Source organism: Amblyomma americanum, chromosome 8 (assembly GCF_052857255.1).
Source record: "Amblyomma americanum isolate KBUSLIRL-KWMA chromosome 8, ASM5285725v1, whole genome shotgun sequence".
NCBI lineage: Eukaryota > Metazoa > Arthropoda > Arachnida > Ixodida > Ixodidae > Amblyomma > Amblyomma americanum.
In genome coordinates, this window is record NC_135504.1 from 116,779,515 (window position 1) to 116,923,693 (window position 144,179).

At 46.7% G+C, this 144,179-nt stretch overlaps 2 long non-coding RNA genes and 1 pseudogene across 2 annotated transcripts; 1 reads left to right on the top strand and 2 right to left on the bottom strand.

The window, feature by feature from the left end:
* Positions 1 to 8,844: 8,844 nt before the first annotated feature.
* On the bottom strand, positions 8,845 to 109,247 carry LOC144100652 (uncharacterized). Its single transcript, XR_013307778.1, has 3 exons — positions 109,145 to 109,247; positions 9,546 to 9,692; positions 8,845 to 9,038 (listed from the first exon to the last, which is right to left on the bottom strand). It is a non-coding gene; the product is annotated as an uncharacterized LOC144100652 (long non-coding RNA).
* Positions 46,964 to 52,143, bottom strand: LOC144100691 (uncharacterized). Its single transcript, XR_013307803.1, has 3 exons — positions 52,017 to 52,143; positions 49,378 to 49,510; positions 46,964 to 47,081 (listed from the first exon to the last, which is right to left on the bottom strand). It is a non-coding gene; the product is annotated as an uncharacterized LOC144100691 (long non-coding RNA).
* LOC144101582 (uncharacterized) lies at positions 68,074 to 69,911 on the top strand (annotated as a pseudogene).
* Positions 109,248 to 144,179: the final 34,932 nt, after the last annotated feature.

The window sequence follows — 144,179 nt, forward strand, 5'->3', positions numbered from 1 at the left end:
TTCGCGACCACCAGTAGAGCTCTCACAGTCGACTTTTCGTGCGGCTGATCCCGGGGTGTGACTCGTGCGCGATGTCCATGAGGCGTCGTCGCAAACTTTCGGGAACGACGAGCCTGTCACCTCGGTACAAGACGCCTTGCACGACGGACAGCTCCGAGCGCAGGAGATAGTATGGCCTAAGGTTCTCCGGTAGGGATTTCTTTTCCGGCCATGTCGCCGATGTAATCTGAATGGCTTGAGCAACTGCCGCGTCGCTGATGGTTGCCTCTTGAAGCTCTTGTAGAGTCACGGCTGGCGATAGCAGGCAGACGAAGTCGTCGTCACTGGCGTTGAACTCACTGGGCTCACTGCACGATGTGGTCGGTAAGGAAAGGCGAGACAGAGCATCCGCAACAGAGTTGTCATTGCCTTTGCGGTACTCTACAGTGTAGTTGTAGCACAACAGGCGAGCCGACCAACGTGAAATTCGCAACGGCCGATGGCCCGTTCCTTTCGTCGACAGCAAAATGACAAGTGCACTGTGGTCGGTGCGTAGAACAAAAGGCCGGCCCCACAAATACACGTGCCACCGTTCGCACGCCCAAACGCAAGCTAGGGCCTCACGTTCACCAACAGAGTATTTTCTTTCTTGGGGTGTCAAGGTACGGGAGGCAAACGATACAGTTTGCAGGGAATGGCCGTTGTCTTGCTGAAGCACTGCCCCAAGGCCATATCCGGAAGCGTCAGTCGTTACGACCACGGGAAGGGCAGGATCAAAAAAATGCAACAAGTCTCATGACGTCAACATGGACTTCAGTAGTTTGAAGCTTGAATCCGCAGCAGCAGTCCAAGTGAAGGCGGAGTCGCGGCCTCGAAGTAGGGCGCGCATAGGCTCAACGACGTCGGAGTAATGCGGGATAAACTTGGAGTAGAAACCCGCAAGTCCAAGGAGGGAGCGAAGCTCGCTGATGTTAGATGGAGTCGGAGCCTTCGTAATCGCCTCGATGGCAGAAGAAAGCGGAAACAGGCCTTCACCACTGACAACATGCCCCAAGAAAGTGAGCTTCGGAACATCGAAGACACATTTGTGGTTGAGCTTGAGTCCGGCTTGGGACAGGCGCTCGAGAACAGCACGAAGGTTGGTCAGGTGCTCCTGTCGGGAGGTGCCATGGACTATGATGTCGTCGATGTAGAAGGGGACACCTTTGCACCCTTTTAAAATTAAGTGCATCATCTTCTGAAAAGCCGAAGGCGCCGAAGCAAGGCCGAAACACACTCGTTTGAAGCGGAAGAGGCCATCATGGGTAATAAATGTGGTCAATTCTCGACTCTCAGGGCTAAGTGGTACTTGATGGTAAGCCGAGGCAAGGTCCAACTTCGAAAAACGCGGTGACCCGTCCAAGCTATGTAGAAGTTCTTCCGTTTGAGGCAAAGGAAAACTGTCGACCACAATAGCCTTGTTCGGCTCACGGAAATCGACGCACATTCGGATGGAGCCATCTTTTTTCCGAGCCACTACTATGGGTGAAATCCACTTGGAAGCGTCGACCCGTTCAATGATGTCTTGAGCTTCAAGCTTCTGGAGTTCCTCGGACACCTGCTCACGAATGGCAAACGGCAGCCGTCGGAGCTTGCAAGCAACAGGAGAAACGGAATCCTGCACTCTGACTTTGTGCACGTAGCCACGAGCAACTCCGAGTTCCTTGGAGAAGAGATGTTCGAAGTGTGGACGTAGCTCAGGAGGTAACAGAGGCGTATCAGGTGTCATGGAAAGACATTCCAACGATGCACCTTTGATCTTCATTTGTAGAGCGGCAATGGAATCCAGGCCCAGCAGCGTTGTGCCTCCCGAGACAACGTACAACAGGATGCAGGCGGTACGGTCGTGGAATTTTGCTGTGGCAACGAAACACCCTTGGACTATAATCCGAGGCTTACAATAGTCCAATAGTTGAACTGCAGTTGATTTAAGCGGGAAACATTTAGCGAAGAATCGGTGGTATAGATCTTCAGAAATAACTGACACAGATGAGCCGGTGTCAATCAGGAAGCGGATGAACTTGCCTTCAATCAGGCCTGAGGTGAAAATTTCGTTTTTTTGACTTTCAACATTGAGAATAGACGCACTGCTGGCACCATCCGGCATCGACGATGTGTCAGCAGTATCTGCAATTTGCTGAACTTGAACAGGACGGTCGGACGACTTGCAGAGAGAGTCGAAATGGCCCACCTTGCCGCACCGACGACACTTGCGGCTGCGGGCTCGGCATGCAGGGTTGTTCGCTAGGTGAGTTGTAGAACCGCAGCGGTAGCACATGCGCTCTGGTATTGCAGCAGCAGGTTGTGATGGTTGACTTTGGCACTTGCAGCAATGGGCCTGAGGTGGTGTTTGTCTAGATCCGCGCTCGCATCTCACACAATGTACTGGAGCGTCCTCCTCAGCCAATTCCCTGGCTTCCCGGGAAGCTTGCTCACACTGTCGAGCAAGGAGCATGGCGCGCGACAGAGTCAAGGAGGAGCCTTCCATGAGTAGGCGCTCACGCAGATAACAACTCGAGGTCTTCTCCACCAGCTGGTCCCTGATCATACCGTCCGCCATGGTCCCAAACCCGCAGTCGCCGACAGGGCTGCGAAGGACAGCGACGTACTCATCGGTTGTCTCTCCTGAAGCCTGAACTCCACGGCGAAAACGATGACGTGCGGCGATTACATTCACGGACGATTTGTAATGCTCCGACAGGATGGATATCGCCGCATCAAATTCGTCAAGGCGGGGCGCCTCGTCACCGGAGTGCGAAGCCGCAGCTGTAGGCGCTGGAGTGGACGACGGCGGCGCCAATGTATAAAAAATGCGCTGACCTTCCAGTCCGAGGCAAATCAGCAGGATGGCCTTCCGCCTGTCCGCGCCCAGAGTAGAGGCACCAGAGGCCAACATGTAATTCCGGAACGCCAGCTCCCATTGCTCCCATGGAAGGGCAGGACGACCAGGAGTCGGCAGGAAGGGTGGTGGTGGCTGAAGCCCAGAAAAGCTCATGACGGATGGTGAGCAGGCCACGTGAAGGTCCCGAATCAAAACAGCATCTTCGTCGCCAAAATATGTTGTATCGTAGTAATGATAATTAGCAATGAAACAGTACACGTAGCATACGGTCGAGCCGATCTGTATTCCCTACTTCGTCGTGTTCTCTCCCCCCATGCGCGCGAGTGCGTGCAGCGCACTTGCCACACTTCATCTTTATCACACTCTTCAATGCACCAACTGTTGGCGGTTCGGGCATAGCGGCAAAGCATGCAAGTCGGAGACCCGCTGCCGTTTATGTGGACAGGGTCATTCTGCTGATAACTGCACCTCAGAGCAGCCTCATTGTTGCCTCTGCAGCAACATTCACTCAGCTGATGATGCCAACTGCGCAAAACGTAGTGAAGAGCGTAGCTTGTTGGACATTATCAAAGAGAAGCGGTGCTCAAGAGCCGATGCTTACGCTGCTCTTAACTGGAAAAAAGATTCATATGCTGGTCGTGTGCGTGCTTCTGTTGGGGACATTGAGTCCAACTTGACTGCCTCAATTGTAACCACTGTAGAAAAAGCTCTTAATAATGTGGTTGAGCGAATGCTAAACACTTTCTCTGAGGCGTTGGCTCAGTTTGTTTATTGCAGTTCAGTCTGTGTCACCATAAACACCCGTCCTGGCAGCAACGTCTGCATCTGTTTCAGCTTCTGCAGCTAGTGCTAGCCGCTCTACATAAACCTTCTGATGCTCCCCAGGTCCCACCTCACATCTCTGTTCCTTGCAGTGAACGTCGCAGTGACATCTGCACAACAGATGTCGAAATGCTGTGCCCTACGCAGAAGCGCCGTGCTTCCTCATCACCATCTAATTCTAGTTCTCCACAGATGAAAGCTAAAAAGGGACCACCCAAACTTCATCCCCACGTTGATATCCTTAAAGAGGCGGTTTCGGCCTCTTCAATCGGTCAATAATCATGGCAGGTATCAAAGTGTTACAATGGAATTGCCGTTCCGTCTTGTCTTCTCTTCCAGATCTAGACATACTTATTCACAAGCATAAGCCTGATATTGTACTTTTACAAGAAACGTGGTTATCACCGTATAAATCATTTTCAATGAGAAACTTTCGAGTTTTCAGGTCAGATTGAACTGTTGGCAGGGAAGGTGGACTGGTAACCGTGCTATCTAAAAATTTCTCATCACGCATATATCTCTATGAAAATTCTCCCTGACTGTGAGCTTTTGGCGATTAAACTTTCATTTCCGCATTGTGCTGATATTACAATTGCTGTCTATTTTCCTTTAGGTGTACACAGGACAGATGATTAGACAGCTTGGTGACTGGCACAAACAATGCAGTCATCGCAGGAGATTTTAATTCTCACCATAGTGACTGGGGAAGTCGCACTGATTCCTGCGGCCAGCTTCTCTGGTCGTGGCTGTCTGCAAATGCTGTACTCTGCTGGAATTCTAGAGAAATAACCTTTATGCGAGGGGTTGCTCGCTCAGCCATTGACTTAACATTATCAGCAGGTAGGATAGATGTGACTGATTGGTCGACAGAGGATTCGGGTATCCGGTTATCTCCTCTTAAAACTAGTTGTGTAACCCATAAAATTCTCAACCACATAATTTATAAAAATATGATGTCCGCCTCACTTGCTTCTATAGTTAATACAAGCCGGGATGACAGAGCTCAGCAGACGGTTTAATTTTTGCAAAATGCAATAGACCACTCAATATTCGCTGTGCCCGCAGCAGCCTCTAATGAACAGCCGTCTCCTTGGTGGACAGAAGAATGTGAGAAGGCCTATCGTCGCAGAAAAGCGGCCTGGAAGAGGCTGTCCTGCAACCAGAGTTCGGCTAATTGGTTAAATTACAAATTCTTCTCTGCATCTTTCAAAAGAACAATTGCAAAAGCCAAGGAGGAGTACAACCAAAATTTAAACACATATCTTTCGTGTCTGATGTTATTTTAACTCGGTTTTGTATAAATTTCGTGTTCCTTTCTTGTATTTGACTTGTACCGCGTTCTTGCACCGATAATATGGTTTTTCCGTCTGTATGTACATCTGTATTTTCCCCCCTCACCCAATGCTCTTCGGGGCCTGTGAGGTACTAATAAATAATAATAATAATAATAAATCCTCGTCATCGGAAAGCCCTGTATAGATTCATGGAACGTAACAAGAGTTCTGCCGTCCCTCTTCTCACTAGTTCAACAGTGTTATCACCAAAAAAGGCTCAGGAGAGCCTGGAGTGTATTGCTCAGGGATTGGCGTTACACTTCCAGACGCAGAGAAACGTCCCTTTGTGCACAATTTCACCCTCTTCTGAATATACCGAGGTTGACGCATCAGAGCTCCTCTCAGTCCTGGCAATGTTGCATCCTGCAGCTCCTGGACCAGATGGTGTCACTGTTGGTATAATTAAAATTTTAGCTGAGGAGTTTACAAGCGCCCTCTTAGATATGGTCAATGCTTCTATGGAAAATGCATGGATTCCAAGCATTTGGAAGACGGCGAAAATCATTTTATTAATGAAAGATGTAGGAAAAGGATACGTCTTAGATTATATTCGACCAATTGTGCTGACTTCAAATTTAGTCAAATTATTAGAAAGAATAGTGCACAGTCGCCTCACAAAACATGTTCATGACATCAACGGTCTCAGCTCAGCTCAGATTGGCTTTCGTCGTGGATGCTCTATATGGTCCAAGCATTGGATCTAGAGAGCAGAATCCGGCTCTCGCTACGCAGATGAGAAGTTTTAGCTTTGGTCACTCTTGATGTAGCAAAGGCCTATGACAGTGTAGAGCATAGTATTTTACTTAAGACTTGCTCAGTTACATCCTCCAGCCTACATTTATGCGTGGATATCTGAATTTCTGAAGTACAGATTCTTTTACTGCGCCGAGGGAACCCTATGTTCAAATACATATTATCAATCAAGAGGTGTGCCGCAAGGATCGGTGCTATCCCCTCTGCTTTTTAATATTTTGGTCAGTGGCATCCCCATTCGTCCTGATTTAACAGTTTTCATGTATGCAGATGACATAGCTTTTTTCACCTCGGCCAGGCATATCCACTCCCTTTACCACAATCTGCAGGGATATTTGGATGCTCTTGGAGTATGGTTGCAGGGTATTAATTTATCCCTGAATGTAGACAAATGCGGAGTTTTGGTATTTCCTCCAGACAGGCCTTTGTACATTTCATTAGTCCATCGCTCTCTCCAGATTCCACAAGTGGAATCCGTAAAATATCTGGGTGTTACTTACCACCCAGCATTAGATTGGAGCCTTCATATAAATAACAATGCGTTTCAAGGAGAACGCGCTCTAGGCCGGCTGAGAAGAATCACCAATAAGAAGTTTGGGATGAGCCGTGACACGTTATTGTTACTGTACAAAGCCTACGTAAGACCTATACTTGAATTTGGTTGCATTATGTTCTCTGGTAGCGCAAGCTACAAGATTCAACCCTTAATCTTACTAGAAAGGCGCGCTCTCCGCCTCTGCCTTGGTCTCAGAAAATCAGTTTCAAACGCCCTGCTTTATCTGGAAGCCCGTGTTCCTGATCTAACTTCCCGTTTTCAAATACTCACGGTGCGAACTTTCCTCAGGTCGATGGACCCAGTGTCTGATGTCAGTACTTCTAATTTTGTGTCAGCCGGCCTTATTTCTTCCTCATCATTGGCAACGGTATCAAATGCCCCAAATTATGTTAACGCAGAACCTTTTAACACCAATTGGCGTTGATCTCAGTTCTTTGCAGTGGATTGATGACACGCCGGCAGCAGTGGACTTCCATTTCGACCACATCTTCCCATCTCATGCGAAACACATGCCCGCAGACATTTTAAACGGTATTCTCTCGGATCACATAGATGAATACCCCCATCATACGGTACTTGCTACCGATGCCTCCGTCAACTGCCAAAAAGCTGCAGTTGGCATCTTTTCGCAGGATTTGGCATGGAGTTATTCTGTCCGCATCCCAGATTATATTCCTATATTCTTTGCGGAATTTTTGGCTCTTGGAATGGCCCTTCACAAAATTCCATGCCATGGGTCTCATGTTATTATTCTCGCTGATTGTTTATCGGTGTTAGTCTGCCTTGACACTTCACAAGATTTTTGCGCCGTATCCTGCGATTTTTTGTCCCATGCACTTTGAAGGTGGTCCGTTTTGTCTGGGTCCCTGGCCATGCTGGTATTCATTCAAGTGAGGTGGCTGATTACTTAGCAAGGTCGGCTCTTGACAGGTCAGTGACACATCCCGTCCCGAATTTGAGCCTGCTGGCCATTTCCAGGTTTCAGCGGTTCCTACATATATCAGCCAGGTTACGAGATCCCTTACTAAACACCACTATCAGAACTTACCATATAATTGGAACGTCCGTTCGTGTAAATCCAGGCTGTGTGAGGTAACAATGACGCGATTGCGGTGCAGGATTCTAAGTTTGAATTTATATCTATGCAGGTGTGAGTTGACACCGACGAACCTATGTGACGCATGTGGGAAAGTTGAATCTTTAGACCATTTTCTCCTCTACTGCCCAAGGTTCGCACTTTATCTTTGCCAGTATTATCATCGTTTGGTGCGAACGCCAAGGGATTTGCATTGGGTTCTATTTGTGGGTTTCTCCACGATTACATAATTGCATTAAAGTTCTACGAGCTCTTCTCTTTTCACCAAAATGCTGTCGGTTATTTAGCTGTCAATATTGTTCTGTTGTTTTTATTCATTGATTTTTCAAAATTCACGATTGGTGCTACACTTTTGTCGTCATCTTCCATGGAAACTTCTTTGTTTATTCTACTACACCTTGGCCAATCCCCCCGCGTGTGTATGTGCCATATACCTTGGGGTGAAGAAGAAGAAGAAGAAGAAGAAGAAGAAGAAGAAGAAGAAGAAGAAGAAGAAGAAGAAGAAGAAGCAGCAGAAATGGGTCGCCGAAACTATGTACGTGTGGAGGTCGCCCAGGAAAGCGACCGCGGCCACATTTATTGAGGGCTGTGGGAGAGGATACAGCATCGAAGCGGCGGCGGCGGCGGCAGTGATAGCGTCCGGCCCTGGTCAAGGTTCCGAGCGTTCAGGGGCGTGTCGCCGCCGGTAGTCAGGGCCAGCGGAATCCATGTAGCAGGATGGGGTTGAGTGATCGAAGCCGGGTCGCCAAATCTGCCGGAGCTAAGGCGAGGAAGAACCAGCTCCGATAGCGATGAGGTTCTAACTCACAGCAAAAGATAGCGAGGCGTTCTCCCGACAAACGGTGAGGGCGAGCAAACGGTGAGGTGCGAGCAAACCAAGCACCAGACGAGGTTCACTTCGTGTGAAGTAGGGGTGGTATATTGCATCCCATTGTCCTGTGGGAAAACCTACATCGGGCAAACCGGAGGGTGCATCAATGAACGTCTGAGGCAGCACCGAACAACGTTCAATTCAGGCACTGGCAGCAATTTAGCCTTGCATGTTAAGGTATGCGAGGGATGTTCTCCTTTGCTTCACCGCACGAGCATTATCGGTCGGGGGAGAACAAGACGAGAGCGTGAAATTCTTGAAGCGTTTCTAATCAGGAAAAACAAGGAAAAGTGTGTCAGCGATCCCTCGGTTTTTATCACGGATAAAGAATATAACTTTCTTTTATCTTAATACAGTTGTTCCCTTCATCCAGAGTGTGCGCTTGCGCAGGGAATCCTTTAAATGTGGTGGTTTTTCTTCGAAATAAATCAGTTGCAAGTCCAGCGGTGTGTGTGTGTACCTCCTTTTCTTGTCCTGCGTCTGTGTTCCGCTGGTTCCACCCTGACAACATTATGAACCAACTAGCCCAGCAATTTACGCTCCTAAACACTGGAAGTCCCGAAGTCACGATGTGGTCAGTGATCGAGTGCTTCACAGGTGACGCTTTAAAGGTGGCGATTGGATGGCAAGCCGTTGTACGGTCACAGATGTCAAGCTCGAAGCACGGTCCCGCTGTATGGCTGTTCCAAGATAATTTCGCCATAAGAAGCCTCATTAGCAGCCCCATGTAGACTTGGCTTCTGCATCTGCATGACAGAGAAACAGCCTCTGATTACCCTGACCCTTTTAACGACTGTTTCAAGCAAGAAGGCACCATAGGTCGGCATATCTAGAGCACCGACATAGTTTGGATGAGTGCGTGACCTTTCTTTTCTAACTATGAAGAAGCCGCCATCTTCACGTCATTGTGTGAAACAAGCTAAACAATGTGAACTGTAGATATTGCTGAGGTCTTAAACTGTGTGCGCAACTGTGTGGCAGACTCAGCTGAAGATGAACTTGTGAACCGTCGTTACCGTGACCTTCAAGTCCGAACGGACTTCTTCACATGAGCACCCAGAACAGAGGCTTAACAGCTTCGGTTTCTGACCAGCGTGTAGATCAACGTAACGCACACAATTAGACCTAGCCTTTAGTGTTGAAATGGAACAGCCACATTTTTTTCTTGTGTTTTTCGCGCGTTTTTTTCCCTTTTCCTTGTTTGTTCATTAACCAATAGGCTTACTAAATGCTCTCATCTGCAGCCTACTCACCCTCGGTGGGACGCTGACCAAAGGTCGTGCAATTGCTCGTGGGCTACTCTAGGTTGCCGCACTAAGCAGATCGTGGCGGGGGGTTGTCAAACTGCTGCCTGCTGCGGAGGCGCTACTCATGCAGCGACCACTGCTGGGACCAGCCGCCTGCAATAGGGTCATTTGAGACGGTTTGTTACGTTGGATTATCCGCAACTGGGGAAATTCTTCACGCACATTGCTGCGTTGTGTTGGGATTTACGGCGTTTAAGGCTAAACGGTTCGCACGTGCCAACTAAAGCATGACACTGTTAGTTTTTCAACACATAATCTTTGAGAAGCCTTAAGCGACCTGATAAGCCCCATTTATATCGCATTTATACGGCAGGTGCATGGTGCCCATCACGCGTCAGCACAATGGTGTATGCTACGTTTAGCTCAGAACACACACACACACTGCAACTTCTGTAAAGCTGAGTTAGTTGGAAAATCACATTCGTTTAAAGCAGCGCGAAAGAGAGGCAAGGAAGTAGAAATGCCAGTCCGAGACAGAGACCGATATTGAGCAGCCGTCTCAACTTCTTTCTTGCCTGTGTCCTTCGCTAAGTTTTGTGCACCAATACACACATTGAACATTGATGTACTGATGGTTTCGAATAAATGTCAATGGAAAATAATTATATGTTTTTTTCAGTACAGACTTTCGGTTATTGTTTTTATATATCGTGGTTAGGAGAAGCACATTAAGATAACTTTCTTATGAGCAGAGCAGAACTTGTAGGTATTAACTCATACAAAGGTAGCATTGAACTCAAAGTGGGCATATACACTGTCGCCAGACAGCAGCACTATTGGACCTACTCTGGACATATGAGTGTAAAACACAATTTCACTTGTGTTTCATGCAATACATGCTCGCGAAAACGTATTTTGGCACAGACGCAAAGCTTCATGCAGTAACTGAAACAGTCTGAAAGGCGATGCACATAAATACAAATTACAAGTTGCTTTTATCCATTCCTTGCATAGCCTCTCAAAGTCGCTTAGCTGAACGTTCTGTTTCACTAACCGCTTTTACTATGCATTCCTGAGAAATGGTTGGGAAGCGGTATTTTGGAATCCTGAGAAGTATAGCGCTGATTTTGTCAACTTTGTGGAGTCCCGTAAAGTCCCTTAACCTCCTACTTTTGGCAGCACATGACGATAGTAATTTTTGTGACCTGACTCAAGTGGTGCTTAAGAGAAGGCTTGACCATCTGCCGTGCTCCCTACTATCAAAATGCATTACTCCAAGTTTTCAGTCTTCCGACCAAGCAAGGCAGTCATCCTCACTTGTTTCTATAAGGTGCTAAGGCCGCCAGTAGAATTCGAGTAACGATTTCTCTCTGGATGAAATGGTTACTCCTCATGAAAACTGAATCCATCCTGCTCAACTCCCACCCAAGTGTAAGCCTGAATAAAAACTTGAACTACTCCCGAAGGTGTCTCCCCTCTCACTCACCCCATGCCGACCCGGGATGAAGCAACAGAGGAGCGCGCCAAGCTCAGAGCAGGCAAGGCGACATACTCAGCCCGGAGCGGGATGCCACATCCGAGAGGCCGGAGGCACCCTGCGAAGGTAAAACATTTAATCATTTGTGTGTGTAAACCATAATCAACGTTGACCACAGCGACACATGTAGAGGTTAAAACATTCGAGACAAAATTCCCCAGCGATCACAGATTGGGTTTCTCCTTTGCACCCCCGGAATTTAAACAGACACATGTAGTGATCTCGCGAACTCAGACCTCGAAGCAGTTCCAAGATTTGAAGCATAAATGCAGGAAAGATATTTCATGTACGCACTGAGGGGGACATAGACATGTTCCCATGGAAAGTACATTTGTACAATGTGCGCACAGGAGCGTAGGAATTATGGAAAACACAATTTCAGCGGCTGACATCACGTCCTGTCGAAATTATCCCGGTTATATTTAATGCGAGGTGCACCCCACTATTGCCATTGAGCAGTAGATAGGACTGGAGTCAGGTAAAGTAAAAATAATTTGATTTTGCCAAACAGACGAAATTTCATCCATCGCTGTAAGGTATGTGCTGTTTGGTACTGACGAGCAGAGTTGGCTCAAGTAAGCAATGCGTACGAAAGCCTAACATTCTTTGCCTTCGCCACAGCAGATATGCACGATGGCTACCGTGACTGAAATGCAAACTGGACCTATTTGGACCCTACAATATTGGTCCAAGTGAAGGAGAACAACTGGCCCAATAATTCCGCGATATCATTCTAAGCGTTTTTTTAAATGCGTCAACATTGTGTAGCTATATAGGTGGTTTCAGCCTGGACTAGATTATCTGGTCCTATAACAGAGGAACTACTTAGTATGTTGAAAAAAGAGTGGTATCGTCGGATAGAGCATCGAAAGAGGATGTGCAAGTGACCAAATGGTCAAGTTGCGTTAGCTGGGAAATAATTAGAGCGAAGCAAGTCGAAAAAACGCTTCTGTCGACACCCGAACGACGTGGACTGGAACTTGTGTGCACTGTAAACGTGGAATACAGCGTCAAAAAGCTTAAGCCAGTAAAAAAATGTATAGTCGATGTGATTTAATCACGTAGTTAGGTAGTAAAAACGCTTCTGTGCTTATGCATTTCTCCAGTGTGGGTGCCACAGTGATCTCTAACGTTTTTCGGGTAAGAAGTTAGCGCCTGTGTTGTTTCACAATTTTTATCCCTGGGGTCTCTACTGGTGTGAGTTTGAAACACTTCGCATTGATTAGCGCTAGATATTTGCGAATCCCCCTCAACCAAAACGCAGGCACTCTACTACATTGGACCAGCCATCACGTGTTATGGCAGTGGCATAAGGGGACTCACAATTTGTCCAAGAGTGTTTTATAAGATATGCCTGCGCGATAGGGGCTTGTGCGCACTTTTACTTTCGCATGAAATTAGTATACGTACGTCTCCACACTAAGCACCGAGTGGTTGAGGTAACAGCCATGTCCTATGTTTAGTAGAATGACTGCCAGCTAAAGAATCGTGCACGTCCAATATATTTTCACTAATCATCCTCTGACAGGGCAACTGCGAATGAGAGCTCCTTTGTGGTGGTAACCGCGCCAACTCGCTTGATAGCTGACGCGTTAAATGCTAACCGCAGGTATTTAAAAATCACCATGTCTTTCTAGATGTCCATGCCACCATGATAAGCATCATTGAGGATCAAGTGTTCGGTAATAAAGAGACAACCCGATGAAAGGGAACATTCGTTGAACGGACATGTAGTATGACGAACTAGTGTCATGCATGTCCGATATTCCGTTTTCACAGCGCTTAGTGGTTCCATATTTGGGGCAGAGAAAAATTTGGAGGAAGAGATGCGCTGAGGTATCAGCCGATGCAAATATGGTAATTCACGCGCCTATTTTCTGAGGTAATTGGAGTAGAAGACTCGCCTAAATTGTTTCCAGCATGTGCCTGTCAAAAGGTCGCAGCAATGCTAGAAACTTCAGTAATTTGTACAAAATGCAGTGAGCTTGTAGCACTTCACAGGGAACCAACAGGAGGAAGAGGCAGCTATTCTGTAGCACTAATTTTACTGCCTTCATCGGTTGTCGTTAATTTTTCGCTGAAAGATAATAGCACCAGGTTGACCAAGAAGCATGGAGGCGCAGTAAATTGGGGTCACAAAAATTGAGTAGTAGCCGACAATTGGCGTAGACGCTGCCGACAGAGAGAGGCAACCGTGACGTTTCTTACGTATTCTCCTGAGCCACTGATTCGGAAATACAGAAATTTGATTCGTGATGATGCCTGCATGCCAACAGAGGGCTGCGTTTTGCATGGTCCTGCTCACACGATAATTAGTTTGCCTGAGTGAGCTGCCGTCTCAGTTTGCTATTCGAGCCATCAGCATAAAGCCACCTGAGCGCCCGCGACGAGACCCGCCCAACAGATGCTGCGAGGTGAAAAGACAAGGCAGAGTTGAAGGAGTAAAGGCACCTCTAGATCAGTATGCCAGTCACACTGAATCGTAATTTTGCGCACATTCGGTTGTTGCCAATACACTTCAAAGAAAAAATATGACACAGTAAGAAAGCTTCGGCTTCGGATGGACAGCTGCCGAACCTGCACCACCTACATAGCAGTTTACGTACAGGTTCAGTCTGGTGACAATAAAAAGCAAAAGTCTTTGAGGGTTAGCTGCAAAGAGGGGAAAATTATAGCGGGAAATTTTTACAAGGCTGAGAAAGTAGGATCGCCGATGATCGATTCTATCCACCTGCATTTAGAAACAAAATAAGATGTTTAAGCAGCAGATGAGAAGGCGGCCTCGACAGGCGACATGATCCTCTGCGCGGGTGCACCTCCCATGATAAAACTTCCAGGTACGAGTTCACCTCGAAAACAGAGGTGCAGCATATTGCGAGGATAACCGAGGAACGAGATACTGCGCATCTGCTTACGCAGATAGCAAGCCATGTTACTTATCTTATCCTCATAGTCTTGGAAGCACCACATGTGAAGAGCAAGAAGTACCAATAAGAGGGCAGATAATCTAGACTAAGGACATCTTTGAGCTCCGTTGTATGGAGAGGAAGGAAACATGCCCTAATGCACAAGGCAATACCGTGCGTCTGTTCATAGTGTAGTCTTATTCACGTGCAGGGTGAATTACCCGGGAAGCTGTTTAAATAATACAGTATCAATTCAAGTTAAAGTGCCGTAATGTTGTGCAATCTGAATAATTACGGCGCTTTGTAAAGAACAATGCTGGAATGGCCGATAGCCCTTCGCATGCCTTAATGTACAGCGACTTGTTAGGTGGATACTAATGTGATTCCCGCGGGACTACTCACGGTAATGCTGTGGATGCAAGGCTGCGATTCTGGAGTGCTCATAACGGGCTGTGGTAATTAAGCGAATTATGGGATAGTTGTTCAGCTTTCTGAGGCTCAATTTTTTTCCGCCTCCCAAACGCCTGACTGCATTAGACGAATTTATTGTTCTCCCGTAATCGGCTGAGTACAAACAATAAACTTCGATGCAATGATTTTTCTTATAATTGTCGGTAGAAAGTAAGTATTTATAATTTTTTGGGGAAGAAACGTTGGCAATATTTCGAATAATAATCGGATTCAGAAAAACCTGCGACAATCCAGAGCAGCACAATTATAATGGTTATTGTTATTTCGTAAACCTCCGCTGCAGTTAAGAAAAACATTATATATTTCTTTCAAGGAAACAAAACAGGCAATCATCATGATTTCACCCTAGATAGGAATAGTTCAGAATCGGGGGGTTTTTTTTGCTACTAAAATTGCTAGAGTTTGTCGGTCCCTTTAGGGGCCTGGGGTCTTCTTATCACATCGCAAAAAGGGAAGATGTTCTTTTTTATGTTTTATTTTTCTATTTTTTGTTTAATCCGCAAGAACGTTCTTAAGGAACAGCTAGTACAAGAGAAAGCTCTTCACTGGACCAAGAGTAGTGCGCCAAACTCCCGAGCGAAAGCGCAGCAGTATCTCACAACTCTTTTTCTTGTTTTTACAATGGGTTACAAGTTGCCCTCTATCGTCTGCACAATCTGTGAGCACAAAAACAAATCTTGCCAGCAAGTTTGTTCGCGGGAACCCTCCCGAACACGTTCATTCCACGTTCAACCCCGCGGCATGTCTGCGTGATCTCGTCTCCCACTTACGTGAAGCGTTCCGAACGCACCGCTGCGTTTTATAAGTGCTGCTTAATCTAGTGTGTTCACAGGAACGCGTGTGAACTTGCCACTAAAAACAATGCGCTAAACAGCCACTAAGGTGTTTACCCAAAAAGCACATTCCCTCATTCGTGCATGGTCTCCTCCCCACGTGTGCTCTTCTTCGCGCTTTCCTCCTCTCTGTGGGCACCACACTACTACGCCACCAAACCAGGAGGCTTTCAACTAAAAGCTTTCGTTGCGAATCTATATCGTGATCGAGCGGAAGTTGTCATTTTTATGAAGTGACTATCCCTGAAATGCACCGAATGAAAAATAGAGCTATATCGACATAGTTCCCAAGCTACCAGAAGAGGAGTCGCCCCACTCCAGATTATGGGTCTTGTCAGCAGCTGAATAACTACACCCTTCACCCTCTGCAGCACGAACTGTTGATTGTGATGTATGGGCCTGCTGAATATGGCACGAACTACAACAAAAATGTTGATTTCAAAGCGCCTCCTCCGCCTCAAACCTCTACCCCAGCCCTTGGTTGCTACTCTCTTCAACACTCACTGCAGGGAAGGAGTGGAAGTTCAAGAGGTGAGGATGAGAGGAAAAAGATCATAAAGAAACCAACGAGAGAGAAAAAGGGCATTAGGGAAAAGGAAAAGGAAAGGGAAAGCAAAACTAGGAGGGCTTACAACGATCCCTCTTAGTATAAACATCATCATCATATAATACGTGAGGTAGACACTAAGGAAACTAAAACTGAAAACATTTATTAGTGCGGAACCACTACTCCTACCACGAGCAAGATCTTGTGATTTTAGTCAGTTTGCGATGTTTTTTCGGTTTGCGAGTGAAATAAATAAAATAGATATTCGTGACTGGGATTCGAACCCGTGATGGTGCGAAAAGATGACCTTCGTTGGCCACTGCGCGAGTACACCATGCTGCCTCTGCCGTTTACCACGCCTGGTGTTTAACTGCAACACACTATTGAGCTGCGCATTTACATCGCCTTCTTCATCAACTAATACTACTATAAAACTAATATACGTGGTTTGAGCTATGTGGTGGTAGTGAACAGAGGATGTGCGCTGCATGCGTTTCGTGTACAATGTTTTGGCAGAAACAGAGCAGCAGAGCAATGCGTGTTGGTGTTGACAACACTGCTGAAAAACACTGCACTGGCGCATTGGCCGCTGGCGTACATTAACTGGGTAAAAGCTGAAAGCGCGTATGACTGCCAGAATGGACCAGTGCCCACCTCAATCGCACTTTTTTCAGGGTCGTGGTGGTGGTGTCCAGCTGATAGAAACTGGGATTTCGGACAATATTTCGTGCTTAGCAGTGTTAAACCGCCAGCTATTTTTAACACCAACGTAACCAAATACATCTGAAGAATATGTAAAGCATAAAGAACAGTTGTTAATAATTGTCGCGAAGATTTGTTTTGGGGATCGACTTGAGAAAATATTTTATTCACTCTGTAGATTTTAGAAGAACAGGCGACGGTGGCGACAATACAGCTAGGCATAAATATGCCTAGTGATCATGTTTAAACGTATTTTCGGATAAAAAGTGGTCCTCACCCATGCTGGTCAACTGTGGCTTTCGGCCAAACTGCCGGCACCCACGAGACGGACGCACTTCAGCCAGTGTAGCTGGCCACGACTGCCCGTCATTCAGCGAGCTGGCCTGACAAAGGCTCCTGTGAATAAAGTAGAATACTCAAACGGCGGAAATTCTAGAGGGGTCACTTAAGCTCCTACTTAATGACATAACGCTACAGCATAAGGGCTTAGTTCTTATATGTACAGATTGTCATTCTCTGCACAACATTCATAGATCCTTGGGAGTCCTCATACGCCTCCTGGCGCAGTGGTGCAGTGGATAAGCGATGTGTCTCTGCCCTGCGGTGAGAGGTGCTCCCGGCGGAGAGCCTTGAACGACCCGGGTGTCTCTTCCCGATCGACCAATCATTAATTAACCTGCCACCTGCCACGGTGGGAAGCTTGCTCATATTCCATGTGGTCAGGCTGTGATGGACGTCACGAGGTCACGTGACCTAACTGGGCCACCCTCCTCCTAGGTACCTCCTCTGGGGATTTTTCGGGGATTTTTCGGTCTTTGTCAGTGAAGCCTGAGACGCCGGATTTTCTGCCACTCGAGTTCTCGTATACTTCACAAAATATTTTGCAGCTGTGCTTAAAATGATTACAAATATGTCCTCTTTCAATTGCAGCCAAATTGATAAGCCTCCACTATAAACTATCTGTATTAAAGCATTATCCGCGAGGTCAGAATCCAGAGTTCTCACACCGCGCCTAAAAAAAATTGTAGACCAAAGGCCATTCGCCACGGGCAGAACGAGTGCTGTGAAATAGAACGCGGGAGGTAGAGGTAACGGATGCGGCAGTGATCGGTGACAAGAATCAGGGTTTATATCTGAGTGTGGTTTCTGTAAGTGTCGCCACGGAAACCGGTTCACCATTACTCAAGACACGTTTCAAGAAACGGGAACTCCTTCTCTGCAGAAGAGTTTTGAGGTTTCCGAATAGAATTTCAACCTATCAGAAGGCAAAGTATTTGAAAAACAAGTTGTCTTGAGCAAACATAGTGAGCCCAATCATTATCTGGGAAAGTGTGGCGCCACTGAAGTGAGAGTTATTCGCATAATAATTGGGTGTTTGATTTATGTAGTTTAACGTACCAAAACGACTCCGGTTATGAGGGACGCCGTATTGAAGGCCTCCAGAAATTTCGACCACCTGGGGGTCTTTAACTTGCACTGACATCGCACAGCACATGGCCTCTACAATTTCACCTGCACCGAAATTCAACCGCTGCGTAAGGACAGAACCACCGTCCTCCAGGCCAGCTAGGAGCCGAGCGTCACCACGGCGGGCGTATTGGTTTGCACTTTCCTGGCGCAGTTGCCCGAACGCTTTGTTTATATTCGACCGGAGAACAGATTATTTTATTATGTAATTTCATGTGTTTATTTTGCTGAAATCTTAGTTAAGGCATTTCTTATTGCGGTTGCCCAAATGTCTCATTTTGTATTGGACCGCATACTATCAATGTAAGCTACTGGTCGAAATATTTTGTACAAATTTTCCTTAATGAGCAATGAAATTTTTCACTGATTGATTGATTTAATTATGTAAAATATGGGCTCAGCCAACGGAGCCCGGGGATCATTTCAGATGCTTTTCTCATAAAGCGATCCGCCCGCTAGCCCAGGTAGCACCGGGACATTACAAAATGTTACATTTTTGTTAAGGTCAAATGTTATTTCGTAGTGCTTATTGTCCGCACTTTAACGTTTTTGCAATGTTACATATAAACGTTAGACTAACCTAATGAAACATGTAAGCAACATACACGTAATATAAATGAAATATTAGCAGAAGCATTACAGCTCCGCTTCTGACCAGCCTCTAGATCAACGTAATGCATGTAATTAGACCTAACCTTTAGTGTTAAAATGGAACAGCCACATTTTTTTCTGGTGCTTTTCGCACCACTTTTTTTTCTTGTTCCTGCTTTGTTCATTAACCAACGGGCTTACTAATGCTCTCCTCTGCAGCCTACTCGCCCTCAGTGGGAGGCTGTCCGAATCCGCCGCGGTTGCTCCGTGTGCTGCACTCGGCTGCCGGACGAAGCACATCGTGGCGGTCCAGCTGGTTCATGCTGCGAAGGCGCTACTCCTGCAGCGAGGGCTGCTGGGACCAGGCGCCTGCAATATGGTCATTTGAGACGGTATGTTGTGTTGGATGATCCGCAACTGGATCGATTCTTCGTCCCGTGCATTGCTGCGTTGTGTTGGGATTTACGGCGCTTAAAGCAAAGCGGTCGTCACGTGCCAACTAAAGCTTGACAATGATAGTTTTTCAACACACCATCTTTTACTAGCCTTAAGCGACGTTATAGACATCGTTTATACCGCATTTATATGCCAGTTGCATGGCGCCCTACGCGCGTCAGCACAAGGGTGTTTGCTATAGCATGGATGCTTGCATAGCTCAGCAGCTCATTGTTCGCTATGGTAATCGTTTATTAATTGAACGAGTGGATTATTCATATCGCAAGAATCAATGTCAGCAACTTTGGAATCGAAATAAAATTTTATTGTCGCTCTCCTTCTGACAGCCGCCTTTAGGCAAACGGGCAGTCGGGAAGGATATGTGAGGAGGGGAAAACATTCACATACCCCCAACAATTCCTATCCTGGCCATTTGGCACTCCCGAATCATAATGAGTCTGTTGGAAGAATGTTTTCGCAATAAACACACATAGGGATAGACCTAAGGGTGCGGGAACTTGGACAACAATTACAGCACGCACGTCTCCTTAAGTGCAAGCTGTGTAGGGTACAATGATTGCACACTATCAGGTTAGATAATTATTTCTATCCAGATGCCCTACAAAAAAAAAACAGATGACGAATTCAGATTCCTTCGGCCTCTGCTAGACTTGTTTCGAACTGAACTCACCTACATAGCACTTCGTTCATAGGCGCGGTCGGATTGTGCACTGAAAAAAATTACGACCCTTGGAAGCGACCAATGCAGCGAATGGCCAGTTGTGGTTTGGAAGCATAGAAGCACTACAGCGACATTCTGAAGCGGACACCAAGGTGATTCTCACTGAAATGCTGACGGTGTTGCTGAGTGCCCGCGGTAAGCAATTCAGTTATATTATGAGGGGGTTTATATTGTCAAGTCCCTTTTACTTCCGGCCTCTCAAACACTTGCCACGCAATAGAAGACTGTAATAATCTCCCAGTGTTAGCGGAACACACACACACTAAAAAGTCTGTAAAGGTGATGTAGACGGAATATTACATTAGTATAAAGGAGCGCGAAAGACACGGACAAGGAAACGGACGAAACGCCAGTCCAGGACCGAGAGCGAAATTGAGCGGCCGTCTCAACTTCTTGCTTGCCAGTGTCTATCACGCAGTTTTGCACACCAAAAGACGCATTGAACTTTGATGTATTGATGTTTTCGGATAAATGCCGATAGAAAATAACTAAATATATTGTATTGGTACATACTTTTGGTTATCGTTCTTATATATAGTGGTTGTGACAAGCGCGTTCAGATAACTTTCAATGGAGCAGAACAGAACTTGGAGGTATTAACTCATACAAAGGTAGCATTGTAAAACTCAAAATGGGCATATACACTGCTGCCAGATAGCAGCACTATTGGACGTACTCTGGACATAAGAGTCTAAAATACAGTTTTCCTTGTCTTTCATGTTATACGCCCTCGTGAAACTGTTTTTGGCGCTGACGCAAAGCTGCGTGCAGTAACTGATTAATTCTTTCTGAAACAGTCCGAAAGGCGATGCACATAAATACAAATTACAAGTTGCTTTTGTCCCTTCTTTGCATAACCGGTGTTCTCAAAGTCGCTTAGATGAAAGTTTTGTTTCAGTAACCGCTTTTACTACGCATTCCTGAGAAATCGTTGGGAAGTGGTATTTTGGAATCCTGAGAAGTATAGCGCTGATTCTGTCAACTTTGTGGAGGGAGCACAGCCCCGTAACGTCCTACTTTTAGCAGCACATAGCGATAGTAATTTTGTGACCTGATTCAAGTGGTTCTAACGAGAAAGCTTAACAACCCAACGTGCTCTCTACTCTATAAGTACATTACTCCAGTTTTATTTTGTTTTCAGGCAGAACAAGATAGTCCTCGTCCCTTGTTTTAATAAGGTATTATGGCAGCCAGTAGAATCCGAGTGACACTTTCTCTCTGGATTAAATGATCCCTCCTCACGAACAATGAATGAGTGCTCCTGAACTGCCTGCCATGTGAAAGCCTGAATGAAAAACATTGACTCATTCCCAAGATGTCTCCCCTCTCACTCACCTCATGCCGATCTCCGAGATGAAGCGATAGAGGAGCCCGCCAAGCTCAGGGCACACAAGGCGACATACTCAGCAAAAGGCGGTTGCCACGACCGGGAGGCCAGAGGTACCCTGCGAAGGTGGAGCATTTAATCGTTTATGCATTTGAAGCATAAAAGACGTTTGAGGTCCCTGCGGTAACCCGATTTGGAGGAATGCAAAAGCATTGACTGCTCCTCATTTTTCTTTGCCTCTGTTTCCTTCACTGGTCGCCACTCTCCTCCTCAAATTCAGTCGATTAAACGCTGAGGTAAATTCGTCCAATATCCCAATTACCACAATTATTTGTCTTTCTTAGTGAAGTTTCATCCAATGCACATTTTGAGCTTTCAAACTTGGCGCCACGCTTCGTTTTCATATTTCGCGCCACGCGTTGGCTCCGCCCACACTTCCGGTTTTTCAAACTTGGCGCCCCACGTTGCCCGCTCCGCCCAGTTCTTGGACATTTGGACATAAATATATGTCGAGTCACTCTATAGCCATAAATATTCGAGCAGCATCCGGACGCCATCCTCTCACAACTATAACCATTCGCTTGGCACTATCTCTTCTAAGTTCCTCACAACTGCTGCGGACACGTTTTGCGGACACGACCTCGTCGACATAGCCTAGTAAAGCTTTCGCTTTAATAATTCACCGCGGTTATTTTTAAAGCTAGGTGCACTGCACTGATTTCATTGAGTAGTAGATAGGACTCGCATCAGTTAAAGGAAAAATAATTTAATTTGGTGCCACGGACGAAATTTCATCCATCGCTTTAAGTTACGTGCTGTTTAGTTTGTGACGTGGAGAGTTGGCTCCAGTAGGCAATGTGGAAAAAAGCCCTGCTTTTGTTGTGTTTGCCATTTTCTTTGCCTTTGTCTTTGATTTGAATGCAAACAAGACCTAGCTGGGCCCTACAATCTTGGCCGAAGTGAAGGAGAACTGGCCTGTTTATTCCCCGATGTCATTCTAAGCGCTTATTTTTTCGGTTAAGAGGTTAGCACGAGTGGTGTTTCACAATTTTTATTCTTGCAGGGGTTCACCACTGGTTTGCGCTTCAAACATTTTGCTTTGATTAGCGCGAGATAGTAGCGAACCCATGTCCTCCCAAACATGCGGGCGCTCGACTGCATTGAACTAGCCATCACGTGTTATGACAGTGGCAAAATAGGACTCAGAATTTGTCCACGAGTGTTCTATAACATATGCCTGCGCGATCATCCCACACGCGCGCTTTTCCTTATGCAAGAAATCAGTTTATGTACGTGTCCACTTTGAGCACCTAGTGGTTGGGGTAAGGACCATGTCTGCTCTTTAGTAGGATAACTGCCTACAGAAAACAGTTCTGCGCGTTAAATATATTATGGCTAATCATCTTGGCGGCTGTGACAGGACAACTGTGAATGCGGGTCTCTTTGAGGGGGTAACTGTGCCAACTAGCATAACAGCTGGCGCCTTAAATACTAACCATGCAATCTAAAAATCACAAAATCTTTCTAGATATCCATGCCACCAAGATAAGCATCACTGAGGATCAATTGTTCGGTAATAAAGTAGATAAAAACCAAGTTCTAAGCAATTATATCCTTGCTAGCGCTACTAAATGCTTTCACCTTTTCCGTTAGTTTTAGGCTCAAAGACCATACTAGTGGATCGCGCACTGGACACATGAGAAGAAATTTCACTTTCCAATGCCTTTGAGGTAGTACTTCCGCGTGAAAATCAGTTTTTTTATACAATGACGCCAGCTTCCATGCCGTACGTGCTTAGTTCTTGACGTAGCTCGAAGATATTCATTAGAAACGATGATGAAAGGCGATTTTGTTCTTAATCTCTAATAAATGCCTCGCAGGTTCTTCTGATGCAGTGATTTTTCTAAATATTCCTGATGCATTTTAAAAAGACTAGAGGAGTTTGTTATCCCAGAGAATGCTTCGCTGAAGTAAGCACCGACAGCGGACAGCATATGGCTAATTCTTTTCTCCTGTCCTACTCAGATTCATGTTACACCTAGCAGAGGCTTGATCGCAAGCTGTATTCATTACATGCTGAAGAAATACTTTAGTTTTTTGGACGAGTATCATATTCAACGTCACTTCTTGCAACAGGCATTAAGGCAGCCGGTGGAACCATCGTGACCATTCTTTCGGAGTGATGAGATCACACTTTAAGAACACTAAATCCCACCCTTCTCAGCTGCCTTTCTTGTAGCATAATGAATGAAAAAAACAATCAAATGATTCGCAATAGCGAAATCAAATTAGCTTTAGCTAAACTGTGCTTTCCTATGGTTTCGAGAACTTCGGAAACAAAGGTGTACACCACGAAACGACGATTCTTTTGGTACCACCTGCATACCTCTGCGACCACTGGTTCGCCCATCCCGACCTTCCGAAGGTCACTCCCATTACGGTTTCGAGGGACAAAGGTCGTTGGTACGGATCGCTCACACATAGCACTCAACTCAACTAACAACTATGTGCGCCGAGTATTACCAATTCGTTTGCCATCACTGCGAACCCACTGTGCCAAAGGAATGGGCCCCAATTTTGTCACAAATGACGACCCCAAATCTCGGCAGCCACTACCCAGTACATATATAGCGGAACGGCAGCACATGGGATAAACTGGCCGCTGTGCCATCCTCACTACTGCGCACGTGCGGTCACGTGATCGGAGGTCATATTTTGGTGACCCGAGATTTCCGGGCGCCATCTTGAAAGGAGAAAAGTTAGAGCTAACGCACTTAAAACTTGATCTTCATTGGCAGATGTCTCCCTCTCTCTCTCCCTCACTCACCCCATGCCGAGCAAAGATGTAGCGATAGAGCAGCGCGCCAAGTTCAGGGCTGGCAAGGCGACATATAAAGCCCACTGCAGGTCCCACATCCGAAACGCCAGAGCCACCCTGCAATGGCCAAGCATACAATGATTTGCATGACGAAGCATAAATAACGTTACGAACAACACCATTTGTTCACGTTTAAACGTTGTAGACGAGTTGTCCAGAGGAAACTGGTCGTTCTTTTCCAAGATATTCTATGATATCTAGTGAATTCATGAGTCTCCAGTTCTCGAAACAATTGCGAGATTTAACCAAAATGCATAAGACGCCAAACACGTAAGCACTGATCGAATTGCAAGCAGAGATGCACAAAATAAATGTACATTTGTTACAATGTGTGCACAGATTGCTATAAAATCTAGAAAGCACTTTTAACTTCAACGTCAAGCAGCACTTCCCGTAGAAATTAGAGCGGTTATTTTTAATATTGGGTGCTGTCTACTGATTTTACTGGTCGGTAGAGGGCAGCTGTTGTGACACAGGAACTGCTATTTGATTTGGCACCGGAGAAGGAAATTCATCCATCCCTGTTGAGTTACGTGGTGTTTATTGCTATGTCGACGGATGCACAAGTAAGCGGCGTGCATGAAACTCCTCACTGCCTTCAGCATGGGTGTGTGTGAGGGGGGGAGGGGGGGTTAGGTCCCAAAGCGACTCCAGCTATGAGGGATGCCGTAGTAAAGGGCTCCGTAAATTTTCACCAGCTGGGCTTCTTTAATGTCCACTGAAGTCGCACAGTACAAGCATAGCTCATATGCAGAGCACAGTGATGCAAATTATTATTTAAAGGGCAATTGAAGACGTTTTAAAATGCGATGAATTTAAAAGGGCTGAGTTTCCTGCGAAATAACCTGCGGAACCGTTTTGCCCCACCTTTTGAAATCGCGGCGAATAGAGCGGCGTTGGAGTTGAGGTTTATCTGCAATGTACAGCGACTGGCAGTGTGTCCGATAATGACGTCACGTACGACGGCGCTATGTTTCCAGCGAAGAAGCGGTTGTTGCATGGAAGAGAACCAAGGCCATCCAAGGTGAAGCTCACGAAGCGTTGTTTGGCGGATTCGGAAGATGCATAGCAGCTTGTGGCAGAAGGCAGCGGACACCTGCAATTTCGGCAAAAATGACATCACGACGAGTTTCCTCACACTTAACCACCGGCGTGAAAAGAACCCTGAACATCGTCGCGGATTTAATCGACGATTGCGTCACCATTTTAAATGCTAGCGCAAAAATACTTTCCATGCGTTTTCTAGAAGCTCCGTAGGTTCGAATTCATGAACAACCTCGAATTATCAGAAAACTATTTCAGCTTAGATTTAACGTTAGGAGGGCAAAGTTCAGCAAGAGAAACTTTGGTGAAAGCTCAGAAATAAAGGTGATGTAAAAGCAAAGGCGAACGAATCCGCTATACTCAGTCCCCATAAGCATTCCAAACGCCATTTCAGGTTAAGAGGTGGCTCCAGAGAGTCCAATGACATGCGTTTTAGAGACTTCACCCATAACAGCTTTGCACTGTCGCTGATGCTGAAGCCCACTCAGCCAGGATTACTTTCCGACGCGCTGCTAAACCGTACGCCGAGTAGGGCCACAAAATCTCTGCTCCATCCAAAGCAGGTGCTTGAGTTACAATGAACCAACTATCATGTGCTACGCCAGTGGCCTAACAGCTTTTGAAACGTGTCCATGAATCTGTATTAGATACGGCTACGGGACTCTGATGCGTGCGTGCTTTTCCCTTTAACGGAGGAACTACTGATCTATGTGTCTGTAGTTAGCACCCAGTGGGTGGGTTGATGGCCATTTGATTTGCTAAGTAAGTTGACTGCCTGCTACGCAGGGCTGAACATCTAATTTATCAGCGCTAACCATTCGTGTGGCGCTAAGAACACAACTGTGAATGCGAGCGCCAAGCACCAGTTGTGGTAACTCCACAACCACGTCGACAAGTGACGCGTTATTTTTCAACCACGCGATGCACAAGTCACCATGTACAGTCTTTGTGAAAATTAAGTACCTCCCAAGTAGTGTAGACGCTGCCAAAACAGACTGCAACACTAACATTTCGGAGATATTTGCATCATTTGCATCAGCCACTTAATCGCAAATACAGAACTTTCATTCTCTGTACTCCCTGAAACTAATAGATTGCTGCTGCTTGCTAAGAACTACTGACCCGACGACTCGTTGGCAGAGGTGGCGTGCCGTGCGGATACGCGGGTGCAGCCTCCAGCGTAAAGCCATCACGACGTCCGCGAAGAAACCCGGCTAGCAGGAGCTGCATGCGAAAACACATCAGATTTGAAAGAGTACCGACAACTCTACAGTAGTACTTCAATCACACTGAATCCTAAATTCGCGCTCATTGAGGTCCTGCCAAACAAAGAGATAACCTTTAATTGCTTGTTTACGTGTAAACATACGGTGCCCATGGAACAGTCTGCAAAGATGCTGCGTTGCAGTTATAACACCGACCCTCGCGCAATAGGTTAACTACGTACGAGGCCGGAGTTTCAGGACCAAAAATAGAGCTATATTGACATAGCTCATAACCTGCAGGGTGACGAGTCGCCCCACTCCAGATTACGGGTCTTGTCAGCACACCTGACTAATTTCACCCTTCACCCTTGGCAGTACGCACTGGTGATTGTGATGTATGGGCCTAATGAACATGGCACGAACTACAACAAAAATGTTGCCTTCAAAGCGCCACCTCCGCCTCAAACCTCTACCCAGCCCTTCTTTCCTTCTCTCCAACACTCACTGCAGGGAAGAAGCGGAAGTTCGAGAGATGAGGATGAGAGGAAAAAAAGATCATAAAAAAATTAACGACAGAGAGAAAAGGCATTAGAGAGAAGAAGAAGGAAAGGAAAAGCAACAGAAATAGGTGAGCTTAAAACAACCCCCATTAAGAAAACAACACCATCATATAAAAGTGAGGCAGATACTTGGGAAACTAAAACTGGAAACATTTATTAGTGAGAAAAAAACTATTCCTATTGGTAAACCGCGAGCAAGATATTGCGATTTTTAGTCGGTTTGCGATGTTTTGTCGGCTTGCGAGTGAAATAAATATAATAAATATTCGTGACTGGCATTCGAACCCAAGATGGTGAGGTCCCGCATCCTCCCTACCCCCCTAGCGCGCACCCCGCCTGAAGACAACTAGCGCAGCGTGTGGCAAGTGCACAGGGCGGCTAGGTGGTCATAAAACACAGGTATGCGTGTGTCACTTCAGGCCGCACGTATCATATCTACGAAATAAAAGCGTTGGTAAAAAAATGCTTTCCCTTCCTCTGAAGAAGTGTAAATTCCACATCTCAAGCGGTGAGAAAAAAAACAGTGAAGCACAGTGGATTCCCTATATTATGCGGTTAACAATTCAATAAGTCATTGCAGGCAGCTATAAAGCTGTCTTATCATAGCAAGATTATGAAATTCACGCTGCACTTTGTTTCATGCTATATTAGCAGTTCGGCTATGGGAACAGCCAATGTTCGACAAACAGAGCGTGGAGAAAATCATGCTGATTTGATTTAAATTTGCCTATAACTTTCTCGCGGTTGATTTTGAAAGAATATGTGAAGTTTCAATAGAAATATCAGTTTCTGTAGCATTGCTTTATAGTGCCTTGTTTAAAAGGTTAATACGAACGATTGGCTTTACGGGCAGTTGTAGTCATGAATCAAAGCATCCTTATTAACTGGACACAACTGCTTTCGCTAAAAATTGAATTTTAAAACAGAAATATATATCCCAGCCTGCTCGATACAAACTCCTACCGACGGCAAGGGTCAGAACTGCGTGATAAGTCAAAACTTTAAAGCCACGTTTCAGTGATCAGCCAAACTAACCAAATAACCGATAGTATGCAGTTCACAGGTGAAAGCAGCCAGCCGCAGGAAAAACTTGAAAAGTTCTAATTTCTGTTTAACGGGCCTTTTCTCATTAGAACGCGGTGATCATTCGATGCAGGGAAATTCAGTTATTTTCCTGTGTCCCTACACGCGTGATCACCCTGTCCATAATGGCCGTCCACCTACATGCCTGTAAAATAGGCACCGTCGAGAGAAGCAAAAAAGCCACCAGCTATAGGCTTGGGGTGCCGCCCGTTGACTTGACTTTTACTGCGCTACATACGTGTTGCAATCTGTTCTGCTCAAGCGGCTTCATGCAACTTTCTATATACCAGTTCGTTAACCTCACAGTGATAGCGAACGGGTGAGCGGCTCGCCGGCCGTCATGTATTTCCATGTAGCCGGTTAAGGCAGGGCGCATAGTCTTCGCGACGCGCCACTGTAAGCACGCCTGTAAATGGCTGCTGTTTGTTAGGCAATCCCTATTCAGTAACTTATTAAGGCACTTAAAATATTCATATTTGCTCCTCACTTGAAATCATATGTGAGGATAGGCGCTTTGTAGGGTAAGCTGTACGGAACATGTATGCTATTTTTTCTTTCGTATTCTTTATTGCTGTGAGAATGTTTCATTGTTGTGACAATGACAATGACATGAAAAGTCAAAAAATATTGGCGAGAAATAAAATATAAATAATGTTATTCTAATTCGTGAAGTCACAAACGATAAGGATTGTGTCGTCCTAGATTATCAGAGAATGGGAATGGTCAAGAAGGTTTGTTTTAGGGATCGACTCGAGAATATTGCCTACTCTGTAGCTACCGCGACCCCACAACTAGGCATAAATATGTCTAGTGATGATGTTTAAACATATTTTCGGATAAAAAGTGGTCCTCACCCCTGCTGCTCAACTGTGGCCTTCAGACAGACTGCCAGCACCCACGAGACGGACGCACTTCAGCCAGTGTAGCTGACCACGACTGCCCGTCATTATGCGAGCTGGCCCGCGACCGGGTCCTGTGGGTAGAGTGCAATGCGCAAACGGCAGAGAAAACTAGAGGGGACACTTGAGCTGCAACTTATAACACTATAGCATAACTAGTTAATTCCTATAAACACTGTATATGCAGAAGGTCGTTTTCCAATTTACATTCGTAGATCCCTTTTGGTCGTCATACTTTTCCTGGCACAGTGGTGCAATGGTTAAGCGATGTGCCACTGCCCTGCGATGAGAGGTGCTCCCAGCGGTAGGCCTTTTATAGCCCAGATTACGCTTCCCGATCGATTAATCATTAATTTAAATGCCACCTGCCACGGTGGGCAGCTTGCTCACAATTCGTGTGGGCAGGTTGTGATGGACGCCACAAGATCACGTGACCTAGCTGGCCCACCTACCTCCAAGGTTGCTCATCTGGTGATTTTTCGGGGATTTTTTCCTCTCGGCCAGCGACAACCCCGCGTCATATTTTCTGCGACTCGAAGTTCCAACACAATCGTGTTCATATACTTCAACAAATATCTTCATAGCTACAATAAAACTGAGCTTAAAAGAGTGATAAACACGCCCTCCTTAACTTGCAGTAAAAATCACAAGCCTGCACCATAAACCTTCTGTATTAAAGCATTTTCTGCCAGGTAAGAAGTGAGAACTCGGACACCGCGCCTTCAGAAGCAGCTAGTAATCAGGCCAATCGCCACGGGCAGAACGCGCGCTGTGAAATTGAACGCGGAAGGTATAGGTAACGGAGGCGGCAGTGATCGGAGACAACAATCAGGTGCTTCAGCTGAGTCTGGTTTCTGTAACGGTCGTTACGAAAACCGCTTCACTATTACGCAGGACGCGTTCCAGGAAACGTGAAATCCTCTGCAGAACAGCTTGGAGAATTCCGAATCAAATTTCCTTCCATCAAAAAGTCCAGTGTTTGAGAAACGAGTTGTCTCGACGAAACACAGCCAGCCCAATCATAATCCGGCACAGTGCGGCGCAACTGAAGAGAGAGTTATTTGCATAATGGGATGTTTGGTCTACGGAATCCAACGCCTCAAAGCGGCAATGGCTATAAGGGACGCCGTAGTGAAGGGTTCCGGAAATTTCGACCACCTGGTGTCTTTAATGCGCAATGACAGCGTCCAGTACATGGGCCTCTAGAATTTCGCCTCCACTGAAGTTCCCCCCCGTGGCTGGGATCGAACCCCCGCCCATCGCGTCAGGAGCGGAGCGCCATAACCACTATGCCAGCGCGGCAGACGTGTTAATTTGCACTTTCCTGACGCGGTTGCCCAAATGCTTCGTTTTATATTCGATCGGACACCGGGTTATTTTATTGTGTGATTTCTCTATTTGTATTTTGCAGAAACCTTTGTTCAGACATTTATTATTGCGGTTGCAAAATATCTCATTTTGTATTGCACCGTACAATACCATTGTTTGTTGCAAATAAAGCTTCCGCTGAATAATGGCCTCAATCAACGTAGCTTCGGCGATCATTTCACCGGCTTCACTCAGCCTCTTTCGGGCGCTTTACTAGGCTTGATCGAGCTTCCTCTCAACCTGAAATAGATTTCCACTTGCCCAGAATGGGTCGCAGAATATAGCTCGGCAAAATTACGCTTAGGCTCGTGATTTGCCCTCTAAACTTCATACGTACAAAAACTTTTCATTGCTACGCGCGAACGCGTTCTAAATGCAACATCGCCCAAAAAGCGCGCTCTGTGTCTTCACTCGCTCTCTTCGCGATATGTGTCTTCGATAGCACAAGTATACAATACCGTATGAGGTCAGTGCGGGCAGCCGCAAAAAAAGGAATGCGAAAGCATTGACGCCTTTTCGTCTCTCTTTGCTTCACTCATCAACCGTTTTTGCTTAATTTGCCCTTCTTACATTTACTCGATTAGGCACTGATTTAAATTAATCCAGTTTCCAAATTGCCAAAATATTTTGTCTTACTTAATGAAGTTCCAGGAATTGCCCATTTTCAGTTTTAAAACTTGGCGCCACGCATCGTTTTCAAATTTGGCGGCACGCGTTGGTTCCGCTCACACTTTCGCATTTTCAAATTTGGCGCCACACGTTGCCTTGGCACCACCCACTTTTTGGACATTTTCGGCTTTATTTAATTAACGGATAACTCTATCGACGTAATCGTTTTTCCGACATCAACCTAACATCATCGTCTTTAGATTACAACCACTCCTTTGGCGTTGCCTTTTCTAAGTTCTTCACAACTGCGGCGGACACGTTTCGCGGACAGGATCTTCTCGTCGTAGCCTGTAAACCTTTCGGTTTAAAAAGGGGACGGAGAGAACACAAAAAGCGCCGTGCAGAAATGGTTTACGGGGCGTCAGACCTACACTCACAATTAGAGACAATCGCTGTACGCAAGCTAAACAAATCACTAAGTCTTCGTGCGTAGGACCGGGAAAAGGAGAGCTGGACAAGGGAAAGAACTCACCTGGTAGACGTAGTGTGACGATTGCTACAGGTTTCACTGCCGCATGTAAGCCCGCACGCGTTGTAGGTATTTTAGGCGATCCCATGGCCATCGACCGCGGGAACAGTCCTGTGATGTTGATGCCTGCATCGGAAAGGAGAGTTTCAAAAGGCGCGGCGTATAACGGCCCAGTCACAAATTTGCGTTAACCATTAACAGTGTCTCGATTATTATCAACGCTTGTCAAGCTATCCACTTTTCGATGGGAGTCTCTGGCCTGGTCGCCTCCTTCATTGGACGTGACGACTTTCGGCCTTTGCGCGCACTATACTGTATACGGCACTCAGATCGTGGCACTGCACTGCGATTCCAAATCAAGGCTTCAAGCGGCGCCGTCCTGCGTCTGCCATCCAGGTTTTGTTGTTAGTGGCTGTTATTAATAAAATAACAATAAAAGGAAAAGATTTTGCCATTAGTGACATGTGCCATCGAAAACCGAAGCACCCCAGTTGCGACTAGCGGGAACAAAAGGAAAGGAAGAGGGAAGGGAAGAGAGGAGCGAGAGGATAAGAAAGTATACGAGTAGGCCGGCATTATACAGTATGTTCAAATAAAGAATGTGGCGATTGCAGAAGCGCAGATGCGGTACTCGCCGGTTATCCACGGAATGGCGCGCTCCGGACTCGGCACAGTGTTGCGTAACATCGGCTGCACCCAATGGTCACTGAACCTCTCTTGGACGTCCTGTGGACGTTCAGGATGTCTTCAGGGCGTCTTCAGGACGTCCAAGGAATGTTCAGTGCCCATAGGGATGTACCGCGAGCCACTTATTAGGGTGTCCAAGAAGGGGCTCAGGCCGGGGGCTACCTAATTGACCAGGCTAAGTGCAAAAGCCAGGAAAATTAGGGAGAAGGGAAGAGCAGGAAGAAGGGGTGGAAAGATTTTATATACATAATGCACAACGTCCCAAAGCAGCACTTCGGGTATAGTGGCGTCGTAATGGGCAGCTCCAGGATTATTTCGAGCATTATTTAGGCCCAAATTCGCCTTAAAGAAACGCTTCTGCTGAGGCAGCAATTCGAAGCATTGAGTTCAGACTTAGCAGGCGAGTGCTAGAGGGAAAAATCCACAGCGATGGGTGAACAGATGGACAAGCGGGTCTTTTAAGACTGTCGTATGAAAAAAGCTACGTTTATGTAACCCCAGAACGCAAGACCACAGAAAAATCAACTTTGATAAGAGTTGGTATCCGGCGACAAGAAAATCTTGTCTATCAATATCGCTAGCCTTCTTGTCTTTCTATTGCCACCCAAACAGATCCCTTCCAAAGAAAATATGAAATTAGCAGTGTGAAATTTTACTAGCAGAAAAAATTGTTTTCAATAGATTCACCAGCAAACTCACCTAGAACCAATGACGAGAAGAGAGAGATAGGAGTAAAAAGCAAAATAATACAAAGATGATTATTTAGAAAAGCAACTAATTAACAGGACATAGAAGACGGTCCCTTTTAAAAATGATGTATAGGATTATCACTATACACGACTTAAAGTCGGGTGACGACAGTGACAGCGGTAAGCAATTTCAGTTGGAACAGGAAGCCCATATTTGGTCGTCCACAACCTAGTCCCCATGGAATCATGTTTGAGAATGTGAGAATAAACGCGCAATACATTTTTACTACGAACTGAAGGCATCACCTGGCGTTCAAACTTGCTGGGAATCGACTTCCTTCTTTATTGTTTATGTGGGCTTAACGTTGCAAGTTCAGTCAGGCTATGAGAAACGTCGTAGTGAAGGGCTCTGGAAATTTCACCAGCCTGGGTTCTTTAACTTGGGAATTGGGTCCTCGGTGCAAATGATTCAATACTGCCCAGGGTGGAGGCATGTGTTTGCAAAATGAATGATGGACATTTCATTGCCGGTTGAACGACCTGAAAGCTAAGTTCTTTCCAGAATAGACATGCCAGTTAGACATTGTACTTCCTCACTTCGTCATCACTTGATCCGTAACTATGGAACACCCACCAGTAGCGAAGCTGGGTCCGCCAGTAGGGAAGCTGGGGCCACCAGTAGCGAAACTGGGTTCACCAGTAGCAAAGCAGGCTCTACCAGTAGCGAAGCTGGGACCACCAGTAGCGAAAATGGGTCTACCAGTAGTTGCTCGGTGTTCAATTGTGGAAGAGGCACCTGAATAAGTTCGGGATCTGGTTCAAATAAAAAGTTAATCACTCAAAATGACACAGTGCTAAGCTTTGTTGCTCATCGCATAAATCACCGGCGACAGCCGGTTAACTGCGCACAATACCCCGCAGCATTGGCTTATTCTTTACACAGCCCAGAACAGGTACAGTCAAAACTGGCGCGCTATGCACTGGCAAGTACATTGAAAGGCAGGAAAAACATTGAGAATTGGTTCTGAGGAAAGGAAAAGGCGCGGTATCTGTTTCGCACCTCAGCTGGCACCCGAACAGCGCCGTTATAGTAAGGAAGGATGGTGGGAATGTAAGAAGATAAAGAGAAAGGGGTGCCATAGTACAGGGCTCCGGAATAATTTCGACCACCTGATGATCTTTAACGCGCACTGACTCGCATAAAATACGGACGTATTTTATTTTCGCCTCCATCGAAACGCGGCAGCCGCGCCAGGGTTCTAACCCGGGAGCTCGACTAAATAGCCGCGCGTCCTAACACTGAGCCACAGCGGTGGGTCAAAATTTCGCAACTTCTTTTTCTTATGTATTGCTCCACGCTGTGCATAATTACGGCCTTGTGGTAGCTGAACTGCGCACTGCCACCTCCAAGTATCATGCATCGCTGTGAGGGTTAAACAGTGAGTCAGTACACGTCTTCCTGGCCTGTCGTCCAACCTGCTGCGTCCAAAGCGAGCTAGTTGCTGAACTCCCGCATCTCTTCTTCAAAGCGCTCATTCGTTTCTTCGTTGTTAATGCCACCCATAAGCACTAGTGAGCTGTCCACGTCCGGGTGCTTATAGCCCGGATGAAGCCCATAACCTCGTTTACGGTTGCAGTTAGAAGTAAGCGTATGCCACAACTATTCCTTGAGGCACGCGCGAATCGTACATTTTCTCCCATATTTCTATATGTCTGCTGCCAAGCCCAGAGAGGCAGTTTGCACTCGTGCATAGATGGCCGTTGCTCTGCGCACGCATGCCGGAAGGCTTCCCGACTAAAACCGCACAGGCACGGCAAGGTGAGAGGGTCTCCTCTGCGGTAACGACTTTCTGACTGCTATGCTCGTTTTCGGTATACAGATATTTTTTACGGCAATACCACTAACAGAAATAAATGTGAATTCACCTTAAGCATGAGCCGCATGAGGGCTTTCAGGTGGCAAAGCCAAATCCGGGTAGCAATTTCTCTTTTTTCTTGCCCTAAGCAGTGCGGTGTCTTTCGGGCAAGGCCAGGCGAAATAATTTTTGCGAAAAATCAGACTTCCTGTTCTCCTTAGTGCTGTGTTATCTCAGTCCTCTGTTTTTTTTAAGCTCGAGCCTAAAAAGGACGAACTTTTGTTAGCTCGGGTCCTGGGCTAGCTGTGAATTCGGGTTTGACTGAAGCGCTGCTCGAGCCATACTCCGTAAAATAGCTCTCGCTATAAAATTGAACCAATTGGGGAAACTCCTGGGAGGGAAGCTTGACACTGCGTATTTTTTGCTTTGCTCGTGTCGGTAGGACAGTCCGTAAGAGGAATGCTCTCCACTCCCTCCCCCGCACTGCGGGCTTTTCGACAAGTTGATCCCTGATATCGTCGCCTTTTTAGCTTGCGGTATGAGCTATGTCGTATCCAGCAAGCATGGGAGAAGACCTAAAAAGCTTTCTGCAGAAAAATTCACGCAGAGTTCAAGCTGAATTTCTGTTCATTTAGAGGAAGTAAAAGCAACAAGTATCAGTGAAACCCCCTTTGGAACGCACTCTTTTTCGTATGATTGGCTGTGCATCTGTGCTGCACACGCCTGAACTACGTAAATAGTGCTCAAATTGCGCCTTTCCGGCGGTACCGCGGACTGCGCTGCGGTTCTAGTGAAGTAGATACAAGAAAATTTAAAATTCCCGCATTAGTCATCAAAAAATCATATAACAAAAGACATTCCTTCATTTTTTTGTCAGTTTTCAGCATATTTCTCTTTTAAACGTCACCTTCAAAATGTCTCGCATGCACAGTTCAACTTGATGAATGAGGAAGTTTCTTTCATTCTCGGAGGATGCTTCTGGTAGGCTTCAGGGGCACATTGTTGCTCGGTTTGTAAAAATGTTCTCCACTATTAACATTGCAGCCAGCATCAAATTAAAAGCGAACAATCACCATTGGCCCAATGAAGGACAATATATTAGTAGAGCAACTCCGAACACTTCATCTTTGTCACTTACTCAGAATGGAAGGCACAAAAATGTCTTAGAAAGTGTTAACACAACTTGATGCAACCACTCTTCAGAAGCTGTCTCTTTTTTTATCGTATTGGCGATTTCATGCTTTCTCGGAGGTGATGCCAGTAATCTCTGGTTATCATTAATAGGAGCGCGTCCTAATTTCGCCAGGCGTTGGCGATCATTTCCGGATACTTTGCACCACAAACAAACGGCAAGTTTCCCATGTAAATGATATACTACGCACCCGCTCTTCAGTATATGAAGAAAAAAACAGGTATTTACCCTTGATAATTGCCTTACTGCAGCTTGTCTGTAGATCCCTGTCAGTCTGGACAAGTTCACCGTATTGGGCCGTGCAGAGTGCAAGTAGGCAGCTGGACGGCCTGGGAAAAAAGGTGAGTTCTTCGGTTGTTTTCATGACAACGAAGAAACTGCACCCCTTCGGCACACCGGCGGCTGCGTTCGAAATTCGAAAACTTCTTAGAACAAACGGCGAAATTTCTTTTCCCTGTATAAAGGGGAGGATAGCTGAAAAAAGGCGGGAACCGTACTTAGTGTAGGTTTCTGACAAATGCCACGAAGAACAGCCAGGTTCTGGCTGGTGCAGCCAATCAAACTGTGCAGTGGAGAGGTACAGACCCAAACTCGCACAATGTCCTCAGATATAGCACACAATCGCATGCACAGGCGAGGAAGCGGTTGTAGCATATCCCACACGATACCCCACCTGCCACTTCGGAGGAGACTGAAGAGGCCGCCGTTGCCCTGTCCATCAAAGACATAGAGGCCCGGTATATACTGTCAATCTAAAACAGGGATACTAAATTTTGTTCACGGGAGAGTTCACGTCCCTGCATTTCGCATGCTGAACTCTCTCGCTGCACACTCGCCCCAGCACATGGAGGTCACATGGGTGCCTGCCAACTCCGGGAATCACGGAAACGTGGCTGCCAGCGCTTTAGCCCGAGGATGATGATTATCATGATGATGATGAGCAATTGGGAGGCTTGGGAGACTCTAGCGCGCTCCGAGGACTCGGCCAAGCAAGTCATCGCCGCAGGCCAAGCTGCCAGCGTCATTAGCCTCCGAGACATGAAGATTTGAGTGCAGTGGGGCCGTGCGGGGGCTCCAAGGACCTGCGTGTCCCAAATTCCACTGCTTCAGATTAAGCTTTCACCATAACCGTATAACACGTACATGTTTACTTAGGTCATTTCCTAATGGTCGGAACCATTAATAGAGAAGTGACGGCTGGATTCTGGGGTTCAATTGTCCACCGAGATTTTAGACAGTTACAGCATTATTTTCTTTCTTGAAAAATATCCGTTTTCATTTTTCCTGTCTCGTCTGCGATGTCAGTTGCTCTAATCTGTCCTTTTTAACCTCGCTTCTACGCACAGCGGCTTTGCGGTAATGCTTTCAATTGAGAAACTTAAAGGGTTGTGCACCCCTCTCCTTCAATGCCAACCACACCCATCCCATTCAATGATATTAGGCAGGGCATAAAAACACATGTCGATGCGCGCTAGAGATCCCTAGGTGGCCGAAATTATATCGATGCACTCCTCTACGGCACTTGCTTCTCTCTTTCTTAATTCAGGCCAATCTTCTCGCCTTCCCTCATTCCTACACGGCCCGGTTAAGACGTCCACCGATATCTGAGAGTGTTATTGCGACGATTCTTTACAAAGAAAGCCACTACCTGTTGTGATCAGATTCATGTGCCCTGGGTTAAAGAGAAATGGCTCCCGGTTTATTGTTTCCAACACGAAACATTGTGCGAAAGCTTGGTTTTAGAGCAAAAGCTCCATTACTCCATGTATCCCAAGACTTATCTTGATGCGGGTTGGACCCTGACGCGGAGGAGCGCGAGCAAACCTCGTGACTTGCCAAACAGAAGCGCACCTACGCGCGCTCGCCGGCACCGCCGCTTGTAACAGAGAAAAATGGTTTCTGGGGAAAAGAAAAGGCGCAGAATTTGTCTCAAATATCCACGGAAACCTGAAAAGCATTGCTAAAGAAAGGACAATGGAGGGAGTGAAAGGATAAAGGAAGGAAGAGGTGCCCTAGTGGAGAGCTCCGGAATAAATTCGACTCAAAGGCCGCAAGAGTGGACGCCACACTGTACATATAAGCAGAAATATCCCTTTCCTATTACTTTCAGGTAGTACTTCTGCGTGAAAATTGTTTTTTATGGAAAAGAAATGGCGCAGCGTTTGTCTCAATGGGGGTGGACACAGGAACTGCGCCAGAAGGAAAGAGATTAAAGAGGGAGTGAGAGAAGAATGGAAAAAACGGTGCGTAGTGGAGGCGTCCCGAATATTTCCAGCCTCCTGGGACCTTTAACGTGCACTGACATCATATTGCACCCGCCGCGGTGGCTCAGTGGTTAAGGAGGTGCTCGACTACTGATCCGGACTTCCCGGGTTCGAACCCGACAGTGGAGGCTGCATTTTTATGGAGGAAAAACGCTAAGGCGCCCGTGTACTGTGCGATGTCAGTGCACGTTAAAGATCCCCAGGTGGTCGAAATTATTCCGGAACCCTCCACTACGGCACTTCTTCCTTTCTTCTTACACTCCCTCCTTTATCCCTTCCTTACAGCGCGGTTCAGGTGTCCAACGATATATGAGACAGATACTGCGCCATTTCCTTTCCTCAAAAAACCAATAATTAATTATTATTATACTGCACACTGGCGCCTTAGCATTTCGTCTCCATGGGAACGTGGCCTCCGCGGTCCGGTTCGAACTCGGGAACTCCAGATCATTAGCCGATCGCCCTAAACACTGAGCCACCACGGAAGGTCTAACACTTCCACGTGAAAATCTCTTTTGTTGAGAAATTTATTAGTACTTTCGCTGGAAAATCTTTTTTGAAAATGACGTCAGCATTCATGCAGTATGCGATCCGTTGTTCCTGACGCAGCCCGAAGAAGTTCATAAGAACTAGTATTGAAAGGTGACTTTTTTTCTTTATCTCTGAAAAAAATCACTGCAGGTTCTAGAGGGGCATTTTTGTTTTAACTTCTTACCTTAAATATTCCGGATATATTTTAGGCTAGAAGAGTTTCTTATCCTAGGGAATACTGCCCTGAATCTCCCCTCAAATTTTCGGCGGCAACACAGACCCGTAAGGGCCGACATTGAACTGCATGTGGCCATTGTATTTCTCTTGTACTCCTCTGATACATGTTACACGTAAGAGAGGCTTCGCAGCCTCTCGTGTTCACTACTTCCGAAATAGAACACTTCCAATTTTAGTTTTCGGCACGAGCAACATATTCAACGTCCATTGTTTCAACAGGTACTAAAGCAGCCGGTGGAACCATCGCGGCTGTTCCTTCTGAGTGCAGTGCTGAATCCTTAGGAACACTGAACACACCCTTTTCAGCTGCCTCTCATATGTAGGATCCTGGATGAAAAACCTCTGCCTTCAGTTGCAGACGTCTTCAATCTCTCACTGACCCAATTCCGAGTAAAAATGACGCTATAGAGTAGCCCGCCAAGTTCAGGGCTATCAAGTGACATACAAAGGCCGCAGGTTATTTTAAAATTATCATGAGGATATCTAGTGATTCCATGAATCTCCAGTTCTCGAAACAATTGCGAGACTAAGCCCAAATGCATGACATCAAAAAATTAAGCACAGAATGGCACACATGGAAGAACACAAGAAATGTACATTTGTACACTGTGCGCACAGAACCCTATAAATTCTCAAAAGCGCTCTTAATTGCGACGGCAAGCAGCACTTCCGATAGAAATTAGAGCGGTTGTTTTTAATATTGGGTGCTGTCCAATGATTTTATTGGTCGGTAGAGAGTGCCACTACGACACAGGAACAGACATCTCATTTTGCACCGGTAAAAAAAATTCATCTATCCCTCTTGAGTTACGTGGTGTTAATGCCTAACGTCGACGGATGGCACACGTAAGCAATGTGCATGAAACTCATCACTGCCTTCAGCATGAGTGTGGGAGGGGTTACGTCTCAAAGCGACTCAGGCTATGACGGATGCCGTAGCGGAGAGCTCCGGAAATTTCGACCAGCTGCGGTTCTTTAACCTCCACTGAAGTCGCAAAATACAAGCGTAGCTCATATGCAGAGCAGAGTCACCGAAATTATTATTTTAAAGGTATCTGAAGACGCTCTAGAATGCGATGAATTTAAAAGGGCTGAGGGTCCTGCGAAATAAACTGTGAAATCGTTTTGCCCCACTTTTTGAAATCGCGACATAATCGACGAATAGTGCGGCGTTGGAGATGAGGTTCTTCTGCAATGCACAGCGACTGCCAGAGAGTCCGATAATGACGTCACGTACAACGGCGCTAAATTTCCAGGGAAGAAACGGTTGTTGCATGGAAGAAAACCAATGGCTTCCAAGGGGAAGCTCACGCCGCATTATTTGGTGGCGTTGGAAGATGCACAGCAGGATGTGGTAGAAGATAGCGGACATGTGACATTTCGGCAAAAACGACGTAACGACGAGATTCTTCAAACTTCATAATGCCGTGAGAAGCCTGAACATCGTTGCGGATTTAACCTACGATTGCGTCACCATTTTAAATGCTAGTGCAAAAACACTTTGCTTGCTTTTCCCGCAAGCTACGTAGGTTCGAATTTTTCAACCTCGATTTCTCAGAAAACTATTTTAACTTGGCTTTAACGTTCATAGGACCAAGTTCCGCAAGAGAAATTTTGTCGAAAGCTCAGAAATGAAAGTGGTGAGAGAGCGAGGGCGAACGAATCCGCTAGTCATTCCCAAATAGCATTCCAAACGACATGTCACGAAAAGTCTGGTTTCAGGGAGTTCATTGACGTGTTTGAGACACTTCGCCTATAAGAGCTCTGCATAGTGGCTGGCGCTGAATCCCTCTCAGCAACGATTGCTTTCTGACGCAATGCCAAACTGTCCACGGAGTAGGGCCACATAATTTGTACTCCATCAGAAGCGGGTGCTTCTTTACAATGAACCCATCACCATGTGCTACGCCGTTGGTGTGACAGCTTTCGAGATGTGTCCACAAATCTTTTGTTTAAATGCGGCTACGGGACGGTCGCACGCCCGTCCTCTTCCATTTAACGAAGGAAATAGTTCATTTGTCAGTCCGCGTTTTGCACCCAGTGGGTGGGGTGACGGCCATTTCATTTCCTCAATAAGCTGATCGAATGCTACGCAGGCCTGAATGTCTAAAGTATCTGCGCTAACCATTCGTGTGGCGCTCACAAGGCAACTGAGAATGCGAGCGCCGTGCACCACTAGTGGTTACTGCACAACCCCTTCGACAAGTGACTTCAACTTCATTGGGACATGTCTTCCTCTCTCTCTCATTCATCCCATGCAACCACGTGATGCACAAGTCACCACGTACAGTCCTTGTGAAAAATATATACCGCCCAAGTCGTTTACCCCAAGCCGCGAAGTGGAGATGTTTAGCACATTTGATGCTGCTAAGATTAGGAGAGCTAAGGAGTTAAGTTCATCTCAAGTTTTTAAGACTAATGCACCTGAGATTGCAAGAGCAGCTGCGCTGTAGTGCTCAGAAGCAGACCTCCCCTGGGATGTACACTTCTGACAAATACTACTTCCAGAGGTCGATGCCTGAGCTTTGCAAGTTTAATGAAGAATGGCCATGGATGTCTGATGTCCCCTTCACAACGCCTGGAGTTTCGATGTAAGGCGCCAAGCTGCATTAGGAGCGAGACATTTGTTTAGGCTGAAAATACAAAAAATACTAATTCCAATTCTTCGCAGCAAATGCCATCGAACCCTTCCAGGAAACGCGCCGGGAATGTACCCATCCAAACGCCGAAGCCTAGCTTGAATCTACAATGCGTTGTACTAGATGTAGTCAGCTTTTAGCACTTCACAAAAAACGAGCAGGTGTCAAACCCAGCTAATCTGTAGAAATAATTTCACTGCATTCCAGCCAATGCCCTGAAAAGATTGTTCAAAGAAAACAACATCACGCTGACCTAGAACAGTAAAGATAAAGCAAATGGGGTCGCGAAAAAGGAGCCAGAGCCAACAAGCAGTGCAGACCTTGCCAACACCGGCTGGCATTACCCACATTTCGGAGATATTAGCATCAGCCACTTAATCGCAAATACAGAACTTTCATCCCCAGTACTCCCTAAAGCTAATAGAGGGCTGCTGCTTGCTGAGAACTACTCACCCGACGACTCGTTGGCAGAGCTGGCGTTCGTGCGGATAGCCTCCAGCGTAAAGCCATCACGACGTCTGCGACGAGATCCAGCTAAATGGAGCTGCACGCGAAAAGACAGGCAGAGCTGAAAGAGTGCCGACACATCAACAGCAGTACTTTAATCACACTGAATCCTAAATTCACGCTCATTCGTGTCCTGCCAATGAAAGAGATAACCTTTAATTGCTTGTTTACGTTTAAATATACGGTGGCCATGGAAGAGAGGCTGCAATGATACTGCGCCGCAGTTATCACATCGACCCCTCGGGAATAGGTTAACTATGTACGCGGCCGGAGTTTCAGGACCAAAATTAGAGCTATATCGACATAGTTCCCAACCTACAGGGTGAGGTGTCACCCCACTCCACATTACGGGTCTTGTCAGCACACCTGACTATTCACCCCTTGCAGTACGCTCTGCTGATTGTGATGTATGGGCCTTTTGAAAATTGCACGAACTGCAATAAAAATGTTGCCTTCAAAGTTACTTCTCTGCCTCAAACCTCGACGCAGCCCTTCTTTCCTACTCTCCTCAACACTCACTGCAGGGAAGGAGCAGAAGTTCGGAAAGTGAGGATGACACGAAAAAAAGATCATGAAGGAACTAACGAGAGAGAGAGAAAATACATTAAGAAAGGCAAAGCAAAACTAGGAGGGCTTACAACAACCTTCTTTAACAGAAACATACCATCATGTAATAAGTGAGTTAGACACTCAGAAAAGAAACTGAAAACATTTATTTGTGCGAAACCACTATTCCTATTGGTAAACCGCGAGCAAGATGTTGCGATTTTTAGTCGGTTTGCGATGTTTTGTCGGTTTGCGAGTGAAATAAATAAATAAAATAAATATTCCTGACTGCGATTCAAACTCGTGATGGTGAGGTCGCCCACCGTCCCTTCTGCCACAAGCGCGCAACCCGCCTGAAGACAACTAATGCAGCATATGGCAAGTCTACAGGTCGGCGACGTGATTATGAAACAGAGGTATAAACAGAGGTGTCACTTCGTTCTGTACGTATCATAGCTATGAAATAACAGCCGTCGGTAAAAAAATGCTTTCTCTGCCTAGCATGGCCTCTAAAGAAGTGTAAATTTCACATCAAGCGGCGAGAAAGAAATCATTGAAGCACAGTGCTTCCCTATAATTGGCGGTTTACAATTCAAGAAGTTATTGCAGGCAGCTATAAAGCTGTCTTCACAAAGCAAGAGTATGAAATTCACGCTGCACTTTGTTTCATGCTATATTAGCATTTTGGCTATGCGAACCGCCAATGTTCGACTAATGGAGCGGGGGGAAAACCATGCTTAATTCTTTTAAATGTGCCTGCAACTTTGTCACGGTAGATTTTGAAAGAATATGTGAAGTTTCAATAGGAATTTCAGTTTCTGTAGCAATGCTTTATAGTGCCCTGTTTAAAAGGTTAATAAGAACAATTGGCTTTATGTGCAGTTTTAGTCTTGAATCAGTGTTCATATCAACGGGACACAACTGCTTTTGCAAGAAATTGGAATTCAAAACCGAAACACATATCCCACCCTGTTTGATTCAAACTCCTACCGTCGGCAAGAGGCAGAACTCCGTGATAAGTGAAAACTTTGGTCCCAAACCAAATAAACGATATTATGCAGTTCACATGTGAAGTCAGCCAGTCGCAGGAAAAATTTCAAGTTGTAATTTCTGTTTAACGGCCCTTTTCTCATAAGAACGCGGTGAACGTTCGACGCAGGGAAATTCAGTTATTTTCCTGTGTCCCTGTATGCGTGGTCACAGTGTCTATCACGGCCACCCACTGACAGGCTTGCTAATATAGCTGCGATCGTGTGCAGCAAACAAGCCACCAGCTATATTCTTGGCGCTGCCGCCCGTTGACTTGACTTTTACTGCGCTACATACGAGTCGCAATCTGTTCTGCTTAAGTGGCTTCATGCAAGGTTATAGATACCAGTTCATTCACCTCACAGTGATAGCGAACCGCTGGGCGGCTCGCCGGTCATCATGTATTTCCGTATCCCCGGTTAAGGCAGGGCGCAGTCTTCGCGACGCGCCACTCTGAGCACGCCTCTAAATGGCTGCTGTTTTCTAGGCAATCCCTATTCAGTAACTTATTCAGAGTTAAAATATTCATAATTGCTCCTCGCTCTAAATAACCTGTGATGAAAGCACTTTGTAGGGTAACCTGTACGGAATTTGTATGCTATTTTTTCTTATAATTTATTTCTGTGACAATGCTTTATAACTGTGACAATGACAAGGACATGAAAAGTAAAAAAATTATTGTCGAGAAAAAATACAAATCACGATATTCTAGTTCTTGAAGACACGAGCGAAAAGGAACGTGTGGTCCTAGTTTATCAGAGAATGGGGATGGTCAAGGAGGTTTGTTTTAGGGATCGACTCGAGAATATTGTCTACTTAGTAGCTTTTAGGGGAAAAGTTGAGGACGGCGACCACAAAACTGGGCATAAATATGGCTGGTGATGATATTTATACTTATTTTCGAATAGAAAGTGATCCTCACCCCTGCAGGTCAGCTGTGGGCTTCGGGGAGACTGCCGGCACCCACGAGACAGACGCACTTCAGCCAGTGAAGCTGGCCACGATTGCCCGTCATTCAGCGAGCTGGCCCGCGAACGGGTCCTGTGGGTAGAGTACAATGCGCAAACGGCAGAGAAAATTGGAGGGGACACTTCAGCTGCACCTTATAACACAATAGCATAATGAGTTAATTCCTATATACACTGTATATGCAGAAGGTCGTTTTCCACTTTACATTCGTAAATCCCTGTTGGTCATCACACCTTTCCTGGCACAGTGGTGCAATGGTTAAGCGATGTGCCACTGCCCTGCGATGAGACGTACTCCCATCGGTAGGCCTTGTATAGTCCAGGTTGCTCTTCTCGATCGACCAATCATTAATTTAAATGCCACCTGCCACGGTGGGCAGCTTGCTCACAATCCGGGTGGGTAGGTTATGATGGACGCCACAAGATCACGTGACCTAGCTGGCCCACCTACCTTCAAGGTTGCTCATCTGAGGATTTTGGGGGGTTTTTAGGGGATATTTCGCTCTCGGAAAGCGGCGACCCCGCGTTAGATTTTCTGCGACTCCAGCTTCCAACGCTATTGTGTTGATATACTTCAGCAAATATCTTCATATCTACAATAAAACTGTGTTTAAAAAATGATAAATATGTCCTCCTTAACTTGCAGTAAAAATCACAAGCCTGAACCATAAACCTTCTGTGTTAAAGCATTTTCCGCCAGGTAAGAATCGACAACTCGGACACCACGCCTAGAGAAGCAGCTAGTCCTCACGCCATTCGCCACGGGCAGAACGCGAGCTATGAAATGGAACGCGGAAGGTATAGGTAACGGAGGCAGCAGTGATCGGTGGCATCAGGTGCTTTGGCTGAGTCTGGTTTCTGTAACGGTCGTTACGGAAACCGCTTCACCATTAAACAGAACGCGTTTCACGAAACGTGAACTCCTCTGCAGAACAGCTTGGAGAATTCCGAATCAAATTTTCACCCATCAGAAAGCCCAGTATTTGAAAAACGAGGTGTCTCGACCAAACACAGCCAGCCCAATCATAATCCGGGACAGTGCGGCGCCATTGAAGAGAGTTTTTTGCATAATTGGATGTTTGGTCTACGGAATCCAACGCCTCAAAGCGGCAATGGCTATAAGGGACGCTCTGGTGAAGGGCTCTGGAAATATCGACCACCTGGGGTTCATTAATGCGCGCTGACAGCGCCCAGTACACGGTCCTCTACAATTTCGCCCCAACTGAAATTCGGCCTCCGCGGCCAGGATCGAACCCTCGTCCTACGGGTCAGGAGCCGAGTCCCATAACAACTGTGCAAGCGTGGTTGACGTGTTGGTATGCACTTTCCTGACGCGGTTGCCCAGATGCTTCGTTTTATATTCGATCGGACACCAGATTATTTTATTGTGAGATTTCGCTATTTGTATATTGCAGAAATCTTTGTTCAGACATTTCCTATTGCTGTTGCCAAAATATCTCGTTTTGTATTGGACCGCATACTAGCAATGTTGGTTGCAAATAAAGCTTCCGCTGATTGATGGGCTCAATCAACCTATCCCCGGCGATCATTTAAGCCTCTTCACTCAGCCTCTTTCAGCCGATTTCCTAGGCTGGTTGGAACTTCCACTCAACCTGTAAAAGTTTTCCAATTACCAAGAATAGGTCGCAGAATATAGCTCGGTAAAATTACGCTTAGGCTAATGACTTTTCCTCAAAACTTAATACGAGAAAAGTTTTCATTCCTACGCACTGACGCGTTCTAAATGCAACATCGCCCAAAAAGCGTGCGCAGCGTCTTCACTCGCTCTCTTCATGATGTGTCTTCGATAGCACAAGTATACAATAACGTCTGAGGTCAGTGCAGGCACCCGCAATGAAGGAATGAGAAAGCATCGATGCCTCCTCGTTTCTCGTTACCCCTCTTCGTCTCTCTTTGCTTCACTCATCGACACTTTTTGCTTCACTTGTCCCTTCTGCTCACATTCACTCGATTAGGCACTGATTTAAACAAATTTAGTTTCACAATTACCAAAATTATGTGTCTTACTTAATGAAGTTCCAACAATTGCCCATTTTGAGTTTTAAGACTTGGCGCCATGCGTCGTTTTCAAATTTGGCTGCGCGCTTTGGCTCCGCCCACACTTCCGCATTTTCAAATTTGGCGCCACACATTGCCCTGGCTCCTCCCACTTTTTGAACATTTCTGGCTTCATTTAATTAACTGATAACTCTATCGACATAATTGTTTTTTCGACATCAACCTCACATCATCCTCTTTCGATTACAACCATTCCTTTGGCACTACCTCTTCTAAGTTTCTCACAACTGCTGCGGACCCGTTTTGCGGACAGGACCTTCTTTCTGGACATAAGCTAGTAAATCTTTCGCTTTAATAAAGGCGATGGAGAGAACGCAAATAGCGGCGCGCGGAAATTCTTTAGTGGGCGCCAGACCTACACACACAATTACAGACAATCGTGCTATGCAAGATAAACAACTCACTAATCCGTCATTTGTAGCACCGGAATAAGAAAAGATCTGGACGTCGGAAGGAACTCACCTGGTAGGCGTAGTGTGAGAAATGCTACAGGACTCGCTGCCGCCGGTAAACCCGAACGCTTTGAAGGAATTTTAGGCGATCCCATGGCCATCGACCACGGGCACAGCGCTGTGATGGTGATGCCTGCATCATTAAGGAGAGTTTCAGATGGCACGGCCCATCACGGCCCTGTCACACATCCGCGTTAACCTATAACAGTGTCTCGATTATTATCAACGCTTGTCAAGCTATCCACATTTTGATAGGAGTCTCCGGCCTGGTCGCCTCCGTCATTAGACGTGACGACTTTCGGCCTTTGCGCGCACTATACTGTATACGGCACTCAGATCGTGGCACTGCACTGCGATTCCAAATCAAGGCTTCAAGCGGCGTAGTCCGCGACTGCCATCCAGTTGTTCTTATTGGCTGTTAATAATGAAATAACAATAGAAGGAAAAGATGTTGCCATTCGCGGCATCTGCCATCGAAAACCGAAACACCTCAGTTGCGACTTTCGGGGGGGGGGGGGGGGTCAGGTAGTTACACGCAGTGACCGAACGCTCCGCGAGCTCTACCTTGAACGATTAATAACTGGACGCCCCACTCCAGTTGTAACCTACACAGTGCTGTGCGCGTGTGTGATTTAATTCCTCTAAACTGAACTAATCACGCGCACAACCTGGACATATTACTTATTGTGCAAATAGTTTGTACATATTACTTCTCCCCCTGTCCTCTATTCCTGTCCCCTTAGCTCTTTCATTTCATTTCTCCATTCTGCCTGCTGTCCTTTATTTCCGCTGCCCCAGCTCAGGTGCTTCAGTATCGATGGCAGATGCCGGGGCTAGCAAAAATCTTTTCCTTCTATTTTACTATTATTTTTAATAAAACCACTACCACCACCACCACTAGCGGGAATAAAAGGAGAGGAAGAGGGAAGGAAAGAGAGGAGCGAGAGGATAAGAAAGAATACCAGTAGGGTGGCATTGTACAGTATGTACAAATAAAGGATGTGGCGATTGGAGAAGTGCAGATGCGGTGCTCGCCGGTTATCCACGGAATTGCGCGCTCCGGACTGGGCGCAGTGTTGCGTACCATCAGCTGCACCCAATAGGCACTGAACCTCCCACGGACGTACGTCCTGTGGACGTTCAGTATGTCTTCAGGGCATCTGCAGGATGTCCAAGGAACGTTCAGTGCCCATTGGGCTGTACCGCGAGCCACTTAATTACGGCGTCCAAGAAGGGGCTCAGGCCGGCGGCTACCTACTTGACCAGACTAGGTAGAAAAGCCAGAAAAATCAGGGAGAAGGGAAGGGCAAGAAGAAGGGATGGAAAGATATTATATACATATTGAATAACGTCGAAAAGCAGCACTTCGGGCATGAGAGGCGTCGTAATGGACAGCTCTGGAATTATTTCGAGCATTATTTAAGCCCGAATTCGTCTTAAAGAAACGCTTCTTCTGTGTCAGCAATTCGAATCATTGAGCTCAGGCTTAGCAGCCGAGTGCTAGAGGGAAAAATCCACAGCGGTGGGTGGACAGATGGACAAGCGGGTCTTTTAAGACTGTCGTATGAAAAAAGCCTACGTTTATGTAACCCAGAACGCAAGACCATAGAAAATCAACTTTGATAAGAGTTGTTATCCGGCGACAAGAAAACTGGTCTATCGATATCGCTAGCCTTCTGGTCTTTCTTTTGACGCCCAAACAGATCCCTTCCAAAGAAAATATGAAATTAGAAGTGTGAAATTTTACTAGCAGAAAAAAATTGTTTTCAAAAGATTCACCAGCAAACTCACCTAGAACCAATGAGGAGAAGAGAGAGAGAGGGGAGTAAAAATAAAAATAAAACAATGTTGATGATTTAGAAACGTATGTAATCACAAAACATAGGAGACGTTTTTTTTTTTAAAATAATGTATAGGAATATCACTGAGAACGACCTAAAGTCGGGTGACGAGATTGACAGCGGTAAGCAATTTCAGTTGGAACAGGAAGCCCATATTTGGTCGTCCACAACCTAGTTGCCATGACATCAGATTTGTTAATGTGAGAATAAACGCATAATACTTTTTTACTGCGAACCGAGGGCGCCACCTGGCGTTCAAACTTGCTGGGAATCGACTTCATGCTTTATGGTTTATGTGCGTTTAACGTCCCAGATTCACTCAGGCTATGAGAAACGTCGTAGTGAAGGGCTCCGGAAATTTCACCGACCTGGGTTCTTTAACATTGTCGGAATTGGGAATTAGGTCCTCGGTGCAAATGCTTCAATACTGCCCAGGATGGAGAGGCATGTATTTGCAAAATGAATGATGGACACTTCAATGCTGGTTGATTGACCTTAAAGCTAATTTCTTTCCAGAAGAGACGTGCCAGTTGGACACTGTACTTCCTCACTTCGTGATCACTTGATCCGTGACTTTGGAGCACCCACCAGTAGCGAAGCTGGGTCCACTAGTAGCGAAGCAGGGTCCACCAGTAGCGAAGCGGGGTCTACCAGTAGCGAAGCTGGGCCCACCAGTAGCGAAGCTAGGTCTACCAGTAGTTGCTCGGTGTGGAAGAGGCACCTTAATAAGTTCGGGATCTGCTTCAAATAACGAGTTAATCACTCAAAACGACACAGTGCTAAGCGTTGTTGCTAATCGCATAAATCTCTGTCGACAGCCGGTGAACTGCGCACAATACCCCACAGCTTTGTTATTCTTTACACAGCCCAGAACAGGTACAGTCAAAACTGGCGCGCTATGCACTGGAAAGTACATTGAAATGCCGGCAAAAGATTGAAAATTGGTTCTGAGGAAAGGAAATGGCGCGGTATGTGTTTCGCACCTCAGCTGACACCCGAAAAGCGCCATTATAGTAAGGGAGGAAGGTGGGAGTGTAAGAAGAAAAAGAGAAAGGGGTGCCGTAGTGCAGGGCTCCGGAATAATTTCGACCACCTGATGATCTTTAATGCGCACTGACACGCACAGTGCATGGACGTATTTTATTTTCGCCTCCATCGAAACGCGGCAGCCGCACCAAGGTTCTAACCCGGAAACTCTGCTAAGTAGCCGCGCGTCCTAAAACTGAGCCACAGCGGTGGGTCAAAATTTTGCAACTTTTTTTCTTATATATTGCTCCACGCTGCACATATTTACGGCCTTGTGGTAGCTGAACTGCGCACTGCCACCTTCAAGTCTCGTGCATCGCTGCGAGGGTTCAGTGAGTCAGTACACGACTTCCTGGTCTGTCGTCCAACCTGCTGCGTCGCAAGTGATCTAGTTGCTGAAGTCCCACATCTCTTCTTCGAAGCGCTCATTCGTTGCTTCTCTGTTAATGCCACCCATAAGCACTGGTGAGCTGTCCATGTGCGGGTGGGCATAGCACGGATGAAGCCCATAACCTCGTTTACGGTTGGAGTTAGAAGTAAGCGTAAGCCACAACCATTCCTTGAGGCACACGCGAATCATACATTTTCTCCCATATTTCTATATGTCTGCTGCCAAGCCCACAGCGGCAGTTTGCACTCGTGTATAGATGGCCGTGCCGGCCGCTTGGTTGTTTGGCCGTTGCTCTGCGCACGCATGCCGGAAGGCTTCCCGACTAAAACCGCACAGGCACGGCAAGGTGAGAGGGTCTCCTCTGCGGTGACGACTTTCTGACTGCTACGCTCGTTTTCGGTATACAGATATTTTTTTCGGCAATACCACTAACAGAAATAAATGTGAATTCACCTTAAGCATGGGCCGCATGAGGGCTTTCAGGCGGCAAAGCCAAATCCGGGTAGCAATTTCGCTTTTTTCTTGCCCTAAGCAGTGCGATGTCTTTCGGGCAAGGCCAGGCGAAATAATTTTGTTGCGAGAAACCAGACTTCCTGTTCTCCTTAGTGCTGTGTTATCTCAGTCATCTGTTTCTTTTTAAGCTCGAGCCTAAAAAGGACGAACTTTAATTAGCTCGGGTCCTAGGCTAGCTGTGAATTCGGGTTTGACTGAAGCGCTGCTCGAGCCATACTCCGTAAAATAGCTCTCGCTATAAAATTGAACCAATTGGGGAAACTCCTTGGAGGGAAGCGTGACACTGCGTATTTTTTGCTTTGCTCTTGTCGGTAGGACAGTCCCTAAGAGGAATGCTCTCCACTCCCTCCCCCGCACTCCGGGTTTTTCGACAAGTTGATCCCTGATATCGTCGCCTTTTTAGCTTGCGGTATGAGCTATGTCGTATCCAGCAAGCATGGGAGAAGACCTAAACAGCTTTCTGCAGAAAAATTCACGCAGAGTTCAAGCTGAAATTCTGTTCATTTAGAGGAAGTAAAAGCAACATGCATCAGTGAAACCCCCTTTGGAACGCACTCACTCTTTTTCGTATGATTGGCTGTGCATCTGTGCTGCACACGCCTGAACTACGTAAATAGTGCTCAAATTGCGTCTTTCCGGCGGTACCGCGAACTGCGCTGCGGTTCTAGTGAAGTAGACACAAGAAAATTAAAAATTGCCGCATTAGTCATCAAACAATCATATAACAAAAGACATTCCTTCATTTTTTTGTCAGTTTTCCGCATATTTCTCTTTTAAACGTCACCTTCAAAATGTCTTGCATGCGCACTTCAACTTGATGAATGAGGAAGTTGCTTTCATTCTCGGAGGATGCTTCTGGTAGGCTTCAGGGGCACATTGTTGCTTGGTTTGTAAAGATGTTCTCCACTATTAACATTGCAGCCAGCATCAAATTAAAAGCGAACAATCACCATTGGTCCAATGAAGGACAAAATATTAGTAGAACAACTCAGAACATTTCAACTTTATCACTTACTCAGAAAGGAAGGCAAAAATATGTCTTAGGAAGTGTGAACACAACTTGATGCAGCCACTCTTTAGAAGCTGTCTTTTTTGTTATCGTGTTGGCGATTTCATGCTTTCTGGGAGGTGATACCAGTAATCCCTGGCTTTTATGAATAGGAGCACATCCTAATTTCGCCAGGTATCGAAGATCATTTCCGGATACTTTGCGCTACAAACAAACGCCAAGTTTGCCAAGTAAATGATATAGTACGCACCCGCTCTTCGGGATACGAAGAAAAATTCAGGTATTTACCCCTGATATTCGCTTTACTGCAGCTTGACTGTAGATCCCCGTCAGTCTGGACAAGTTCACCGTATTGGGCCGTGCAGAGCACAAGTGGGCAGCTGGACGGCCCGGGAAAAAAGGTGAGTTCTTCGGTTGTTTTCATGACAACGAAGAAACTGCACCCCTTCGGCACACCGGCGGCTGCGTTCGAAATTCGAAAACTTGTGAGACCAAACGGCGAAATTTCTTTTTCCTGTATAAAAGAGAGGATAGCTGAAAAAAGGTGGGAACCGTACTTATTGTAGGTTTCTGACAAATGCCACGAAGAACAGTGAGGTTCTGGCTGGTGCAGCCAATCAAACTGTGCAGTGGAGAGGTACAGACCCAAACTCGCACAGTGTCGATATAGCACACAATCCTATGCACAGGCGAGGATGCGGTTGTAGCATATGCCACACGTTACCCCCCCTGCCACTTCGGAGGAGACTGAAGAGGCCGCCGTTGCCCTGGTCATCAAGGACATGGAGGCCCGGTATATACTGTCAATCTAAAACAGGGATACTAAATTTTGTTCACGGGAGAGTTCACGTCCCTGCATTTCGCATGCTGAACTCTCTCGCTGCACACTCGCCCCAGCACATGGAGGTCACATGGGTGCCTGCCAACTCCGGGAATCACGGAAACGTGGCTGCCAGCGCTTTAGCCCGAGGATGATGATTATCATGATGATGATGAGCAATTGGGAGGCTTGGGAGACTCTACCGCGCTCCGAGGACCCGGCCAAGCAAGTCATCGCCGCAGGCCAAGCTGCCAGCGTCATTAGCCTCCGAGACATGAAGATTTGAGTGCAGTGGGGCCGAGCGGGGGCCCCAAGGACCTGCGTGTCCCAAATTCCACTGCTTCAGATTAAGCTTTCACCATAACCGTATAACACGTACATGTTTACTTAGGTCATTTCCTAGTGGTCAGAACCATTAATAGAGAAGTGACGGATGGATTCTGGAATTAAATTGTCCACTGAGATTTTAGACAGTTACAGCATTATTTTCTTTCTTGAAAAATATCCGTTCCTGTCTCGTCTGCGATGTCAGTTGCTATAATCTGTCCTTTTTAACCTTGCTTCTACGCACAGCGACTTTGCGGTAATGCTTTCAATTGAGAAACTTAAAGGCTGTGCACCCCTCTCCATCAATGCAAACCAGACCCATCCCATTCAATGATATTAAGCACTGCATAAAAACACATGTCGATGCGCGCTAGACATCCCTAGGTGGCCGACATTCTATCGCTGCACTCCTCTATGGCACTTATTTCTCTCTTTCTTATATCAGGCAAATCTCGCCTTTCCTCATTCCTACACGGCCCGGTTAAGACGTCCACCGATATCTGAGAGTGTTATTGCGACGATTCCTTACAAAGAAAGCCACGCCCTGTTGTGATCAGATTCATATGGCCTGGGTTAAAGAAAAAATAGCTCCCGGTTTATTGTTTCCAACACGAAACATTGTGCGAAAGCATGATTTTAGAGCAAAAGCTCCATTACTGCATGTCTCCAAAGACCTATCTTGATACGGGTCGGACCCTGACGCGCAGGAGCGCGAGCAAACCTCGTGACTTGTCAAACAGAGGCGCACCTACGCGCGCTCGCCGGCACCGCCGCTTGGAAATGTGAAAAATGGTTTTTGGGGAAAAGAAAAGGCGCAGCTGTGCCAAATGGTTCGAATCACTAATTCAGAAGTGATGGCTGTGTTGCCCGGTTCGGGTGTTCACTGAGATATGTGAAACAGTGACTGCGTCATTTCCATTCCTCAATTGGAAATTGGTTTTTGGGGAAAGGAAATGGCGGAGTACCTGCCTCACATATCGCAGGACACCTGAACCGCGCCGTAAGGTAAGAGATATAGGAGGGAATAAGAGAAGAGACGCAGAAAGAGGTACCGCCATGCAGGGCTCCCGAATATTTTCGACAACCTGGACATCAATAACGTGCACTGACATCGCACAGCACACGGGCGCCTTAGAGTTTCCCCTCCATCTAAACGCGGCACCCGCAGTCGGGTTCGAACCCGTGTACTCCAGATCAGTAGCCGAGTGCTCTAACCAACTAAACTCTTCAACGACGGTAAAATAGTACACACATTGGCGTCGCCAATTTCCGAACGTGGCGCGGCGCGCATTTCATTGCTTCATTCCCATGGATGCGAATTTCTTCTTCCAGAAAAAGTAAAGAAAGGCTTAGTGTGCTTGAGCCAACTCGAACAGCCAATCTTGCCACCGCACCACCGCGATATCTGCCTTCAAAAGGGGTCTTGCAGGGACGAGAGTGCGAAAAGCGAATTTACAGTCCTCTTATACTGCCAAAACATCCATATTTATGCATTTCGAAGCAAAAGCTTCATTACGCTGGGTAAAGCCGCTCTTCGCGTGTCGTTAAATTTGTCCTTCCCAGAGCCAGAGATCACGATGTCGCGGGGCTCAAGTGTCCACCGAGATGTCGAAATCTGAGAGCTACTGCATCCTTTCGGCAAAAACGTTCCCGGGTTCGAAGCCAACCGCGGCGGCCGCGTTACGATTGTAGCGAAACGCGAACGCGCCTTTGCAATGTCAGTGCACGTAAAAGATGCCCAGGTGGTCAAAATTATTCCTGAGCCCTCCACAACGGCACCTCTTTCTTCCTTTCTTCTCTTAGTCCCGCCTTTATCTCTTCCTTTACGGCTGGGTTCAGGTCTCCGCCGAGATGTGATATATACTACTCCCTTTCCCCGAGAACCAATTTTCAATTTTTTAGCAATTTTCTTCAAAAAACATGGTTTTGCGGAGTTGAGGTATCCAGCGAGATGTCCAGATTTGAGAGCTACTGCGCCCTTTCTTTCTGTCAAAAACTTTTCCCTACGTCAAAACAAATGCTTTCACATTCCTCCACGTAACCAGATTAGGTGCCCTCAGTTGCGTTTCGCCTCCATCGAAACACTATCGAGACGCTATTGCGGCCGAAGGGCAGTGCGTGCACGCGTGAGCGAACTTTGGTGAGCCTCTGCGCATTCCTCGAACACACGGGCTTGACGTCCCGTCTGTTTTCCGTCAGGTAGTTACACGCAGTGACCGAACGCTCCGCGAGTTCTGCCTTGAACGATTAATAACTGGACGCCCCACTCCAGTTGTAGCCAACACAGTGCTGTGCACGTGTGTTTTAATTCCTCTAAAATGAAATAATCCCGCGCACAACTGCACACATTTCTTATTATGTAAATAGTTTGCATATATTACTTCTCCCCCTTTCCTCTGTTCCTGTCCCCTCAACCCTTTCATCTAATCTCTCTATCCTGCCTGCTATCCTTTATTTGCGCTGCCCCAGCTCCGATGCTTCAGTATCGATGGAAGATGCCGGGGTTAGCAAAAATGTTTTCCTTCCTTATTACTATTATTTTAATAAAAAAACCACTACCACCACCTCCATCGAAGCAAGACCGCCGCGGACAGTTTCGAACCCCGGTACTCTGGATTAGTACACGAGCGCATTAACCACCGTGTGACCTTGGCGGGTACCTATGCAGCGTGCGGAACGCTCTCAACGTTACAGACGCCAAGCCGCTGCCCCATACCCCTGCAGTAGGGTGGGTGCGCTACCTATTGTGTGCGGAACGCACTCAATGTTAGACGCCAAGCCGCGTCTGCTTGCCCAATACACCACAGCTTTCGCCCTCTAACCAGATTTAGCAGTAGTTTAACCGCAGATAATTTTTGTAATTTTTTTCAAGACACGCGTGTAAATTGTTTTCAGTCCTAGGCTTAAACACGGATGCTGGTCCATGAGGCTGAAATGGCTTTAAGGTGGACAGCATTGTTCGAATTTCAGTCGCCGGCGCCTTCAGCACATGGAACCAAAAAAGCCGTTGCGTTATGTGATAGTCGCGGACACTCGAAAAAATACTTCGCGCCGACGCGCGTGTGACAGAGGAAGTCGAACACGCAATGACCGGCTTCCCGTCTCGTAATGTGACTGTTTTTGAACGTACAAAGCGCACCGAAGCAGCTATAGCTGCGACGCGCGTCGAGTGCTACATCTATATTCAATGCATAGCGAACACGTTGAACGCCGTGGAAAACGAGAAAATGCGGCAGAGTATCCGATGATGGCCTGAACGCCAGTTACCGGGCTAACTATTCTGCCAGAGACCTTCTGGGACATATCCTAAGAAGTCACGAATCTACCTACCCGGGCTCGTTGTCACAGAACATTGCATGTATTCGCGTTGTAAGAAGGGCACTGTAGTCCTCACCTTGTACGATGACGAGTACATCCAGGACCGGGGCAGATGTCTCGGAAAGCACCTGCAGGTAGATATCGCTGCACGTAATTACCAAAAGTGATCCAGATTGTTGCCGGCCCTTCAAGGAGTCCCCTCCTCTGCATTCTGAAGAAGGCTGGTACGGGGCACTAGCCTGCGACATGGTCCGAACAGAGTGGCGTCTTCCTGGACTGATGTCGTAGGCCAGACTGCTTCGTTGGAATGCCACGACAGCAGATCAAAAAGTTGTTGTTGTTGTTAGCCTATCAAAAGATGGCACATACCCACACTGGGGGATCGGCCAAGAATCGGGTGGCTATTCTTCTTCTTCTTCTTCTTCTCCTCAAGTAATATGGCACATACCCACGTGGGGGGATTGGCCAAGGTATAGGGTAGAATGCCAATAAAGCATTTGCGCGGGGAAGGAAACGTCAGAAGACTGAATCAAGATAAAAAAAATTGGGAAAAATAAAATGAATTCAAGAGGTATGAGTCATCCGGAATAGAATCACCTGAACGCAGTGCTCACGTGCTCGCCAACTTCCTCTTCCTTTAGCTGTCCCGTGATTCCTTTCGCGCGCGCTTCCGTCTTGACAAGAAAAATGTTTTTTTTTTCAAGCGATGTTTATTGCCTCAGGGCATAAAGATTATGATATGAGAGATGAGGAGGAGGCTTAAATAAATAAAAAAGATGGGTTCATCTAAATAAATAAAAAATGGTTTTTCAAGAAAGGAAATGACGCAGTAACTGCCTCACTTATCTCGGTGGACACCCAAAACTGCGCCGAAAGGGAAGATAAAGAGGAGGGAGTGAAAGAAGAAAGGAAGAAAGAGGTGCCGTAGTGCAAGTCTCTGGAAAGGTCCGACCACCTGTCGAAAGCGCAAAGATATTCCCATAGGTGCAGAGCAGTGGAGAATGAATGAATGAAAAACTTTATTGATTCCTTTAGGAAGTAGTAGCGGTAGAGGACGAAGTCTTCGTCTTGAAGCTTGGGTCCTCCTTGGCCGTGGGTGGGCCCCTAGTCTAGGGCTCCACTGAGTCGGGCCACCCCGCTTGCGTGTGCTATGAGGGCCCTTTGGACCCCTAGCTCGCAGCTGGTGGGCCGGCTCTCCCATTGCTCCGCACTTAGTGTTTTGTGTTTGTGGAATGCTTGATTTCTTCCGCACTCCCATGTGACATGATATAGTGTTGGTTTTGCTCCGCACCACGGACAGTTGGCGCTATACTGTGTGGGGAACATCTTGTTTAATATGTATAGGTTTGGGAAGGACCCTTTTTGCAGTCTTCGCAGCCTGTGGCTTCCTCCTTGGATAATGCTCTATGTGGTGGGGGGTATTGAAATCTTAGCCCCTTATATAGGTTTAATAATTCCGAATAGCTGTCCCCGCAATTAATCTGGGGCCCCTCCGGGGTTAATGACGTTCCTGCTCGGCTGGTCATTCCTCGAGCTAGGTTGTCTGCCCCTTGCCCCTGATCCCTGCGTGACTCGGTATCCAGATTATGTTGTGTATTGGTCGTCCCTCAGGGAGCAGAGCTCTACTGAGGATCTTGAGTACCATGCTGCTAATTCTGCCTCCAGTATAGTTCCGGAAAACCTCTTGTGAAACCGTTAAGATGTTAAGGGAGAAAAGGTTTCTAGAGGAAAAAAGAAAAGGAGCAGTAACTGCCTCAGTTTTTATGCACCACGAGCCAACCATGAGGGAGGGGAAGGTGGGAGTGAAAAAAGAGAAAGACAAAGAGTTGCAATTGTGGTGGGCTCAAATAAAATTTCGACCCCCCGGGAATCTGTGCTGACATCGTACAGCACAGAGGCGCATTTTGTGTTCCACAACCACGAATAATAATAATAATTGGTTTTTGTGGAAAGGAAAATGGCGCAGTATCTGTCTCATATATCGTTGGACACCTGAACCGCGCCGTAAGGGAAGAGATAAGGGAGGGAGTGAAAGAAGAAAGGAAGGAGGAGGCGCCATAGTGGAGGGCTCCGGAATAATTTCGACGACCTGGGGATCTTTAACGTGCACTGACATCGCACAGCACACGGGCGCCTTAGCGTTTTTCCTCCATAAAAACGCAGCCGCCGCGGTCGGATTCGAACCCGGGAACTCCGGATCGAATCCGACCGTCCCTTCTTCCCATTGTTTGTTTAGGTATAGGGTGAGTTGGCTGATTGCTTCGTCGCCTAAATTTCGGATTAACGAGTTATTAATCTTGTCCGCCCCTGCTGCCGTATTTTTTGTTGTTGCCCTTATAGCCTCGACGACCTCTTCTCTTGTGATGGGTCTGTCCGTGGTTGAGTTTTCTTCGCCCTGGTAGTCGACTTGGTAGCCGTCTACCTGGTCCTTCCAGTAGCATTTCCCTCGTACTGCCTGGAGCAGCTGTTCTTCTGTACCTTCGTACTGATGAATTAGCCTTTGGATGGATTTGCTGCTTTCCGCCTTGCTTTTGCTCGGATCCATGAGTGTTCTGAGGATCTGCCACGTTCATGCCGTGCTGAGGGTGCCATTCAGCGAGGTACTAAACTGCTGCCACCCTTGTCTTGCCAGCTGCGTTGCATATTCCTCTGCTTGCCTCTTGATTTCGGCAATCTTTTTCTTTAGCTTTCTGTTTAGCTTTTGGCGCTTCCACCGCTTGGTCAGGCCTCGTCTTGCCTCCCACAGCCTGAGGAGTCGTTTGTCCACTTCTGGTGCTTGTTCTGTTCGATCCACTTCTTTAGTGTAGAGATTCCTGATTTGTCTAAGCTGTTGGCTCCAATCTTCTGCCGAAGTTATGTCGTCCTTAAGTTGTTTGCAGTGGGTGCGGAAGGCATCCCAGGAAAAGGAAGATTGGCAAGAGCAGTGGGGAAAATTGTTCTAAAGGAAAAAAAGAAATGAACAGGAACTTCCTCCGTTGTTATGCACCACGAGCGCACTGTGAGGGAGGGGAAGGTGGGAGTGAAAGAAGAGAAAGACAAAGAAGTGCAATTGTGGTGGGCTCAAGAGGAAATTCGACCCCCCGGGTAAAGTGTACTAGTTCTAGTATACTTTACCCCGGGAATCTGTGCTGACATTGTGCAGCACACGGGCGCATTTTGTGTTCCACAACCACGAATAAAATTGAAAATGAAAATTTGTTTTTGAGGACAGGGAATGGTGTGGTAACTGTCTCACATATCTCGCTAGACACCCGAACCGCGCACTATGAGAAGAGGGGAGGAATCAAGGAGGGAGTACAAGGAGAAAAGAAGAAAGACGTGCCGTGACGAGACTCACAAGAGATTGCTTGTTAGTTCTACCATTTCACGGGAACAATCGGCCTGTAAACCTAATAGCACGATACAAAATCTGAGCACACGGTCCCGCAGAAATGAGAATGAAAATGCGTTTGTAGACGCACAGACACGTTTACAATATTACTAATTGTTGATATCTGCGTAAAAATAAATCTACGTAGCTTATTTAGCGTTCATGTAAAATCACCAAAATAGCATGACGTGCCTGAAGTGACAAGGCATTGCGGTGCAAATAATTTAGTGACTTCAATGCGACATTCCTGATGCACACAAACTTCTTTAATCAAAATTGCCGTTTGGGCGAGTTGGTGTGACATGATTCGAAAAGACCAGCGCGGAAACAGACAGGGACACGAGAAGAAAAAACACTGACGACAGGACGAGCGCTGTCCTGTCGTCAGTGTTTTTTCTTCTCGTATCCCTGTCTGTTTCCGCGCTGGTCTCTTCGAAACTTCTTTAAATGCATAAAATCGAGTATCGGAAATATAATTGCGTGGTTATCAGTTATTTTGATTACGTGGCATGAAAGCGAACGTGAGAACGGATACGAGGTAATTCAATGTGACTATATTTTTGGCCAGAGCCGTGAGCCTTTCGTCGCCGACAAATATTGAACAGCCGCTGGTGCGCCAGATCTCTTCGTCTGATTTTGTATTTTTATTTTCTTTTACCATATTTTTATTGTTCTAATAATTTTAGTTGCAAGCAAATCTCCACAGTACCTAACACTGAACGCCGCACTCTCGAAGCTGAGGTTTCGAATGAGGGCGTCTTCACACTCGTCCCGCAGAGTCTGCAAGCCATACTTGTCAACCGCCACCATGAGGGCGTGCGCCATGTTGTCGAGGTTCGGTGAACGTCCAGTGTAGATGAAGCGGAGCATTTCTCCAAACAATTCGTACTCGATGTCTGTCGCGAAGACTTGCCCTTGCAGGTTCTCGAGCATGTCGTGCTGGAACATGGTTCGAAAAACTGGTGACCGGGACACCAGTATCGCCTTGTGCGCACCATACCTGCCGTCGCCCACATTTACAGTGACGTCGGCGCCGCTACCACTGTCCAGGAGCCAGCCCAAGTCTTCCGAGAGACGGCAGTCTGTGACACTCACAGTGGTCCTGTATCGTTCTGTGTGCTCGTTGGAGCAGTCAACGAAAGTCAGATCGCAGCGTATTGTAAGCGAGTCTCCAGGCATAAGCTGCGCAGCTTCACTTTGCAGAGCGCTTCTGGTTATGGTGCCCAAATATCCGCTGGTCGCTATCCCGTCCGTGAACGTTATTACAGTCGCGGTGCTCTTGAGAGCATCGTTGTTCTTCACATCGACGACACAGAACGTTGCTTCTGCAGTCACGTTTTGGCTATCCTCGTGGTGGAGAAAAAAAGACCAGAACTGGCACTCACGGTCATCGTCGTTGCTAGCTTCTCCAGTGCGGAAGGCCAGGTACCAAAAACCGTGCGACTGAAATTTGGAGCTAGCTATTTCTTGTCCGAGATACCCCCAGCAGAAGGAAAATTCTCGATTAGCCATATAGAGGAAGCCTTCGCGGTTTTGCTCGTGGGGATGGAGTCGTCTTCAGGCAGTTTCATGGCGCCCATCTTAGAAGGCTGCGCGTGTTAAATGTCTACGCTCACTAAGGAGCTTGGGGATAAGGAGCCTTAGGCCTTGCAGGATAAGGAGCTCTCAACCGTGTCGCAAGGACCGAGGCTTGCTGTCTCGGAGGTCCCAGTACTGCGGCCGAAAAGGAAGGAAGGAAGGAAGGCCTCAGACGTTGCTGGCACATACCCACTACGGGGGAGTGGCCAAGACACAGGCGGTTAATTACTGGATACAGGAAAGTTCTGACGGGAAAAGCAGTGGAAATAGTATGTAGTCTGATAGATTGGAAGAGGGAAGGAAAGGGGTCCAGTTTACTTGGAGATCGAAGACGGGACAATTGCTTAATGTGCATAATAGTACACAATGCCTGTAATGTTGCAATGTCTTACTGACTGAGAGCGGGAAAAAGAAATTAGAATGGGAGTCACTGCGTTTCTTGAAGAAAATTTTGCACAGCAGAGCGCACACTCCTGTAGCTTCGTCCAAGCTAAGAAGCGCCAATGGAAAGAACAACCGCGGAAGACACAGGCAAGCCCATTTGATGAAATGGAATTTGCAAAAGACGCTTCCTCAAATGAGAAAAGCGGCGGCAGAACAGCAGGAAGTGATCTATTGTCTCAGGTTCGGCACAAAAAGGGCACAGTGGGGAAGCTGCCAGGCCAGATCTGTGAAGGTAGAAATTTAGAAGGGGAACCCGGCAACGCAAGCGCGTGAAAGAGACCTCTAGCCTGCGTGAGCGCCAGTCTTTGCTACTCCAAGGATGCAGAAGATGCTGATATTCGGGAGATGATGTAAGAGCCGAGGCAGCAAATTCCTGAAATATTGTGTAGCTGCGAAACCTCACCGCAGCTGTATATGCACACGATGGTAGGACAGCAACAATTGGGCCGCTGAGAGAGGCTCTTGCTAAGGAATCTGCAACCTCATTTAAGTGAAAGCCCATGTGACCTGGTACCCAAAGCAACCTTAACGAATTTAGATGCAGCGGAATCAGGAACTTAAAGGGGCGTAATGGCCGAGAGTCAGTGGGTGAGGATAAGGAAGAGCAAATGGACAGAGAGTCTGTCATAACCACGACCTGGGAAACGGTAGATTCTAATTTTCGTAAGGCTAAGATTACTGCTAATAATTCAGCCAGAAAAATTGGAGTGAAGTCAGGAAGACGGAGAGAAAAAGACCAATCCAGTGAAGGTGAAAAAATTCCCATACCTGCCTTTTCGCTATCCTGCGAGGCATCGGTAGCAATAAGAACATGAGAGGGAAAGGACCTTAGGTGGTCCTGCAATAGACCCTGAAGAAGCGGGAAGGGCTGCAGCTTTGCATTCGATGGGAAAATATCATCGAATTCAATCTGGACAGATGAGGAGTTGTTATATATTTGGCGGACATCTGTGAAATGAATATTTATGCGATCAAGGAGGGACTGCACGTAACATATTTGCGGGGTATGAAATCGAGACCAGGCAGCACTAAAAAAGGCGGAAGGTTGACTGAAAAATATTATACTGGAAGCGTGAAGAGGTGAGTCGCACAATTTTAAAAATGTTTGAACTGTTAAAAGGCGAAACCTAGCTGATAACGAAGGCATTCGCGCCTAAAGGTGCAGAACAGCATTGGCGACATATTTTGGAAGCCCCAGACAAAGGCGCAACGCCTCACGCTCCAAAAGCACAAGAGGGCAAAGTTTATAGGCAAGAGCTCCTGAGAATAAAACACACCCGAACTCCAAATTTGGGCGGACGTACATTTTATAAATCATCAGAAGCGTATGCCTTCTCATGCCTGACCTAGCACTACAAAGCCTGCGCAGGATGCCAATGGCCCGAACTCCTTTTTGCAGAAACTTGCTCAATGTGTGGCCGCCAGGAGAGAGTAGAGTCGTATATTACACCGAGATACTTCACCGTCTGAACTTGAGGTATTATGTTATTTCTATAGACCAGGCAGATGTTTACAGGAACAGAAACTGGAAATACTAACAATGCGCATTTCTTCACATTAAGGGACAGATGAATTCTTCCTAGCCAGTTGTTAAGAACATTGAGATAATTTTGCAGAGTTTGATAAAGAGTGTGAATGTCACCTCCTGATGCAAAAAATGCAATATCGTCGGCGTACACATAAGTTTGCACATTTTGAATGCATGGAATTGAGCTTAGAAAAATGTTAAAAAGAACAGGTGAGAGAACTGATCCTTGCGGAACACCTCTTGTCTGTGGAAATCTCCTTGAGGAAACGCCATTTTGGCAGCTGTAAAATTCTCTATTTTCCAAAAAAACAGAAATCCAGGCTACAAAATAGCTTGGGAAGTTGAGTTCCTGTAATCTTAGAAATAGAGTCGAGTGCTCCACGCTGTCGTATGCTTTACTGATATCCAAGGTGGCAAGCGCAGCAAACTTTTTACTATTGCGAGCTAATTTAATACGACTCTCAAGGTCAGTATGAGCACATCAAATTGAACAACCCGGCCTGAAACCAGTTTGACATGGATTCAAGACAGCATTTTCTGAAATGAATGACATGACACGGCTGAGAAGGACCCTTTCCACCAATTTCACTGGGTTCGATGTTAATGAAATAGGGCGTATATTGTCTAAAGTTAAGCCTTCCCCTTGCTTTTTATGCAATGGAACTATTTCAGCAAGACGCCACTCATGCGGTATCCAAGGGCCTTTAATAGAATGGTTAATTAGAGCCATCAGGTCTGCAGGAAATTCATTGAACAAAATTTTGATCATAAATAAAGTGACCTTGTCGGGGCCAGGAGCCGCTGGGGATAAGCGCAGAACAATTTGCGACAGCCCAGGCATAGAGACCTCAGTGAAATCACTTGAGGTGCATGTGAATATAGTAGGAGAAGGTAAAGCAGATCTAAAGCGAAGCTCTAGGCCACACGCAATATCTTCTAAGGCGTTTGCGATGTCAGCAGGGGACTGAACGAGGGATTCAATGTTGGCAGCAGGAGGAATCACCTTGATGCGCCTCATGAAATTAAACAAAGCTCGTTTACTTCCTGATTGGGAAAGGAAATCATAATGATTTGTATTATACTCCTCCTCTGCACGGGCGACAGTGCGCTTAAATGTTGCTGGAACATACTTATAATCCAGCCAATTTTTTCGGCATTGATTGATGAGAAGTTTCTTCCAAGCTGCTTTCTGTTGTCTATATGCACGCGTGCACTCAGCATTCCACCAATTGTTCGCGATTGCACCCTTTGTTCTCTTAACCAAAAATTCAGACTTTTGCCTTGCATGGTCCAGTACTAAACATAGATGTGCAGCCTTGCTTTCGGCGCTTCTCTGAGCGCGAGTGTTTGAAGTGATTTGTAGGGCTGATTTTAGCGTGTCTTTAAAGCAATTGTAATCTATTAACGTGCGCTGATGTCGCTCAGGAAGAGTTAATTTACACGCAAACTTGAAACTAATCGGTAGATGATCACTATTTGTTGTGCAGTCAACAGGCGCCCAAGACATAACGGAGACTCCTGTGGAGGAACAAGTTAAATCCAAGGCAGAGCGGCATTGACTGCGAACAAACGTAGGCAATCCGGAATTGTTACAGATCAAGTTGTTGCCAGAAGCCCAATCAAATAGCCTAGAACCAAAGCTGTCTGTTTTAAACCCCCAAGTCACATGGTGCGAATTGAAGTCGCCAAGTAATAGAACCTGAGATCGGCTACTAGACTTGAGTGAGTCAAGGGGCCGAGTGTCACGCACACCAGACGAGAAATATGCATTAGCTACCGTAAAGGGCTGTTGACCTGTTGACCGGTGCTTTCACCTCGTTTCTGCTTTTTCATTGCTTCTGAATCACTGGGACAAAATTTTCTTTCTTTTTCATCTCGGGGAATTGAACCTTCGCCCTAAACACGAGGCAATGTTCCAATCCTGTTCACGTGACTATGTTAATGAGCAGGCAACCCGAAAAAACAAAACTGCTGATAAGAAATTTGCTTCCTTTGCTCTTGGCATTCTAGAACCGCCCAAGATCTTCCAAATGGGGAAACTGCATGGTCTTTTGCCTTTTTATGCTCGTTGTAAAGGAAACTTCACCGAATGCTGCTTTGCGGAACAAGCATTACAAGCAGAGGAATCTGCCACAACCTTTATTGAGACTAATTTTACGGCGGTGTACCTTTAATGCAAACTTTACTAGGCAAAATGCACAGAAGCAGTAATTACCGAAAAAAGAAGTGTGCACTATTGTGAAGAAAACACTTTTTTTGATTTTATATACTGCAATTGCCCTATATTAACGAGGACCCGATTTTCATGTTGGCTGAAATATAAAATGCATAATCTAGGCGGAACCTTTATGCACGTTTGCATCTGCGTCGGCGTTTGCTGTTCGTTCTCTATCTTGGCGGTTCTTCTTTGCTAGCATCGACGATCGTACACATGAAAGTAAGAGACGAGTGACAACACAACTGCAAGACCAGTAGTAGGAGGCAAACGGATAACATTGGAGGGGACACTTAAGCGCCAGCTTAACGGTATAATGCGATAGCTAATTGGTTAATGGCAATATTTGCAGAATTGGGCACTCCCTAATTTGCATTCATTGATACCCGGGAGTCCTCATACCACTCCTGGCGCAGCGGTGCAGCCGTTAAACGATGCGTCAGTGCCCTGCGTTGGCAGGTTCTGTCAATGGTGGGCCCTGTGCGATCCATGAAGCTCTTCCCAGCAACCTCTCGCGACCAATCAATAATATGCCCAACGGCCGTTACCTGCCGCGGTGGCTCAGTGGTTAGGGCGCTCGGCTACTGATCGGGAGTTCCCGGGTTCGAACCCGACCGCGGCGGCTGCGTTCCGATGGAGCGAAACGCTAAGGCGCCTGTGTGCTTTGCGATGTCAGTGCACGATAAAGATCCGCAGGTGGTCCAATTTATTCTGGAGCCCTCCACTACGGCACCTCTTTCTTCCTTTCTTCTTTCACTTCTTCCTTATCCCTTCCCTCACGGTGCAGTTCATCTGTCGGCCGATATATGAGACAGATACTGCTCCATTTCCTCTCCCCAAAAACCAGTTTTTTTCAAACTGCCCACCTGCGATGGTGGGCAGTTTGCTGACAGTGAAGTGGGCAGGTTGTGATGACGCGACAAGGTCACGTCACCTAGCCACCCCACCTGCTTCCTTGGTTGCTTCGCTGGGCATTTTACGGGGATTTTTCGCTCACGGCCAACGACGCCGACCACGAAGATATCGAGGAGGACAACGCGTTTTCTGTGATAAGAGCTCCCTAACTATACCGCGTTAAAACATGTTTGCCATCGTCGTACCCGCTGTACTACTAGCGGTAGCGAGAACGCGTCTTCTTCTTCTGTTGTTGCCAGGAAAAAGGAAAGTGCACAGGCCTGCCCACTGGCTCAAGCTGAGCCACAATCGTTACCACGTGCAGAAAGTAGGAGAGTTTAAAGATAGGTTAGAAAAAGAGGATTGAAAAGACGCGCGCTATAATGCCCCAGACCGATCCATGAGGCAGTGCAATACCGGGCCAACCGGTGGCGGAAGTGAAGCAACCTTCAAACACGCCGCCACATTTCCAAAAATATGTTGGGTTCAAATGGGACCCGGATGAGATATTCTATAACAGAAAACGGCCCACAGGGCTTCGAACCCTATTCAAAGCATCCCTGGAACGCGTCCCTGGAACGGATAGTCGCAGAAAAGTGAGGGGCGGGGGCGCGTTGTGCGCAGGTTGGCACCCGGGATTGCAACAGTGCAGAGGGTGCCACCCACGGCGACACGATCACGTCATCACCCCGAGCACATATCCGGGCCCTTGCGCCTCGCGCTAACTTTCCCAGAACACAAATAGCGAATGTTCCAGCAAGGACGACGCGTTTGTATTGGTACACATTCTGCGGCCGTGCAGCCAAGCGTGAACGGAGAAAGGAGGGCAAGGACAGAACAGGGCGGCAGGAAGCCCGCTCGGACTGGATCGCTCTTCGCGTAATTATTATTGCATACAAGCTCGTGCAGTCTTTGCGCATGACGAATCTCGCAATCGCAATTCAATTTTACGGCAAGAGCTGTCAGAACAAGCTTTCACTGGTCCTTGGCGTGGCTGGAGTCTACAAAACTCTGCAGGTGCCCGGACATGCACCCATTGAGTGCTCCGGAGGAGGCAGCTTCAGGGCCAGTGTTTCTAGAGTGAAACAGAATGTACAGGTGTGCCTAACCCTTGTTCAATAAAATACAGAAGTCCCCCTCTCGGCGTCCGGACCTGTAATGAGGCGCGGTGGCTCAGTGGTTAGGGCGCTCGGAGAGTGATCCAGTGTACCCGGGTTCGGACCCGACCACGGCGGCTGCGTTTCGATGGAGGCGAAACGCATAGGCGCCCGTGTGATTTGCGATGTCAGTGCAAGTTAAAGATCACCAGGCCCCCTTTCTTCCTCTCGTTTTTTCAATCCCTCCTTTATCGCTTCCCTTAATTACGCGCATAACAGGTGTCGGCTGATATGTGCGACAGATACTGCGCCATTTCCTTTCCTAGAAAACCAATTATTATTATCCTCATTCTTCCTGGAGGCCTGCTTTACGGACCGCTAAGCCCGCCGGCCAGAAATGGCTGCTTTATTAGGCCTTATGTGAGGCACAAGCCCGTGGACTCCTGGACCAGTAGGAGACCACGCTGGAAGATTTTTTCATTCCTTTTTTTCTGATAAACGTTTTTTCCATCCATCCATCCATCAATCCGCAAACACTAATTTTCACTTTCGCCGTCTACTGACACGATCACCAGCGTCTTGCGATACACCAACTTTTCCCCCTGCAAGCCTGGTATCATCGTCTCCAGGAACCTCAGCGACACCCGTCGACACCACGTTTGTTAAGGTGGGGACAATTTTTGACCACTTTTCGGTCATTTGAAGCTTTCGTCACGCCGCGGTGGTGCTAAGCCTAACGGCGCCGGGGCCTGCGATGGCCCCGGTCGGGGATCCCTCGGCTCTGGCGGCTCCAAATCAAGTCACCGGATACGACCCGCAGTCCTTGCAGATCGTAACAATGGATACCCCTCAATCCGAGGATACGACTCAAGGTGAGGATCCTCTACCAACCGAGGACGATTACGTCGAAGATATGGTCCGCGTCTGGCGCGGAAGAACGCGGCGGCGGCATCGAGGGACGCTGGTGCTGGTGCCACTCAGCAACAGGCGCCGGCTAGCTCTGCGCATACGCAGGGCGGGAGAGCACTCACCGCAGCCCCGAAGAGCTCCAAGCAACTCCGGTGGCGGCCGCAGAACACGCCGTGCATTGAAAAAGATGACATCGTCGTGGTGCTGAAACCAAGAAACACGGTCGACCTCAAGGCAACTTTTGGTCCTGGACGAGCCGGCGCTGCAGTCCGCAGCATCCTCGGGGACGACGCAAATGCTGGACTTGAGGTGTGGCCCGTTTGGGACCAAAACTTCCTTGTATGTGCACTGAAATCTGTCGAAGCCGCGGAGAAGCTACTCCGGGATATTGTGCTGCCAGTAGGGGAACGCGAGCTACCGTTTCGGGGAAGCCCTAAACTCTCCGGTGCGTTCTGTCGAGGCGTCATGACTGTTTCGCCACACGAAACGTCTGAAAGCGTTAAACGAAAACTCATTGCGGAACAAAATGTGGTGTCTGTGCGCAAGCTAGGGGGAACCCCGGTTGCTGTGATCACCTTCGCGGGGACCAAGGTGCCACGGACGGTGTTGTACAGCTACGAACGGCTCCCTGTTCGCCTGTACAAGAAAATAGTACCAGCATGCCACCGCTGTGGCACAGTGGGCCATCGGGCCGATGCGTGCCCGCGACCGCAGCCGGGCCGCTGCAAACGCTGCGGAGTCCAGGTTCCCGATGCCACTCCTGACGGCCCGGCAGAACATGACTTTGTTCCGAGCTGCCTCATCTGCGGAGGCGGGCACCCTACCGGAGCTCCTGGCTGTGCCGGGCGGTTCCGGAAAGCCATCAAACCGAGCTCCCCATCCGGATCCAAACCGAAGACAAAGACGGGGCCCAAGCAGGCTCCTCTGCCCAAGGCCAAGAAAGCGCCAGCCGATCAGGAAACCAAGGCCAAACCCGGCACATCGAAACATGACAAGTCCGCGACCCAGGCGGTGCCCCCGGTCCTCAACGCCAGGGACTTCCCGCCCTTGGCACCCGTCCAACCACAGGTGAGCAGTTCGAGTAGGGCAGTCTCCGGGCCCCCTACCCGTCTCTCCCCTACCGAAACCGCCCTACAGCAGCAGGTAGAGGAGCTCAGGCGCCAGAACCAAATTCTAGCGCGCAAAATTCAAGAATTAGAGGCCAAACAGGCCGGGTCATCCGAACCAATGCAAGAAGCTGAGCCAGATGACGAGGATGACGGATCATCCGTAACATCTTGCCTCACTAGCGTCTCGCGGCAGTGCGGGGACACGGTAGTTGGATCTGCTGGTCGCGTCGCCGGCCTAGAGGCACTGCAGCGCCAAACCGAGCAACTGGAGGAGCAAGTGGCGGCACTCCCGAATCAAATCATGTCAGCAGTCCGCGAGTCCTTCCAGGACATGTTCAAGGCAGCTTTAACGCAAGCACTTCCCGACCTTATGGCCCAGGTCACTGACTCGGTCCTTAAAGCCGTGCAGCCCTGGGTCAGCACCCAACTTAAGAACGCCACTAGCTGCGAATCCCCTCACCTCAAACGTAAGACAGCCTCCTGCCAGGCAGCGCAGCAACATGGTTCAGGCTCTTCAGCTGGTGGGTCGGTGCGGCCAATCGCTGGGGTTGCGCTGGCTCCCGGCCAGAGCTAGTCCGCTCGCCCGTAAATAAATATAACAAAATGGCTAGCAGATCTAATAGGAATGATAAAAACCTTGAAACATTCCAGATCATCCAATGGAACTGCAGGGGTTTCAGAGCTTGAAAAAACGGTCACACCTCAAGCTCTGCCTGCAGTCCTTAGGAGACATGCCGGCACTCATTGCCCTGCAGGAGCCCGGTATAGACGCTAAATTATCAGGCTACAGCACCTTTCAGGGGGGCGCCTCTACGTGCATCTTGGTGAATAAAGCTTACACCGTGGTTCAGGTCGACTTAGACTTGAGTACCGAGCAAGAATATACAATGGTCCGGGTACTGCCTAACAGACGCCGCGACTTGTCAATATATATCCTCAACATATACTGCCCTCCGCATAAGCCGCGCATAACCTTTAATGAAATCTTCCTTCGCGCGATAAAAATGGCAGCCAAAGAGCCTCTAGTGATCGTTGGAGACTTCAATGCTCCCAGCCTTCATTGGGGCTACCACTTCGAACAGGCAAGAGGACGTAAGCTGGCGGAGCTCATCTCCACCCTCAGCCTCACGTTGCTCACGGACCCGGCGTATCCCACCCGAGTGGGGAATTCGGTAACCCGCGACACGTGTCCCGACCTTTCTCTCGTTAAAAATGCTAGAGAGGCTGCTTGGGAGAACTTGGGAGATTCTCTAGGCAGCGATCACCTCCTTCTCCGGATTACACTCATGGCGAAGGCAGCGCGCCGAAAATGGGGTCAGGCCAAGCTGACCGATTGGCACAAATTCCGAAATCGCACTATCCCTCCCGTACTATTTTCCGGCGGCTACGCGGAGTGGGCTAACCACATATACAACATTCAGAAACAACACGTCACAGCACTGCAAACCACGGAAGAGATCCCCGCAGTAGACACCCACCTCCTGCATTTGTGGGAGGCGCGCCGGAGCTTAACTAAACGGTAGAAAAACCAGAAAACTAATCGCAAATTACGCGACCGCATAGCGAAACTCACAGAGCAGGCTGCAGCGTATGCTGCCGAACTCTCAGATTCAAATTGGATAGCACGCAGCAACGCCGCAGCTCATCAGATGAGCTCGAAGGGGACGTGGCGTCTCTTTCGCAGTCTAATCGACCTTTCCCAAACGAGAGGGGAGACGCAAAAGCAGCTCCGGCGGGCTCTGCAAGGGTATCAAGGTACGACGGCGCACCTTGCGGACACTCTGTGCGACAGATATCTCTGTCGTACGGAGGACCCGCTTGGGCCTGAGTACATGTACTCTGGCAGACCTAATGAAACACTTGATGCCCCCTTTGAGTTGCACGACCTTATGGCGGCCTTAGCAAAAATGCGCCGAGGTACGGCTCCGGGACGGGATCACATAACAGTGAACCTGTTGGCGAACCTACCGGAACCAGCCTACCTCCATTTATTAGAATACATCAACCAGATCTGGGACGGGCGTCCACTCCCTCCCGAGTGGAAAACGTCACTTGTGACGTTTATCCATAAAACAGGTAAGGCCGTGAATACGGACAACCTGAGGCCCATATCACTGACCTCATGTGCGGGCAAGCTTATGGAGACGATGGTTCGGGATCGCCTCTCTCCATACCTGGAGAGTAAGGGCGTCTTTGCAGTCACCCTGTTCTGGTTTCGCCCCCACATGTCTGCACAGGATGTCCTTCTCCAGCTGCACAGGGATGTAATACGACCCACAACTATGCAACACAATGACAAAGCCATCCTCGCCCTTGACCTGAAAGGGGCTTTCGACAATGTTAAACACGGAAGCATCCTGGCCAACTTGAGCTCTACCGATTGTGGGGCTAGGGCCTACGCGTACGTAAGAGATTTCTTGACTAATCGCCAGGCTTTCCTTCAGATTGAGGGCGAGGAATACGTCCCTTACGTGATGGGAACACGGGGTACCCCTCAGGGAGCGGTGTTATCACCGTTCCTGTTCATACCTATGAAACATAGCTATGATGCGCCTCCCAAGCCAACTGGCCCGGGTGGAAGTCATTCAACACGCGTTATATGCAGATGACATTACAATTTGGACCACTGAGGGGAGCCTTGGGGACATGGAGGCCCGCCTTCAGCAGGCCGCTTCCATAGTCGATGCGTATGCTATGGACTGTGGGCTCCAATGTGCTCCAGCGAAATCAGAGCTTCTGCATGTCAGAGCGAACCCAAAGGATAGGACAGCAATTCACATCTCTCTGTCAGGAGGTCCTATTAGAGAGGTGGAGGAGCTTCGTATTCTGGGCCTTTTCATTCACCACAGACTCAGACCGGACTCCACCATCGTGAAACTCAAGAGAGTAGGCGAACAGGTAGGGCGTATGATCCGCCGCGTTTCCAACAAGCGGGCGGTCTGCGGGGCAGGGACGCGCTTCGGCTCGTCTATGCCTTCGTGACTAGTCGGATCCTCTACGCCGATCCTCTCCGCACTACTAAGCAAGACGAGGCGCGAATAGACGCCATCATCCGCAAGGCAACTAAGCGAACCCTGGATCTCCCGGTGGCTACCTCTAATGCCAAACTGAAGGCATTGGGGGTGCTAAACTCCTACCAGGAGCTGCGGGACGCCCACCTCGTGAACCAATACACGCGGCTCATGCAGACGGCCCCTGGGCGCCTCCTGCTAAACTGCTTACACATCCAACACGACTGCACTCAAGAGGAGACGGAGCGTATCCCGGTACTGTGGCGCCATATGCTCTGGGTCTCCCCGCTCCCCCGTAACATGGACACCGACATGCACGAAAACAGACGACAAGCGCGGGCTCGGGCTCTTGAGAGACCACACGGCTCCCGACCCGGTGTATATTATGTAGACTTCGCAGGGCCGTCGCCCACGGGATTTTACACGGCCGCTGTTGTTCACCAGGACATGCACGTCAATGGACTCTCTTTTCGAGCCCTGAATTCAATGCGAGCCGAGGAAGTAGCGATAGCGCTTGCTGCCGCCCACGCCAATTGGAGAATCATCATTACGGACTCCCGAAAAGCATGTGATCATTACTTGGCTGGGGAGATCTCCCCCTTAGCTGCTTGCATTCTAAGACGGACTGCCATTGATCCAACACCGAAAAGAATCATTTGGGCTCCTGGCCATCAGGGCGTACGAGGTAATGAGGCCGCTGACGCGGCTGCCCGAGCGCTTATTTACCGGGCTCCTCATCCCAGCTCTTCTGGCTCGGAGACTAAGCAGCCGCTGCTGCGATTCAGGCAAATAATAACGCATTATAGCGACAACCACCGCCTTTTCCCGGCCCCTGCCAAGGGGCTGAGTAAGACGGAGGAGCGCACTTTAAGGCGCCTGCAGACAGGTACTCTGCTCTGTCCTGCGATCTTAAAGCATTACGATCCTAACACGGATGGGCGATGCCCGCACTGTGGGGAGACCTTTGATATCTTCCACATGGTGTGGGCATGTACTCAAAATCCCCACCTCCCCCTTCCCCTACCCCTTCCAGAGAGGCATGGGAGACTGCCCTCCTCAACTGCTCCTCGCTTGAGTCCCAAAGGGCTCTGGTGAAACGGGCGAGAGACGGGGCATTGTCATGCGATGTCCTGGACTAGGGACGCCGACCATGTAGCGGGGCCACTCTGTGGCTCCCAAAGTCTATTGCAGCAATAAAAAGTTTTCACCACAACCACCACCACCAGCGTCTTTTTTTTCTAGGGGTGGAGTTTAGGGTGTCGTGTTTGGTGGCTTGTTTGTGCTGGCAGAACGAAAGGGTGTGAATGTTCTCGTATGTGCATGACAGTGAGTCCGCGTTGTTCTTCCGAGTGGACCACTTACGTTTTGTTCGTTTTCTTACTTTTTAAGTGTGTGCGTGTGGGCACAGCGGGCACTTCTGCGCTCCTCACCTGCCAGGCTTCTGCCGCCCCTGCTCGCAAGCATTGCGCTTACTTCAGTAAGCAGCCTCACGCTTACGGCAAGCAAATCTTCATAACTTTCACACCGGCAGCATACATATAATTGCTTGTCCAAGATGCATGAATATGGCCCCTTTAATATCTATTGTGTCAATAGTTTGGTAGTTCGCGCAGACGTTACTCCTACCCCAATAATATACATTGTCACGCGGTAGTGACAATGAAGGGCACAGCAGACGAGCTTACTGAGGTGCCACAGAAACCAACACTTCCTTATTTTGTAAATAGTTTGTATATATTACTTCTCCCTCTATCCTCTCTTCCTGTCCCCTCACCACTTTCATTTAATTTCTCCATTCTGCCTGCTATCCTTTATTTCCGCTGCCCCTGCTCAGGTGCTTCAGTATCGATGGCAGATGCCGGGGTTAGCAAAAATCTTTTCCTTCCATTTTACTATTATTTTAATAAACAACCACTACACACACATTTGCAGGAACCCGCCGCGGTGGCTCAGTGGTTAGGGCGCTCGGCTACTGATGCGGAGTTCCCGGGTTCAAACCCGACCGCGGCTGCTGCGTTTTATGGAGTCAAAATGCGAAGGCGCCCGTGTGCTGTGCGATGTCAGTGCATGTTATAGATCCCCAGGTGGTCAAAATTATTCCGTAGCCCTCCACTACGGCACCTCTCTCTTCCTTTCTTCTTTCACTCCCTCCTTTATCCCTTCCCTTACGGCGCGGTTCAGGTGTCCAGTGATATATGACACAGATACTGCGCCATTTCCTTCCCCCCCAAAAAAAACAGTTAAAAAACTGAAACAAATTTGGAGGACTTCGCTAGCAAAACACTAAATAACATGGCGGTGTTAGCAACAAATGTGCCCGGCTGTCGCCGAAGGACCAAGTCACCGCAGCTCTTTAGAGGGGTCCATTTTGATGTAATCAAGAACTTTCGAGATAACGACAAAGAGTGCAACAATCTCGAGCATCGATTGCGCAGTTGCGTTTAGTAGCGATTATTTGAGAGAAACATGTTGGCACCTCGCATTACAAACGAAGGGATGAAGCCGCGTGCTCACCGCTTTCAGTGTGACAATCACTCAAGACTTGGGAACAATACCAAAGCGCTGGACAAGAATCAATTTTGCAGTCCTGATTGAACATGCTCCTTCCTTTGTATGCATGCCGGCTAGCGCAAAGACCCGAGTGCGGAACAGTGGGAGAGCCGGCTCTCCAGCGGCGATCTGGGTTGCCAACAAGGTCTGATCCAGCACGCCCAACGAGCAGCGAAGCTCAGCGGAGCCCTGGAATAGGGGCACCGACCCTGTGAGAAGAAGGAAGATGGACCTCTTCTTTCTCGTCTGCTACTAGCACCTTTCTAGAGCATTAAAAGTCTTTCCTACCTACACGTAGAAAGAACGCGCGCCAGAAGTGGAAGTTGATTTTGTTATTGTTTTTAACAAAGTATAGTATTGGTCAAATGTTTAGAGGAATCACCCCAGGTGGAGTCGGCTTTGTAATAAGGAAGCAAATAATTATTGGGGTTCATCCAGGCGCAGCAAAACGGCCACAAAGAAAACCTATACAGCGTCCACTGAAAAATCGTTGTTAAAGAAAAATTCATCCTGTTTCGGGATTCGAACCAAACACCACCACTGCACCGGAGCAGTTGCTGAACCAACTGAGATAACGGGAACTGCTGGAACATGGTACGGCGAGGGCGAACTGTTCATTAACTCGAAGTGCCGAGAATTTTCGTCAAATGTTTAGTGTTATCCAACCAGTAATTGCTCCGTTATTAGATATTCTACTCCACCTAAGCGAAGTCCTCTAAACATTCGACCAAGAATGTTTCCACTTCGAGTAATATTTCAGTTCGCTGTTGCCCTATCACATGCTAGCCATCCCGGTTACCTCAGTTGGAAGAGCGGCTGCTTTCTTCTGTACATCTTGGCCTAGGTACAAGCTTCCTCAGATTGTGTTCACTAATTCCCTGCTGTCAAAAATTTCCGTATCAATAAATTTTGTAGTACCAGTTATCCCCTGCCGTGCTGACCCCGTGATCTCCTTTGATGACACCCTCCCAGGGAATGCGAAAGATCTGCTTCCCAGTGTATTAAAAGGGCTTATTGAGGAGTATCTGGATAATTTTCCTAATCATATTGCCGTTTTTACAGACGCCTCCCAGCAAAATGAAAAGGCAGCCCTTGGCATTTACTCAATGGCTCTTGATTGGAGATATTCATTTCGGGCCCCCGACTATACCCCTATTTTTGTCGCCGAGTTTCTGGCCATTGAGGTGACCTTAATCAGGATTCCCTGCAATATCTCTCAGGTTATTACACTATCAGACAGCCTTTCCGTCTTGACGGCACTCGAAAAATCGAGGGATACTTCTATGAGCCGTTTCCTTCGATTGTTTCTTCCATCACATATTACAGAAGTTCGTTTTCACTGGGTCCCTGGGCATTGTGGCTTTGTTTCTAATGTGAGGGCTGATTTTTTAGCTGAGTCCGGCCTTGGGGGACCTATTGTCCCCCTCGTACCCAATACTGTCTTCTTGTCGGCAGCACGCTTCCAACGGTTCCAGCGCCTCCACTACTTGAGCCATGAGCCTCTCCTTGCGTTAGCGGATTTCCAACACCTGGCATTTCTTTGGAGTGTGCGGATGTGCAGTTCGAGGAAATGTGAGGTGTCCGTGATCCTCTTGCGTCACAGAATACCGCGACTAAATCTCTATTTCTGCCGATCAGGGTTATCGCTGACCAGCCTTTGTGAGTCTTGTGGCAAAATAGAGTCAATAGATCACTTTCTCCTCTTTTGCCGGCGGCTCGCTTCTCTCCGTAGAACATACTTGGAGATCCCCCTCGCTCGACTGGGGCTCCCTCTATCTTTTCCGATCCTACTCTCCTTTGGGGCAAGTGCCAAGGGATATACCTTGAAAGCTGTGTGCGATTTTATTCACGGGTATATAATTCCATGAGATCGATTTTTATGCTAAAATGTGAAATCACGCCTTTTTCATTTCTTTTTTTTCACTTTTTTTCTCCAAATTTGCGTCTTCACAAAATTTTCCAATTACTCCACTCCTTACCCATGTGTGCTTTTGTATCAACAATGTACCCTGGCCAATCCCCCGTCGTGAGTACGTGACATTCATCCAAAGGCCATCATCATCATCACCAACGGGAACGGCTGGAGCATGTTAGGGCGAGGGCGAACTGATCAATAACTCGAAGTGCTGAGAATTTCCTTCAAATGTTTAGTGTTATCCAATGAGGAATTACTCGGTTATTACGAATTCTACTCCAGCTAGGCGGATTCCTCTAAACATTCGACCAACAATGTTCCCACTTCAAGTAATATTTCAGTTCGCTGTTGCCCTATGACATGCTAGCCATCCCGGTTACCTCAGTTGGTAGAGCGGCTCCTTCGCTGATGCGGTGGCCCCGCGTTCGTACCACGGACCACGAGTAATTTTTCTTTTACTGAGAAGTTTCTGAGAAAGCTTTATAGCTTTCCTTTATTGCCGCATGGCTGCGCTTGGGTGGATGCCAGTGAGTAATTACTCTCTTATTACAATATTCAATGTTGCCTTGATAATGCCTTCACGATGCATAATAAAAAGAGGCATATTCTGCATCTGAATTCCCACGATTGCCGGCTGCATTTGAGAAAGCTGAACAACTGCGAAACATCAGCTTCGAAAGAAGTGTTTCTGTAGTCGGCACAGAAGTACGTTTAGTTATGCATGTGCTGGTTGTTTATAGACAATGGCTATCATAATTAGAGAACCGGATATACCAGTAATAATTCTGTGGTAAAACCAGAGCCCACACAAGAAAAGGAGCCTGCAGCACTGCGGACCTCACGCATTCCATCACGCATTCCGCACGCGTTCCATCATCTATTGATTGGCCACTTTTTCGCATTCCCAATGCCAATTCTTACAATATATCATAAAAGTTTATTTTTCGGGCCCAATGCCGTAGAGAAACTTAGGAGGCAAAAATTTGCCATGTCCAGCGGTTTACGTGTAACCCTTTAAACAGCGTCGACAGCAAACGGCAGCCGACGTGCGCGGAAAACTTCGGCGTATCGTCCTTGTATCTTCTTCCGTCTTAGACTTCTTATCCAGTGAATAGTTCTAATAGAGAACAGGCGGGTCTACTGAGCACCATGAAATGCAAAAAAAATTCAATTCTGAATGCGCACCCAGTTCTTTATACGAGGTCTGATGCGGACCTGGTGGTGGTGGTGATGGTGGAAAAGGCCATTTATTTTGACGACGACAGCGAAACCGCAGATTTTTTTTGCTACAACAGCTACCAGGGACTCAAAAAACAAATACCTCGCTTCAGTGCATCCGGCATGCTCCCTTCAACCTTACCCCCCTCCCCCTCCCAAGTAGCCGTGAGTTAAAGAGCTGAGTTTTTCGCCTGCCGCTTGAAGTGGAAGCAAACGAAGTCCGTTTTTCTGGTAATGCTATCTAGGGTCCGTTTGCCGGATGCACCCTGCAGACCTGTCATGTGCTGCCATAGCTTCCTGCCGAAGCCAGCAAAACCACTTGTTCTTTATGAACTACATGCGAAAGCACGCTCTCAACGTCCACTCCTTGCTTTCTTGTTTCTTGCTGTTTTTTTTGCAGCAGCAGCAGCGAGGTGCTGCATTTCATGGAAAGCGTCACCTTTTTGAATGTATTGCAGCTTGCATTTCTGTCCCTTCCGTCGGCTCCTTCCTTTATGAGACTTTTTTAATAGCTTCCACGAGTGGTAAGACCTGGATTCAAAAAAAAGTTGGTCCCGAGTGGGTCACGGTAGTCACTTTGTAGTTAGGTTTTCAGTTATAAGCAGCCTCAGAGCTTGACCTTCCGGAGTGGTCCATCGCCACCACTACTTAGCGTAAAAATTAGCTGCAAAGGCCGCTTTTGCTGAAAAATATTACGCATCAGGTCTTTTTTGCACGGTTTTCTAGTGCAGGAAGGCAACAAAGCGTATTTATAGTGTAAAAATTTAGTGTGTTAAATAACCATTCAGTATAAATAAAGCTGCTATTTATACCATTCAGTATAAATAGATATACTTGAGCCTAGGCGTGCACTTTCAGCAATACATTGGACTCAATAATGAGCAGAAAAGTAGCTATGCCCGTAGTTTTCACTGAAAACTCACCTCTCAAAATACTAGGGTTGCTCGGCGGCCGGCAGTGAACGTTCTGTTTACGGTGCTCGCTTTCGTATCTACAGCCTCAATAAAATATTTTACGGCAATATGGGTAGCTTGTGCATCGTTGAGTAGATAATTTACGAGCGCTATAAAGATAAAACGGTAATGAAAGCTGCAGACGACGGTTCAGGTGATAAGAAGAAAATTATGAACTTCGGGGGTGTCAGCACTCTGCACAAACAAGCAAGCCGTGAGGCATAATTACTGACAATAACAATACTTGCAAAAACATACGAGTAATACTAGCGCTAGATTTATTCAAAACTTTTGACAATGTCAAGAACGAGGCTATTCTAAAGGCGCTAGGATCGCTGGGGGTCGGGAAGAACACCTACAATTATATCTCAGCGTTTCTTCAAAACAGAACGGCTGAGATACATATTAACACACTCAAAAGTGAAACTATTACATTAAGAAGCAAAGGGACCCCACAAAGATCAGTCTTGTCCCCTTTCCTATTAAACATAACTCTCATAAATCTGGTTAAAGAACCTAACAAAGTGCCTAACCTGCTCCATGCACTCTACGCCTATGACATTACGCTACGGGCCATCAAGGGAAGTGATGCCGAGCTGAAGGAAACCCTTCTAAGAGGCGCGGACGCAGTGGTTATGGAAGGCGAGCGGGATGGAACCACCTGTTCACCGTCTAAATAGGAACTTCTAACATTAAGGCACCCGAGAATTAAAGAACACCCACCAATTGAGATACTTCTGGGGCAAAAGAAAATTCCGGAGGTCAAGGAACTTAAAATACTTGGACCATACATTTAGAGCAATGGTAAAAACGCCACAGCCACTAACAAAATATTCTCTTGCGTAGGTCCATTCAGCAGGTTAATTAGAAGAATCACCAATAAACAAAAAGAAATGAGAGAGGCAGACAGCAGGAGACTTGTTCAGGCCTTCGTCCTGAGTAGGATCGTATATATGGCACCGTATTTAAATCTGGACCGGACTGAAACAGAGAAAATTAACACCATGATTAGGCAGACATACAAACTCGCAATATGCCTACCCGCAACTACGCCTCCGGATAAGTTGTTGGGGTTAGGAATACACAACACCATAGAGGAACTAATTGAGACTCACAAAATCTTCCATTTGGAGAGACTCGCTAACTCTAACACCGGCAAAACCTTCATTAGAAAACTCAAAATTGGCTGTCATCGAAAAATCCGAGAAACATCGAATAACTAAGAATATTTACGCGATGCTTCAAGTTAAGCCGCTTCCAAAAAATATGAACACCACGAGACATGAAGCTAGAAGACTGGCTAGAGCTAAAGCTCATCATAAATATTAGGGTGGCCAAAGGGAGGTAACCTTCGTGGACGCGGCAAAGCATGAGGGGAGGAAGGGTCTCGTGATAGCCGCTGTAAACCAGGACGACGAAACAAAAACGGCTGCACCTGTCCTCACAAACAACATCGAGGAAGCAGGAGAGGCAGCAGTCGCCCTGGCGATAACCAACACACAATGTAGGGTCGTAATGAGTCACTCGAAAAGTGGTGTAAGAAACTTTGCACAAGGAAAAATACACAAAATTGCACACCAAATCCTCGACAGGGCAAAAGATAATTAAATTCGTCAGATTAAATTTATCTGGTTCCTCGCACACTCCTTTCATCACGGGAATGAAATGGCTCATGAAAAAGCTCGAGGTGTCATTAACCGGGCCATGAGCTCTCATCCCTGGGAGATAGCTGAGGAGCGCATGACTACATACCAGGCGATTACAAACTATTACAAGGAACAGAGAATAATATACGTGGCCTCACATAAATCACTAACAAAACACAGACAGGTTATTTGGAGGCAAATTCAAACAGGCACATTCTAAAGCCCACACAGAAGAGCCCTTATGTACCCCGGTAACTTTAAACCACAGTGCCCCATAAGTAAGCATCCAAAAGGGAGCCTTGCACATATGATGTACGGATGCCCCAGGCTTAATCCTAGTCCAGAAAGGCATATTACCAACAAAGAACAGTGGGAGACTTCGGTAACTAGCTCGGAACCTGAAGTTCAGAGGCTGGTGGTGGATCGGGCACTGGAGGGCGCCTGCAGGCACGAAGCCGCGGCCATCGCCTGAAGCCTGGACCCAACACCGCATCCACGGCGGTGACTACTCAACCTTTTTGGTTCAATAAAGTTTTCAATGAAAAATTACTAAAAACTCACCTCTGAAAATACCAGGGTTACTCGGCGTCCGGCAGTAAATGCTTTTTTCCGGTGTTCACTTTTGTATCTACAGCCTCGATTAAGTTTTTTCAGGCAATATGTGTAGCTTGTGTATTATTGAGTGCATCATTTACGAGCGCTATAAAGATAAAACGGTATTGAAAGGTATGGACGACGGCTCAGTGATAAGAAGAAAATTATGAACTTCATAGGTGTCATCACTCTGCCCTAACAAGCAAACCGTGAGGCACCATTACTTTTCACAGAGAGTGCAGAGGTGTTGCCAAAGTAAAAATTGACTTGCGGTGTACATTGCTAAACGCGAAGTGTTGTACGAAAGCACGGTTTTCTGCAGGTGGGGGCCCGCCGCGGTGGCTCAGTGGTTAGGGCGCTCGTCTATACTGATCCAGAGTTCCCGGGTCCGAACCCGACCGCGGCGGCTGCGTTTTTATGGAGGAAAAACGCTAAGGCGCCCGTGTGCTGTGCGATGTCGGTGCACGTTAAAGATCCCCAGGTGGTCAAAATTATTCCGGAGCCCTCCACTACGGCACCTCTCTCCCTTTCTTCTTTCCCTCCCTCCTTTATCCTTGTCCTTACGGCGCGGTTCAGGTGTCCAACGATATATGAGACAGATACTGCGCCATTTCTTTTCCCCAAAAAACCAATTATTATTATTATTATCTGCAGGTGGGCACCACCACCGCATACCTCACAACATGATTGAGTGGTCCACTTACCCAGGGGAGCCAGCTATGCGCCTTTTCTCCCCTCATAATCAAGAGTGTCTTAACCTTGCGCTGTTTCTGAGAAAGGCACTTAACTGTCCGCGCCGCAGGATGAATAAGACCCTCTGCAATTCACAGCGTGAGAGTGTGCTGCAGTTTACCGCCGTAACGGTTCTGCTGCGTTGATAGCCTAGCGGTCTCGCGCAGCGGCCTCTGAAGTTGATCTGTTCAGTCCGCGCGGGTTCGACTCCCAGACGTGTATATTAATGTGATTTCTTTTCGTGCGTCTTTTTTAAATGCTCCCGAGGTGCACATACCAGATACGATTTTGAAAGGTTGCAAACCTTCGTTGCAGTTATTTCACACTAAAACCAAGCTTGCGAGTGGTGGACGAACTAAATCCCAGCGCTTTCTAGTAGCGGAAGAGCCTGCAGTCCGGCTTGGTCCGGTGGACTGATTTTCAACTATCCACGTTTGCCATTTTCCGGTAACTGCAAAGCCGCGCTATTTACTTAGCGCGTGTAAAGGCCGTTTTTAATGACACATTCCGACATTTATGGTTAGCACGCATCCTGCCGAAAGAGTTGTACTTTGGCGGCCCGCGAGTTCTGTTTCGTGAAGAATGCGACAACTTTCAGAATGCCTGCCTGCCATTGTTCACGCTTGGCTTCGTGCTTATTCTTCAACCACCGAATCTTGGTGCGCCAGCAACAAACACTTTCATGAAACAATAAAAGTGCCCCTGACAAACAGTGGATGAAGCAGCCCTGCTGCGCCAGTGTCAAACGAAAGCCGAGCATCAAAGCTGGAAGATGCGTCCGCCGGACCCTAGCTGTCTGCATGCGCTTCACCCAATAAAGCGCGCCGGGAAGCAGGTTCGTGCTACGTTCTTCTTTTGGTGCACCTGTACGTTTGATCGTTCACATACTCGAGGGTTCTACGCATGAGCATTCTCGCGTAGCCGCTTATTGATCAAGGATAAATTAAAGGACACAATTGAACTGGTACCTCTTTGTCCAGTGAAATTCTCCAGTTTGTCTAAAGACTTTTTTTTTATTCGAGAAGTGTGCCATGAGGCATAAGTTGAAAATAGGAAGGGGGAAGAGAAGAAATGCACGGGATTGAAGGTTAAAAGAAGGAGTGAAGAACCGTTGCGCTGAGGTAGTCGCAGAGGTTGCTAATGAAACGGTTGTCCATAGTCCACTTCACGTAGTCATTTTCGTGGTTCCACCGCAGGCCCACCTCCCTGAGGAGCCGTTTTCTGATAGCAGCCGTCGCTGGGCACGTCCACAACAAGTACCGCACATCACAAATGTCCGGTGCAGCGCTGCAGTGAAGGCACCTGTCAGGTGCTGGCAGATCTTTGGCACGCCACCGATGACGGACAGATGTTGTCAGAGCCGCCCCTGCCCGAATCCGACGCACGGATACCTCCTCCTGCCGAGTAAGACTACGGTGGAGAGGGTGCGAACACGGAGGAATTAGAGCGCGTGTTCGCTGGCGCAGAACTTCGGAATCGGAAACATGGGACAGGAACGGATCTAAAGACTTGCTGAGGTCTCCACTCCAACACGAAATCATTTCTTTGGTATATAAAACTTATCAATTATTCATCAAATTATTGTGCATAGACTTAATATCGTACACAGAAAAATGCGAGTAAAGGTTACGGTCCTTTGCAAAACTTTTTTCAAACAAACTTGGTCTGAAAAGGTTGTTTTTCTTTCTGAATAAAATAATAGTTGTACGCACACACGAACATAAGTCGCAAGCTTCGGCAAGATAGACGCAGATCACAAGCTGACTCTTCAGACTGTCACCAGCGTTCTGTCGTTTATACCATTTTCGTTGCTCGTATAGAATGGCTAATCCGCGCAAGTATAGTGCGCTCATCTTATTGACGCCCACTGCCAAGCACTCTGCAGGCGTCGCGCAGACCCCGGAAATTATGCGCCAGAAAGGGGCTGGTTCCGAAGTAGGACACGTCGCCACGACGCGTTGACGCATTCCTCGGCCACCCGATAGAACAGCGTTTTTCTATATCCGCGCCGGATACATTGCGGTTGTTTTCCCTGGACTGTAATGCATGCTTGCGAAAAAGTAGGGTTGGTATAGAGTGCGTGTCTCGATGTGTGCCTTATATCGGTGACAATTTTCTCCGGCGTCATTTTATTGCCCATGTCGTCACTCTAACTCCGGTTTATCGGATCTGGCCGCTTCTGTTGAGCAGCTTTCTTAATATTCTAATGACAGATAGCACGGTTTGTGCTATACGTCTTGTTTGTAGCCTTGTTTGTGGCGTAGGATCACAGTTGGGCAGGAAATAATAGAAATGCTAGAGCAGTCAATGCTCCATTTTTGGCTATCCCTTGAAGGAGAGCGTTTTAAATGGATAACTAATGGAAGAGAGCAAACGGGTAACAAAAAAAATATAAAGGACACCTTGGAGATACATCATCGGGAGTGTAGTGGTTATCAGTATACACAGTTCGGAGCAGTAAGAAATGAAGCTGCAGATTAGATGCAGCGACCGCACTAAGACAAGTTTGATTAGATAAAGGAAGACGTTCTCACCCCCTGGTGTGTCACATGCACACAATTTGGCTTGTTCTACGCTGTTTGTTGGTTTCTGTTATCCTTCCGACACGCAGCATATACAGAACAGCAAGGAGGGTAGGTGATGCCGAGGTACTTCCACTAGCGCGATCTTAAATGGTTGAGAGAACTTAGAAAGACTGCAGTCACGCTGTGCGTTTTCGAAACATGAGGTAGTGAATCTCAGCAGGCGATTTAAACTCCTGTTGGTGCTCAAGGATTGTGGTGTAATGAACACTAATAATAGGAAGAAAATATGCCGGTACTTTCTCGAATATAAGTTTTCTTGATACGTCCATAAAATCGTAGTAAAGACAGAACTGCGGCTAATATGGACATTTCAAACGCTAATCGTTATCAATCAATGGGGAAAGTTGCGACACCAAAGAACAACACCTGAAAGCAATGTCAATTTTTCGTACACTCCTAATTTATTACGAAAATCTTCCGAATATGCTTAGTTACCGAACGCATTTCGAATAAGCCGGAAAAGTGTGCAGGAGTGACAGATTTCGTGAAAACATTCCAATTGAATGCTTTTTTAAATGACCGTTAGGTTAACAGATCAAATCTCACATTGCATTTCGTGCACCCATTTCAAAATGTTCTAAGGGCACAATCAGCGCGTTCAATACTTACGGGGCTCTACTCTAGACGAGCCGTCACGTCAGACGTTGGACCACTAATAGAAAAAAATCGGAAGACATTTGCGGCGCGAAGAAGCGGTAAAAGCATTGGTTCCTCCGTGAACTCGGTATGAACAGAGCAGGCGAAAGTAAAAAGGTCTGCGCTCACTTCGTTTTTGGTTCTCTATAAATATTCATGCTGAAGCTGTTTAGTGGTAGTTTTGGCTAACTTAACCCTCAGGGTGCCTCTCTGACTGTAAACGAAAACAAAGTAGCTGAGGATTTGTTTCTCGTTGGTGTTCTGATACCTGAAACGTCAGCTCGAACGCTCGTGCAAGACAGAAAAGGTTTGGAAATCGGCCCAGCCAGCTTCTACAAGAGTGTCACATCTCGGCGGGCTCCTCAATCACGCCGCAAAGAAAGAGATAAAGGCCGTAGTGAAAGAATAAAGAGGTAAAAATTTACCGTAGTGGAGGACGCCGCTGTAATTTCGGCCACCTGAGGTTCTTTAACGTGCACTGACACCGCACAGCACACGGGCGCCTTCTGCGTTTTGCCTCCATCGAAACGCGGATAAGCAATACAATATTGTTAGTAGAAGCAGCCGTGAACACATCGTTTAAAAAATCAACGCATATTTCACTCGGAATTAACTGGCCACCAGAAGTTTTCAGAACAATGTTTGAAGCATGCGTTTTTTAACTGCATAAAAAACTTGCCTGGGTAGGTAGGTAGGTAGGAAAAACTTTATTGAGCATGCCGGCAACCGACGGTTTGACGCGTCGTGACGTTGGCCAAGCGTCGACCCGGGGTTATGCCCTCCTCTGCACTACCCCCGTTCGGCCCGTTTGGGGTGGGTCGTGAGGCTTGTGCTTTTCGAGCGCACCCCGGGCCTGCTGGACGGCCCATAGTTGAATGTCCTTGTCTGCAGACTGCACTGCACTTTGAAGTTCGGGCGGGTATATCCTGGAGGTAGCCTCGGTCGGGAACCTGGCACAGTCCCACATGATGTGCCATTGGTCCGCCGGACCAGCTGCACAAACATTGCACACATCGCTCGGATAGAGTTCTGGGTGAAGTACGTGTAGCACTGCCGGGGCGAGGAGTGACCCGGTCTGTATCTGTCTTAGGATGACGGCCTCCTCCCGACTGAGTGCCGGGTGGGGAGGCGGCATTGTCCGTCGAGCTAGGCGGTAACACATGGTAACTTCGCCATAACTGGTTACGCGGTCCTTGGTTTCGAACCACCACACGGAACGGTCACTCTCGGGGGCGCGGAGGGTAAGCGCTCGCGCCGCCGAATGGGCCGTCTCGTTGTGGTTCGGCGAGGATGCACACTCGCCCGCATGCGCCGGGAACCACTTGATACGGATGGTGCTGCGGCGGTCTTGGGGCTGGAGCTTGCCGATGATGGCGGCCGCCGGCGCGCTCACTCGCCCCTTGGCAAAGTTGCGCTCGGCGTTCCTCGAGTCACTGAGCACGGTGTGACACTCGGCCTCGGAGATCGCCAGAGCGATGGCAACCTCCTCGGCGTCTGTGGCGTCCGTGCACCGCACGCTCGCTGTCGTTGTCGTGGTGCCGGTAGCCGCCGCAACGACCACTGCCGCGAAGCCTTCTCGTTTGTATTCCGCTGCGTCCACGTACCGGGCGTGCCGGTCTTGGGCGTGTTTCTCGATGAGGGCCTGGGCCCGTGCCTGCCGCCGTTCTTGGTTGTATTCGGGGTGCACGTTCTTCGGGATGGGGTCCACATGGATGTGAGCCCGCGCCTCCTCGCTGATCTCGCATGGTTGCCGGCTGGGGGTTCGGGGGTTGTAACCCAGGGATGTCAGTATACTGCGCCCCGTCTTGGTGGTAGAGAGGCGCTCCATTTGCGCGGTGAGCTGCGCCTCGGCTATTTCTTCTAGGGTGTTATGGACGCCGAGCTGCAGGAGCCGAGCCGTACTCGTGGTCTCCGTTAAGCCCAGCGCCGTCTTGTAAGCCCGTCTGATCAGCGTGTTGATCTTGTTCCTGTCAGTGACCTGCCAGTTGAGGTAGGCCGCAACGTAGGCGATGTGACTGATCACGAACGACTGGACGAGGCGCACGAGATTGTCTTCACGCATGCCCGCCCGTCGTGTCGAGACTCGGTGTATGAGCCGGATGGCGTCCATTGCCTTGGTGGTAAGTTTGTTGATGGTCTCGTCGTTGCGGCCGCTCTTGTTTAGCAGCAGGCCCAGGACTCTGATCTTGGGAACTTCGGGGATGCGTTGCCCCGATGCGGTCATGATCTTGATCTGATCGCACTCCCGAGGGGGAGCGCGTTTCCGTCCCGGTCGTAATGGTGTGAGGACGAACAGCTCGGATTTGGCGGGCGAGCACACTAGGCCGGTGCCGTCAAGGTGCTGCTCGATGGCGGTAACCGCGGCTTGTAGCTGTTGCTCGATGCTGGCGTCGGTGCCGCCGGCCGCCCACAGGGTAATGTCGTCGGCGTAGATCGTATGCCGGACGCCGGTCCCCGCTACTGCCCTCGCTACCCCGATCATAACGAGGTTGAAGAGCAACGGCGAAATGACCGAACCCTGCGGGGTACCCGTGCTACCGAGCTTGCGTTCGGGGAGTCTGAGGTCTCCGGCTTGCAGTTCCACCGTGCGGTCGGTCAAGAAGTCTTGGATGTAATTGTAGCTCGTTACCCCCATGTTGAGTCGTGATACTTGTGCTAATATGGCTGAGTGTTTGACTTTGTCGACTGCGCTTTGTAGATCGAGCCCCAGAATTACTTTGCTGTCTTGTGTCTTGTTGTCGATGATTTCTTGTTTTAGTTGTAGCATGGCGTCTTGTGTGCTGAGTCTGTGTCGGAAGCCGATCATCGTGTCCGGATAGAGGCCTTCCTTCTCCAGGTATTCCTGCCACCGGTTGGCCACCACGTGCTCCAGCACCTTGCCCACGCAGGATGTAAGCGAGATGGGACGCAGGTTGCCGATGTCCGGTGGTTTGCCCAGTTTCGGGATCAGAATTGTTCTTGCCGTTTTCCACTGTCCGGGGAGCTTGCCCGAACGCCAGCATTCGTTGAAGTAACGGGTTAGTGCCTCGATCGATGCATTGTCGAGGTTTCGTAGCATCTTGTTGGTAACGAGATCGGGGCCGGCTGCTGAGCGGGTGTTGAGCTCGTGCAGCGCTACTCGTACCTCTGACACGGTAATGTCTCGGTCGAGCCACGCGTTGGGCAGCCCCCCGTACGGCGGGTGGATTTCCGTTGGCGTGTCCGGCAGATACTTGGCTTCCAGGCTGTTGATAACGGCGTCTTTTCCTTGTTGTTGTGTGGTGGTGTGCAGGAGGCGGGCGAGGCGGTCGCGCTGGTGTGACTTGGTCTTGGTTTCGTTTAGGAGGTGCCGAAATAGATTCCAGGTGCAACCGCGATGCAGTTGCCTGTCAGCTCGGTTGCAGATTTCGTTCCATTGCTGACGGCACAGGACCTTGCAGTGGTGTTCAATGGCCCTGTTTAAGTCGGCTACCTTCTTTCTCAATTTGCGATTCCACCGTTGCCGCTTCCAGCGCGCCTGTATTGAACGTTTGGCCTCGAACAGATGGGCCAGGCGGCTATCCATGGCGATGACGTCCTCGTCCGTTTCGATGGTTTTGGTGGCCGAGTGCACAGCATCGCAAAGCTCTTCCGTCCAGGTTTCGATGTCTGTGATGTCTTGTGCTGTGGTGGGACGTCCCTTACGGAAGCCGTCCCAGTCCGTCCACTTGTGCATAATGGTGTTGCCCCGGAATTGGTTCGGTATCGTAATTTCGAGGATGTAGTGGTCGCTGCCCAGGTCGACGCCGGTGTTGTGCCACGTTACTTTGCCCGTGTGGTCGTTCTTGATGAACGTAAGGTCTGGTGTGGTGTCTCGTGCTACGGAGTTGCCGATGCGGGTGGGATGAGCGGGGTCCGTGATCAGGGCACAGTTGTGGTCCAGGATATCTTGTAATAGGTCCCGTCCCTTGGCCGTATCCTTCACGTAACCCCACGCTCGATGGGCGGCGTTGAAGTCCCCTCCGATCAGCAACGTGTTGTCTTTGGCTTGGGTGCTGGCTGTGTGTAGTAGGGTCTTGAATTTCTGTGTTTGGTGCTTGGGGTTACTGTAGATGTTGGCGATGAACAGGCTGCCTTTCCGTTGTTTGTTTGGGATGATTTCGGTGAAGGTATATTCCACCCTGCTGCGGCCGTGTTTGAGTTGGTGCTCGATGAACGTGAGCCCTTTGCGGACGAACGTGCAGACGGCCCGTCCCTCCGCCGGGCTAACATGAGCGCGATACCCAGGGAGGGTGGGGGTCACCGTCGCCGTTTCTTGCAGCAGTATGATGTCGGGTTTCTTGGTTACTGTGGTGATGTGTTGTTGCAGCACTGCTCTCTTGCTGTTGTAACTGTTGCAGTTCCACTGCCAGACCGTAAGGCCCGGTAGCGATCCTATTGTGGCTTGGGGCTGGGACATGATTGTGTCGGAGTTGGGGCTTGCGTCTCTTCTTGAAGGTATGGGTGGTTGGAGAATTGCGCCACAAAGGTGGGGCTGCGTACTATGGGCTTAAGGGTCTGTTCAATGAAGGCGAAACGCTCTTGTATGGTGCAGAAGGACGTGGTGATCAGCTCCTCCAGCCGCGCCAGGCGTTGGTCGGTGACGGCAGCCGTGCTGGCGTAGGTGTTGGCGAACGGTTCGATTTTTGCTTCGAGCTGAGTTTCCAATTGGGTCAGGTCCTTGTACTGTCGTGATGAGGTGCGTGCTCGTTTCTTGGGGGTTGGGTCAGTGGTCTGCTCCGGCTGGGGCTCGTCTTGGGTTGTATCCATTGATTGTGTGCCTTGGTGCGATGGCGTGTCGGTTTTCTGCTCGGTGATAACGGCGGGTGTACGTGTCTCGGATGACTGAGCTGGGACAGTGGCTGGCTGGGCTCGCTGTGCTTGGAGTTCTTTCTTGGCCTCGGCTAGTTCTTGGGCGAGCCGGCGCGTGGTTTCTACCAGCGTCGCGTTGGTTGCGCGGAGTTGTTCGAGTTCCTTGTAGTAGGGGCTGGTAATCCACGCCTGCCAGCTGCTCGGCGTGGTTCGGCCACTAGTGGCGCTGCTGGAGCTAGCGCTGCTGCTTTTAACTCCGCCCTTTGCGGCGTCGGCCCAGCTGACTCTGTCACGGGAGCGCGATCGCTGAACGCCGAAGCTGTTCCCGTCAGATGAGTCACGGCCGCGGGATGCGCTGCGCGAGGCATGACGGGAAGCGTGGCGTGAGGCATGGCGCGACGCGCTGCGCGACGCGCTGCGGGATCCACTACGGGACGCACTGCGCGAGCGGGAGCGTCCGAGGCGTGGAAACGAGCTTGATTCGAGTGCTTGCTTTTGCTCTTCTTCGGCGTTACGGCGTTCACATCGCCGTCGCCGTACGACGTATGGAACCTTGTATTTGGCTCTGCAGAGGCGGTCCCCGGTGGGGTGTTCTTCGCCGCAGAGCTTGCACTTGGGGACACACTTGTGGCCCTCTCTTGGATTAGAAACACCGCAGGCAAGGCAAACGCGAACGTCCGGTGTGGGGCACACGTCGCGCCTGTGGCCGACCTTGCCGCATACCTTGCAAACTTCTATTTGCTTCCTGTAGAGACTGCACGGGTAGAGCGTGGATCCGTAACGCACATACTTGGAAACCTTGATACCGTTGAACACTACGATTACTGTCGTCGTGTTTCCGATACGCTTCGCCCCCGCGGCGAGGGGGTTGTACTTGGCAACAATCTGCTGCATTATTTCGGCTTCGCTGTCCTCGAGGGCTATGCCCTTGATCACGCCCTTGACTGTGTCGTGGGCGGTCGTTCCGTACGCGCGCACCTCGTATATTTTGCCTCGGACGTTGATAGCTTGAATTCGAGCATACTTCTCCGCTCGTTCCTCGCTCGGAGTGCTGAGCATCATAATGTTCTGCTGGGTATTGGGACACGCCATATCCTCCGCTCGGTCTGCCGTCTCAATTCCCGCTGCTAGCCATGATGGCATTAGCCACGCATGCAGCTCCTGCCTTGAAAATATCGAGCCCATCGCGGGGCCGCACGACGATCTTAATTTCTTCTACAGGCATGGCGGGCATGCGAGCCGCCCGAATAACTGCGCTCCTAACGTTCTTGTTGAATTTAGGCTTCTGTCGAGAGCTCGGAGTATCGGCACGAGAAGTCGACTCACCCTGCGTTCCTTGCAGGCGTGTTCGGCTCGTGTGCCCGCCGATGTGCAGCCATCCGGGCGAGCGTCGGAATTCCTCGGGCGTAATTTCTTCTCCTTCTACTTGCACGCACATTTGGGAAACCTGGGAACCGTGCGTCAAAGCGGCGGCGGAACCCTCCATGTTGTGGCAGAAGAACAGCTGGCTAGGCCTAGCGAGCCCTGGGTTCGCTTCGGCCTAGCGTCTCCTCTTGGCGGTGAACCAGGAAAAGTCCGATGAATCGATGAAAAACGCACCTTGGATGGAAAGTCGGGTATCGGATGATAGCGGATACCTTCACGAACACAGTGGTAATAAAATCTTCGTAATCCAAACTAATCAGCACTAATCAAGAGGAACTAATCAAGAGGAAGACTAAAAACTAAAATCTTGACTTGTATTAGTGATGATTTGTAGACAGAAGCGGCGGAGTTAAATGGATCCCAGTGGGACAGAGAATTTGAAATTTTAGCCGAACGAAACAGGCGCTTCTTCTTATTAGACAGCCTGTTTAATAAACAATTCAAGCAGGCTGCAAGTCTGTTAGTTATTACTTTTCTCAGCGGCACATAAGAATTATTAAGGACGCAGTTTTAAGCTAAATATGTTGCAGTTTCAATTGATCACGCGTCCTGAAATGAGAGTAAGCATTGGTCATTAAAGGCAGCAAGTTTACGATTTACGGCCTCGAAGTTTGCATTCTGGTAGTCTTGAATATATTTGAAACTGTTATTTTGGTGGGCTGCCAAGTCATTCGGTGAAAAATGAACCATACAATAGTCCCTCAAGCCTGGAAAACAAGATATGGGAGCGAGAAGATCGCGTGAAGTTTAATAACAAGGTCTAGCAAGTTGGAGGATGAAGATGTAATTATGCTGAGTGGAAAATCATGAAAAAATTAAGAACAGCACACTAACGCAAAAAGCCATCAAACTCAATAGAAAAAGGCTCGGCATCAGAAAGCACAGTGGACCATAAAATACTTGGAAAAATGAAGCCACCTACTAAAACAACAGGAACATTTGGAAAACGAAAGGTAATCGCGAAAAGCAACATAATGGCGTTCTTCAACGAAAGGGGCACCGTATGAGACAGGACGATAGCGAATACCCAAAATCAGTTTATATGCGTTGCATATTGCAATCACTCAGTTCAGCCCTTGAGCGCGGCCGGGCAGCCACCATTGGCCTTTAGCGCAACCACGTGACGTGACGTCACGACAGCCGGAGGAAAAGCTGGGCCCCAACTGGCGCGGTCGCGCGCGGCCGCAGCCACCACCTGACTCCCGCTCCTCCCGTATTGCCGAGAAAATCGAGTGCCGCCAAGCAGTACCTCGCCCTAAAAAAAAAAAAGACCGCGCAATATGCAACGTATTCTTGGCTTAACCAAGCTAAGCCTGGCCATATTTTTAACACGCGTGCCCCGTTACGCCAATACAAGTTCTAATCTGGAAGCAACATGAACAGGAAAAGAAAAAACAGCCACTGGTATAAAAATTCTACCTTCAATTATTCACCTCTTGTCACACCGTTAATTGAGGAAACGCTTGTTACAAAGCAAAATTTCTGAGCTATGAACTTTCGCAGAAAGCAACGTTTCGGCAAAGCAAACAATGCTCACGGCACATGCATCGATAGTTGCAAAAAGTTCATCACGCTTAGACTACACATTTCGAATGTTAGCATACAAAAATGACAATGAATTCCGGGCTGCAGATTGGTAGCCACCACCCCTTACGTATACCTAACCTGTAGAAGATTAGGATGAAAGGCTGGTTACAATACGGCCTTCAGAAACGCTGTCACTAAGAAGATTGTAGCTATAACACCTATTCATGCAAAGCTAATTGTAGCGCAGTTTGAATTTATACTTTTTAGAGAGTCCAAATTAGCGTAGTTTTCACCTCGCCTGACGCGTCAGAAGAAAGTAATCGTTACTTACGCTTATGCCGTCATCGTTGAGTTTGGAACTTGAAAATTTTTTGCCTTCATTGAAAGGAGGAAAACTTCGCAATGACTGGTCTGTATTTTTATTCTAAGAAACCATCAATCTTATGCTCCCGTTCAATCGAGAGCTATGATGCCGGAATATTTAAGGCAGACGAGAGGAAATTATGATTTCTTCAGTCTCGGCACAAGACTCAGAACTGACGTGAGGCAGGCCATAATACAAGATAATCATGTCGCTGCCTACCTTCGAGGTCCGCCTGACTAACCATCAATTTAAGCTTTCACTAGCTAGGTTCTCGGCAAAGCATCGCAGGCGCTGATATTCTTCCTGAAGCGATTCACTAGCAGCACTTCTGCCTTTGACCACAGTTAGCTTTCTACCGATATCTAATAAGTGATTATGAAGTGCCTTCTCTTTTATTTCATTTACTGTGCTAATTAAAACAACCAGCTGATTCCCCTTAACATACCGGTGTCTTGAGCATGCGTATTGGGCCCAGGATTTTCCTCCACATCACCGCAAAGCAGAAGCAGCTCTTTACCAACAACAAGACGATCACTTACCAAAGAGAATAGTATTCCCGGGCGTGGGAACAACAATAAGTAGACACTGTCCGATTTACTCGCATATAGACAAGGGTCATGACTTCTCTGGGCAAAGAAACGGACGAAATTGAAGAGCCGCATCACGAAGCTGCTGCCACACCCCCTGTAAAGTTACGGAGCACGCCGTTCTTATCGACAATCAATTTTGATGGCATGGTCGATCCGGATGCCTTGTGCCCCTGTGGAGCGATCAAGCGCGGTTTTCTTGTTTTGTAGCGATAGCTACATTACGGTAGCATTTCGAGCCTTCAGAGTGGCCGCGCCACCACGATGTCACGTGGTTGGTCACGTGACCAGTGGTGCGGAGCAGCCAGAGCCGCGGCGCGCCTGCGAAACCTAGCTGCAACAGCTGTGCGCATGCGCCGTGTCAAGTGGGACGAAGATGAAAGAGGTACGCCCAGAGAAACGGAGCGGCGAAAGACTGACTTTGCAATTCAACTGAGCAAGTTCCTCTCTGCCAGCTGTAGCTATCGCGTCAGTCCAGGTGTAACCAGACCTAAACCACCGCCAATTTTTCCTTACCTTTTTTATTTCTTTTATAGACACATTTCACTGTAGCTGCAAGAGATTCAGCCACCAACTTGACATTGAGGGTCAAAATGGTAGGAGCGCGGAATTCAAATGTGGAAAATCGCCTTGTATAGGAAAATACGTGCAGGCTTAGGTCGTGTCCACATAGTTTAAGAGCGTACCTTGTTGGGCAAGTCGGTCAATCATGGTAAATACAAGGGGGGTGGTATTGCGCACAAAAAAACAAGGACAAGAAGATAACACAACAGGCGCAGACTCGCGACTAACTTTATTGACAACACGACACTCCTTTAATAGTTTCAAACTGTCACATCACACACATGTGGAAACCAAAAACTTGTCTTCATTCTGATACAGTTTGATAGAGGGGTCACTTATGCAATCTTTATCCTTCTGTTTGATACAAAACGCCTCCGCTAACTCACGCACCACTTGGTCACGGCTCCTCCTCAAAACTTTTGTATCTGTCAGCAAAGGCAGGCAAGGGTTATTGCGCGTAGCATCCGGGCATGCGCCACAATGCAGGGGAAAATTCGACCCTGTCCCTGATTTCATGGAACGCTGGTGTTCCCTTAAGCGCTCTTTCAGACATCGGCCTGTCTGACCGATGTATACCCTGCCACAGGTGAGGGGAATCTGGTATACGAAACCCGTCTGGCACCTGACAAAACGAGTGGCATGACGCTTCTCGCAGTCCGCTTTCCTCTTCACTCCGGACATGACCTGAGGGCACAATAAGGCCAACTTGCATGGGGCGGTAAAAACTACCGGCACGCCTTAGCGTTTCGCCACGTTCTTCAAGTTGTGGGAAATTCTGTGAATATACGGTAGAACCACTGGCCTCATTTCCTTAGAACGGCCACTATCCCGGCACGTCCTATCTTTCAGTTTGCGCAGAAGCTTCTCTGCCACTGCAACAATGATTGAAGCAGGAAAAACAGCCTTCGTCATCCTAATTACCTGATTATTGAGGCTCTCGTGCACCAGGTGAGCGCAAGACTTAGACAAGGCGCCCTGCAAGCAATACGTTTCGATAGCCCGTTTAACAGTCTTGGTATGTGCTGACCTGAAAGGCAACAGGTCTTTCCGTGCACGTGGTAAGTACATCCAGCAAACGTGATCTGGTGTTAAAGTCAGGTTAATATCTAAAAACTGTAGCTTGTCATGTTCCGGTAACTCGTGAGTAAAGGTCAGACCCTTCCCATGTCGTCTGAAAACCGACAAAAATTCTTCCACAATCACAGTGTGCGTCGCGCCAGGTCGATCTTTAAGAAACACTAAATAGTCATCAATGTACCTAAATATTTTCAGAGTAGTCTCACCGTCAAAATAGCGCACCAGATCACAGTCAATGCTGGACAAGATGTCAGCCAGTACAGGTGCCACACAGGAACCAATGCAAATTCCTTTGCGCTGAACAAGGACCTGATCGTTAAAAGATACAAAGGTAGAACCAAGATAAAACTCAAGTAAAGACATAAAATTGTTCAGCGTTATACCGCAGGCATTCTGAAAAGCTATTACACCCCTATCTTCAATACAATTGACCTGACGGAGCAAAACAGGGCATCGTGGGGTATTGAAAAGAACAGGTTTTCAACGTCAATTGAAAAGGCGTAGCCTACAGGTGGAGCATCCTGTAGGTAGACGACTATATCATCCGCGTTCCTAGTCAAGAATGGGTCTCCCACTACCACCATTTTCAAACACTTTTGAATAAACACACTTACTTCACGCTGCCAAGTACCTCTTTCACTTACTATGCACCTAAAGGGCTTGTCAAAATTATGTGTTTTAACAGTGAAAAACAGTTCTAAGCTATCGCGCTTGGCGTTAATAACTGCTCTAGACAGTTTATCTAAAGCAAGGTCCTTGCACAGCACAGAAGCTTGGGTCTTTACCTTTGACGGTTTCACCTTCTTCCGAACAAAGTTCTTCTCGACTGCTTGAGCAGCTTTTTCACCTAATATCCCCGAAGGCAGGACGACGAAGCCTCCCTCTTCATCAGCTTGCAGAAGGGCCAAGCCGTTGTCGTGGAACCGGCGACATGGCAATGCCCATCTCAACTGTTCTGCTGTTAATGCAGGTTTTATCTGCGTGCCAGACTGCTGGAGGAACGTCTTCGGAGCCTACCTTCATGGACGACGTGTGCCGGCTCAAGGATGAAAATCACCGTCCTTTTTTCAAGCCCGAAAATCAAGTGTGCCCAGCTACCGACAAAGCCGCACTTTTTTCAACGTTGTGTTTGCAACAGTGTGCACTGGGCGTAAACGATCTTCGGCTACAAATGCTGCGAAGCGGCACTTCACCAGCGGGGCGTGGAACCGGCGACATGGCAATGCCCATCTCAACTGTTCTGCTGTTAATGCAGGTTGGTTTTCATCATCGTTCTCTTACCCGCCAAGCTTTTTTGCTGCCGGTTCCACCCCACACGTTGTTTTTGACTGTGTCATCACAGCGAAATTATGTGCGGCCGCGAAATGTTCATGTTAGACGGCAACTATCTCTGTTTCGTAATCCTGCATTTTACTTTTTCCTATTGCTGGTGTGTTGCGGAGATGTTGAATTGAACCCAGGTCCCTCTGAACAGCTGACTCAATTACTCGAAGGCCAAAAAAATATGATGTCGAAATTAACATCAATAGAAGCAAAACAAAACCAGATTACAACGGAAATGAATGATTTGAAAGAGCGTCTATGCTCTCTTGAAAAGCAGCTTACAAAAATAGATGACATGAGCAAAGCAATAGATTCTATTTCAGTAGAACAGCGCCAGGACCATGAAGCGCTGAAGTTTCTCAATGCCAAAATTGAAGATTTAGAAAACAGAGGAAGGCGGAATAACCTGATCATTTTTGGTTCCGAGGACTCTGAAAACGAAACCGCTGCCAAGTCAGAAGAACTTGTTCTTAGTCTATGCGCCTCCGAACTTTCACTTCCCTCATTGGCAATTGAACGCGCTCACAGGCTAGGTAAATTCGAAGCTGGCAAAGATCGGCCTGTCATCTATCGGCCTGTCAAAGATCGGCTACGCAAAAAGAAACAAACAGGATGGAAAGAAACCAGTGCTAAAGTTCGATACGCTGCACTTAAACGGAAAACGTTATCAGTATGATAGCGATTCAGGGGGTGTGGTCGAGCTGTGAACACTGGGCTCGTCCCTGAAAACAAGGCCGCTGAGTTTGCTGCTCATAAACTGCCAGAGCATTAAAAATAAAATTGATGAATTATGTCTTCTCGTTCAATCTACAAATCCATCAATTGTTCTTGGTACTGAGTCATGGCTCGATTCGTCTGTCTTGAATTCTGAGGTTTTCCCTTCCGGATATCAGTGTTTTCGTCGCGACCGTTGCACAAGAGGCGGGGGTGTGTTCATTCTCGTTGCTTCGGGAATACCATGTGTAATGTTAGACTCTTCTACTGTTACGGAGTCTGTGTTTTGTAAATTAAGATTATCGAATGGAAAAAGCCTGAAAATTGGGGTATTCTACCGCCCACCTGGTTCATCGCGAGCAGAATTTGAGCACCTATCAAGTATTCTCGACACTGTTGACGGTGATCCTATCTTGTTGGGCGGGGACTTCAACCTCCCTGGCATAGATTGGTCAGACAGTTCCCCGAGAGACAGTGCTCAAGGTTCCTTGTACTCGACATTTTTTTATTTAATTGATTCATTCAGGTTCCATCAGTACATTCATGATGCGTCTCGCAATGATGGCTCTGGGAATATTCTTGATCTATTGCTGTGCAATACCCCGATCGTTATAACAGATGTTAGAGTACTGCCGGGAATAAGTGATCACAATATAGTGATAGCCGACATTTCAATTGGAAATGTGTCAGTCGCAAAGAAACTCGCGCGAAAGGTCTATGTATTTAGTAAGGGAAATTATGAGAGCATTAACATAGAGTTAGAATCATATTTTTTGGTTTTCGATACTTTGGCTGATGAACTTAGTACTGAGCAGTTATGGACCATTCTAAAAGAAAAACTCTTACAGCTACAAGACATGTTCATCCCCACGCAAAATATATCTCCTAGAAGAGCTAAAAACAAACCATGGTTCAACAGCCAGTTACGCGCTCTCACGAAAAGAATAAAGCGAGTTTATCTGAAACTTAGAAAAAGGCGTTGCCCTGGGAATCTAGCTGAACTAAAAAGGTTGAAATTTGAGTTTAAATCGCTAGCAGGAACAGCGAAACTTTCTTACTTTTCTTCACTTGGAGACAGGCTGGCACAGGATTCCAAGCAATTCTGGAAACATGTTCGCAGTCGCGGCAAAGATGACTGCTCGGTACCAACGATAAAAAGTGGCGATACGCTCATTGAAGACGACGCATGTAAGGCTGACACCTTTAGTAAATATTTCTTGTCGGTATTTACTTCATCCCACTCGCGAGCTTTACAGATTCCAGCAAGTGCTGATCTGATGCCAGAAGTTATCTTTAGTACAGCAGGAATTCGCAAGTTATTGCGCAATGTGAACCCGTCGGTTGCAAGCGGCCCAGATGATTTACCAGCAGCAGTTATCAAAAATTGCGCTGATACATTGTCATTGTATTTTACACGATTATTTGAAAAGAGTTTGCAAGAAGGCACTCTGCCGAAAGACTGGAAATTGGCTCGCGTTGTGCCTATCCATAAAAGTGGACCGAGAAATTTGTTAGAAAACTATAAGCCAGTGTCTCTAACAAGTATAGCTTGCAAGACAATGGAGCATGTAATTTACAGTTCTATCATGTCGCACCTCGTTAAACACAATTTGCTTAACCCTGCTCAGCACGGATTTCGCCAAGGTTTGTCTTGCTCTACACAGTTGGTTGAGTTTACTTATGATATCGCAGTTGCTATTGATAAACAGAAAGTTATTGATTGCATTTTTTTGGACTTCCAGAAGGCATTTGATATTGTTGCGCATGATCTCCTTGTTTCTAAATTACGCAGCTACAATTTGAATGAAAGAGTCATTGTATGGATCTCTGAATACCTATCCCTACGGCAACAGTGTGTAGTTGTTGGTGGTCGCTCCTCGAACTATGGTTCTGTCACTTCAGGCGTCCCCCAGGGCTCTGTTCTGGGGCCACTTCTTTTTTTGTTGTATATAAATGATATTAATGCTGATGTTACTTCTTCGTTCAGAATGTTCGCAGACGACTGCTTGATTTATAGAATTATAGATAGTTCACTTGATGTGCAAAGCCTGCAAAACGACTTAGATAAGATAGCCATGTGGTGTAATGATTGGGACATGACTTTGAATACTAAAAAGTGTGTACACGTCACCTTTTCGAGGAAGCGTTCCTACCCTGCTTATATCTACACTATAAACCATGCGGCCTTGAAAAAAAGAACAGAATTTTAAATACTTAGGCGTTTATCTTACTGCTGACCTGAGGTGGTCAAAGCATGTTAATTTCGTCGTAAAGAAAGCTGCTGGTATATTAGGTTTGTTAAGAAGAAATTTCAGCCACCTTCCACAGCATCTCAAAGAACAGCTATATTTTACTCGCGTCCGCACAGTACTCGAATATGCATCAGTGTGCTGGGACCCGCACACACAAGAACTTATTGACAAATTGGAAAAAATTCAAAATAGGGCAGTCCGCTTTGTACTTGGAAACTATTCCAGGACACTCAGTGTCTCGGAAAGCAAAATGAATCTTCAGTGGCCAGAACTTAAAACTCGAAGAAGAAACCTGAGATTAAAATTTTTGCATAACATTTTCTATTCCAAGACTGGCATAGACGGATCAAAATATTTGAAGCCACCTTTCTATGTCTCGAAGCGAAGGGACCACAATTTAAAGCTTCATGAATTTCCTTTTAAAGGTGACGTACTCCGTTATTCGTTTTTTCTGCGAACAGTTCGCGAATGGAATGCTTTGCCGCCACATATTGTTAATGTTCTACCTAATGATGCCTTTTTTCACGCGTTAAGTGCATGATTTTTTGTTTTTTGAATGTGAAAGTGCCCCCCTGCTGTTATGCTGAAAGGCGATGCAGGTACCAAATAAAAAAACAAAAATAGACTTCTTTCACTGATGTCTTCCATGAAATCAGGGACGGGGTCGAATTTACCCCTGCATTGTGGCGCATGCCCGGATGCTACGCGCAATAACCCTTGCCTGCCTTTGCTGACAGATACAAAAGTTTTCAGGAGGAGCCGTGACCAGGTGGCGCGTGAGTTAGCGGAGGCGTTTTGTATCAAACAGAAGGATAAATATTGCGTAAGTGACCCTTCTATCAAACTGTATCAGAATGAAGACAAGTGTTTGCTTTCCACATGCGTGTGATGTGACAGTTTGAAACTATTAAAGGAGTGTCGTGTTGTCAATAAAGTTAGTCGCGAGTCTGCGCCTGTTGTGTTATCTTCTTGTCCCTGTCTTTTTGTGCGCAGCACCACCCCACTTGTATTTATCGTGTCCACATATGTGGACACAGTGCCTGAAGGGTCCTGCGTTGCAGCTTGGCCCATAACACAAGCATAGCTTTGTGTTAAAAACCTTTTGTTGCCTTTCAGTGATGGAGCGCTCACCATGCGTGGTGGCGAAATTTATTGACGTTTCACTTCATTCCCGCGCATCCGAAGTAAGCAGGGCGCCAAACACTGGACATGAAGAAACCTGGACAAAGAAACAGACGAAATTGAAGAGCTGCAGCACGAAGCTGCTCCCAAGCCCCCCGATTCTTGGACAATCCCCCTATGTGGGCATGTGCCATAGTATGTGGACAACAACAACAACCCACGCCTCCTCATGTGCGCTGGAGGTCTCAGCATGGGGGTATAGATTCGTTTTCAATATTGGTAGGGTACCTAAAAGCCTCCAAGACCCCTTTACTTTGAACGCTTATCATAGCGCGTTGTGTTTGTCGGCAGCGGCTCGGCGTAGTGGCGGTTCTTTGCGATCGTCTGCGGGTCTTCAGTGCTCGGTCGGCCATGCTCCTCCATCGGCCATTATCATGAAGAATGCTTCAGCATGCTTCAGTCGTCCAACGCCCTCCTTGTACAATCATTGTTTTCAACACCTGTTAGCAATAACCCCATTTCATACCTCACTTGCTCGAAAAAAACTGCGCATAGTGGGTAGAAAGAAATGAAAATGCAAATTTGTTTTTCAGGAAAGGCAATGGCGCTGTACCTCTCATACCTCGGCGAACACCCGAACCGCACCGTAAGGGAAGGAAAGAAGAAGGGAAGAAAGAGGTTCAGTAGGGCGGTCTGCGGGAGATTTCGACTATCTGGGGATTATTAACGCGCACTGATATCGCACAGCACACGGACGCGTTTTTGCGTTTCGCCTACACCGAAACGCGGCCGCCGTGGTCGGGTTCGAACCCGAGTACTCCGGCTCAGTAGCCAAGCACTATAGCCACAAAGCCACAGCGGGGGGCTGGCAGATATCGCCGCTTTGACATTTTCGGCATTAAGGCGCATTGTCCACGTTTGTGGACTCGCCACTTTTAACGTCTAACGCAGTAGTTTTTTAGAAGCGAGAAGCTTCACTACGCTAGGTAAAGAAGTCGTCGCGTAGGCCGGATAATGACCTTGAACGACCTTCAGCCCAACCACGTTGGCGGTGTATGACCATATGTGGTACAGTTACGGTGTCGAACCCTTGACCCATAACCTTTACTTTTACATTTAACCTTAAGAACATCCGATAGGGTGATGTGAAGTTACGTGATGACATTCGATCAGGTGGTCCTTAGACCGTGATACCACGTCATAGACATTTGGTTTTGTAGGTATATGTCGAACGGCTGTCGCAAGCACGTAGCCAAGCTGCCATGGGCGAGCGTCGGACGTTTAGCAAGCGTCCTTCCTTTTCGCTGAATTCCAGGATTGGCCAAGCTAAGCCACTGCCATTTTTTTCGTCTATGACAACAAAAATTTCTGTGTCGTTCCTACATTAACCTACTGACATATTACGAACGCTAAGTTGCATCATTCACTGCCACTCGAAAAGACAGCGTGCAAAAATAAAAGGTACTGACTCGTGCCGCCAAAAAAAAAAACGCCGTAATGCGGACCGCTTTTTATTGGATGAAACTTTATTGATCTAAAAGATCAATGGGGCGGGATCATTTTTTGCAAAACACATTTCGCTGTAGCGCTGCAAGAGATGGCGCCACAAACTTGGCAGGGAAGGTCAAATGTTAAGAACGCTGAATTAAAAGGTGGAAATTCGCCTTTTATACGAAAATGCATGCAGGCTTAGGTCGGGTTCACAAATGCGGACACGGCACTTGATATGTCTAGCGGCACAACTTGGCCCATAACACAAGCATAGCTTCGTGTTAAAAACCTTTTGTTGCATTTCAGCGATGGAGCACAAATTCATAAGTTATATACCCTCGGACAGTAAACAATTCGGGCTGGATATTGAAGTAGCAGTGCATATCTGTTTACAAAGCTGTTTTTCCGACTTCGATTTGCTCTCAAACGAGCTGCACGCGAAGCTTGCTCCCGGCATCAAGCATCAAGCGCAGCTTTCCAGCTGTTCACCAAGTTCGCGACCATGGTACGCGCCTATAGTACTGAACAGCGAGTAAATCAATAGCGATGTGGTTAGGTGGCTCGGATGACACCGCAGCCGTATACAGGCGCAGACGGCAAACAAAATGCTGTTATTAACGCAAACACTTAATTGTGCAAAGTCATGCTCGCTTACAGAAACATCCCCGCAGCGGCCACAGCGGAAAGTATGCTCGGTAGCCATTGCATTTCAGACTCAATCCCAGTGTCTCTAGCGGGAATTTTAGATGTGAGGGAGAAGTTTGAAGATTAAACAAGAAAGATATACTGACTAAAATCTGAAATGTTATAGAAATAGTGGCCGTTTATTACATTGTGCCCAGACATTTCCAGGGATTGCGAGGCCTCTTGACTAAACGGAGGGTGCAAGATCTCAACGGAACCGCACATAAATGTCTCGAGGTCTTGTTTTCGCCTCAAAAATAACGATAGTGTCTTGAGCTGATGGTCAAATGTAACAACAGTAATGGCCCACACTTGCAAGATTTGAATTTTACAGCGGTAATTTCTGAAGATCAGCGTCCTGTGCAACGTGGGGGGAGCTGTGTAAATGAAAGAGGTTTGCACATTTTCTGACATTGGCTGCACTTACACGTTGGCGAGCTAGCCACACCATTGCGGAACCCTTTGTATCGTACCAGTATTTTCCACACCACGGGCAGCAAATGTGAAACGTGGAATAAGTGTAATGTTTTATCTTGAGTCTTAAAGGATTTGCCGCGGCAAAAAAACCATTGTTGCGCTTCGGAACCTATATTTTTGAAATTACAAATCCACATTCGCCCCAATTTCATCCGACGTGTACAGAGCGTATTCCATGTAAAAAGTCCCACATTGCAATTCCCACAACTCCTTTGGCCTGCGAATGGTTCATATGCGAGCGATAAGGAGCTCGTTTTGGCTATATAGGAGCCTATATTAGCTGTAACGACTTTGATGGCGCGAAAGACGAAATTTATACGAGCTTGGCACATTATGCAAATAATATGGAACTAGCGTGTGAAGTACACACAAGGAAAAATCACTTGAACAACATATAAAGACGCACGGGTATATCTCTCTATTTGCCGTATCATGCAGACTCCACTTCACATTGGTACTTACTCGCCGTTCACATGGACGGATATGAATTATGGCGGCCCATTTTTTGTACATATGAGGGAACTGTAAGAGTATTTGGTAGGCAGTATTTCTGTTTGGCACGCGACAGAATTCTTTTTGATTCGCCTTTCGTCTTTAGTGGAAATGACTGGAGATCACTGAGATTGTGATAAAGCAAATGTTCTGAGGCTGAGCTATATTCTAACAAGCAGAGTGCGCTTCTTTCTAAACAATTGCCATAAAGGAAATTTTTCAGTGCATTACACTTGAAGGAGTCACGCAATGGGCGACGTGGAGATAAGCGCCCGAAATACGAGTAGAAGTAAGCCCGTTTGCTAGCTGCTGCACGTAAAATTTCTCAATTTTTGGGTGTTATCTACTGGTTGGAAACTTCTCACCCATGTAATTCTATCTCCAACCTCCAGATCAGTGAGCGCTTTGTCACTTCCTCTGAGCATACATTGCCCGATATATTGAAAACGTGCACACACAGCAGCACCACAGACGTGAAACCAATATGCCTCTTTGCTACTGTAGCTTTTTATACATGATTATTTTTGTCTATGACAGATAAACCAAAGCATAGTGGGAATAAGTCCATGATTAGCTTAAGAGTTTTAAGTGAAGCACCTACTAGTTCAAGCCCAGCTTATGCCCGCATCACTGTGCCATCAAACTCACTGCCGTTACATTGGCTGTGCCATTCGAATACTGGGGCAAAATGCAGGATGCCCGGAACTTAACAAATCTGTGTCTCTCCCCTAGCTCTCGTGACGCACTTAGACATATGAACTAATAACATTGAAGCATGAAATTTATCTCTGGATGCGCCTCCAGTTTGGTTAGGTTATGTAGAGCCAATCTGAGTCACCACTTGGATGACACCTCATATGCTATGCCAACTATCGCGAAAGTGACTGTACTTAATCACAATGTCTGACTGTTTTCATTCTTTTATTGTTCCACAGAGCATATTTTCCTTGTGAAACTATAGACTATCATACCTATTTTTAGTGCATTTTCATTGCACTTTTTATGGCACTTCATAAGCATTTTATACTTTGCCAGACGTACACTGATCGCGCATAGAATAATTTCTAATCGCGCATAGAATAGTTTCTATTTGTATTAATTTGTAATTGTACATTTCCTTCGCATCGCAAGGGAACGCTACGGTGATGTCATACACTGTGCCGGCTTTCACTTCGTGCAGAAATCCTACAGAAGCAGAGCTTCCTCTTTTCACGTTACCTCACAGACGGCGCGTGCATTTTTAATGGACGGATGTTCAGCCGGCTATCTTTCCGCGATGAAGTATGAACAAATGTAACCAACCGTCTAATGCAGCGTTGCAGGAACAGCGAAAAAACTTGTGCACTTCGCTGAAGCTTCTTTAGTTTTATCAATAGCTACAATGATGTTTGTAATTGAATCAACGACGGCCACTTTTGCACATTCTATGGGGGAAAAGAAATATGTCAATGAAAAATAGACGATCCAGCACCCTGAGCTTCGCATCATCATCATCAGCTTGACTACATGCATTGCAGAATAAATGCCTCTCTAAGCTCATTCCATTTACCCTGCCCTGTGCCAGTTGCAGCCACATTCCCCGCATCCTCCTACCTAACCTTCTGCCACCCCCTGCTACGCTTGCCTTCTCTTGGAATCCATTTCCTTCCCTTAAGGACCATCGATTATCCTCCCTTCTCATGCCCTCCCCCAATTTCCATACTTTCCTCTTGATTTCGACTAAGATATCATTAACCCACGTTTGTACTCTGACCCACTCTGCCCTCTTCCTGTCTCTTAACGTCCCACCTATTTTGCCTTCTATAGCTAGCTGCGTTGTCGTTAATTTGAACACTTTGTATTCGGAAGCGGGACAGGGGCTGAAAGCCGCCGGCCTATGCACCTGTGCATTAATGCAACAATATTGTAGGTCAACGCCAATGCGTATTGCTCTCATGATCATCATACTGACTATGCACACTGCACAGCAAAGGACTTTCCCATGTCTTGATTAACTCTGCCCTTTGCCAGCTGCGGTCATCGAATCCCCGCAAACTTATATTCTGCCCGTCTAATTGTTCATGCTTTGCATCTCATCTCTTGCGACTTAACAAAGCAATACTCTACTGCCGTGTTTCTGCCACAGTGTTGTCCACGCCAACGCATGCAGTGCGCCTCTTCCACTACCGCCAGATTGATCAAAGCGTTAATATAAGATTGAGTAGCGTCACTTGACGAAGAATGTGATGTGCAATACACAGCGCGAGTGTGTTGTAGTCTAGTTCTCTCGCGCAGTAGCCAGCGAAGTTGATTTCTTCGTGCCGCCGCAAGCTCGAGTACAAGTCGCCGATATTTGATTTATTTTATTGCACTCGGCATAAGCCAACAACCACCGCAAGCACCCAAACATCGCAAGATCTTGCGGGGGTTTACCTATGAGAATAGTGCTTTTACACTAAAATGCTCAACGAGATATTGTGCCTTGGCCGGTCCCATTGGCATTGTCGGACGCAGGGGAAGAAAACATTGGTCAAGCAGATATGGGTCGCCGAAACTATGTACGTGTGGGGGTCGCCCAGGAAGGCGACCGCGGTCACATTTATTGAGCGCTGTCGAAGAAGAGACAGCAGCGACAGCGTCCGGCCCTGGTCAAGGTTGCGAGTGCTCTGGGACGTGCCGCCACCGGAAGTCAGGGTGGGAGAGCCAATGGAATCCATGTAGGGGGATGCGGTTGCGTGTTCGAAGCCGGGTCGTCAAATCTGTCGGAGCTAAGGAGAGGAAGGACCAGCTCCGATAGCGATGAGGTTCGAACTCATGGCAAAAGATAGCGAGGCGTTCTCCAGACAAACGGTGAGGGCAAGCAAACACTGGAGGTCTCGATGTCACGATGTGGTGAGTGATCGAGTGATTCTCCGGTGACGCATTCAAGGTGACGATTGGATGGCATGCCATTGTACGGTCACAGATGTCAAGCTCGAAGCACGATCCCGCTGTATGGCTGTTCCAGGATGACATCGCCATAAGAAGCCTCGTTAGCAGCCCCATGTAGAATTGGCTTCAGCATCTGCATGACAGAGAAACCACCTCTGAGTACCCTGACCCTTCAAACGACTGTTTCAAGAAAGAAAGAACCACAGGTCAGAACATGTAGAGCACCGACATAGTTCCGATGAGTGCCTGAAATTTCTTTTCTAACTATGAAGAAGCCGCCATCTCCACGTCGTTGTGTTAAACAAGATAAGTATTGTTAACTGTTGAAATTGCGAGGGTCGAAAACTGTGATTGTGCGTAACTGTGCGGCAGACTCCACTGCAGATGAACTTGTGAACCGTCGTTACCGTGACCTCTACGTCTGAGCGGACCTCCTCACTCGAGCACCCAGAACAGAGGCGTAACAGCTTCGGTTTCTGACCCGCCTGTAGATAACTGGAACGCACGCAATTAGACCTAACGTTTAGTGTTGAAATCGAACAACCACATTTCTTTTCTTGTGTTTTTCGTGGGTATTTCTTCTCCTATTGTTGTTTGTTCATTAACCAACAGGCTTACTAAATGCTCTCTTCTGCAGCCTACTCACCCTCTGTGGGACGCTGACCGAAGGTCATGCGTTTGCTTCGTGGGCCACACTAGGTTGCCGCACTAAGCACATCGTGGCAAGGGGTTGTCAAACTGCTGCATGCTGCGGTGGCGCTACTCGTGCAGCGACCACTGCTGAGACCAGCCGCCTGCAATATGGTCATTTGAGACGGTATGTTACATTGGATTATCCACAACTGGGGAAATTCTTTTTCACGCACATTGCTGCGTTGTGTTGGGACTTACGGCGCCTAAGTCTGAACGGTCGACACGTGCCAACCAAAGCATGACACTGGTAGTTTTTCAAAACATAATCTTTGAGAAGCCTTAAGTGACCTGATAAGCCCCATTTATATCGCATTTATACGGCAGGTGCATGGTGCCCTTCGTGCGTGAGCACAAGGGTGTAGGCCATGTTTAGCTGAGAACACACACACACACTGCAACATCTGTAAAGCTGAGTTAGTTGGAACATCACATTAGTTTAAAGCAGCGCGAAAGACAGGCAAGGAAGTCGAAATGCCAATCTGAGGCAGAGACCGATATTGAGCAGCCGTCTCAACTTCCTGCTTGTCTGAGTCCTTCACGCAGTTTTGTGCACCAATACACACATTAAACTTTGATGTGCTGATGGGTTCGAATAAATGTCGATGGAAAACAATTATATATATTTTTTCAGTACAGACCTTTGGTTATTGATTTTATATATCGTGGTTAGGAGAAGCATATTAAGATAACTTTCTCATGAGCAGAACTGAACTTGTAGGTAATAACTCATACAAAGGTAGCCTTGAACTCACAATGGGCATATACACTGTCGCCAGACAGCAGCACTATTGAACCTACTCTGGACAGATGAGTGTAAAATAATATTTCGCTTGTGTTTCATGTAATACATCCTCACGAAAACATATCTTTGGCACTGACGCAAAGCTTCATGCAGTAACTGATTAATTCTTTCTGAAACAGTCCAAAAGGCAATGCACATAAATACAAATTACAAGTTGCTTTTGTCCCTTCTTTGCATAACCGGTGTTCTCAAAGTCGCTTAGCTGAAAGTTCTGTTTCACTAACCGCTTTTACTACGCATTCCTGATATACGATCGGGAAGCGGTATTTTGGAACCCTGAGAAGTATAGCGCTGACTCTCTGAACTTTTTGAAGGGAGCACAGTCCCGTAAATCCTACTTTTGGCAGCACATGACGATAGTAATTTTTCTGACCTGACTAAAGCGGTGCTTAAGAGAAGGCCTGACAATCCGCCGCAATCCCTACTGTCAAAATGCATTACTCCAAGTTTTTAGTTTTCCGGCCAAGCAACGCAGTCATCGTCACTTGTTTCAATAAGGTGCTATGGCAGCCAGTAGAATTCAAGTAACGCTTTCTCTCTGGATGAAATCGTTACTCCTCAAGAAACCTGAATCCATCCTGCTCAACTCCCTGCCAAGTGTAAGCCTGAATAAAAACTTGAACTTCTCCCGAAGATGTCTCCCCTCTCACTCACCCCATGCCGACCCGAGATGAAGCAACAGAGGAGGGCGCCAAGCTCAGAGCAGACAAAGCGACATACTCAGCCCGGAGCGGGATGCCACATCCGGGAGGCCGGAGGTACCCTGCAAAGGTAAAGCCTTTAATCATTTGTGTGCGTAAACCATAATCAACTTTGACCACAGCAATACATGTAGAGGTCGAAACATTCGAGACAAAATTCCCCAGAGGCCACAGATTGGGTTTTTCCTTTGCACACTCGGAATTTAAACAGACACATGTAGAGATCTCGCAAACTCAGATCCCGAAGCAGTTCCGAGATTGGAGCATAAATGCAGGAATGATATTTCATGTGTGCATTGAGGGGGACATCGACATGTTCACACGGAAAGTACATTTGTACAATGGGCGCACAGAAGCATAGGAATTATAAAAAACACTTAATTTCAGCGGCCGACACCAGGTCCTGTCTAAATTATCCCGGTTATTTTTATGCGAGGTGCACCCCACTAATTTCATTGAGCAGTAGATAGGACTGGAGTCAGGTAAAGTAAAAATAATTTGATTTTGCAAAACAAACGAAATTTCATCCATCTCTGTAAGTTATGTGCTGTTCGGTCTTGACGAGCAGAGTTGGCTCAATTAAGCCATGTGTAAGAAAGCCTAACTTTTTTGCCTTCGCCACAGCAGATACACAGGGCGGCAACCGTGACTAATGCAAACTGGATCTATTTGGGCCCTACAATCTTGGTCGAAGTGAAGGAGAACAACTGGCCCATTTATTCCGCGATATCATTGTAAGCGTTTTTTTAAATGCGTAAGCATTGTGTGGCTATATAGGCGGTTTCGGTGTCGACTAGATAATCTCGGTGCTATAACAGAGGAACTACCCGAACGACGTGGACTGGAACTTGTGTGCACTGTAAGCGAAGAATACAGCATCAAAAAGCTTAAACCAGTAAAAAAGTATGGTCGATGTGGTTTAATCAGGTAATTAGGTGAAAAAAACGCTTCTGTGCTTATGCATTTCTTCAGTGTGGGTGCCCCAGTGATCTATAATGTTTTTCGGGTAAGAAGTTAGCGCCTGTGTTGTTTTACATATTTTATTCCTGGGGTCTCTACTGGCGTGAGTTTGAAACAATTCGCGTTAATTATCGCTAGATATTTGCGAATCCCCCTCAACCAAAACACAGGCGCTCTACTACATTGTACTAGCCATAACGTGTTATGGGAGTGGCATAAGAGGACTCACAATTTGTCTGAGGGTGTTTTATAAGATATGCCTGTGCGATAGGGGCATGTGCGCGCTTTTACTTTCGCATGAAATTAGTATACTTACATCTCCACACTAAGCACCGAGTGGATGAGGTAACAGCCATGTCCTATGTTTAGTAGGATGACTGCCAGCTAAAGAATCGTGCACGTCCAATATATTTTCGCTAACCATCCTCTGACACGCAACTGCGAATGCGAGCTCCATTGTGGTGGTTATCGCGCCAACTCACTTGATAGCTGGCCCATTAAATGATAACCGCAGTATCTAAAAATCACCCTGTCTTTCTAGATGTCCATGCCACCAAGATAAGCATCCCTGTGGCTCAAGTGTTTGGTAATCAAATCAAATCAAATCAAAAAATTTATTTTCAACATTGATACAATGTTGATGGCTTCCGTGACAAAAAGCTGTGAGGACAGCTTGACTAGGTCAGGGAACCATTTTGGCAGCAGCGACTTCATATGCACTTCAATAATTCAAATACAAATGAAATGTGCAACAGACTACATACATTGTCCTACTTACTGAGTACAATAGTTAAAATGCAAGTGAATATTGTAATGGAATACACGGACTTCATTCATCAACTTAACTACGCCACAAAAGAACAATGTGCACTACAATCAAACTACGCAACAAACGAATAAAAATTAGTACCATAAAGAGTTTGACATGTGAGATCCCGATGAGAAGGCAAACACACACACACACTCACTCTGTATGCCCAATTTCACAATTACCACTCAAAATCATAAAACAGTCTTAGAAAATTGCCCAGAAACAGACATGCTGCGCAATGCGGTGCGCGTTAGGGCAATGGAACCAGAAAATTGCGTTTTAATCTTGTTTAATAGAAATGGTACGTTGTACGTTAATGTTTGCAGAAGATAATTAGTGCGTGGCTGGGGTACAAACCATTCCTCAGACGACCTGGTTCGATATGTGCGAGTTTGCAAAGTAAGAGTACACAGCTCCTTCAGGAACTGCTGGTAAGATACACTAGAGAAGTACAGAATGTATAGTAGACGGTAATCGTAAATCTGTTGTATACTGACCAACTTGAACTGAGTAAAGAGGTCATGAGTGTTGTGAAAGTATGAAACATTAGCGATGCAACGAACAGCTTTCTTTTCGAGCCTATGTAGTATAGTTATGTTTTTTTTAGTAGTCGTGGCCCAAATTAACGTGCAGTAGTTAATGTGGGACCGAAAGACGGAGTGAAAAACTTGAAGTTTAATGTTAGTTGAAAAAATATCTCGAGATCGACGTATTAAGCGAACAGCGGAAGAGAGTTTTTTCACCAGTTGCTGTATATGCGCATCCCAAGTCATACGGTGCGATAGTACCACTCCTAAAACCTTGTGCTCTTTGACTATATCGATTGTAGAGCTGCCCAAGCGGAGCTCGCCAATCAAACTTACTGGTTTGTTTTTTGAAGCAAACAGAATGGCTTTTGATTTTTTAGGATTTATTCTTAAACAGTTTTTGCTCGACCAATCAAGCAATTTGCAGAGAGTTTCATTAGCGGTATGCAGTAGGTGAGAACTATTATCTGATGTGAAAAACAAGCTGGTATCATCAGCGTACAAAACAAACTTGACATGCTTATCAATACGAACCACATCGTTAACATAGATATTGAACAAAAACGGTCCCAAAACGCTGCCTTGAGGGACGCCGCATGGTATTTCTTTAAAGGACGACAGACTGCCATCGATAACTACAGATTGCATGCGTGTTGCAAGGTACGACTTTAATAGTGAGTGGGGTACGCCCCGAATGCCATAGTGATACAGTTTATTAAGGAGAACAGTATGGTTGAGGCAGTCGAAAGCTTTGCTATAATCTACAAACACCCCAAGCGTCAGTTTATTCGCATCCATGTTTTTGAGTATCAATTCCTTTTGAATCAAAAGGGCGGACTCGGTAGAGCACCCTTTTCTGAACCCATGCTGACATTCAGAAAGAAGTTTATGCTTGGTAAAAAAGGGGTCGAGACGAGACAGAATAACTTTTTCAAGACCTTTTGAAAACACTGGGAGAACTGACACTGGTCGGTAGTTGGCAGCACCATTTTTGTCGCCGCCTTTATATATAACTGAAACTTTTGCGCGTTTCATGTTTAGTGGAAAAAAAACCAGTCTCCAAAGCAAGGTTATAAATGTGTACGAGGGCTGGACAGATGACGTCGAGGACGTATTTGACCGGTCGGACCTGGATATTATCTATGTCAAGGCTTTTACTGTTCTTTAGTGATGTAAATATGTTGTAAACCTCAGCTGTATTAGTTGGCACCATAAAAACAGTGTTCAAGAGGTTGTCGTCAAGGACGCAAGACGTTACAGAAGGAGCAGCATTGTTAGTCATGGCAGTTATGTAGTGGGTGTTGAAATGCTCTGCTAGAGCACCCTCAGTAAGCAGTTGACCTTGGACAGTCATCTGAAACTGATTAGGCGCAGCTGTACGCAGGCCGAGTGCGTCGTTCACAATCTTCCAGATCCGATCAGGATGAGATGTCGAGGCATCCTGAATCAGCTGCTGAAAGTACTGCACTTTGGCTTTCCTTAGTTCTGATGTGATTTGATTGCGTAGTTTCTTGAACTCTGCTAATATGGAAGGCTTACGCGTTTTTAAGAACAGGGCGAAAAGCTTATTTTTATCTTCAATCATTTTTACCTGCTCGATGCCGATCCAAGGTTTTCTTATCGATCGACGCTGCCTAACAGATTTAAGTTTGAAGCATGCCTTGTAATGGGCAGAAAAAATAGTCATAAAAGTGTCGTATGCTTTATCTGCAGTACTTCCTGCAAAAACCTCAGACCAGTCAGTGCTAATAATTTTATTCCTAAAATCATCGATACTGGTGTCATTTATAGATTGAAAAATGAACTTTGAACGAGAAGGTTTGCGACGCACAGCGACGTCTGAATAAGCCATAAAAACAGGACAATGATCACTCAGGCTGCAATTGACGGTTCCGGCTGCGGTTACTGGTGTGTTGCTGTTCGTAATCAATAGGTCCAAAACCGATGAAGTTGTTGATGTGACACGCGTTGGTGTTTTAATGACGTTTTGAAACCCACAGGCTGCAAGTTTGTTGCTCAGTTCAGTAGAAGAGGTATTACCTGCAGTAACATTAATATTAAAATCTCCACCAAGAACTAGCCGCAATCGTTCGAAGGATGCATATTCGAGTAGGTTATCCACAAAGTCCATGAATCTTTTAACATCGCCTGAAGGAGGTCGGTATACGACAGCGAAAAGAGTGCTCTCTTGTTGCAAACAAAGTGCTTCATAATGTTTGGTGATATCGGTAAACTGGGACACCTTCTCACTTGATAAACTGTCAGATAAGTACATGCCAACGCCGCCACCACGCATGTCGGTTCGATTGATAAAAAAATTATTATAACCGGGTAACAAAGGCGCACAGTTGCTCGTTGTGCACCAAGTTTCAGTTAGCTTGATAACATTAAATCGGAAAGAAAACTGATCAATGAAAAGAGCAAATTCATCGTGTTTTTTTGCCAGAGAACGGATGTTAGGTGAATAAAGGATACTGTGCATTTTGCAGATGAGCACAGTTTAGCTGTTCTAGGTTCAACAAACTGCTGGTATAAGACATCAGAAAGACTGAACATTTTATGGTAGCTGCAATTCGCACCGCTTCATTAACAAAACCATTCAGGAGATCTTAGTAAGGTCATCCACAGACTCAATGTGAACAACATCGCTACCCTCAGTTTTCCGTGCCAATATTTTGCCATTGCGTGTCCACACGAACCGCCATTCACATGCTTTCTTACGTGCAATGGCCGATGACAGCAGCTTTTTTAGGCTTGGACACAAGTGTTCGTTGACGAACACTGGATGGCTGCTTGCAGAGCTATCTGTACCGTCAGCACTGCTGTCAAACAATCCTAGACTTTCATTAGTGATGCGCTTCTTCCTTGATTTTTCTAGAACTTGGTCACGTTTCCGGCGACTTCTGAACTGCACAACAATATTGCTCGCAGCGAACTTTTTTGTTTCTTGATTTTCGCTCAGCTCAACAATGTCGCTCTGTCGAGCATTCCGCGCTGACACACGATGGCAGGCCTCAATATCTAAAGGCGAGACAGGTTCGCCGACAGCAGTACCAATTTTACCAACAAGCTCGACAACATCCTCCGCCTCTGTTTGAATTACACCTTTGATCTCAAGGTTGCATTTCCGAGAGTACTGGTCGTTGTGAACAAACATTTTTTCAAGATCTTTTATGCGTTTCTCATTTTCCTCACACTTCTTCCGAAGGCACTCATTTTCCTTCTTAAGCTGTTTATTTTCGGCAAGGACCTCCCCCAAGTCTTTTCTGAATTGCTCAAGATCCTTATTAATATACTCCATACTTTTGACCATTTCTCTCATCTCAGCCCTCTCCTCCCGACTGTCGCTCCGGGCGCCCTTTTCAGATGAATTAGGGCCCTTTCCCATTCTAGACAGGTCCTCCTGATAGAAGAGCTACCACAACAAGAATCTACAAACAATTTCAAAGAAGTCAATGTAACGGCAATGCAACAACACTTCAGCAGCAGCAACGACGCCCTTACTAAAAAAAAAGAAAACAGACAGACTGCAACTAACCTGCGTAGTCGACAAGGCAACTGTCAAAGTGGTGCCTTCAGGCGTCGTCGGTGCTGCCAAATGGCGCGTCCAGGGATAGCACAGAGTTTATATAGGCGAGCGGTGACGTCACAGTCCCTCGTGGTACCCAGCAGACGAGGTAGATATCAGGGTTATCGGTGATGACCGTGCAGCGTTGGCCCGTCGGTCCAGATAACCTGAATAGAGGGACCGTTCATTGAACGGACATGTAGTATGGCTTATAATTACAACGAATTAGTGTCATGCATGTACGGTATTCTGTTTTCACAGCGCTTAGTGATTCCATATTTGGGGCACAGGGGAATTTGGAGGAAGAGGTGTGCTGAGGTATCAGCCGATGCAAATATGGAAATTCACGTGCCTATTTTCTGAGGTAATTGCAGTAGAAGACTCGTCTAAATTGTTTCCAGCATGTGCGTGTCAAAAGGTCGCTGCCATGCTGGAACCTTCAGTGAATTGTACTAAATACAATGAGCTTGTAGCACTTCACAGCGAACCAACAGGAGGAAGAGCCAGCTATTCTGTAGGAATAATTCCAGTGCCTTCATCAGGTTCCGTTAATGTTCTGCGGAAAGATAATAGCACCAGGTTGACCAAGGAGCATGGAGACGCAGTGAATTGGGGTCACCAGAATTCAGTAGTAGCCGACAATTGGCGTAGACGCTGCCGACAAAGAGAGGCAACCGTGACGTTTCTTTCGCATTATCCTCAGCCATTTATTCGGAAATACAGAAATTTGATTCAGTGATGATGCCTGCAAGCCAACAGAGGGCTGCTTTTTGCTTGTTCCTGCTCACACGATAATTAGCTTGCCTGAGTGAGCTGCCGTCTCAGTTTGGTATTGGAGCCATCAGCGTAAAGCCATCTGAGCGCCCTCGACGAGACCCGCCCAACAGATGCTGCACGGTGAAAGGCAAGGCTGAGTTGAAGGAGTAAAGGCACTTCTAGATCAGTATGCCAGTCACACTGAATCTAATTTTGCGCACATTCGGTTGTCGCCAATACACTTCGAAGAAAAAAATTGACACAGTAAGAAAGCCTCGGCCTCGGATGGACAGTTGTCGAACCTGAACCACCTACATAGCAATTTGCATACAGGTTCAGTCTGGTGACAATAAATAGCGAAAGACTTTGAGGGTTAGCTGCAAACAGGGGAAGATTATAGCAGAAAATTTTTACAAGGCTGAGAAAGTAGGATCGCTGATGATCGATTCTATCCACCTGCATTTAGAAACAAAATAAGATGTTTAAGCAGCAGATGAGAAGGCGGCCGCGACCAGCGACATGATCCTCCGCGGGGGTGCACCTCCCATGATAAAACATCCAGGTACAAGTTCACCTCGGTAACCAATGTGCGAGATATTGCGAGGATAACCGAGGAGCGGGATACTGCGTATCTACTTACGCAGATAGCAAGCCATGTTATTTATCTTATCCTCATAGTCTTGGAAGCACCACATGTGAAGAGCAAGAAGTACTAATAAGAGGGCAGATAATCTAGACTAAGGACATCTTTGAGCTCCGTTGTATGGAGAGGAAGGAAACATGCCCTAATGCACAAGGAAATACCGTGCGTTCGTTCATACTGTTGTCTTATTCACGTGCAGGGTGAATTACCCAGGAAGCTGTTTAACTAATACAGTATCAAGCCATGTCAAAGTGCCGTAATGTTGTGCAATCTGAATAATTACGGCGCTTTGTAGAGAACAATGCTGGAATGGCCGATAGCCCTTCGCATGCCTTAATGTACAGCGACTTGTTGGGTGGATACTAAGGTGATTCCCGCGGGACTACTCACGGTAATGCTGTGGATGCAAGGCTGCGATTATGGAGTGCTCATAACGGGCTGAGGTAAAGAAGCGAATTATGAGATAGTTGTTCAGCTTTCTGAGGCTCAATTTTTTTTCCGCCTCCCAAACGCCTGACCGCATTAGACGAATTTATTGTTCTCCCGTAATCGGCTGAGTACAAACAATAAACTTCGATGCAATGATTTTTCTTATAATTGTCGGTAGAAAGTAATTATTTGTAATTTGTTTGGAAAAAACGTTGGCAATACTTCGAATAATAATCGGGTTAAGAAATCCTGTGACAATGCAGAGCAGCACAATTATAATGGTTACTGTTATTTCGTAAACCTCCGCTGCAGTTAAGACAAACATTATATATTTTTTTCGAGGAAACAAAACAGGCAATCATCACGATTTCATCCTAGATAGGAATAGCTCAGAATCGGTTTTTTTTTTTTGCTACAAAAATTGCTAGAGTTTGTCGATCCCTTTAGGGGCCTGGAGTCGTCTTATCACTTCGCAGACAGGAAAGATGTTCTTTTTTATGCTTTATTTTTCTATTTTTTGCTTAAGCCACAAGAACGTTCTTAAGGAACAACTAGTACAAGAGAAAGCTCTTCACTGGTCCAAGAGTAGCGCGCCAAACTCCCGAGCGAAAGGGCAGCGGTATCTCAAAACTCTTTTTCTTGTTTTTTCAATGGGTTACAAGTTGCTGTCTATCGTCTGCACAATCTGTGAGCACAAAAACAAATCTTGCCAGCAAATGCGTTAGGGGGAAGCGTCCCAAACACGTTCATCCTATGTTGAACCCCGCGGCATGTCTGCGTGATCTCGTCTCCCGCTTACGTGAAACGTTCATGACACACCGCTGCGTTTTAATAGTGCGGCTGAGTCTAGTGAGTTCACAGGAGTGCACGTGAACTTGTCACAAACCAATGTGCTAAACAGCGGTTAAGGGGTTTCCCAAAAAGCACATTCCCTCATTCGTGCATGGTCAACTCCCCACGTGTGCTCTTCCTTGCGCATTCCTCCTCTCTGTGGGCGCCACACTACTACGCCAAAAAACTAGCTGCTTTTGAATTAAAAGATTTCGTTGCGAATCTACATCGTTATCGAACGGAAGCTATTTTTTCGAAGTGAATATCCCTGAAAAGCACCGAATGAAAAGTAGAGCTATATCGACATAGTTCCCAACCTACCAGGTGAGGAGTCGCCCCACTCCAGATTACGGGTCTTGTGAGCACAACTGAATAACTTCACCCTTCACCCTCTGCAGCACGAACTGGTGATTGTGATGTATGGGCCTGCTGAATATGGCACGAACTACAACAAAAATGTTGCCCTCAAAGTGCCTCCTCCGCCTCAAACCTCTACCCCAGCCCTTCTTTGCTACTCTCTTCAACACTCACTGCAGGGAAGGAGCGGAAGTTCGAGAGGTGAGGATGAGAGGAAAAAAGATCACAAAAAAACTAACGAGAGGGAGAAAAGGCATTAGGAAAAAGGAAAAGGAAAAGCAAAACTAGGAGGGCTTACGACAATCTCCCTTAGCACAAACATCATCATCATATATAACGTGAGGTAGACACTTAGGAAACTAAAACTGAAAACATTTATTAGTGCAAAACCACTACTCCTACCGCGAGCAAGATCTTGCGATTTTAGTCAGTTTGCGATGTTTTCTCGGTCTGCGAGTGAAATAAATAAAATAAATATTCGTTACTGGGATTCGAACCCGTGATGGTGTGAAAAGATCACCTTCGCTACAGCATAAGGGCTTAGTTCTTATATGTACAGATTGTCATTCTCTGCACAACATTCATAGATCCTTGGGAGTCCTCATACGCCTCCTGGCGCAGTGGTGCAGGGGATAAGCGATGTGTCTCTGCCCTGCGGTGAGAGGTGCTCCCGGCGGAGAGCCTTGAACGACCCGGGTGTCTCTTCCCGATCGACCAATCATTAATTAACCTGCCACCTGCCACGGTGGGAAGCTTGCTCACATTCCGTGTGGTCAGGCTGTGATGGACGCCACGAGGTCACGTGACATAACTGGCCCACCCAGCTCCTAGGTACCTCCGCTGGGGATTTTTCAGGGATTTTTCGGTCTTTGTTAGTGAAGCCTGAGACGCCGGATTTTCTGCCACTCGAGTTCTCATATACTTCACCAAATATCTTGCAGCAGTGCTTAAAATGAATACAAATATATCCTTTTTCAATTGCAAAAAAATTGATAAGCCTCCACTATAAGCCTTCTGTATTAAAGCATTATCCGAGAGGTCAGAGTCCAGAGTTCTCACACCGCGCCTAAAAAAATTGTAGACCAGAGGCCATTCGCCATGGGCAGAACGAGCGCTGTGAAATGGAACGCGGGAGGTAGAGGTAACGGATGCGGCAGTGATCGGTGACAAGAATCAGGGGATTTATCTGAGTGTGGTTTCTGTGTCGCCACAGAAACTGGTTCACCATTACTCAAGACACGTTTCAAGAAACGGGAACTCCTTCTCTGCAGAAGAGTTTTGAGGTTTCCGAAGAGAATTTCAACCTATCAGAAGGCAAAGTATATGAAAAACAAGTTGTCTTGAGCAAAAATAGCGAGCCCAATCATTATCCGGGATAGTGTGGCACCACTGAAGTAAGAGTTATTTGCATAATAATTGGGTGTTTGGTTTATGTAGGTTAACGTACCAAAACTACTCTGGCTATGAGGGACGCCATATTGAAGGGCTCCAAAAATTTCGACCACCTGGGGGTCTTTAACGTGCACTGACATCGCACAGCACACGGCCTCTACAATTTCGCTTGCACCGAAATTCAATCGCTGCGAAGGGATAGAACCACCGTCCTCCGGGCCAGCTAGGAGCCGAGCGTTACCACGGCGGGCGTATTGGTTTGCACATTCCTGGCACGGTTGCTCGAACGCTTTGTTTATATTCGACCGGACAACAGATTATTTTATTATGTAATTTCGGGTGTTTATTTTGCTGAAATCTTAGTTCAGGCATTTCTTATTGCGGTTGCCCAAATGTCTCGTTTTGTATTGCACTGCATACTACCAATGTAGGCTATTGGTCGAAATATTTGTATAAATTTTCCTTGAATGAGCAACGAAATTTTCCACTGATTGATTCATTTATTAATTAAAATATGGGCTCAATCAATGGAGCCCGGGTATCATTTCAGATACTTTTCACATAAAGCGATCCACCCGCTAGCCCAGGTAGCACAGGGACATTACGTGTTACATTTTTGTTAAGGTAAAATGTTATTTCGAAGTGCTTAATGTCCGTTCTTTAACGTTTTTGCAATCCTACATATAAACGCTAGACTAACCTAATGAAACATGTAAGCAACATACACGTAAGATAAATGAAACATTAGCAGAAACATAACAGCTCCGGTTCTGACCAGCCTCTAGATCAATGTAACGCATGTAATTAGACCTAACCTTTAGTGTTAAGATGGAACAGCCACATTTTTTTCTGGTGCTTTTCGCACCACTTTTTTTTCTTGTTCCTGCTTTGTTCATTAACCAACGGGCTTACTAATGCTCTCCTCTGCAGCCTACTCGCCCTCTGTGGGAGGCTGTCCGAATCCGCCGCGGTTGCTCCGTGTGCTGCACTCGGCTGCCGGACGAAGCACATCGTGGCGGTCCAGCTGGTTCATGCTGCGAAGGCGCTACTCCTGCAGCGAGGGCTGCTGGGACCAGGCGCCTGCAATATGGTCATTTGAGATGGTATGTTGTGTTGGATAATCCGCAACTGGATCGATTCTTCGTCCCGTGCATTGCTGCGGTGTGTTGGGATTTACGGCGCCTAAAGCAAAGCGGTCATCACATGCCAACTAAAGCTTGACACTGTTATTCAACACATCATCTTCTACTAGCTTTAAGCGACCTGATAGACATCATTTATACCGCATTTATATGCCAGGGGCATGGCGCCCTTCTCGCGTCAGCACAAGGGTGTTTGCTATAACATGGATGCTTGCATAGCTCAGCAGCTCATTGTTCGCTATGGTAATCGTTTATTAACTGAACGAGTGGATTATTCATATCGCAAGAATCAATGTCAGCAACTTTGGAATCGAAATAAAATTTTATTGTCGCTCTCCTTCTGACAGCCGCCTTTAGGCAAACGGGCAGTCGGGAAGGACATGTGAGGAGGTGAAAACATTCACCTACCCCTCACAGTTCCTATCCTGGCCATTTGGCACTCCCGAATCATAATAAGTCGGTTGGAAGAATGTTTTCGCAATAAACACACATTGGGATAGACCTAAGGGTGCGGGAACTTGGACAACAATTACAGCACGCACGTCTCCGTAAGTGCAAGCTGTGTAGGGTACAATGATAGCATGGCTACGCTATCAGGTTAGATAATTATTTCTATCCAGATGCACTACAAATAAAAACAGATGACGAATTCAGATTTCTTCGGCCTCAGCTAGACTTGTTTCGAACTGAACTCACCTACATAGCACTTCGTTCATAGGCACGGTTGGATTGTGCACTGAGAAAAATTACGACCCTTGGAAGCGACCAATGCGGTGAATGGCCAGTTGTGCTTTGCAAGCATAGAAGCACTACAGCGACATTCTCAAGCGGACACCAAGGTGATTCTCACTGAAATGCTGACGGTGTTGCTGCGTGCCCACGGTAAGCAATCCAGTTATATTATGAGGGGTTTATATTGTCAAGTCCCTTTTACTTCCGGCCTCTCAAACACTTGCCACGCAATAGAAGACTGCATTAATCTCCCAGTGTTAGCGGAACACACACACACTAAAAAGTCTGTAAAGGTGGTGTAGATGGAATATTACATTAGTATAAAGGAGTGCGAAAGACACGGACAAGGAAACGGACGAAACGCCAGTCCGGGACCGAGAGCGATATTGAGCGGCCGTCTCAACTTCTTGCTTGCCAGTGTCTATCACGCAGTTTTGCACACCAAAACACGCATTGAACTTTGAAGTACTGATGTTTTCGAATAAATTCCGATAGAAAATAACTAAATATATTCTATTGGTACATACTTTTGGTTATCGTTCCTATATATAGTGGTTGTGACAAGCGCGTTATGATAACTTTCAATGGAGCAAAACAGAACTTGGAGGTATTAACTCATACAAAATTAAGGTAGCATTGTAAAACTCAAAATGGGCATATACACTGCTGCCAGATAGCAGCACTATTGGACCTACTCTGGACATAAGAGTCTAAAATACAGTTTTCCTTGTCTTTCATGTTATACATCCTCGCGACAACTTATTTTTGGCACTGACGCAATGCTTCGTGCAGTAACTGATCAATTCTTTCTGAAACAGTCCGAAAAGCGATGCACATAAATATAAATTACAAGTTGCTTTTGTCCCTTCTTTGCATAACCGGTGTTCTCAAAGTCACTTAGCTGAAAGTTCTGTTTCACTAACCGCTTTTACTATGCATTCCTGAGAAATGGTTGGGAAGCGGTATTTTAGAATCCTGAGAAGTATAGCGCTGATTCTGTCAACTTTGTGGAGGGAGCACAGCCCCGTAACGTCCTACTTTTGGCAGCACATGGCGATAGTAATTTTGTGACCTGATTCAAGTGGTTCTAACGAGAAGGCTTGACAACCCAACGTGCTCTCTACACTCTAAGTACATTACTCCAGTTTTTTTTGTTTTCTGGCAGAGCAAGATAGTCATCGTCACTTGTTTCAATAAGGTATTCAGGCAGCCAGCAGAATCCGAGTGACACTTTCTTTCTGGATTAAATGATCCCTCTCACGGACAATGAATCAGTGCTCTTGAACTGCCTGCGATGTGCAAGCCTCAATGAAAAACATTGACTTATTCCCAAGATGTCTCCCCTCTCACTCACCTCGTGCCGACCCCCAACATGAAGCGATAGAGGAGCCCGCCAAGCTCAGGGCACACAACGCGACATACTCAGCCAAAGCGGGATGCCACATCCGGGAGGCCAGATGTACCCTGCGAAGGTGGAGCATTTAATCGTCTATGCGTTTGAAGCATAAAAGACGTTTGAGGTCCCTGCGGTAACCCGATTTGGAGGAATGCGAAAGCATTGACTGCTCCTCATTTTTCTTTGCCTCTGTTTGCTTCACTGGTCGCCACTATCCTCCTCAAATTCAGTCGATTAAACGCTGAGGTAAATTCGTCCAATATCCCAATTACCACAATTATTTGTCTTTCTTAGTGAAGTTTCATCCAATGCACATTTTGAGCTTTCAAACTTGGCGCCACGCTTCGTTTTCAAATTTCGTGCCACGCGTTGGCTCCGCCCACACTTCCGGTTTTTCAAACTTGGCGCCTCACGTCGCCCGCTCCGCCCAGTTCTTGGACATTTGGACATTTGCAATTATTTTTCGAGTCACTCTATCGCCATAAATATTCGCCCAGCATCCGGACGCCATCCTCTCTCAATTACAACCATTCGTTTGGCACTATCTCTTCTAAGTTCCTCACAACTGCTACGGACACATTTTGCGGACACGACCTCGTCGACATAGCCTAGTAAAGCTTTCGCTTTATTAATTCACCGCGGTTATTTGTAATGCTTGGTGCACTCCACTGATTTCATTGAGCAGTAGTTAGGACTCGCGTCAGTTAAAGGAAAAATAATTTGAATTTGAACCACGGACGGAATTTCATCCATCGCTTTAAGTTACGTGCTGTTTAGTTTGTGACGTGGAGAGTTGGCTCAAGTAAGCAATGTGGAAAAAAGCCCTGCTTTTGTTGTGTTTGCCATTTTCTTTGCCGTTGTCTTTGACTTGAATGCAAACAAGACCTAGCTGGGCCCTACAATCTTGGCCGAAGTGAAGGAGAACTGGCCTGTTTATTCCCCGATGTCATTCTAAGCGCTTATTTTTTCGGTTAAGAGGTTAGCACGAGTGGTGTTTCACAATTTTTATTCTTGCAGGGGTTCACCACTGGTTTGCGCTTCAAACATTTTGCTTTGATTAGCGCGAGATAGTAGCGAACCCACGTCCTCCCAAACATGCGGGCGCTCGACTGCATTGAACTAGCCATCACGTGTTATGACAGTGGCAAAATAGGACTCAGAATTTGTCCACGAGTGTTCTATAACATATGCCTGCGCGATCATCCCACACGCGCGCTTTTCCTTTTGCAAGAAATCAGTTTATGTACGTGTCCACTTTGAGCACCTAGTGGTTGGGGCAAGGACCATGTCTGCTCTTTAGTAGGATAACTGCCTACAGAAAACAGTTCTGCGCGTTAAATATATTATGGCTAATCATCTTGGCGGCTGTGACAGGACAACTGTGAATGCGGGTCTCTTTGAGGGGGTAACTGTGCCAACTAGCATGACAGCTGGCGCCTTAAATACTAACCGCGCAATCTAAAAATCACAAAATCTTTCTAGATATCCATGCCACCAAGATAAGCATCACTGAGGATCAATTGTTTGGTAATAAAGAAGATAAAAAACAAGTACTAAGCAATTATATCCTTGCTAGCGCTACTAAATGCTTTCACGTTTTCTGTTAGTTTTAGGCTCAAAGGCCATACTAGTGGACCGCGCACTGGACACATGAGAAGAAATTTCACTTTCCAATGCCTTTGAGGTAGTACTTCCGCGTGAAAATCAGTTTTTTTATACAATGACGCCAGCTTCCATGCCGTACGTGCTGAGTTCTTGACGTAGCTCGAAGATATTCATAATAAACGATAATGAAAGGTGACTTTGTTCTTAATCTCTAATAAATGCCTTGCAGGTTCTTCTGATGCAGTGTTTTTTCTAAATATTCCTGATACATTTTAAAAAGACTAGAGGAGTTTGTTATCTCAGAGAATGCTGCGCTGAAGTAAGCACCGACAGCGGACAGCATATGGCTAATTCCTTTCTCCTGTCCTACTCAGATTCATGTTACACCTAACAGAGGCTTGATAGCAAGGCGTGTTCATTACATGCTGAAAAAATACTTCAAAGTTTAGTTTTTTGGACGAGTATCATATTCAACGTCACTTCTTGCAACAGGCATTAAGGCAGCCGGTGGAACCATCGTGACCATTCTTTCGGAGTGACGAGATCACACTTTACGAACACTAAATCCCACCTTTTGCAGCTGCCTCTCTCGTAGCATACTCTATGAAAAAAAGGAAATGATTCTTGTATACGAAACAAGCTGAGCTTTAGCTAAACTTTTTTTGCCTATGTTTTCGGGAAACTCGGACACAAACGTGTACATCACGAAACGATGATTCGTTTGGTACCACCTGCATACATCTGCGACCACTGGTCGCCCACCAAGGCTCTCCGAAGGTCGTCCCCATTACGGTTTTGAGGGACAAAAATCGTTGGTACGGATCGCTCACACACAACACTCTTCAACTCAACTAACAACTTTGTGCGCAGAATATTACCAATTCGTTTGCCATCACTGCGATCCCACTGAGGCAAAGGAATGGGCCATAATTTTGTCACCATTGACGACCCAAGTCTCGGCAGACGCTACCCAGTACATATAGAGTGGAACGCCAGCATATGGGGTAAACTGGCCGTTGTGCCGGCCTGACTACTGCGCACGTGCGATCACGTGATGGGAGGCCATATTTTGGTGACCTGAGAATTCCGGGAGCCATCTTGAAAGGAGAACAATAAGAGTTAACGCACTTAAAACTTGAACTTCATTGGCAGATGTCTCTCCCTCTCTCTCACTCACCCCAAGCCCAGCAGAGATGAAGCAATAGAGCAGCCCGCCAAGTTCAGGGCTGGCAAGGCGACATACAAAGCCCAGCCCCAGGTCCCACATCCGAAACGCCAGAGCTCCCCTGCAATGGCCAAGCATACACTGATTTGCATGACGAAGCATAAATAACGTTACGAACCACACCATTTGTTCACGATTAAACGTTGTAGACGAGTTGTCCAGAGGAAACTGGTTGGGCTTTTCCAAGATATCCTGATTATATCTAGTGAATTCGTGAATCTCCAGTTCTCGAAACAATTGCGAGATTTAGCCAAAATGCATAAGACGCCAAACACGTAAGCACTGAATGGCAAACAGAGAAGCACAAAAGAAATGTTCATTTTTTACAATGTGCGCACAGATTCCTATAAAATCTAGAAAGCATTTTTAACTTCAATGCCAAGCAGCACATCCCGTAGAAATTAGAGCGGTTATTTTTAATATTGGGTGCTGTCCACGGATTTCACTGGTCGGTAGAGAGCAGCCATGGCAACACAGGTACTGCTATTTGATTTTGCACCGGAGAAGGAAATTCATCTATCCCCCTTGAGCTACGTGGTGTTTATTGCTGACGTAGATGGAAGCACAAGTAAGCGACGTGCATGAAACTCCTCACTGCCTTCAGCATGGGTGTGTGTGAGGGGGGGAGGGGGGGTTAGGTCCCAAAGCGACTCCAGCTGTGAGGGATGCCGTAGTAAAGGGCTCCGTAAATTTTCACCAGCTGGGCTTCTTTAATGACCACTGAAGTCGCACAGTACAAGCATAGCTCATATGCAGAGCACAGTGATGCAAATTATTATTTAAAGGGCAATTGAAGACGTTTTAAAATGCGATGAATTTAAAAGGGCTGAGTTTCCTGCGAAATAACCTGCGAAATTGTTTTGCCCCAACTTTTGAAATGCGCCGTAATCGCCGAAAAGAGTGGCGTTGGAGTTGAACTTTATCTGCAATGCACCGCAATTGGTAGAGAGTCCGATAATGATGTCACGTACGACGGCACTATGTTTCCAGCGAAGAAACGGTGGTTTCATGCATGAAAACCAACGCCATCCAAGGTGAAGCTCACGAAGCGTTGTTTGGCGGCATTGGAAGGTGCATGGCAGCATGTGGCAGAAGGCAGCGGACACCTGAAATTAAGGCAAAAATGGCGTCTCGACGAGTTTCCTCAAACTTCCCTAGTGCCGTGAGGAGAAGCCTGAACATCGTCGCGGATTTAATCCACGATTGCGTCACCATTTTAAATGCTAGTGCAAAATACTTTGCATGCGTTTTCTACAAGCTCCGTAGGTTCGAATTCGTGAACAACCTCGAATTATCAGAAAACTATTTCAGCTTGGCTTTAACGTTAAAAGGGCAAAGTTCAGGAAGAGAAACTTTGCCGAAAGCTAGGAAATAAAGGTGACGCAAAAGCGAAGGGGAACGAATCCGCTATAGTCAGTCCCCAAAACCATTCCAAACATCATTTCACGTTATAGGTTGGCTCCAGGGAGTCCAGTGACATGAGTTTTAGACACCTCGCCTGTAACAGCTTTGCACTGTCGCTGGCGCTGAAGCCCTCTCAGCCACGAATGCTTTCAGACACGCTGCCAAACCGTACACCAAGTAGGGCCACATAATTTCTGCTCCATCCAAAGCGGGTGCTTGAGTTACAATAAAGCAACCTCCATGTGCTATGCAAGTGGTGTAACAGCTTTCGAAACGTGTCCATGAATCTGTATTAGATACGGCTACGGGACTCTCGTGCGTGCGTGCTTTTCCCTTTAACGGAGGAACTACTGATCTATCTGTCCGCATTTTGCGCACCCAGTGGGTGGGTTGATGGCCATTTTATTTGCTCAGTAAGTTGACTGCCTGCTACGCAGGGCTGAACATCTAATGTATCAGCGCTAACCATTCGTGTGGCGCTAACAACACAACTGTGAATGCGAGCGCCAAGCACCAGTTGTGGTAACTCCACAACCACGTCGACAAGTGACGCGTTATTTTGCAACCACGCGATGCACAAGTCACCATGTACAGCCTTTGTGAAAAATATATACCTCCCAAGTGGTTTGACTCCAAGTCGTAAAGTGGAGGTGTTTAGCAAATTTCACGCTGCTAAGATTAGGAGAGCTAAGGAGTTAAGCTCATCCTATGTTTTTGAGATTAAGGCGCCTGATATTGAAGAGCGGCTGCGCTGTAGGGCTCAGAAGCAGACCTCCCCTGGGATCTACACTTTTCACAAAGACTACTTCCAGAGGTCCACGCCTGAGCTTTGTAAGATAAATTAAGAAGGGTCATGCACATCAGATGTCCCATTTTCACAGCGCTCTGAGTTTCGGTATATGGCGCAAAGCGGCTTAAGGATCAAGACATTTGTTTAGGCTGAAAATACAAAAATACTCCTCCTTTTTATTTGCAGCAAATGCCATGGAGCCCTTCCAGGTAACGCGCCGAGAATGTACCAATCCAAACGCCAAAGCCTAGCTTGAAGCTACAATGCATTGTACTAGAGGTAGTCAGCTTTTAGCGCTTCACAAAAAACAAGTCGGTGTCAAACCCAGCTAATCTGTAGGAATCAGTTCACTGCATTCTACCCAATGCCCTAAAAACATCGTTCAAAGAGAACAACGCCACGCTGACCTAGAACAGTAAAGATAGAACACGTAGGGGTCGCCACGAAGGAACCAGAGCCGACAAGCAGTGTACACGCTAAACACAGACTGGCAACAATCACATTGAGATATTTGCATCAGCTACATAATTGCAAAAACAGAAATTTCATTCTCTGTACTCCCTGCTGCTGCTTGCTTAGAACTGCTCACCCGACGACTGATTGGCAGAGCTGGCGTGCCGTGCATTTGCGGGTGCAGCCTCCAGCGTAAAGCCATCATGACGTCTGCGACGAGACCCGGCTAACAGGAGCTGCATGCAAGAAGACAGGCAGGTTGAAAGTGAACCGGCACCTCTACAGCAGTACTTCAATCACACTGAATCCTAAATTCGCGTTAATTCATGTCCTGCCAAAGAAAGAGATAACCTTTATTTGCTTGTTTACATGTAAATATATTGTGCCCATGGAACAGAGTCTGCAAAGATGCTGCGCCACAGTTATGAAACCGACCCCCGGGCAACAAGTTAACACCTACGCGGCCGGAGTTTCATGATTAAAAAAAGAGGTATATCGGCATTACGTCCAACCTGCATGGTGAGGAGAAGCCCTACTCCTGATTACGGCTCTTGTCAGCACACCTGACAAACTTCACCCTTCACTCTTTGCAGTACGCACTGCTGGTTGTGATGTTTAGGCCTACTGAACATTGCATGAACTACAACCAAAATGTTGACTTAATAATAATAATAATAGGTTTTGGGGGAAAGGAAATGGCGCAGTATCTGTCTCATATATTGTTGGACACCTGAACCAACGTAAGAGAAGGGATAAAGGAGGGAGTGAAAGAAGAAAGGAAGAAGGAGGTGCCGTAGTGGAGGGCTCCGGAATAATTTCGACCACCTGGGGATCTTTAACATGCATTGACATCGCACAGCAGACGGACGCCTTAGCGTTTTTCCTCCATAAAAACGCAGCCGCCGCGGTCGGGTTCGAACCCGGGAACTCCGGATCAGTAGTCGAGCGCCCTAACCACTGAGCCACCACGGCGGGTAAAATGCTGACTTCAAAACCACTCCTACGCCTCAACCCTCTAGCCAGCCCTTCTTTGCTGCTCTCTTCAACACTCACTGCAGGGAAGGAGCGGATGTTCGAGAGGTGAGGATGAGAGGAAAAAAGATCATAAAGGAACTAACGAGAGAGAGAAAAGGCATTAGGGAAAAGGAAAAGGAAAGGGAAACCAACAAAACTAGGAGGGCTTACAACAACCCCCTTTAACAGAAAGAACATCGTCATATAAAAGTGAGGTAGATATTCGAGAAACTAAAAGTGGAAACATTTATTAGTGATAAAACTACTATTCCTATTGGTAACCCGCGATCAAGATCTTGCAATTTTTAGTCGGTTTGCGACGTTTTGTCAGTTTGCGAGTGAATTAAATATATAAAATAAATATTTGCGACGGGAATCCGAACCCGCGATGGTGAGGTCCCGCACTCTCCCTACCCCCACTAGCACGCACCCCGCCTGAAGACAACTAACGCAGAGTGTGGCAAGTGCACAGGCCGGCCACGTGATCATGAAACAGAGGTATGTGTGTCTCACTTCGGGCCGTACATATCATAGCTATCAATTAAAAGCCGTTGGTAAAAAAAAATGCTTTCCCTGCCTACCATGGCCTCTGAGGAAGTGTAAAGCCCGTATCTCAAACGGTGAGAAAAAAATCATTCAAGCACAGTGGTTTCCCTACAATTGGCGGTCTACAATTGAAGAAGTCATTGCAGGCAGCCATAAAGCTGTCTTCACAAAGCAAAATTATGAAATTCACGCTGCACTTCGTTTCATGCTATATTAGCATTTTCGAGATGCTAACCGCCAATGTTCGATAAATGGAGCGGTGGGAAAATCATGCTTAAATTTTTTAAATGTGTCTGCAACTTTATCGTGGTTGATTTTGAAAGAATATGTGAAACTTCAAGATGAATCTCAGCTTCTGTTGCATTGCTTTATATTTCCTTGTTTAAAAGGTTAACACGAACGATTGGCTTTACCTGCAGTTTTAGTCATGAATCAAAATGTGCATAGTAATGGGACACAACTGATTTCGTTAAAAATTGGAACTTAAAGCCTAAATATATATCCCACCCTGTTCGATTCAAACTGCTACTGTCGGCATGGGGCAGAACTCCATGATAAGTGAACACTATCAAGCTACATTTCAGTGATAACTAAAACTAACAAATAACCGATATTATGCAATTCACATGGGAGCGCAGCCAGTCGCAGAAAAAAGTTCCAAAGTTCTAATTTCTATTTAATAGGCCTTTTCTCATTAGAAGGCGGTTATCGCTCGACGCAGAGAAATTCAGTTACTCTCCGGTGTCCCTACACGCGTGATCACACAGTCCATAATGGCCGCCCACCGACATGCCTGTAAAATAGCCGCGGTATAGAGCAGCAAAAAACCAACCAGCTATATTCTTGGGGCTGTCGCCCGTTGACTTGACTTTTACTGCGCTACATACGTGTCGCAATCTGTTCTGCTCAAGCGGCTTCATGCAACGTTCTAGATACCAGTTCGCTAACCTCACAGTGATAGCGAACCGGTCGGCGGCTCGCCGGTCGTCATGTATTTCCGTATCCCCGGTTAAGGCAGGGCGCATAATCTTCGCGAAGCGCCACTCTGAGCACGCCTGTAAATGATTGCTGTTTGTTAGGCAATCCCTATTCAGTATTTTATTGAGGTAATTAAATTATTCAGAATTGCAGCTAACTTGAAATAACCTGTGACGACAGGCGCTTTGTAGGGTAAGCTGTACGGAATTTGTATGCTATTTTTTCTTTCTTATTCTTTATTGCTGTGAGAATCTTTCATTACTGTGTCAATGACAATTAAATGAAAAGTCAGAAATTATTGGCGAGAAATAAGATATAAATCATGTTATTTCAATTTGTTAAATCATGAACGATAAGGATCGTGTCGTCCTAGTTTATCAGAGAATGGGAATGGTCAAGAAGGTTTGTTTTAGGGATCGACTCGAGAATATTGTCTACTCTGTAGCTTTTAGGGGAAAAGCCGAAAACGGCGACCCCACAACTAGGCATAAATATGCCTAGTGATGATGTTTAAACATTTTCGGATAAAAAGTGGTCCTCACCCCTGCTGGTCAACTGCAGCCTTCGGAGAGACTGCCAGCACCCACGAGACGGCCGCACTTCAGCCAGTGTAGCTGGCCACGACTGCCATTCATTCGGCGAGCTGGCCCCGACCGGCTCCTGTGGGTAGAGTGCAATGCACAAACGGCAGAGAAAATTAGAGGGGACACTTAAGCTGCACCTTATAACACTGTAGCATAACGAGTTAATTCCTATATACAATGTATATGCAGAAGGTCGTTCTCCACTTTACATTCGTAGATCCCTGTTTGTCGTCATACCTTTCCTGGCGCAGTGGTGCAGTGGTTAAGCGATGTGCCACTGCCCTGCGATGAGCGGTGCTCCCAGCGGTAGGCCTTGTATAGCCCAGGTTGCTCTTACCGACCGATTAATCATTAATTTAAATGCCACCTGCCACGGTGGGCAGCTTGCTCACAATTCGTGTGGGCAGGTTGTGATGGACGCCACAAGGTCACGTGACCTAGCTGGCCCACCTACCTCCAAGGTTGCTCATCTGGGGATTTTTCGGGGATTTTTAGGGGATATTTCGCTCTCGGCCATCGATGACCCCGTGTCAGATTTTCTGTGACTTGAGCTTCCAACGCTCTCGTGTTGATATTGTTCAGCAAATATCTTCTTAGCTACAATAAAACTATGCTTTAAAGAGTGATAAACGTGCCCTCCTTAACTTGCAGTGAAAATCAGAAGCCCGCACCATAAACCTTCTGTATTAATGCATTTTCCACCATGTAAGAAGTGAGAACTCGGACACCGCGCCTAGAGTAGCAGCTAGTCCTGAGGCTATTCGCCACGGGCGGAACGCGCGCTTTGAAATGGAACGCGGAAGGTCTAGGTAACGGATGCGGCAGTGATCAGTGACAACAATCAGGTACTTTAGCTGAGTCTGGCTTCGGTAAGTGTTGTTACGGAAACCGCTTCACCATTATGCAGGACGCGTTTCACAAAACATGAACTCCTCTGCAGAACAGCTTGGAGAATTCTGAATCAAATTTCCACCCATCAGAAGGCCCAGTATTTGAAAAACGAGTTGTCTCGACCAAACACAGCCATCCCAGTCATAATCCGGTACTGTGCGGTGCCACTGAAGAAAGAGTATCTGCATAATTGGATGTTTGGTTTATGGAATATAGCACCTCAAAGCGGCAATGGCTACAAGATATGACGTAGTGAAGGGCTCCGGAAATTTTGGTCACCTGGGGTTATTTAATGCGCACTGACAGCGCCCAGTACACGGGCCTCTATAGTATTTCTCCTCCATTGAAATTCGGCCCCCGCGGCCGGGATCAAACACCGTCCTTCGGGTCAGGAGCCGAGTGCCATAACCACTGTGCCAGCGCGGCAGACGTGTTGATTTGCACTTTCCTGACGCGGTTGCCCAAATTCTTCGTTTTATATTCTATCAGACGCCGGGTTATTTTATTGTATGATTTCTCTATTTGTATTTTGCAGAAATCTTAGCTCAGACATTTCTTATTGCGTTTGCAAAAAATTTCGTTTTGTATTGGACCGTACAATACCAATGTAGGTTGCAAATAAAGCTTCCGCTTATTGATGGGCTCAATCAACTTAGCTTCGGCGATCATTTCAGCCGCTTCACTCAGCCGCTTTCAGCCGCTTTACTAGCTAGGCTCGATTGAGTTTCCGCTCAACCTGAAAAAGATTTCCACTTGCCCAGAAGGGGTCGCAGAATATAGCTCGGCAAAATTACACTTAGGCTCGTGATTTGTTCTCGAAACTTCATACGTAGAAAAACGTTTCATTGCTTTTCGCGCACGTGTTCTAAATGCAACATCGCCTAAAAAGCGTGCTCTGCGTCTTCGCTCGCTCTCTTCGCGATATGTGTCTTCGATAGCACAAGTATACAATAACGTATGAGGTCAGTGCGGGCACCCGCAATGAAGGAATGCGAAAGCATTGATGCCTCCTCGACTCTGTTTGCCCCTCTTCGCCCCTCTTTGCTTCACTCGTTGCTTCTTCTTATATTTACTCGATATGGCAATGGTTTAAATTAATCCAGTTTCCCAAATACCAAAATTATTTGGCTTACTTAATGAAGTTACAGGAATTTCCCATTTTGAGTTTTTAATTAAACTTGGCGCCACGCTTCGTTTTCAAATTTGGCGGCAGCGTTGGCTCTGCTCACACTTCCGGATTTTCGAATTGGGCGCCACACGTTGCCTTGGCACCGCCAACTTTTTGGACATCTTTGGCTTTATTTAATTAACTGATCACTCTATAGACATAATAATTTTTTCGACATCAACCTCACATCATCGTCTTTCGATTACAATCACTCGTTTGGCATTACCTCTTCTAATGTCTTCACAATTGCGGCCGACACGGTTTGCGGACAGGATCTTCTCGTCATAGCCTGTAAAGCTTTCACTTTAAAAAGGGGACGGAGAGAATGCAAATTGCGCCGTGCGGAAATGATTTACCGGGCGTCAGACCTACACGCACAATTACAGACAATCGCTGTACGCAAGCTAAACAAATCACTATGTCTTCGTGTCTAGAACCGGGAAAATGAAAGAGCTGGACACGGGCAAGAACTCACCTGGTAGACGTAGTGTGGCGATTGCTACAGGATTCGCTGCCGCAGGTAAGCCCGCACGCGTTGAAGGTATTTCAGGCGATCCCATGGCCATCGACCACGGGAACAGCGCTGTGATACTGATGCCTGCATTGCAAAGGAGAGTTTCAGAAGGCATGGCATATTATGGCCCAGTCACAAAATTGCGTTAACCTATAACAGTATCTCGATTACTATCAACGCTTGTCAAACTATCCACTTTTCGATGGGACTCTCCGGTGTGGTTGCCTCGTTCATCGGACGTGGCGAATTACGGCCTGCGCGCGCACTATATACAGCACTCAGATTGCAGCACTGCACTGCGCTTCCAATGCAAAGCTTCAAGCGGCGCTGTCCTGCGACTGCCATCCAGGTTTATTTGTTAGTGGTTGTTATTAATAAAATAACATTGAAAGGAAAAGATGTTGCCATTCGCGGCATCTTCCATTGAAACCTGAAGCACCGCAGTTGCGACTAGGGGGAATAAAAGGAAAGGAAGAGAGAAGGAAACGGAGCAGCGAGAGGATAAGAAAGGATAGGAGTAGGGTGGCATTGTACAGTATGTGAAAATAGAGGATGTGGCAATTGGAGGACCGCAGATGCGATGCTCGCCAGTTATCCATGGAATGGCGCGCTCCGGACAGGGCACAGTGTTATGTAACATTGGCTGCACCCAATGAGCACTGAACTTCCATTGGACGTCCTGTGGGCGTTCAGGATGTCTTCAGGGCGTCTGCAGGATGTCCAGGGAATGTTCAGTGCCCATTGGGCTGTACCACGAGCGGCTTATTAGGGCGTCCAAGAAGCAGCTCAGGCCGGCATCTGCCTACTTGACCAGGCTACGTGAAAAAGGCAGAAAAATTAGGGAGAGGGGAAGGGCAGGAAGAAGGGATGGAAAGAGATTCTGTACATGATGAATAACGTCCCAAAGCAGCACTTCGGGTATGAGAGGCGTCGTAATGGACAGCTCTGGAATTATTTTGAGCAATATTTAGGCTTTATTACGCTTTAAAGAAACGCTTCTTCCATGGCAGGTATTCGAATCATTGAGCTCAGGCTTAGCAGCGGAGTGCTAGAGGGAAAAATCCACAGCGGTGGATGGACAGATGGACAAGTGGGTCTTTAAAGGCTGGCGTATGAAAGAAAGCGAAAATTTATGGAACCCCAGAACGCATGACCATAGAACAATCAACTTTGATAAGAGTTGGGATCCGGCGACAAGGAAATCTGCTCCATCATTAACGCTAGCGTTCTTGTCTTTTTATTGCCACCCAAACAGATCACTGCCAAAGAAATTATGAAAATAGAGGTGTGAATTTTTACTAGCAGCAAAAATTATTTTCAAAAGATTCACTAACAAACTCACCCTGAACCCATCAGGTTAAGAGGGAGATAGGAGTAAAAGCAAAATATAACAAATTTGAATATTTAGAAAAGTAACTAATTCACAGGAGATAGAAAGCATTCTCTTTTATAATAATGTGTAGGAATATCACTGAGAACGATCTAAAGTCGGGTGACGAGAGTGACAGCGGTAAGCAATGTCAGTTGGAACAGGAAGCCGTTATTTGGTCGTCCACAACCTAGTTCCCAAAGCATCAGTTTTGTGAATGTAAGAATAAATGCTCAATACTTTTTTACTGCGAACCGAAGCGTCACCTCGTGTTCATGCTTTGAGGTAATCGACATCATGCCTTATGCTTTATGGGGGTTTACCTTCCCAAATTGACTCAGGCTATGAGGAACGCCGTAGTGAAGGGCTCCGGAAATTTCAACCACATGGGTTTTTTAACATCGTGGGAGTTCGGAATTGTGTTATCGGTGCAAATGAGTCACTATACTGCCCAGGGTGGAGCTTCATTGGCTGTGCAACTGGGGTGCACACGCCTGAACTGCGTAAATAGGGCTCCAATTTCGTTCATATTTCGCATTAAAAATGCAAGTGATGCCTATAGTGCATTCATTCAAATCTTCGTGCAGATATACATAAGACACTTCACATTTAGGAGCTTTAAGAAACCAAGAAAGATAAGGAAACCGTGGATCACAAGGGCTCCTCTAGGCATGATCACAACGAAGAATACTCTTTATCATGTCTTTCTGCGCACGCGCTCGCCTGCCGATCTGGATGGTTTTAATGCAGCCAGAAACAGGCTGAATGCTGAATTAAGGCGGGCCAAGAAAGTGTACTTCCAAGAATTATTCTCTGATATCGCGCGAAATAGCCCAAATATCGTTTGGAAAGTAGTAAATAAGGTCTTAGGTCGCGGAAAGAAAAACACAGAGCCAAACAGAATTACTTTTAACAACTCCGAATTGGCTGGAAAGGCACTCGCGGAACATTTTAATGAACATTTTATTAAATCTATACCAAAGAACAATAACCCATTAAGTTTGGATATGGCTATTCAAAGCATTCCTGAAAGTATGTTTTTGCAGCCAACCAATGAATCAGAAATCTACAGAACATTTATTCATTTGAATAACATTATAGCATTAGATGTAGATAATATACAAGTAAAGCCTGTTCAATATGTTTTGGAGGATATTCTTCCTGTTCTAATTCAGATCTATATTTTGGTCCTTGAAACGGGTGTATTTCCAGTTGCCATGAAGAAAGCTAGATTAACTGCAGTTCATAAGGGCGGCGATAAAAAATTGGTTTCAAATTACAGACCAATATCTGTTCTCCCAATATTTTCAAAGGGGCTAGAGAAACTAATTTATGATCGGTTAATTCTTTTTCTAGAGAAGCATAATGTGCTAAGCAATACCCAACATGGATTTCGGAAAAATAGATCAACAGAGACAGCCTTATTCACTCTGAAAGAAAATGTACTACAAAATATAGAAAATAACAATTTTACCATAGGTTTATTTATTGACTTCACGAAGGCCTTTGATTGTCTTAATCACGATATACTGCTGCATAAACTTTCACTCTACGGAATGCGGGGCATACCACTAGAACTGTTTCGGTCATATTTGAGTGGCAGAACTCAGTCCGTATGCATCGATAGGGAACAGTCAAATTTCTTAACAGTTACACACGGTGTGCCACAAGGAAGTGTTTTGGGGCCTTTATTATTTATTTATATATAAATGATATTGTTACAATAGACCAAACAGAGAAGTTCATAATATATGCAGATGACAGCACAGTCTTATTTTCTGGTCCAAGTGTACACAAATTAGTACTAAAATGAAATGATATGCTTGACAAGCTCAAGCTCTGGTCGCAGCGCAACAAGATAAATATTAATTCATAATTAAATAGTTTTAGGCGCAAAAAAGGACAAGACACATAGGGTAGGAGACAGGACGAAGCGCCAACTTCCAACTGATTTTATTGCATGCGTGAAACGTACTTAAATAGCTTGTCGTCACATGTGCAGATGGGTCACCTAAAGCTCAAGTACGACTTGATAAGGCGCGCTCCAGGAATTTCTTTTCACAGTTGTACAATACTATCGATGTGTCGCTTATGCACAGGTCACCTTTCTTTTTGATAAAAAACGCTTCTATCAACTCCCTAGCATTAGTATGCCAGCTTTTGCCCAGAATGCGCACATCAGTGAAGCAAGGCTCACAATTGCGGGACGGGCACTTACTAAGGTGCTTAGTTAGATGTGTGCCTTCCTTCTTCTGCTCTACGTTTCTCTCATGTTCCCTCGTTCGCTCATTCAGGCACCTGCCAGTCTGGCCTATGTAGGAGTGCCCGCAAGACAGGGGGATTTCGTAGACCACCCCTTCAGCACATTTGACGAACGGTCTCCTGTGCTTTGTTCCGCAGCCTCGTTCCTTGCTGTTCTCTTTATCAGTACGGGAGCAAAGGCCACCTAGCTTTCTCGGTGCCGAAAAGGCGAGCCGTACACCATGGCGGCTGGCAACTTTTTTCAAATTATGGGCCACACGATGCACGTATGGCACCACCACTGGTCTTACCTCTTCTCGAGGGACCTCTGGTCTAGCTCTACCAGTACCATTCTTTGTCTTGTTTAGGAGACACTCAACCACCGCAGTCACGAGCGAACGGGGGAACCCGGCTGCAAAAAGCCTAGCCAATTGGTTATAAAAACTGTCCCGCATTTTGTGAGGGCATGACTTTTTGAGAGCGGATTCAAGGCAAAGCGAAGCAATCCCGCGTTTAACAAGTTTGGAATGGCAGGAGTCAAAAGGTAGCAGCTGCTTCTTTGCACGCGAAAAGTAAGACCAACAGACCCGATCACCACAGAACTCAATTTTCAAGTCTAAAAACTGTAATGAATCATGAGCAGGTAGTTCGTGTGTGAACTCCAGACCTTTTCCATGCTCTCTAAAGGCAGATAAAACACAGTCCACCGTTTTCTTAAGGTTGTAAAGACCTTCTTTAGTTAAAACAATCATAAAATCATCAACATACCTAAATACTTTAAAAACCTTGTCAATGGGTAAAACTTGCTGCAGAGCTTGGTCAATATGACATAGAAAGATGTGACATAGCACCGGTGCCACACAGGACCCAATGCATATGCCTGATTTCTGCAGAAAAAACTGCTGGTCAAAGGTGATAAAAGTAGATTCCAGGTAAAACTGTAATAAGGCTAAAAAGTCATCTATGGAAATGCCGGCTGAGTTCTGAAAAGAAATCGGGTCATTTTCCTCAATACATTCCCTAACAGCAGAAAACAAGGGGCCATGAGGGACTGAATAGAACAAATCTACAACATCCACTGAAAAAGCACTCCCAACATCAGGGTTGGTTTCAAAAAATTCACAAATATCATTTGACCGTTTTGTCAAAAAAGGATCATTTACATGCAGCTTGGACAGGTGCTTAGTCAAATACATGCTAAGATTTTTCTGCCACGTGCCTTTTTCGGATACGATAGTTCTAAACGGCATGCTTTGCTTGTGAGTTTTGACAGAAAAGAAAACTTTGAGCCCGCTCTTTTTGCTATCTCAAATCTGGTTAGTAAGGGTGCTCAACCCCAGACCATCACACAAGGCCATCGCGGCCGATTTCACTTTTGTAGATTTTTTAGATATTGGAACGAAAGTCTTTCTAACCGCTCGTACTGCAGAAGAAATCAACTGCGTCTACTACAAGCTGATAAGGAGGGCGGATTTGTAGTTATCTCGGACGATGACTACTCAGAGAGAGCAACTCAAGCGGTTAGAAAGAATTTCGTTCCAATATCTAAAAAATCTACAAAAGTGAAATCGGCCGCGATGGCCTTGTGTGATGGTGTGGGGTTGAGCACCCTTACTAACGAGATTAGAGATAGCAAAAAGAGCGCGCTCAAAGTTTTCTTTTCTGTCAAAACTCACAAGCAAAGCATGCCGTTTAGAACTATCGTATCCGAAAAAGGCACGTGGCAGAAAAATCTTAGCATGTATTTGACTAAGCATCTGTCCAAGCTGCATGTAAATGATCCTTTTTTGACAAAACGGTCAAATGATATTTGTGAATTTTTTGAAACCAACCCTGATGTTGGGAGTGCTTTTTCAGTGGATGTTGTAGATTTGTTCTATTCAGTCCCTCATGGCCCCTTGTTTTCTGCTGTTAGGGAATGTATTGAGGGAAATGACCCGATTTCTTTTCAGAACTCAGCCGGTATTTCCATAGATGACTTTTTAGCCTTATTACAGTTTTACCTGGAATCTACTTTTATCACCTTTGACCAGCAGTTTTTTCTGCAGAAATCAGGCATATGCATTGGGTCCTGTGTGGCACCGGTGCTATGTCACATCTTTCTATCTCATATTGACCAAGCTCTGCAGCAAGTTTTACCCATTGACAAGGTTTTTAAAGTATTTAGGTATGTTGATGATTTTATGATTGTTTTAACTAAAGAAGGTCTTTACAACCTTAAGAAAACGGTGGACTGTGTTTTATCTGCCTTTAGAGAGCATGGAAAAGGTCTGGAGTTCACACACGAACTACCTGCTCATGATTCATTACAGTTTTTAGACTTGAAAATTGAGTTCTGTGGTGATCGGGTCTGTTGGTCTTACTTTTCGCGTGCAAAGAAGCAGCTGCTACCTTTTGACTCCTGCCATTCCAAACTTGTTAAACGCGGGATTGCTTCGCTTTGCCTTGAATCCGCTCTCAAAAAGTCATGCCCTCACAAAATGCGGGACAGTTTTTATAACCAATTGGCTAGGCTTTTTGCAGCCGGGTTCCCCCGTTCGCTCGTGACTGCGGTGGTTGAGTGTCTCCTAAACAAGACAAAGAATGGTACTGGTAGAGCTAGACCAGAGGTCCCTCGAGAAGAGGTAAGACCAGTGGTGGTGCCATACGTGCATCGTGTGGCCCATAATTTGAAAAAAGTTGCCAGCCGCCATGGTGTACGGCTCGCCTTTTCGGCACCGAGAAAGCTAGGTGGCCTTTGCTCCCGTACTGATAAAGAGAACAGCAAGGAACGAGGCTGCGGAACAAAGCACAGGAGACCGTTCGTCAAATGTGCTGAAGGGGTGGTCTACGAAATCCCCCTGTCTTGCGGGCACTCCTACATAGGCCAGACTGGCAGGTGCCTGAATGAGCGAACGAGGGAACATGAGAGAAACGTAGAGCAGAAGAAGGAAGGCACACATCTAACTAAGCACCTTAGTAAGTGCCCGTCCCGCAATTGTGAGCCTTGCTTCACTGATGTGCGCATTCTGGGCAAAAGCTGGAATACTAATGCTAGGGAGTTGATAGAAGCGTTTTTTATCAAAAAGAAAGGTGACCTGTGCGTAAGCGACACATCGATAGTATTGTACAACTGTGAAAAGAAATTCCTGGAGCGCGCCTTATCAAGTCGTACTTGAGCTTTAGGTGACCCATCTGCACATGTGACGACAAGCTATTCAAGTACGTTTCACGCATGCAATAAAATCAGTTGGAAGTTGGCGCTTCGTCCTGTCTCCTACCCTATGTGTCTTGTCCTTTTTTGCGCCTAAAACTATTTAATTATGAACCAAAACCAACTAGCCCAGCAGCAAGTGCTCTTAGATAAATATTAATGCAGCAAAAACAAAAGCAATTATCTTCCGGGCAAAAAATAAACCACTTCAAATTCAACACGCAATTAGATATGCTGATAAAGAAATTGAAATTGTGCATGAGCACAAAATTCTGGGAGTTGTTTTCTCGTCTAACCTCAGCTAGGATACGCAGGTGAAAAACATCTGTAAAAAGCTCGCTGCGACAGCAGGAGCACTGTCACGATGCCAAACGCTGCTGCCCACAAACATTAAGCGACAAATTTATTATGCACTCTTCGAATCTCATATTAATTACTGTAGCTTAATATGGGCAACCACTACGAAAACAAATATCGCGAAGATTCTGCACCTCCAAAAGAAAACCCTTCGTCACATCGCAAACGTACACTGCTTATCCCCAACAAACGTTTTGTTTCCATTGTATCACATTGTCCGCATTGACCATATGTATGATTTCCGGATGCTACGTTTGTTTTCTTTCTCTAACAGTTCTTACAAGGCCTTTATAACTGAAACAGCGTCCCTAAAAATTAAACATACTTCTGCTCATACCCGCAGCACGGACGCTTGGTTTGTTCCTCATTTTAGAACTAATTATAAACTCCAAACATTGCAACACAATCTTCTGCATGTACTTAACAAATATAAACATACCACAAATATCAGGTTCAAAGAATTGCGACGGTATTTCGTAGAGTTGTGAACTATTTCTTTTAGATATGTTACTTCTGATTCTCTAGGTGGTCTGTGAAGTAGAGATAATTTTGTGAATTTCTCTAATTTTTTGATCATTTCATACAATTTGATATGTGTATTCTGCTTTTCATGTGTGTATATGGGTTCAAAATGTTTATAAGTGAACATTAAGTGCGTCTTTGAGATTCTATTACATGTGCATTTCTTAATTACATATTATTTTTGCACTAGATGAGCCTAGAAGTTGCAGTTTTAACCATACAATTGCATGTAAAAGTGTATTCATTGTTTGTATTTGATAGTGTGTATATTTGTTCTCCTTTGTTGTATCTTTTTTATGTTCATTCCCATCAGCTGGTAAGCCACTGCTATGTAAAGATATTCCGGGCCCAGTCAACTTGCAAAAGCAGCTTTTTGCCTGGAAATCCTTCCAGTTGTTCTGGAGAAATAAATTCAATTCAATTCAATTCTTTCCGTCGGTACTGCGGAATGTGCTACGGTTCTAGTAAAGTAGACACGGGAAATTTTAAAATTCTCGTATTAGTCATCAACCAATCATATAAAAAAGAGATTCCTTCATTTCTTTTTGTCAGTTTTCAGCATATTTCTATTTTCAACATCACCTTCGAAATGTCTTGCATGAGCAGTTTTACTAGGTGAATGAGGAAGTTGCTTTCATTCTCGGAGGAAAGTTCTGGTAGGCTTGAGGGGCACATTCTCGCCCGGTTTCTAAAGATATACGCCATCATTGCCATAGCAGTCAGCATCAAATTAAATGCGAACATGCACCATTCGTCTAATGAAGAACAATATATTAGCAGAACAACGCCGAACATTTTAGCAGTTACTGAGACAGAAAGAAACAAAAATGATCAAGGAACTGTTAACGCAAATTGCTGCAGCCGCTCTTCAGCAGCTGTCTATTTTTGTTATCGTGTTGGCGGTTTGATTTCGTGCTTTATCTGAGGTGATGGCAGTTATCCCCGGTTTTCATGAATAGCAGCACGTCGTAAATTCGGCAGGTGTCTACGACCATTTCAGGTTAGTTTTCGCCAAAAACGAACGTCAAGATTCCCAAGTAGAGGACATAGTATGCACCCGCTCTTCGGTATAAGAAGAAAAATTCAGGTATTTACCCTTGATATTTGCTTTACTGGAGCTTGACTGTAGATCCCGTCAGTCTGGAAAAGTTCTCCGTATTGGGCCGTGCAGAGTGCGAGTAGGAAGCTGGACGGCCCGGGAAAAAAGGTGCGTTCTTCGGTTGTTTCCATGACAACGAAGAAACTGCGCCCCTTCGGCACACCGGCGGCTGCGTTGGAAATTCGAAAAGTTGTTAGAACATATGGCGTAATTTCATTTCCCTGTAAAAAGGAGAGAATAGCTCAAAAAAGGCACGAACCATACTTAGTGTAGGTTTATAACAAATGCCACGAAAAACAGCGAGGTTCTGGCTGGTGCAGCCAATCTAACTTGGGGGAGTGGGGAGGTACCAGAGCCATACTCGCACGGTGTCTACAGCTATAGCACACAAACGCATGCACAGGTGAGGACGCGGTTGTAGCATATCCTCCACTGTTGTTGCATATCCCCCACGTATACATCACTGCTACTTCGAAGGAGGCTGAAGAGGCCGTCGTTGCCCTAGCCATCAAGGGCATGGAGGCCCGGTATGTACTGTCAAATCTAAAACAGCGATACTTAATTTTGCTGACGGGAGATTGACGTCCCTGCATTTCGTATAGTGAACACTCTCGTCGCACCCGGCCCACCACATGGAGCTCATGTCGGTGCCTGCCCACTCCGGCAAACCCGGAAACGAGGGTGCCAGCGTTTTAGCCCGAGGTTCTCTCAACCGGGCACGGTTCTCACGGGAGCGCATGCATTCATTCAGTGAACTGACGCAGGTCTGCAAAGATGAGCGTCGGCTCTACCCCCAACCCCCTCCCTCCCTCGACCATTATCACCAGACAATTTGGAGGTGGCTCCCAACACGCACCTTACCCTCCCCTTATATACACTCGCACTATCACAGAGTCCACACAAACCACTCCCGTACCCTCTGCCACTACCCCAAAGCCACTCTCCAGATATCCTTTTTCTCTGCCCGGCGGATCCTCCCTTGCGGGGCCTGGAGCACTTTACCACTTGGGAGGCTTGGGAGGACCTTACTGCTCTCGGAGCACCCGGCCAAGCAAGTCATCGCCGCAGGCCAAGCTGCCAGCGTCATCAGCCTACGGGACATGAACGTTTGAGTGCAGTGGGGCTGTGCAGGGCCCCAAGAACATGCGTGTTCCAAACTCCACTGTTTCAGATTAAGTTTTCACCACCTCCATATAACACATGGTTACTTAGGTCATATCCTAGTGGTCCGAACCACTAATCCGGAATTGACGGCTGCGTTGTGGGGTTCAATTGTCCACCGAGATATCTGACAGTTACTGCGTCATTGTCTTGCCTAAAAAAAAATCAGTTTTCATATTTCTTGTCTCCTCTGCGACGTTAGTTGCTCTAATCTGTCCTTAACCTCGCTCCTACGCACAGCATCTTTGTGGTGATCCTTTCAATTGAGAAACTTACAGAGCTGTGCACCCCTCTCCATCAAAGCAAACTACACCCATCCCATTCAAAGAT